The 121,896-nt window shown below is 45.1% G+C and overlaps 4 protein-coding genes and 1 long non-coding RNA gene across 10 annotated transcripts; 3 read left to right on the forward strand and 2 right to left on the reverse strand.

Moving 5' to 3' along the window:
- The first annotated feature begins 8,912 nt into the window (after positions 1-8,912).
- On the forward strand, positions 8,913-58,460 carry MAP7D3 (MAP7 domain containing 3). 3 transcript variants are annotated; one of them, XM_040571844.1, is made up of 22 exons: positions 8,913-9,138; positions 22,706-22,807; positions 23,616-23,696; positions 25,112-25,275; positions 28,146-28,260; positions 28,761-28,793; positions 33,901-34,002; positions 36,115-36,213; positions 36,626-36,724; positions 37,803-37,928; positions 40,013-40,158; positions 40,516-40,646; positions 41,248-41,492; positions 46,316-46,451; positions 47,517-47,697; positions 48,896-49,000; positions 49,258-49,311; positions 50,146-50,239; positions 50,813-51,011; positions 51,975-52,270; positions 55,423-55,521; positions 58,293-58,460. In XM_040571844.1, the coding sequence occupies exons 1-22, from the start codon at positions 9,042-9,044 to the stop codon at positions 58,412-58,414; spliced, it is 2,826 nt and encodes a 941-aa protein (XP_040427778.1). In that variant the 5' UTR covers positions 8,913-9,041; the 3' UTR covers positions 58,415-58,460. The 3 variants fall into 3 exon arrangements, with proteins under 3 accessions (XP_040427778.1, XP_040427779.1, XP_040427780.1); XM_040571845.1 differs by lacking the exon at positions 58,293-58,460 and having other exon boundaries at positions 41,245-41,492; positions 55,423-56,475; XM_040571846.1 differs by lacking the exons at positions 55,423-55,521; positions 58,293-58,460 and adding an exon at positions 53,646-55,128.
- On the reverse strand, positions 55,942-85,736 carry FHL1 (four and a half LIM domains 1). 4 transcript variants are annotated; one of them, XM_040571850.1, is made up of 6 exons: positions 85,495-85,736; positions 60,182-60,363; positions 59,177-59,354; positions 58,501-58,670; positions 57,732-57,918; positions 55,942-56,958 (listed from the first exon to the last, which is right to left on the reverse strand). In XM_040571850.1, exons 2-6 carry the CDS (start codon positions 60,335-60,337, stop codon positions 56,801-56,803), a joined length of 849 nt encoding a protein of 282 aa, XP_040427784.1. In that variant the 5' UTR covers positions 60,338-60,363; positions 85,495-85,736; the 3' UTR covers positions 55,942-56,800. The 4 variants fall into 4 exon arrangements, with proteins under 4 accessions (XP_040427784.1, XP_040427783.1, XP_040427782.1 ...); XM_040571849.1 differs by having other exon boundaries at positions 55,942-56,955; positions 85,495-85,692; XM_040571848.1 differs by lacking the exon at positions 85,495-85,736 and adding an exon at positions 67,433-67,469 and having other exon boundaries at positions 55,942-56,955.
- On the forward strand, positions 77,203-89,032 carry LOC121077064. The gene is made up of 3 exons (XR_005823877.1): positions 77,203-78,683; positions 78,897-78,898; positions 88,299-89,032. It is a non-coding gene; the product is annotated as an uncharacterized LOC121077064 (long non-coding RNA).
- A 9,786-nt stretch (positions 89,033-98,818) lies between these two features.
- Positions 98,819-118,895, reverse strand: SLC9A6 (solute carrier family 9 member A6). The gene is made up of 17 exons (XM_040572777.1): positions 118,856-118,895; positions 118,119-118,604; positions 113,441-113,640; positions 113,006-113,083; positions 112,277-112,353; positions 111,253-111,365; positions 110,975-111,080; positions 107,754-107,895; positions 107,423-107,528; positions 107,110-107,198; positions 106,779-106,892; positions 105,122-105,233; positions 104,733-104,886; positions 104,359-104,389; positions 103,071-103,150; positions 102,336-102,441; positions 98,819-102,143 (listed from the first exon to the last, which is right to left on the reverse strand). The coding sequence occupies exons 1-17, from the start codon at positions 118,893-118,895 to the stop codon at positions 101,868-101,870; spliced, it is 2,310 nt and encodes a 769-aa protein (XP_040428711.1). The 3' UTR covers positions 98,819-101,867.
- On the forward strand, positions 118,875-121,657 carry MMGT1 (membrane magnesium transporter 1). Its single transcript, XM_040572092.1, has 4 exons — positions 118,875-119,037; positions 119,215-119,267; positions 120,154-120,257; positions 121,224-121,657. The coding sequence occupies exons 1-4, from the start codon at positions 118,956-118,958 to the stop codon at positions 121,381-121,383; spliced, it is 399 nt and encodes a 132-aa protein (XP_040428026.1). The 5' UTR covers positions 118,875-118,955; the 3' UTR covers positions 121,384-121,657.
- Positions 121,658-121,896: the final 239 nt, after the last annotated feature.

Here is a 121,896-nt window from a genome sequence, read left to right on the forward strand (position 1 = left end):
CTGGTCACCAAGGACATGACGTGCAGGAACGGCACAGAGCTGTGCCAAGGGAGGGTCAGACTGGACATCAGGAAAAATTTCTTTAATGTGAGGTTGGTCAAACACTGGCACAAGCTTCCTAGTGAGGTGGCTGATGCCCCGTGTCTCTTGGTAGTCAAGAGACATTTGGACAATACCCTCAATACTATGCTTTAAATTTTGATTAGCCCTGAACAGGTCAGGCAGCTGGACTTGATGGTCTTTTCAAGCCGCTTTCAACTGAACTATTCTGTTCTGTTCAGTACTCCTTGCTGTTATTGCTTCAAAACCAAAATGCTTTCTTTAGACTGCAATGTCAAAGTCTTCCCAAAACTGAAGTTAAAAAACAGATGTGAAGCCAAAGGGATCATGGAATGGTTAGCTTTAGGGTGACAGATGATTAGAAGATGCTCAAGGAGAAACATCTGGCCTTTCTCTTCATACTCCATGCCACCATTCAGAGCTTTAAATGAAGAGTAATCCAAATGGGAAAACATGAAACCTGCTTATGACAGATGCTAGATTTATTACGCCTGTCCCTGCAATACAGTCCACAGTTTGAAGAGTAAATTGTACTGCTGTTATTCTGTCAATGAATTCTCTAAACAACCCCCCAAAAATCAAACAGGGAAAACAGCCACAGATGATCTGATGCTTGTGTTTTAAAGTTCTCAGCTCCAAATCTAGCCACTTATCACTCCTTTCTGAAACTGAACTCCTGACTACTTCCCAGTAGTACAGCTCTAGTTGGGCGACTGTTTACCGACTGCCATCTAATGGGTTCAAAACTGACTTTCAGGTTAAATTCAGAGGGGAAAAATGTGTAAAAAGAGAGTTTTATCTGTGTAAAATAAGCACAAGTCTGATCAGAATCTGACCCTGCATCCCTCACTATGTGTGTGCATGGATGTGTGGGTGCAGGGAGGCAGAGGAAATATGTGACAGAAGTCATAAAAGCTCCTAGATAATGCCTCTAAAGTATTTCTAAGGCATTGCACAAGTAACAATATTCAGAGACATAAATTCAGACAGAAGGGATTTATTTTACGTGGACAGAAGAATACTCATGTAGAATACACGCACAAAGAAGCTTCTTTAGGCAAAACAAACAAACAAACACTGGAGTCATTTATCTCCTTGCCCTCTTTTTTTTTGCTGGAATACAGGAACTCCACAGTGTTACAGCCTAAAACTGTGGAAGAGGCCTCCCTCTGTCCCTGCTGAGTTCATCTGCAGAATCCCGCTTCAGCCTGTTCAGCTGGTCAGGGGTAGAGGGCCCATTTCATGGGCGGACAAGGTAGGGTCTATGGAAAAGCAGCCTGCGAGACCACGGCAGTCTTTCAAAATCACATAAGAAGCCAGCGGGAATTGCCAAAGCAGCAATCTCCATGCCAAAACAGGAAAGAACGCCATAGATTTCAGTAACAGCTACACTGCTGAAGCCCCTTTTCTAAATATTTTTCTTACAAAAAGGAACTACTCTGTTTGCTCAAGTGTTATATCAGAATGAAATTGGTCTTTGAAAACTTATTAAAGCAAACCAAGAACTAAAATCTTTCTTGATATAGTTGAATAGAACTTTTACCCCTCATTGAACTTGATAAATTTGAATTAATTGCATGGGGAGAGGCAGATTCAACAGCAGAATTAACAGACTACAGCTTCCATATGAGAAATGGAAATACAGCTTCTTGACACTGCAAATGCAGCCAGTATCCATCTGTGCCAGGCACACAGACCGTCATTATTGCATAGCCCTAGCAGTATCCTTCTCACACCAGAAGCACCTTTGGCTTCTGACAGAGAGGAAAACAAACTGGGTGTTGTCACCCTAAAGTACAAATTGTTAGCGCCCATTCCAGTGGAAGGGTCCCCTTACAACCTGCTTGGAACTGCAGCTAGATGGCAGTGGGACAGAGGAGGGCTTTTCAATTAGGTACATCCCCAGATACTGCAAAAAGTTGAAATTTGGATGAACGTAGTTCCAGCTACTAAATGCACTAGTAAAATCATTATTGGTCTTTAGAGTTTTGGTGGATTTTTGTTGTTGTTGCTGAAAAGCGTTTACTGCCTCCTCTCCCCCTCTGCGAGCAGGGTAGCGTAGCTGTCACCGACATGTTCTCCTTGGCTCGACTTCGCTCTCCTTCAGCATGGGAACAGCTTGGCAAAATGCTGCACATTGCCTATACTAAAACCTCACAGGGAATAAAGATGATGCGAGGAGGCCATTAAATCTAGGCCTGGCAATAAATCTGGGAAGAGCAAGCGGGAATATGAAGCAAAAGGTCTACACAGAGCTTAGAAAATAGGAGCTGTTCCTGACAAATCTCACTGTTACTGCAGGTAGAGTCTCTATTCAAACTGCAAGCAAACAGCTTAAATCAGCTTAAGAAAGACAAGAATTCAGCCACAGCTTGTATCCTCGCACTAAGAACCTTCCTTATCGTCCTCATTGCAATCTGCTCTTTATTTTTGCTTTCTCCAAAAGCAGAGAGGCATCAGGAACTCTCCTCTGCTCTGCCAAGAAGCTCTGCACATAATGGAAAGCAGCGTGACCAACTGTTCTTTTTCATCCAAGGAGACTTACTGGAAAACTGATCTTTCAAAAGAACCCACCTTTGAGCTGATAGAGAGAAAAACATCTAAGCAGTCTTGAGTTACTGAGAAATATGTTAAATTCACAAATAACTGAAAAAATTACTCTTTATTCTCAAAATTCCCATGAGTACTCAGTTCTACATGGAGAACAAACAGAAGGATTTTCAGATCATTACCTAGATTTGAGGGGTCATATAAGAGTTTTCAGAAAACATCCTCTCAGTCAGATGCACAGCGCTGTCAGCATAGTACTGTAGCTCTCCACCATGGTGTTTTATGTCAACACCACTTTGAACAATACAATATTCATAAAAAGCCACTGCTGGAATATATTATCTCACCAGCACATGATGATAAGATTAAATTGTTTGGTATTAGAAGTGATAAGGATTAGCGTATCAGTGTTTGGCTTGTTGGACTTGTATTACATAGTGCCATTGACAATAATCACATCAGAATTTCGGATAATTTAGCAATACTTCAGTAATGATTACCAGATAAAGCTGTAAGGCAAAAAACAGTGCAGCATTTGTACAATGACTCAGTGTGATAGCTTTGTACCTAAGAAAATTGATTTTGCTGATTCACCTTAGCCTTTTATTTGGGGAATGCATGCCTTCAAATGAGAGCAGGACAAGACATGAAGGATATATAAGAAAACTATTTTCAGAACCGGTCAGCTGCTCTTCAAATCCTGCAAAAAATTCTGGCCTAGATTTTGGCTCGTTGGGGCTGGGAGTAGCTTACTGTGGTTCAGCCACTATTGCTGCAGGCTCCCAGGCACTGTGGCAATACAAACAGCTAGTGAAGACAGCACTAGGTGTTTACACATGCCGTGAGCACTTGAACACAAGGCATCTCAGTTCAGATAAACAGATGCAGCGTTCTCGTGTGTTGTTTAGGCAGTCACTTTAGCAAATTTCACCCAAGAGATTAACTTTTGTTATTTACCATTATTTGCTTACTATCTTCAGCATACTCAACCTACCAAACACATGCATATAAAACGCAAATAGATTGACTGTTAACCTCGGAGGGCTCTGCTTGAAGGAAAGCCGAAGAAGAAATAAGTACTTGTATGAACACTGAAAAGAAAAGAGATGGTAAGAACAGGATTTTATATTCCTATTTTGACCCCAGTTATAACTACAATTTGGATGTCATGGGGAATACATGTGCTAAGGCAACACCTAGGTGTTATTCTGTTAAATGAGACCTGGTGGGCATGCACAGGATTACAGACAGGAAAGGAGTGGACTTCTTTCCATATTTATTATGTTCTAATGCATCTATCATATACCTAGTGCTTGTTCATTCTCACTTTATTCCTTTTCATATATATTGGACTCCTGTGCTTACAAAACTATTATATAGCAAAGGATTTAAGATACAGAATTGGTATTATGCACTGAAGCATCAAACCATTTCTGCCAGCTACCCAAGGTAGCCACATTGTCACGTTGCCTTCTCTTGAACTCATTTATCTTTTGTCACAGCTTAGTACACTCTATCTAAATTTAGAAGGCAGTTTTGCAACCCTTACATGGAATAACCCTTGTTCTGGCCAATAGGCCCAAAACCCACAAGCAGGAATTGTAGAACCACAGAGCTAGAAGAGACCTCGAGAGGTCATAGAGTCCCTTCCCCTACCCTATGATCAGACCTCTCCTTCGGGGCTGATGCTCATCCACCTACAGATCTCCATTGTCAGAGATTTACCACTTCCCACAGTGATCCACAGTTCCCTATTTCTACCTGATAATGTTTTCCTTAAAATTAAACATTAATCTTCCTTGATTAAAATCAAGTCTGTTGTCTTTTATGCTTTCCACTGCAGTCACAGAAAGCAGACTATCACCTTTCATTTGTCTCTTCTTTAGGCCTAAAAAAAATTCCAATTCTTTAACTTTTTTCATTAATCATCTCATCATCCTTTTTCACCTCCTCTAGATCTTCTCCAGTTGGTTTATATCTTCAAGTATGCTGCCCTAACAGTTGTCCTGCTGGTGTCTTACCATTGCTGAGCTGAGTGGAAGTGCTGCTGTACGTCTAAGAGGCTACCCTTCTGGTCATGCTTTCAGGAAGGGTGCTTCCCTTTTCACAATACTGTGACACTGTTGACTCACACTCAGCTTGTGACACTGCAGATTTTTTTCTGTTCAATTTGCTACTTAGCAAGCTCTCCCTTCTTGTCTTTCTGCAGCTATATGTTTCTGTCCAAATATTTCATCTTGCATTGGTCCCTATTTCTCTTAATTTGTCATGGTTTATGAAAATTTTTCAAGATCATTTTAAATTCTAAGCTTGTCCCCTATATATCAGCAGTCCTTACAAATGCAATAGGAATGCCTTCGGTTCTATTATTCAGGTAATTAATAAACATACTAGACCACAAACAAAGGGCTTGATGCTGCATCTCTTATATTAAGGAATGTTGTCTGCTAACTTTACATCCAAGGAATTATTCATACAGATAAACAGAAGTGAACTTGAGCTAAGACTGAAAAATGCAGTCCTTAGAGTGCAGATGTATTAGTAACACAGATTGTTACAGGTACTTGTCCCAGCAGGAGAGTAATAAACAAGAATGTGCAGTTAAAGTCCATTTGGAAAGAATGTTCAATAGGTACAGCAGTTTTCATGCCACCAATTTTCTTCCTATCAGCGATGGCAGTTACATTCACCACAGGAAACCCACTATAATCTGCCACAATATATGCTTTATGATTTTGGATTTAGAACATTTTGGAATACTTTCTCCTGATTTTTTTGAAATTCTGTGCACAGATATATAGATAGATCTAATTTCCCTGGTTTCTAGTTTTAGCCCATATTCACTGAGATTCTTACATAAATGAAGCTGAACACACATGGACATTTTACTGTTAGATACTTCAGTGATCGAAGCAATTAGCATGCAGACATGCTTACAGAAAATTTGGGGGCTGTTTTGAACTAGAATGTAAAACCTGTTATAACAGATCTCAAACTGAAGTCCAGTCAAGCACCACATCTAATGGTGTGTAACACTAGATAACTGGGGAAAAAGGGTAAGAAATAGGAAATGGGTGGGTGCCTCTTCTGACACCAGATCTAACAATGGCCTAAGTATTTTCTGAGCTGGCATTTTTCAGCATCTGGGTCACTGTATGCACTAGCTTCTACTTGATTAATTTCAACTACTATTATTTTGATTAATTTCGGTATTGTTTAAACTGAAATAGAGAGTATAAAACCCCTAGAACCACAAATTGCATACAGTGCCATAGCTCTACTGACATTCATCTCATAATGCCAATATGCACCAATCAATGATTTGACCTAAAACATTTTGGAAAGAATTGTCAGAAACTATTGTATGAAAACTAAAAGGATAGAAGAAATGACTGTAAAATTAAATTATTCACGTTTCCACGGGGACAATGGGAAAAAAAAGGACAGTCTTTAAAGGATTAGAATAAATCAGCTACTGCAATCAAATCTGCAAATGCAGCAAAATTGAAAGATGATTGCCAGTGCTGCTGAAGCCGTGCTAGGTCAAAATTTTAATGAAGTTCTTCTAAAAATGCATAAGCAGTAATTGCACGATTGAACTGAAAATCTGAGAAACAGGGTTAAACAGGAAATTAAGATGGAAGTTACAGTTATGATTGCTGAAACATTAGCTCAAACATTTCTAAGCTGCTCACTGAAGAAAAAGATATAATGCATTTTCCACATTGGGGCAGATTTTCTCAGATCAGTTGTTGTGTGCTTAAAGATGAAAGATACGCACATCAAGCAGTATGTATATGTAGGGAGATCAGGAAGGGACAATGCCCTACTTCTAACTCAAGAGTTCTTTTATCATTCATGAATTTGATGTGCTTGCCCTTTTAAATCACCTCTACTGTCCCACCACAAATATACCAAGTGTGAAACACTCGGTTTATTGGCCTTACTATAATTTATATTCTGAAGCTCTGCACGTGCAGAGTATCAGACATTAAATTCCAAGGACTGAGGCCACTTGTATTCGTGTCTATTGAAATGGAAAGAACATAAAATAATATCTCACTGGAAAACTCATTTTAGCTGGCCATTCCATTTGTAAATGTTATCTTCAAGCAGAGGGATTCCTCCCATGACAATTATCCTATTTTTCTCAGAGGAAAAAAAAAAAAAGGATAGACATTGACCCTTTTTATTGCACAGTGTGTTAAACAAATTCTGTAACTTAAGGGACATACATGCAAATTAATCAAAATTTAAAAGCACCCCAAACATTCACGAGCACCCTATGCAGATATGAAAAGTCAGCCTCAGAAAATGTATCACTTATAGAACTTGCAAAAACATAAAAATTACATTTTTTCAGGTAGTCTGACCATTTTTTGTACCATGACGATTGTAGTTTATGCTGTAGAGAATCAATATAAGCCATACTGGTGATATTTTACAATAGCTATTGAAAGAAATACGGAAAAAGACGAGGATACAGAACAAGGAATCAAGACACCTCAGCTGTTTTATTTGCCACACTGCTTTGTACATGACATAAGTAGAGACTTTGATTTCAGTGACTCAGTTTTCCCACCTGTAAAATGAGGATAACATATCTACATGTCTCTCAAGGTAATGGTGCAATTTAATTTCACCGTGTGTATAAAGCTCATTTAGATTGCTAAGTGGCAAATGTTATATAAATGCAAGGTATTATTATTACATTACAAACACAAATTTGGGAAATTTGGCACAGAATGTTTTGGTTTTATCTCCTTTAGCTGCCCTTTTATTTTAAATAATAATAATCATTGGTATTCTATAACACTGAGAGGAAACAACAGACAAAAGATTCTCTGTACACACATGCTGAAGTGGGGGAAGCCAATATAACAAACAAGAAACAAAGAACAGGGCAAGTCTGTAGTCTGAAAAAGCAAGTTAAAATGAAGCCCTGCTCTAAATTTTTGTAAGGTTCCTTTTTACTCTCTTGAAATACCACATGCATGATCTTACAGCTACTTTTTCCGCATTCTTCCCATTTATGGGATAATGCCGTGGCCCTCTGGCAGGTAAACTTTCCATTTGTGATTTCAAAGGGAGCTTTCAGCATAAGGTCCAAAGAAACTAACCTTTAATAGAGCCACTGATGTTGTTTTATCCTCACTCTTCCAAAAGCATAAACCTAGAGGCAAATCAAGAAGAAACTGCTCCAGAATTCATTGATAACCAAGGCAGCAAAGTAACAAGAGACAAATTCAAATTGTCATAGAACAATAACATCTGGGAATTTATTCAACATTTTTAAGCAATCTTTTTTTTTTTTTTTTGAAAGCCTTGACCACCTCACCTCACCCTTAACCCCACTCTTCTTTTGGAAATGTGTAGAGAAACAGTGGTGCTTGAAATACAGGACTCAGTCCCCAGCACAATCGCAAGCCAGTGTGCACTTAGTTACAAACTGGGTGTAACCCAGCCCATTCATTTGTGGCTGCTTGCTTCTTTTGAATTCAGTGAATCTGAATTTCCATAGGACTGATAAATCCCCGGACGTGCTTCACCTTTAGATCTGGGGACAACCAAGTTTAGCAAATCATCGGCGGCACATAGCAGTGTCTGACAGCATCAGCAGCTACAGCCCCTGCTAGCTCATCCAGTTGTGTAAGTCTTCTAGAGCTTCAAGCCAACTCGGCATTTGTCACAGCAAGGTGACTCCACTGAACTATGTCAACCTTTCAGCCATCCAAGCTGAGGCTAAAACTGGGTGCACCACCTGAAAATTCACCTGCTTCTGCTTCGCCTGAGCCCCTTTACCAGGCTATACAGTAGGAGCGTTTATAACGGCTCGCTATCCTGGACATCTAGACAGCCGGCTGAGGAGTCTATTTCTTTGAGTGCTCCCTCTTTGCGGGCAATTTATCACTAACAGCGGGGTAACGTTTGCAGTTGCTGCAGGGCCATGCGGGGCAGCGGGGTCCCTCCGGAGCAGGCCGCAGTGGCGGCGGGGGGGGAGGCAGCGGGCGGGGGGGAGGCACCGGGCCGGGGCTCGCCCCGCCGGGGGCCCGGGGCGGCTGCGGGCGGCCATTTCTCGCAGCCTCGCCAGGCCTGGCCGTCCATTTCGGCGTGCCTCCTTGCGGGGGGGATGGACTAAGGGGGGCAGCACACCGCTCCTCGACCTCCGCCGCCGCTTGAGGCGGGAACGGGCCAAGCCCGGTGCTCACTACGCCCCGGCAGGGAAGCACCGCCCTGCCCGGCCTCGGCGAGCGGCCGGAGGTGCGAGGGGCCGGCGCCCGGCGGCGTGGCGGCTCGGCGCAGCCCTGCCCAGCCCTTCCCGGCCCTGCCCAGCCCAGCGGCGGCGCTGCCGGGCGGCGCAGAGCCTGCGCACTGCGCTCCGGCTGCCCCCTCCTGCCCGGCCGGCAGAGCCGCGCGTCCCGGCGCTGAAGATGGCGGAGGGCGGCGGCGGCGGCGGTGGAGCGGCGCCCCCCTCCTGCTCTTCCTCCTCCTCCTCCTCCTCCTTGAAGGGGCTGCGGGAGCAGATGGGTGAGAGCGGCCGGGAGGGGAAGGGCGGCTGCGGCCGGGCGGGGGGCGGCCGGGCGGGCGAGCGAGCGAGGGCACGGCCAGCCGCCGCTGCTGCCCGTGCCCCCCCCCCCCCCCCCACACCCGGTCCCCTTCGTCCCTGTGGGGGCCGGGGCGGCGGCGGAGCGGAGCCTGGGGCCGCCGGGGCTTTGTGTCCGGCCGGCTGGCGGCGGGACGAGGAAGAGGAGCTCCTCCCGCCTTCCTCGCCCGGCCCTCAGCACCCCGCTTCTTCCCCTAGCCCGGCTGGGGCTGCGGGGCTGCGGCGCGTCCCCTTCCCCTCGAGGCGGGTGGCGGGCGGCAGCCGCGGGAGCGCCCCAGTAACTGGGTCCCCCGGGGGTCGCCCCGCTGGCGCGGCTGCTCGGGGCGCTGCGCTCCCGGGGGCCCCCGCTTTCGGGCCTGCAGCCCCTGCAGAGGTTTCGTCCCGGCGAGGCGTCCTGTGACTGCGCCGGTCCCTGCAGAGGGAAAGGGACAGGATGTGGCATTGCTTCCGAATCAAAGATTTGATAATAACTTATTTAAAAAAAAAAAAAACTGAAAAACTGGTGTCTTAAGAGAGCTAAGGAAACCCTGCACTTCTTTGCTTTTGTCCTCCAGTGCATTTGTGTGGCTATTTGTACTTAAGACCCCTAATAATTTGTACTCTGAAATGTGTATTGTGCACGCCTGATGTATGTTCCAAGCATAATTTCATGGCACAGCTGCACACATTAGCTTTGCGGGTGAGCCATTGTAAAAGATAAATATTTTCTTTGCCCAGACTAAAAAAAGTAAGGACACAGAATCATGGATTTTGATTTAATTTCATCTAAACTAACCTGGACTACGTACAAAAAAAACTAGCGCGGCAACCTACCGTTTAATTGTTTTCAGTGTATCTGTGTAATTACACAAAGAAGAATGCTGGCAAAAGGTCCTGAATGATCAGCTCATATCTGGCAGTCTTTCTTCTTGGCTGTGTTCTGTGTCAGAAATATTTTTTTTCCCTTTTGAAATTAAGACAATCTAATGTTTGAGAAAGATAACAGCCTGCCAAAAGATAGCACCTCTCACCTGCACAGGCCATGTCTATTTGATCCTTATCCTCACTGCTAGAACTGCAGAATTTCCTTTTGTGCGTTGGATGCTCTTATACTGTGGATCCTACATTTTTCTCTGGCAGAGAGCACCCATATTTGCTGACAGCTGTCACGGCCCAGATTTAGTCCCAAAAAAACAGAGGTGAAATGTTCCGTGAACCAGACAGCTTCTTCTGTCTTTAACTACACACATGTTCTACTGTGCACATTGTGTTTAAAAAACAAAAACCCCTCACTAGATCCTAGAAAGGATAGACCTTGAGTTTTTTCTTTCCCCTGAGGCAACAGAAGTCACTGAACCAGAATCTAAACTTCAGTTTATATAGAATGGATTTCTACCACTTACGTGTTGGAAGATGAGCTCATTGCTAATCTGAACTGAAGCAGTGCTGTCTGTGAGCGTACAGTTCTGTTCCTAACTTCTCCTTCACTATCTGGAGAAAGCAAATAATGTTTAGAAATCATCCTCACAATCCAGTGTTTAACAGCGGAATTTGTGAGATAATTGCCACCGTATTTGCTGCTGTTTGGCAGAGTTGTGAGCAGTAACTAAGCGATACAGCAGCTGTTTGGGGAAGATCTGTTAAAAAAAAAAAAAGCATGAGGAACCTTGTTCTGTCCCACGCTGCTGTTTGTCAGGTTTGGAGATGTGGGGAGAAGGACATAACATTCTGCTTTTGTAAGGTCAGATGGCTGAGTGGGGACCTTCTCAATTCCAAAATGCCTGCTAACCAGAATTCTAACACCCAGCCTCTGCTGGGCTGTGGACAATTACCTACTTTGCTGTCTTAATCTGCAGATCAAAAATCTCTGCAAACAAATACAGCGCTGCAAGTACATTCAGTCCTTCGTCTTTGAACTTCTGGTTGGGAATCTCATGTTTAAGGCCAATAAATATAAGTGGGCAGCATCTTGCTGAGAAACCATGGCTCCTTCTGGTATATGTATGTGTATATATACATGCATATGTATGTATATAGACACATACACCTTTTGTGAAGTTATCTTTTGCGTAGGTTCCTTTTGTAGGTCTTTAGTACAAGACACTGCCAGGTCCTTGTTCCCTGCCTCCGCTCTCTGCTGCCAGCCTTTTGATACTGGTTTGATTTTTAGCTGATTGATGCTGGTTAGTTACTTTAATCCTTGAAAATGTAGAATCCCAGGGTGCCAGTAACTTCCTTATCTATGCGGTAAGTTTAAAGAGAATATTTTTCTTGCAATTCAGGCTGGTATCGAGATAAGGAAAAGGTGTTTCTTTTTCTTTGAGTATCAGCTGTAATTAAGAATCTGCGGGTCAAATCATGCTTGCTGTATCAGTTCTACAGCTCCTTGGCAATATTTTTCTGCCCTACACACCTGTCCAGTCTTATTTCCTTTAAGAAGGTGACAAAAAGCAGAATTTGCTATTACAGCTAGAAGCTATTTAACGTTGCAATCAGTGATGCATGAACAGGCAACTTCCATTACATATAAATTGTGATTATACACTATGAAACAGCAGCATATAAATGGCAGTTTGTTTCTCCATTCTTGTGATCCACACTTGCTGTTGTCATCATCAGGGACAAAGAAGAATTTTTGCTCAGATTCTAATACTGTAAGCACTGCTGAGGCTCATAAAGACTGAAGAAGTGGGGGATAGTCAATTACTTGGTAGGTTACCCAGTAAGTGAGGGGTTTTGAGTAGTATGGGTAAGCAGAATTTTTAAAATACATTTTTAAGCTGTTGTAGTCTGCATTTATTTTATTGTTTAATCTTCATTTTCACCGAAATACGAAGATCTCATCTTGTCGTTTGTAGTACCAGTGACAGGGGATGTGTCTTTACTTTTGCCAGAGCTTGGATACACAGTTGCTAGGATTTCCACTTGTATTTTGAGTCATTGTAGTGAAGGTGGTTCAAAACATGCATTTTGTATATTAAAATGCTGTATGTTAATTTTCCCTTCCAAGGCCTACATAGGTTTCAGGAAACCTGTTGCATGACATGGGACAAAACTAAAGAGCCTTTTTTCTTTGGCCTTTTCGACAAATCTAGCTGCAGGCCTAATTCCCATTACCTTCATGGCCAAGCCCGGTTTGGTCAGTTGTCTACTAAAGCAACAGCTTCAGTCAATCCAATTGTTTGTTCTGCCCTGCTTAAGTGACTGTCTGCCTTTGTCCATTTTGCCTGGAACACAGCTCCTGGTAACTTCTTTACCAAACACCTATATACAGAATTTACATTAAAAGAAGTCTAAATGGATAACTAATAGGGAAAATTAATTGCTCAAGCAAGTATTGAGGAACATGTGCAGATTTGTCTGGTCTCCAGGTAATAGTCATCTAATAAAACGTGACTTCAGTGCACAAGTTCATAGCAACAGCTATGGAGGTACTAGAGAAGTGGTGTGTAGAGAAAATGCTTTGGGACCCAGCAGCCTCATCAGACAACTGATGATTTGATCTCTGCATCAGAGCTTCTGGCTGGGAGAGAGGAAGAACTAACATTCAAATTTGGCTCTTCAAAAGCCTTTCAGTTTTACAGAGTGGTTGTGACTAAAGGTGGTCTTCAGAATTTTTCTGGGAAACTGCAAGATGAAGAATCTGCCTTTGCCAAGTTCCTGATAGCAAGGAGGGTGGTACAGTAAAAAGCATCTTCAGTATTCAGTTGTCTTACTTGGTAGTGTTTGTACAGATGGCTCATGTGTTTTCCACCTGTGGAGCAAAGGCGGCCTGGTGACTGGGGCATTAAAGTGGCATTTGGTAGATATGGGTTCAGCTTCTTGTGTTCTCAAACTCCTCATGGCTTTGGAGAAGGCCTTTAAGGTTCTCCTGTGCTTCATCTTACTATGCTTATACGTAAAGCAAAAAAAAAAAAGTCTCAAAACCATATGCATATACAACATATTTTGGGAAATTTCTTATTCACAATGTTCTATTTCCTCCTTGCTTTTTCAAGCATTAACATTACAAAAGATACATTTGGATTCCATGCTTCAATTGAGATGAAAGTATTGAACAAATAATGACTTGCAAGGATCGCAGCTGTAATGGTGGAAGCCCAGAGATTCTGTCGTTTTTACTATCCCTAACTGTATACAGCCTTAAAACATGATTGGAATTAAGGACTGCTTTTTCTTTATATGCTTGTCTTTTGAAATAAGAAAACGGATAGGAGTATTTCAATTACTGATATATTGTTATTGATTCTCAGTTCTTAAAAGCAGTAAGGCAGTTTAAGCAGAAAAGTGAGGAAAATGGAAGAAATATTCTGGGATAGTCATAATTACAAAGGTATTGAATTCTGCTATCTTTATGTAAACATGATTAAATAATCAAAGATACTAACAGTCCTGTTGTGAAAGGATATCCTGACAAATAAAATTCCAAGCATGCAATTCTAATGACTTCTCTGAATATGACTTACCAGATGACTTGTGATGCTTTAAAAACAAACTAGGGACGACAAATTCCTGTCAACCACAAATGAATTAGAACCATTTAGCTTCTAATTATGCAGCTTACAACCAGGTAGTTCTTAATTGATGATATGCTTTTGATACATTTGCACATGCCTGTCCAATAATTAAAACTGTTCTAGATGTTAGTGATTAACTTGCTAGTGGTGTAGGATTCGTGGAACAAAACCAAATGTTGCTCGATGTGTTTTCATTTGAAGGAGAACCAGTAGCTGCCATGCATAATGCCTCAGCAATCCACAGAGTGCGGCTGTTGTTCACGGCATACGTAAATGGACACAAGCATTTGCTCTTAAGGAACGATGCTTTAGATGCTTGACATTTGTTTTCTTTTGAATTATTCTCATTTTCTGGTCAGTTTTAAACTTCTGCCTTGCAGGTGAAAGAGCCCACAGTTGTAGTTGCCTTTGACAAAAATCGTTACCATTGATAGTGTTCAGAATACCTCTTCCTTTCCTCTGTTTTCTGTCTTCATAATTCACAGGGAACTCCTAAAATACTGTTTTATGAGTATTTAGCTGGCTCTTAATTCACCGACACCCTCTGCTGTTTAAATGTACTGACCCAAATCTTGGGAGGGATCAAAGATACTGCTGTGGCTTTTGAATAGCCTTCTCCAAGTAAGAGTTTTAGCGCTTTTTAGTGTTAAAATCCTCCCAAATCAGAGAGGGGTTGGCTACGAGAGTATAGAAATTCTGTAGAGATCTTTATACTAAAAGAACATAAATGAATAAATGTGTTCTATGAAATTGAATGTTTACCCTCTTTTTAGTTTTCTCGAGATAATTTTGTAAAGAAACATAGTTTGGTGTAACAGTGCTGATCAATGATACGTAAGTTGAGTTCCAGATGTTCACAGCCTAGGACAGCAGTCTCAAGGCCAGATCAGCAAGTGTCACCTTACATTCAGATTTCTCTGAAAGATTTTCTGTCACTAGGTAATGAATTAAGGAAAACCATAGTCTCTCGATTGTTCTCTTATGCCCTTTTATCCTGCTTGTTGGTGGTTTTTTTCACCCATTGGTCATTTTTAACTTACCTTACTTGTAGTGGAATGCCTCAGAACTTTTTATTTTTTGATTGCTTAGGTTAAGCACACAGTTTTAATAAAATTTACAGTTTAATTCCTTTTTCATTTTGTGCCACCATGTTCTCGCTGTTGATCTGTCAGCATCTGGTAGCACTGAGCTGGTGCACGGCCGTATGTGAGTGCTGTATGGGTCTGGAGGTTGGTCTCTTGGAGGTAAATGCCAGCGTAGTCTCCCTTCTTCTGAAGCCGAGAGAGTGTTGGAATGGGTTTTTAAGCTGCCATAAGAAGTTCATCAAGTGTAAAAGGCAAAAGCAGTAGTTTTCACTGCTTTCGTGTAAAGGAGCTATTATCCTTCCATCTAAAGAAAGCTCAAAATTGTTTTCACAGGGTTTGTCTCAAGTTAGTTGTGACTTGTAGCGCTAGGCTGTGTTCTGGCATTGTTTTGGCTGGGTGAATTAAACAATTGGCAGCCAGCAAATAAGAGGACAAAAGCATTTACAAGAAAATCCTTTGAGCAAGCAAAAGAAACCAAACTATTCAGGAAAGGGGGAAGTAGGGGATAAGAGAAGTTAGCTGATTTCCAGTGTTACGGATAGTGCAATATAAAAGAAAGAAATCATAAAATAGATGTGAAAGAGGAAAGGAGAACAGAAGTTTGTCCTGAAGTTACTTTTCATAGTGGCTGTGCAGGTGTATGAAGAGGAGTCAATTTAAGGCAACCTCCATAGCTGGGGGAATACACCAGGTTTGGCTGATGTCTGTCTGTCTTGCTTTTGTTGGCTCCTGGGCTGGAGAAGCACAGCAGGAACTAAACTGCTCTGTGCAGGTTCGCAGTGGGACTGCTCTGACAGCTGCTAAGCTAGTCAGCATGGGGGACAAAACACATTAAAAATGATTTTTGAATTTATTTCAGGAGTCTGAGGCATTGCAAAGTGTTAGTAAAGAAATAAAAAAAATTATCTGTACCGAAGAGTGAGTATAGATAATCTTCTGCACCATGTATAAAACATCACTATTTTACCTTTTTGTTCGTTCTGTAGCTGTTGAACCTGTCTCATTCTGTCAGGTTTGCATACACCTATATATAAGCATATAACGTATGTCATGTAACACTTAAATTTCATAGTGAATCCACATAAAATGATGTACGGGTATATTTATTATATAAATTACTTTCATTTTAGGACAGTGTATCAGGATATTAGGATATTGAAATTTCCACAATGCAGTAATAGGTAAATATTGATTTCTGCTACGCTTGTGGATGTCCACAAGAGATTTTCAGTCACAGTTTATTTCATCAGCTTTAAAGCCATTGTTTAATAGCTCTTTAAAAGAAATCACTCAGGGTGGATGAGAGCAATTTTTGTTTGTTCTGCAGTTGGCAGAAGGAGTTTGTGGCTGCCAACCCACAGAAACTTTGTGCAGAAATATTCTCTTTACATCTAAAATGCAACTGTAATGTGTTCTGTTGGAGAATTTTATTGAGGCATTTTAGTGCCTTGCTCTTTCACTGAGAAACATAATGAGCGTTCCAAACTTTACAAATCTGTGGCCTCCCTGTACCTGCGTCCAAGTAGGACTCTGCTTCTAGACAGCAAGGAAACAATAGCAATGCATGGCCATTTGCTAAGGAGTACAGTTGGGACTGTAAGCTTTGTGTATGCCCTTATGTAGGAAATGTCAGCTCTAAAGAGAGGTCATTGTGCAAATGAGCTTGGTAAGCACAATGCAATAAAGAGATTAATAACTAATACCACATAGAGCAGAGAAGTGATCCAAGTTGCGTTAAACCTTTGCAGAGAGTTGGGAATATGTGCGTTGGGGAAGCATCCTCTTTGGCGTGCCTTTTTGTACAAATCGTATCATATCAAAAGAGGTCGGTGAAAGAGTACTTTCTTATTTAAAAGGAAAAAAAAAAAAGGAAAAAAAGGTGAAATCATGCTGAACGCAAAGCCTTTTCACTTTACTTTGGGAAGGTGAGGAAGAACTGTGGGGAAGAAGAGAGTGGCAAAGGAGAAAATGAAGGGAGCAGAAAGCCACTCAGTAATTGAGAATAGAGTATCTGCCATGACTCAGTTTCATTTCTTTCAGGTGGTGAGTAATAACATACCTTACTAGTAAAGAACCCCAAGCTGTGAAGCCTGGTCTCTTTTCCAGAAAAGGGGGGTGCATGTAGCTAGTCAGCCCTCTAGAAGTCCTCTGTGTACATGGTATAGGCAGAGCTTCCTACCAACTCTATGATGGCTTCTTGAAGAGTTGGTGACATCTCTTCTTCCTCTTTAAGCCTTGTGCGGGAAGTTGCTTTCCCCATTAAGTAGAGAGAAGCATAACTCTGGTCTGAGTGGTGTGGGTAAGGTTAAAGTAACAGAATATGAGAGAGAGTAGGAATTAGTAAGACTCTCCATAGGAGGTTGGTTCACAGTATGTATCGCTAGCTTTTGGACCAAGCATGGTACTCAGCTGATGCTGCTTTTGGACAATGGGATAGCTTCTCTGGCTATAGAAAGTTTTTGTAGATGGCTGCCAATTCATTTAAGAACAAATTTTGATTCTTTGGCCTGTGCTCTTACTACATTCAAGTTTGGTTTAGATTGTATGCTTCCCCTAGGGAAACGTGTACAGAGATCAACCCACAAATTAACTAACAATCTTCCTGGTGCCTTGCTGAGCATGCCCTAGGCTGAAAGAGCATGTAACATCTTTTTGAGATTGCTTCAGCCACATCTTTGTAGAGTTCCTAGTAAGAAGTAGGTTTTTTTTTTAATCATGTGGATTTTTTTTGATGTTTCCAGTTCTTAATCTGAGTATGGATATTTTAAGGGTAATTGAAAACTTACTTTCTTGCAAACATATCTCAAGTATTTATTTGTAGAGCTGCTAATTTGTATACTACACATGCTTGTGTCAAGCAGTTTTCCAGTGGGAGCAGTACTTTTGATGAGCTGAAGAAATCATCCTAAGCTGCCTTGAGCATTGGGAAGAAAACCAGATTGTAGTAGAGAATTAGGTGCAGAAATAGACTTAAACACTGCAGGACAAATGCTTGGGGGGAGGAAGGCACATAAAGGTGATAAAATAGATATCCCATGTAGGGAATACGTCTAAAATGAAAGGCTGCAAATAGAAACTAGAATAAGGGTAGGACAACAGGAAGCTCTTCTGGCCTGCTGAAGCTGAGAGACGGTGCGCTCTGTTTTCGGAAGATCTGCATGCTTCCCATCTGGTGACTGCCCAGACAAAACAGGAGAACCATCTGCCTCCCAGCTGGTCCGTCAGAAGGTGCCTGCTGGGCGGCACGCGTGCCGCTGGTGGAGCCCGTCGGCCCTTGCAGCCCGAAGGTGGGACGTGAGGAGCACCAGGGAAAAGAGAGAGAAGGGGGAAAGCAGGGAAAAGAGGAGTGCATAGGGAGGGGGCTGTTCAGTTCATCATTAAAAACCTTGTTGTCCACCCGTTTAGGAGAGGGTGCGGTGCGTCCTGCTGCCAAGGAGTAATGCTGTAAAGACAGTATCCAGTTTTTCAAACTGTCTAATGGATGATCTTGCATCTGTTTATCTTAACCTGTGGTAATTAATAGGTGGAAATCGGCTTAAAGGAAAATACATGGAAATCTCAGCCTTGAATCCTAACTTCTTCCTGCTTTGGAAAAAATGTTAAAAGAAATAGGATCTGAGGAGTGTTACCGAAAGGGATTACTAGCAGCTAGGCAAAGAGTTAATGCAATACAAAAACAACATCTTGCAAATTTGACACAGTCTGCTATAAAATCAGAGATGTTTAGTGGGAAGTTCAAATTCGTTCTGTTTTATGCGTTGCTCGTTGGCTTCTTGGTACCCGATTTAAACATTTGTGAAAACATGTAGATTGATAATGATGCTTAACATTGAAGAGATCTTCTAACTTTAGTTTCAAAGGCTTACCCTGGGGTTTTTTTGTTTGTTTGTTTGTTTTACATAATGAGTCATTAAATCGTAAGAACCAGAAGGATTGCTGTGAAAGTCAGCATATTCTGCTCTCCCTTCTGGTTTGGCACAGGAGAGGAAGAGAGAGTGGGGCAGCATCTGGTCGGGTCAAAGACACCGTGAAAGACAATGCGATGGAAGCCCTCAACCTTGCTAGGTAAAGGGACAGAGCCGGTTCAGGTCCTAATGAGGCTTGCTAAGAACAGCAACTGTGTGGGTCCTTTGACAGTCTTGGCAGTGGCCAAGAGCATTAGCTCAGCGCAAGGATAGAAATAGAAATAAAGCTTTATTTATAGCAGCGGGCTCTTCAGGGCATATTGGAAACCTAATCAGAGAGGGAAGTGTCGTCATGCTCGGTGCGAGGGAGGTGCCACCAGACCAGCGCTGTTAGCTGGGCTGCGGGCTGGAGGTGAGCTGGGAGACGAGTCTGCCTTGTCCGGCCCGTGGCGGCTCTTGGTGCTCCGGTTGGGTTGGGTTGGGTTGGGTTGGGTTGGTTTGTCTTGTCCGAGATGTGCTGGACCAGATGCGTGATGTTAGGTGGTAGTGACAAGGCAGAAGGAAAACTGCTGCCCAAGTTACCTAACCATTTTCTGTTCCAAATGGCCCTATTTTATTATGCACAAACGCAGATATTGGTACTGGCCACATGGATGTCTTGTGCCTCTATTAATTTTAGCTGAAGTATTTAGACTGCTGTAAAATAAGCACACATATCATGCTGCTAACAAGTAATTGTTGTGAAAGCCTTTAGTGACTGCTGTGGGAGGGAAGCTCAAAATAGAAATGAGATTTAGTTTGCCTCTAAGAGAATTTTTCTGCTCCAGGAAGTTTGCTGAATGAGTCCGTGAAGGCATCCCCCAGTAATACAGCACGTGATACAGGCTGTAGTGAAGTGGTTGTTAACTGGTTTCCTGTTCTGGGGTTTCCTGATTAATTACAGAAACACTAGGCTTATTTTACAAAGATAGATAGGTTTTGTGGGAAATTCATTTCAGTGAAGCTTTGCTTCATAGCAGATTGCTGCATTCATTATGGGAAAGTATTCTAAAAAATCACAGGCATCTTATGCTAAAGAATATTAAGATCTAGTAAAAAAAAAATCTTTTACCATATTAAAGAAAAATAAGATCTGTGTTCTTTAGAATTTGCACAGTACAACAATGTGTAGTTAATCTCCCCATACAGTAGAATGTTGATGTTGAAAATTACAGATTTTATCGTAAATTTACCGTAAAATTGACAAGGGCCATTAAACCTTTCTGCTGATGTGAGATTTGGTGAAGTTGAGCTCACACATTTTGAGGATACATCTAATGTGATAGCTGTTTCCCTTTTAATAATCGTGTGCTTAAATCTGTAATTCGTTTTTAATTCTAATTTTGTTAGTTAAATGGATCGTTTCGGTGTGACATGAAGGTGCACTCCTAGTGCCTCTGAATCTGCCACTTTCAAATTTGTAAGCACATTATTTCTATTAAAATTACAGATTGCTGAATCAGTGATCAGAAATGTTTTAACTGCCATGCAAAATCCTTTGGTTAAGTATTTTTAGACCTTTTCCTTCTCTGTGCCCTTTGCAAGTTGTACTGGTTTTGTAATCCACTTTTATGTTCTTCTATAGAACCTCAAATATTTTTTGCAACCTTAATTATATTTTTAAAATGAACTAATTGCCTTGTAGATAGGACACATTTTTAAATGGTGCCTTCTAATCATAAACATTAGTTAAGCGTTTGTGTTCTTTTTTTTAGTGAATAAATACATAATCCCATAAATCCATAATAACCAGTTTGTTCATCAAGATTTCTAATAGTAAAATACTTCTGCAGGTAAAGTAAGATTAATTTGGTACCTTTTTACATTACGGCTTGCTTCTTCCTGTAACTTTGTTACGGAAATTTGGGTGTTTAAAGTTTCTGGGAGTACAGACAAAATTCCAGTGTTGGTTTTGACTAGAACCTGTGTCCAAGTTGGGTGAATTTATTCCGTTGTGCTCAGTTCCCAGCTGGGCTGGGCTGAATTGGCTCAGCCCACCTGCGTACCTCTTCCGATGGAGACTGAAGAAAAAATGCAACTGGGTTTCTATATTTCTCTTAATTTAAAATTGTATTTGAGGATGCTCATTTTTTTTCAGTCTTTGTGGTCTACAGGGGTCTCACTGGGTATAAATGTTCTGGCTGGATGTTCTTGTGCTCAGAAAAACCTGCAGCAGGCTGTTCTTTCTCAGAGTGTTTTCACGTCTTGTTGTGTGCAGCAGTTACAACTTTCCTGTTTTCTGGCTGGTGACCTGAGCTAGATTCATGTCCATGTGACGTGCAGTACTCACAAAATCAGCTTTTTGCCTGACTTTCTATGTGGTGAAATTACAGCGTGCCCTGTTTTAGCTCTTCTCTTTGCAAATTGGTAATCTTACCATGTCGCATTATATCAGGTCTCTTATTTGTTTGAAAAGAGCCTCAAAGGTGCATTGGGTAGAATTGAGGAAGACTTTTGTTTGGGGCTGCAATGAAAAATTAATTCAAGACATGGCAACAGCTGCGGGTGACAATTTAGAGTTGCTGAATAAGTATTGTAATCAGCATTTATCACTGACATCACATGGGATTAAACACTTTGAGGTGATTGTTCTTGGGCACAGCCTAGGGAGGATTATTACCATGACAGAGCTAGTTGTCATGGCAATACATGAAGAGGAGAGAGGCTCTTCCTTCCTCTTTTGCAGTTTGCACTCCTCTATTAAAGGAAAGCCTGAGATCATTGACAACGCTTTTTTTTTTTTTTCAAATATATATATATTATAATTTTTTTTTAATATAACACCAAATTCTGCTATTCATCCTCCGTGTTATGGTTTAAATTATAATTAACTTTGTGGATTACCCTTTCTGTTTAAAACAGGCGTTAACTTCTACTTCTTAGTGTTTAGTTGATGGCAAATCTGACCGTCTGGTGCTGCCTGGTGCTTCCTCTTGCTTTTTCCAAAGTTAAGCTTTTCTGAAAGCTTAACACCCCAATTGATCTCTCTGTATCTGTCAGCCAAGGCGACTTGATGCTGATGAAAATGCATCACTGGTGTAAAGATTGTCCCGTTCAAAGCTGGGCAGGAAAGTGGGGTAAAGCTGTCTGTCCCGCAGCCTGCCCTCCCTGCTCTCCGTGCAACACTTCGCCTTCAGACCCTAAACATCACTAATTAAAGTGAAAAGGGATACTAAAATAAAGCAGATTTGTGAAAAGTGATACAGTAAATAGTCTCCCAGACTTCTTAATGGCTTTTGTCATTTAGTGAAATTAATATGGCCAGCATTCAATTTCTGTATGATTAACTGGGAGCCATAGTCCCGCAGTTCTCTGTATTCACCTTGGTAGAACTCAGAGAAGGTGAATTGGTCTCTCCACAATTGCTCAAATTACTATTTTGGAATCTAATTTATAATTAAAATTTATTTTTGAAGATCCAATTTCAGAAGTACAATGTGAGCATTCCTAATGGTTTACTTTATACAGCTAATTCACTTTCGGTTTCTTGTCATGAAATAATGAAAGATGCTTAGAAACTTTTTCCTGCTTGGGTCTCATCAAAATATTATTCTATTACTGCTAACAGCTTATTATGTTTGTTTAAGCCTGCAAATGTAAGTGCAGTAGCAAAGAGTTTTTGTTAAGTGCTTAAGTGTAAGTCAGACTCATAACTTTACTAAATATTGTTTCTCTTATAATAGTTCACTATTAAATAAGTTTGATTTTTTTGAAACTATGTAGTCCTTTCCTATGTATTGTAAAACATAAGCGTTTGTCTCTGTTGCTTTTACAAATAAAAGCTGTGTCACCTCTGAAATCTCATCTGAAAAGTTGTTTCTTCTTAAAAAATAAGCATACCCAAGTTAGTTTTTGAATTAAAGAATCTGCAGCCTCAAATAGAACTTGATGCTTTTATTTTATGTATTTATTTCATGAGTTAGGGTTGTAGAAATTTTCTTAATATGGAATGATTCTTTCTCACAGTTGCTGCAGCCCAAGCCATAGCAGAAGAAAGAAGAAGCCAAAGTGGTGTTAGCCCTATTGCAGTCCAGACCTCAATAAACATAAAGGCAGCGACTAAACCAGGTATGATTGTTGGTCATTGTTCTTAATGAAGTATTGGGTTTACGGCGGGGGGGGGGGGTTAAAAAGAAGTTTGATGCTCTTTCCTTAGTAGAGATTAGAGCATGAAGTGCTTGTTTAGATGGTTCACAGATTCATTGAAGGTCTAGTTCTGATGACAGGCTTTTTGTTCTTGGTGCTCTCTGAGTTCAGCCGCTGAAGTTGCCTATCATTTCAGCAGGACATAACAATGAAGATAAATGCATTCTTCATGTTCTGGTTTGCTTACCAGTTCGCTTCTGGCTGAAATTCAAGTTTTTATACCTACAAAGACTCAGGCAGTCTTGGTTCTGCTTAGCCTGCAAAGTAGCTATCCTGCAGCACTTTGAATTTGTCATGATGCATAAACTATCTGTTCCCAGATGGAGTTTTCCTAGATTCCTGTATTTCTTGATCACGGGAATTAATATGTGCAGGAATAAGGATCAGAGTTGAATTTGGAATAAGTGTACGTTCTTACAACGTCTGATGTTTGCTCAGGCTTTCTTTTGACTGTACACAGTGGGCCTTTTCATCTTGTGCATACTTTCAGGTGCACATTAAAAAAGGATCGGTTGTAGTGAGGGAAGGGAAAGGGGAGGGTATTCTGCCTCTTCTTAGTTTTCCAGTTGAGATCTTTAATCTCTATATAAAATGTGCAGTGCTTTGGTGGTATGCATCTCTCAGGATGTTCCATAATCCTGTCAGTAGGAAAGACTTTACGACTACTTTATTTAGATATAAATGTTCAAAATTACTGACAATTACATGTCTTCAATTTTTCTTTTGACAGTGATAGACGGTTCCACTCTAAGAACAGAAGAAAGGCAAAGACTAGCCAGGGAGCGTAGAGAAGAGCGGGAAAAGCAACATGGTATTTTCTTGTTCCATTTGAAATATAATTTCTGAAAATCTTTGTGATAAAAGGATAACTCACTCTCTTACTCCTTGTTTAGTCACTTTTTTCAGCTTGCTGGAGACCACCAACCAGGTCTGCCCTTGGTCTTGCTTCAGAGACCATCTGTGAGCCTGAATGGAGAAAAATTAGAGTTGAGAGGAAAATATTACAGAGATTTTTGGCTTCTTGAAGCTGTATATTGCTTCTGTCCTTCCAGTTCTGAGGGACCACCAGGCAAATATAGCCAACTTCTTGTTGGAAGCCTCAGCAAAAACATTTCTGAAATGATAACCTTTATCTTAGAGCTTCCTGTAGCCCTGAAGACTGAGGTTTGGGAAACACTGATTCAGAGAAAACCAAAAAGGGCTTAGCTAGTTGAATGGCTTGATTGCCTTGAACACTGCTTCTCTTGTTTCCTAGCATGCTGAAAAGACTCGTGGATTTAAGTGTCAGCAATATATGCTTTATTTTAGCTAAGAATCTGAGACTTAGAGAAGAGTAAAACTCTTGCCCAGCTTTATGCTGTTTGTGATGTGAATCTCAGTTTATATATGTGAAGCAAGAGATGAAAGGGTCACGGTATGCCCTGCAGTCCTTGTTCTCAGTCTCCCAGCTGGTGAGGAGCAGTGTCTTACTGTGGCCTGCATGTCTGTGTTGCTTAATGTGTGATCAAAGACACACAGAACAGGAATGATTGTCTTATCCTAACATGAAGAGAGAACACGACTGGGATGTACGTAAATTCAGAAGTATTTTGGGGGCCATGTATGTAGATAATGCCAGTGCGTTGTTAATATAATTATCTGGTCTCTAAGCTCATTTCATCTGTCTAGCCACAGAAACTACCTCTACTGTGTATTCAGCTGCTAGATTTTTGTCAGAGGAGGTGAAGCTTCTTGTTAAACTCTGCGCAGCTGTATCTAGGTGGAGGCTGTGGAGAACAGTGACATAACTATTTTGTACTCAGACGCAGTATCTGCAGCGTTTTTCTGTGTTGTTGCCCAACACTTTACATCTTTTCCGTATATCTTTTATTCTAAAAAACTGAGAATTGCAACAGAAAATTCCACACTTTGATACTCAACTTACTACTTACTTATTAAGACTTCACTATTATGATGGCAAGGGAAGTGTTTATATACATATCCTGGCATTCCTGTCTAGACAGTGAAGTGAAATGGCAGAAAAGGTTCAAATTCATTGCCATCCTGGGGACAGAATTAGACATCTCTGTCATCATGTGAAGTGTCATCCAGCCCTGCTAGCTAATCTTGCTATGTGTTTTAGTTTGAAGGGATGATAATTTGGTTGGTAGTCTCTTGCCTGTAATCCATGTTGTAATATCAATGAATAGTTAAGTTTGATTTTAATTTTTTCTTAAAAATTTACAGCTGCCAAAGAGACACAAATCCTTGAAAAGGAGAGAAAAGCAAAACTTCAGTATGAAAAACAGTTAGAAGAAAGGCAGAGAAAGCTAAAAGAACAAAAGCAGAAAGAGGAACAACGGAGGGCAGCAGTAGAGGAAAAAAGAAAACAGAAGATAGAAGAGGAAAAGGTACTGTGTCTTGAAGTTCTGTAGTTTTATAGGAGCTCCTACATTATGTTCTTACCATGCTCTGAATGATGAAAAATAGAAAGTCATTGGAATGCTGTGTGTGTTGGAATGTGAAAACATTTTACACATCTGTACAGTGGGCACATGTCCTCCATCCCCATCCCTGGCCTAGTTTTAACTGTACCTGAGGAACTCTGGACTTTGGGAGCTGTGTTTGCTGTTTGGCTAGTGATTATTTTTCACATTCACAAAAAAAAAAAACAACAAAACACACTCTATATTCCTAAATATGTTGCTTCTTTTTGGTGCACTTAATAGATCCCATTTGTAAATTAGCATGGGTGACAGGTTTTAAACTTTTTTCAGCTCTATGTCTTGCTTTCTGGGAGCCCAGCTGTGGCCAAAGAGACAAACATTCTTTCAGTTCTCCCAAATTATAATTTGTTACTGTATGTTGTGCAATTGATGTTACCTGTGTACTTACCATTTACTGCTTTGCACTTTGTATCAGCTGTACTTAATTGACTGTCCCTTTGCCTTTGCTTTGATTGCACATGGACCAGCAGAGCAGTATTTAACTTGTGGAGCATGTTGCTGGCTTCATAGAAGCTGAAAACAGAAATAAATACATTACTGTGTGCCATCCCCTTTGACGAGTTGTTCTGCCAATGCATGTTAAATGTGTTGCAAGTTATGAAAGGGTTGATTTCCAGAAGCGGTGTGTCAGCACTAAAAGCATAACACACACATGCTTTCATAAGCTAGCTGTAAGAACTTGCTGTGGTCATTGATGAAGAGGATGTAAGCCTGGCTGGATGTCCCCTTGGAGTCCAGCTATTGTCATGCTGTTCTAAGAATAGATTTTGTGTGGTTTTTTTTTTGACTGGCAGTATTCTACACTGATGTTTTGTTATCTGTAATCAGCTTCTGGGTGTGTTCAGATGGATATTCCGTTTGAACTTCATGGAATAATTTACATTGCTGAAGAACAAGCAGAAATGTTTGGGGTGGGCCTTGACTGGAGTCCAGTGTGGTATTATCTCTTCAGGCAACTACTTTAAGCATCAAACATCCCTTATGCTTCAAGAGGTGCTGCCCCTAAGCCTACAGTATGTTTATTCATGAAATTTAGAGGACAATAGGTATGTTTTAAGTAGCCACTGTGGTGAGTGGTGAAGGGACTAGCCGATGAGTTTTCGATTGATGTTAACCTTGTCTTTTAATTGGTCCCTGGAGGAAGATGATCTTGTACATAGAGATACGTGAAGAATCAGGGAGGTAAGAAAATAGTGTGCACTTGACCTGTAAACCTTGCTTTCAACCAGAAAAGGAAAACAGATCTTGACTTTTGGACTCTCACACCTGAAAAAAATTGCTTCTAAAGAAGCTATCTTAAGGCAGTATTTGCCAGCAAGATATCATCTTCTCTTGTAATTTAGCAGATAGAAGTGCATCAAAAATACATAGTCTGCCACGTGCTTGTAGGGTTCTTTAGCCAAGTCTTATTTAGTTAATCGCCTTCCTTAGATAATGCAGAGGAAGAAACACAATAGCGAGCAATGTGGAAAAATAAGTGGTTCTCTGTCTAAGCCAGTCTTGAAGACAATTAGCAATGGCTACCGTTGAGATACCTGTCTTACAACAGTCACTCAATTATTCTGTACAGCTGTGCAACTGATTATGTTGATATCTTGAGTTGATAACTGATTTTCCGTTGTTTATACAGCGAAGTCTTTAACTCTGACTTTCAAGAATTACCACACTGCAAATACCTTCTCATCTACAGATTACATAAAGACTAGATGCTTAGGCATGTTAGGTAAACTCTAATTCAGCTTTGTTTAACAAGGGGTGGGGGGCAACAACTAAGCTTTATGTTCCAAAAAAAAAAAACAACACCATTTCGTTTTATCTTTTGTCAGTATATGGAATGCTGCTTTCCTTCCTTCCTTCCTTTCCTCCTTCCTTCCAAGTTTACTTTGCCTGTTTTACACTGTGACCGTGTCAGTCTGTGTTGTGAAATGGTGCTGAAAGAAGGTGAAAGTCTTACGTCCTCAGGAGGGAGGGACATTTGGATAATAAGTCCCCTTGGCATCTTACTGTAATGTATCGGCAGTAAATACTGCTTCAAGAGGTCGCTTGGGATATGACTGTTCCAGAAAAGAAATCTGTTGTTGACACGTGGATGGAAACCTGGCTGATCATGGAGAAGAAATGGTCTAGCATGATTACATTTTGTCTTTGTACACAATAGCTAAAGTTCCCACATTAGCAGTTCTTCGTCCTGGATACAGAAGACAGCATTGTTCGGTACTCCTCATCCTGTCAGCAGTGATCGCTCTAGTCTAGAGCTGATTAATCTTTTTTGCAGATTTTTTGCTTTCATATCTTGCTATATCTGGTTTCATTGTGTATCTGTTGATGTCAGTATCAGTTAATATTTGGATCAGTGTTCATATAGTTCTCTAACAAACAACCTTATACTTACTCTTGGTATTTTATAATGGAGAATGTCAAGCACCTCTTAGAAATAACTTGAGAATATAAATAGTATAAAGAATAAGCAATTATTTTTGCTCTGTTTGGGCTTCATCCCTATTTAGAAAATAAGTAGTACTGTTTACTGAATAGGAGGAAATCTGATGGCTATTTTAAGTAAAGAGTAAAATAGATTACCTGTGCTGTCACTCAATCTAATCATGTTTACAATTTTGAAACTGTTAATTGTCATTAACATTTTTGTGTGATAGTTTTTGCAACAAAATAAAACATTTTAAATCTTGCTGGAAAAAAAAAAGATCTGTATTTTGTCTTTAGCATAGCTGTGCTTTATAGTTACATAACTTCATAGTGGTGTTGTTTAATAATAGGAGCGATATGAAGCAGCTATGCATCGTACCTTGGAACGGAGTCAGCGACTGGAAACACGACAAAAGAGATGGTCCTGGGGAGGGTCTGTAACACCAGATTCGGAGAGCAAAACAGGTAAGTAATACCTTTTCTAGCATGGCTAATATTAAGTGTGAACACTGGCAGGTGTAGTACTATTCGTAGAGACCTGGGCATCTTTTCCTGTGTTGGATCTTGTAACAGGATCCACAGGTAGGTTTGGGGGAAAAGATTCCTGTCTGTACTTGTCCTGAAAGGGTGCACTGGGAGAGATCTTTTCATGTACTGCCCAGCTGGAAAGCCCCTGCCAATAAGTAACTTTAAATTAGTTATTGTCCAGGAATAAAGTAAAGCCAAAAACTCTTCGATTCGGCCTATCTTCTGAATTGTTGGAATTGTACTGAGTGTGTTTCGACTTTTGTTTTAGTAGTGTCTTTTACTGCCAGCTTGAATGTTAATTTTTAAGTGTTTGTTTAAAATGTTTGAATGTGCTTATGATAGAAATAATCATGATATCCAACTTACCCATTTTTTTTTGCTTGACTTACATTGTTTATTATTTGACCTTGTAACTTACAAACCTTCTTCTTCCACAGAGCAACAGACCACAGATGAAGTTGGAACTGGTGGTATTGATTTCTAAAATTTTCTTTTTCTTTTGTTTTACACTCACTACTAATCTTTTAAACTTGAGTTCTTGTTTCTCTAAAACTAAGAAAAACCATCTCCATGTAGATCTTCTCCTGGATCTTGGCCAGCTATGCAACAAATGTGATCCCTAAGTGGAAAGCAGTCCTCTACGTTTTTAACTATCCCTCCCAGCTAATTAAACTACAGCTTTAGTTGTGGCATCCTGAGGGAATTTTGAGGGAGAGGATATGTGCATTTGGGCTTTTAAAGATGACTAGATACAGCATGAGGGGAGAAGAAGAGAAATTCTTAGAGGATTGTATTTGAAAATAAATTAACTCAGTAGTCAGCTTTTTTTCAAAAATGGAAATTTTGAACCCTTTCATTGTTTCCTACTTTGCAAAAAGTGTGGGGTTGGTTTATTTTTTGTTTTGTGGTTTCTTTTTCTTTTTTTTAATGAGCAATTGAAAATACTTGTAAAATCAGATGATTTTTGCTAAAATTTTGTAAAAGGGAATGGGTCCTATGTGCAGTTTGATTCTTTTTCCACGTAGGGCTTCGCAAAACTAGATGTCTTATTGTCTAAATGTAATTCTATATATTTAACGTATTTTGATTGTAGTTCTGGTATTTGCCAGCATACAGAGTGAGCCATTCATAGAAACATTTTGAATCACTGATATATTTGTGAAGTCTGTATGTTTAATAAGTAAAATTATTTTGTGTAGGTAGTTTAAGACAACAGCTCTCAGCTGAGACCCAGCTAAATCTGAATTCTGAAAATCTGTGCATGCTCACAGCATTACTAATTCAACACAGCTGTCTTGCAATGCTGACAATATGAGAATTGAAAATGCAATGAAAGTCTGAGCGAGCATGATTTAACTACTGTGGCTTATTCTGGCAACACAGCAGAAGCATATGTATTTTATTTAAACTTCTCTCATCCCTTTCTCTGCATAGCATGAACCCCTAATTTTCTTCAAAATTAGCCACTTTTCACTGTATTGCTTTACCTGTTAAACATGTGTTCCTTAGATATATAAAAATTTTTATATATAATATCTATATATATTATCTATATATATTAAAGATATATAAATATATATAAATCCAGATAGCATATTCCACATTGCCAAAAGTCTTTGAACTTGAAACGTAGGATATCACATTTGTCATGGATATTTAGGAAAGCATTATTTTTTTCTCCTGAATTCTTTTCTGCCTTCTCTAATTTAAAAGCTAAACTTTATAACCAACATAAAGTAATGCCTTTGCTCTCTTCTAATTTATGTGAGGAAATGAGTCCTGTCTGTCCCTTTAATCATGAAGACTAGAATCACAGTACTGCTGAAGCATGTTACAAATAAACAGTCTTCCAACAAATGTGTTCCTAATGTGAAAATAAAGACTTAAGCTGTACCTTATGCTTCATGAAGTAGCAACAGGAAGGACATGTATGTTCTGCTACATTAGATCATTTGAATAACTTGGCACCAATTCTGAAAAAATTGACTGTAGAAGTAAACAAATAATGCAGTGTTTGACCAAGGCACTTTTATGCACACTGTTTTAAAATTCTGTTAGTCTTTAGATTGAGATTTCAAACATACAGCTGTCTTTCCTGGGCTGAACAATACGAAATCATGCTTGGATTAATTCTTTTCATATTTATTCCCGTTTCAGGATTGTCCCTGGCTTCTTAACTTTCTGGAGCTCATTGCTTAATAGTTGTTAAAAATCTACAAAAAACATATAGGATGCATAAATCCAGCCAGCTTTCGAAGAAAATAATCTTTATTTGATCCCTTTCACCTTATATTTATATAATTGCTGGAAAGAAAACAATTACTTTTAGAGTTTGGAATGAGCTCTGCTGCATTACATCACTGTGGCTGAGTAACGCACCTGCTCTGACAGCATGTCTAGAGCAAATTTCTATAGGGTATTTTTCCATCATCAATTTCTGTGGCAGATTTGGGCTTAAAGTCTCCATCTCCATTTCTTGAAATGAAAAACACTGCGGGGCAGATTTCAAATATTCTTTATTTTATGTGCTAGTCTTTCTTGTCTTTTGTGTTGCTGTGCAAAAAAAGTAAGAAATCAGTCATGTCCTTCCATGAACCAGCTATGCCAGCGGTAATATTTAGGAATGTTGACTGGTAAAGCAGTGTTTGTGGGTGATGGAGATAGCACGCTCTTGAAAGTAAACCCCATGTAACTGAACATTTCACCAGCCATCAGATGTATTATGTACAGAATGTGATTCATTGAGACTGCACCAAATACCCCGCTGATGGTCTGAAATTTAAAAATTGATGAAAGCCCTAGAGTCTAATGTTGCATTAATGACATTGCTGTCAGTGCTAAGATGAAACATGCAGGGTGTGGGTCTACCAAGAAAAATGGCAAGGCTGTGTAATAAAGCATCCCTGACAACAGAGCCATTATAAATGAGGGAGGTTTAGTGATGACTGCTAAGCAAAACTAGACATTCAGGTGCACTTGAAGTGGAGACTTGTGCTATTAGAATAGAAATTGGGTTGCAAGATTTTCCCCTTTCTAAATAGATTCCCTGTCCTTGTAGAAACTCAGAAGGATCTACAAAACAGATAATTTTATTTTGTTTAGCCTAATTTTATGCGACCCCAGGTAGGCAGTGCTCCAGCACCCTCTGTCTCTCAGTGAAACTTGGTTAGAAGCCAGGGTTGAGAGCTGTTCTCTCAGTGATATTTGTAAGATACCATGTTCCATAGCTCCTTTCCCCATTGCTAACCTTGATGCATGGTAATCATGTTCTTTCTTTGGCTTTGTTGCTAATTTGTTTTTCCATACCGTTAAAAACCAGATGTTTGGTACCACGTGAATTATGCTATACGCTTTTTCCAGTTCAAGTCCCTTGTTGCAAATAATTTAACTTTCCCATCAAAGTACAGAAATATTTACCTATGTTACCAGACGAACTTACTTGAGAAAATCATGTCTGTCTTCCAAAGTTGTTTTTTTTTTTTTTAATAGCGAACTGTCCAAAGCTTTGAGGTTTTCAGAAGCAATCTTGTGCTTGAGGTAGGGAAAAATATGAGGCCACCTGATCATGTATTTTCAAATGTATTGATCAAAAAAGCATTGAGTTCTAACAATTTTAGGCAATTAGTGCAAAGTAAACTTTTCTGGAAAAAGGTAAATTCAAATATCTGTATGAGTATGCTTTACCAATTTGATTTTTTTCAGTCAAGGTGTCAATTGTGTTTTTTTATCTGAACAGTCACGTATAGACTGTACATTTTTCTTTCGAGTCTTCTAGCAGCAGTTTCATCACTTGTCTCTACTAAACAGCACAGTTCACCTTCAGAACCTGTAAACTTGCTGAAAAAGAAGTATTTTGCATAGTGTAATTTTTCTCAAGGCAAGATTTAGTTTTCAGCCCTCTGGGTCTCGGTAGGTGATTGACTAAAGCTCATAATTCATGTAGGTGCTGAAGTCTTAATTTGAACAAAGAGAAATTATTTATATAAAGTATCTCCACGATGTTAGGCATTTGACTCTCGTGTGCTTAAATTAAGGCAGGAGCCTAGTGTTTTTTTGTTGTTGTTTGTTTGTTGTTTTTCAAATCAGCCACTAGAGGGGAGTGTTTCCCTTCGGAAAGACCCAAATACAAAAATCACAAGTTCCTGTTTTTTGTATATGAAACCTTGCAACGCTGTTTTAGTTATCAGAGTACTCAGGCTTCATTCACAAAATACCATTTTTGTTACATTAGGAAAGTATCATCTAAGCTCAGATTTTGTTTCTCAACTAGATTGACTAAACTCCCCTTTCTCTTACCCCATGGGGACTTGCCTTTTAATTCACTGTGACAAGAGCTTTCCATTTCTTTAGATTCAGCTTCAAAAGGTGTTTTTCACTTCACATGGATTCGCATTTGTTCCTTTGAGAGGGAGACCCTTAGCTCATGGTGTTTCAGGAAGTCTGGGTTGGATACATGAATCAAAAGTAGAGGTAGGGCTGTCCATAGGAATGCTTGTGCCCTGGCTCTTGCTGTAAGGAGCTGCTATAGCACACTAGCCAAAGGGAAAAGAAGCTGCCCCCTATGGTCAGTAGTGCTGCTTTTTCCTTTGGCGTGTCGTGTGCACTGATGTGTTCGCATTAATCATCTTTGCAGTCCAATATACCAGCACAATCAATTATTTGTGTTAGATGTACAGAACTTTTCATGTTTATTATGCTAGTCCATAATGCTTTGCATGAATTATCATTTTCTACTTATTGAGTTTCCATAGCAATAGATACATGCTTTTTCAAGGCTTTCATGCTCTGGAGTAGTGTTCATCCTGAAAGATCATTATTTGAAATTAAAAAGCAGGTCTTTATCTGGCTTGTGGTAAACTTAAAATTTTGCAGTGGGAGTTGCGATTTTGTGTGTGTGTATGTGTGTTTGTATACTCATATAGAAGAATTAATTAATGTCTCAGGGTGTAGTTGTTTCAGAAGAGTTGGAATGCTGGTTGGAAACATGAACTTAAGGAATAGCTTTTAGAAAAAAGAAATAGGAAATTTCTAAAATAAAGCAGCCCTTCAGAAATAATCAGAAATACGAATGCTTTCTTGACTTCCTTTGGGACTTGGTTTTATACTTCCAAAAGCGTTTGTTTTGTTTTGCTTTTCTTAACTAGTGAATGAATAACTGTTTTGACATACCTGAGCGGAAGTTACAAAGAAGGAAATTACTGTTATTCAGGTTTTTTGTTACTTTCTCTGTCTTGCCAATCTAGTAACAACACACAACCTCAGTAGCCTTTGTCTTTGTGTTAGGAGCAGAGAGTTTAAAAATAACTTGTTTGCATACACATGCTTAAAATCTATGCTTTATTGTACTAAAACTGAATGCCTTTCCTCTGCATGTTACAACTGGTGTTAATTGTATCAAGTACAATCAAAGGAAAACAAACAAACAACAACAACAAAAATAACACTTTTGTTTTTCATTAAACAAAACTTGAGATAGCTTTCAGGATGTAATACTTCCAAAGTTGTCTCCAAGGGAAATGTGAAAGGTTCTTCTGCAGGTATGAAGATGAATTCTAAAGTAACCACTTCTTTACACAGCCAGCAAGCGGTCCACCTCCACTGCAAACCTCAAACAAACGGAAGCTGTCATGAATAAACGTTTATCATCATCTGCAGCACTTTTAAATGCTTCTGATCGAAGTAAGTGTTTGTGTTCCTGCTGGTAGCAGGTATACTGCTTAACTGTTATTTGGGGAGGAGACATGAGGACAAATGATACTCCTCTTCCTCCCTTGATGTGTAATTCACTTCATATTTTGATCTCAAATGCATTTCATGCAATTTGTTAATCCAGCTTGACTGTTCAGGGCTTTGACCCAGTTGATGTGATCTCTATTAGAGGAGAAGAGTAACGGTAAAGATTACTGTCTTTTTTATTATTATTATTTTTATTTCTGTAATCATTTTACTAAAGTCAAATCTTGGTGAATGATTGATTCATAAATCATTTCCCATCATCTTTAGGGGGTTGCATGCCTTAAATCACATCCTAAAATTTCAGCAAACTAAAAATAGTACAAAAGTAAAGTTTAAATTTTGTTAGACAGCTTTAGTCATTTGTCTGTCTGTGGGGAGGAAAAAATCAGCTTAGTTTTGGCATCTTTCTTTTGTGCAGGTCCTGTACTCTATAGACACACTTTCTTTTTAATCTTAGAATTCTGCCTTAACCAAATGGAAGAGAATGCATAAAAAACTCTTGACACTTCTGGGAGTTTTTTGGATGGGAGGAGGTTGTTTTGACTGGTTTTAACAGAGATCTAGAGGGATGGGATAGATCTCTGTTTTTTTCATTCTGACAAGCTTAAACATTTCAGTCTTCTCTCTTCCTCCTCCCTTCTGCCCCATCCCAATATGTGTACACTACCTGTAGCAAGGAAATGTGAAACAGACCTTCCATAACGTAACGTCAAGGTTATTCTGTAAATCCTAATGATCTGCCTTTTCCAATTAAAAAGAAAATAATTATTTAATTAAAAAAAAAAAAGAATTGTACTAATCTACTTGTTGTTTAGAAAAGTAAAGATTTGTATTAGCACATATCAGCTTGTTTTAGCATGAGACTTCCTTGTGGGAATCTCTTCTGTGTTTCATAGGAGCCTGCCTGTAACCGAAATGTTTCTTCCCAAGGTAATGAAAAGTATTAATAAGCCAAGAGCTGTTTAATATGAAATCACGTTCAGTTAGGTCTACACTGAAGTGTTCTGTCAGTCTTACAACATTTGATCAAATTAGCTGTGCTAGAAAAATCTCTAACATGGACATGGCTAACAGTATTTTTGCTGGTTCAGGTTGGAAGGTGATACAGCAGAAAAACTTGTATTCATGCACTGTTTGCCTGGTAGGGGAATTGGTGAATATATCCATACTGGCATAGCTGCAGTCTCTCTGAGTCACTGGAGACTGCTTGTGATCTGAAGTGATATTTATGTATAATGTGTCTGCAGGGTTCAGCCCGGGTGTGAGTCAGAAACAGGGCTGTAGAGTAGAAATTAAGGACCTAACAAAGGAAGTCAGTAATTATCAGCTAATTGGGATTGCTTTCAAACTTACTGTCTACTATGAAATCCTTTGTGAATCTTTGTATGCATTGGAGAAGAAAATCTCAGGTGGTCTGAAATGGAAGAAATTTGGATAGGACTTGTGACCTCTTGGATTAGCTGGATGTAGAGGGTGACTTACTGACAGATTTAGATCACCACAGCAAGTTAGATCAATTCTGTGCTCCTGGTCTGGTGCTCAAGAAAAATGCCTGTTTGGTGAATGATGACTAAATTCAAATCACAGAGGAAAATATGGTCACAAAATTGACCAAATTGCTTCTGCCGTGTGTATGTGTCTGGGAAGGTGGAGGAGCAGAATGCATAAATGAGAGAAAGGAGCTTATTCCTGGATCAGTGGAGTATTTCTTCAGCTGTGTTAAGCTGTGTACACTTTGTTTCTGTCTCTTACTCATTCATAATGTGAGCAGAGGCCTTTTAAAATTATTTATTCAGAAAGGCCTACAAAGATGATCCGAGTAGCTCAAATGAGGTCTGTTAAGATTGGCATCATGTCTCTGTGATAAGCAATGTACGGGAGTTTAAGATATGCATATATGGAGTGATTCTTCCCTATTCCAATTTTCCTGCTTCTGAAGGATCTGTACTAGGAAGTGACTTAATTGCAATTCTGTGTATTAGGGAAGTGGGGCTGGTGTTGGAGGGGACCTTTTAGGCTTTTCAACAAAATTAATCCGTGCGCTTTCACTTCCAGGTACCACAAAGCGAAGTGCCTCATTAAACAGGCTGAATAACAAAGTTCCTCTACATTCTCAGCAGTCAGCACTCAAAGGTTCACAGGTGGAACAGAAAGGTGCTAGAAACAAGTTCATTTTGAGAACTGGGAGACGGTAGATGGGGTATTTGATATCAACTTTAAACCATGTCCCAGTTTCATTATCTGGGTTTTTACTCATGCGTTCACTGCTGTAGCTGTGGTCTGTGCACTGTGGCATAAATATTGTTATGCCCATTCCAGTGCCAGATATTAGGTGATTTCTTATAAACCAGACTTACTCCTCTGAAAAGTGTGGGGGGAGGCGGGGGGCAGAATAGACAAATGCTAGCCAAACCGTTTCACTTACAAGAAACTGCTGGTTCATAATGATAGATCAGTGTTTTTAGCTGATTTCTTGGCAAAAGCAAAGCATGAGAATGACAATTTAGAAAATCATATATATATAAATACTATGTTAAAAATAATCTTCCTTACGCTTGGTCTCCAGGAGGAACAGAAAAGAAGAGGAGCACATCTTTGAATAGAATGAGTAGTAAACCCCATTCCTCTCCTGAACTAGAAAAAGTGAAAAAGGAAGAAAAAACAGGTGGTTGTTCCATAAAGCTGAATATTTCGTTTAAAAAACATTCACAGTAAAGTTTGGATAGGCTTACTTTCACTAGTTTCCTTTGGTTGTTAAATCTCTAGGACTTTTTAAGGGCTTTTTAGTTATCCAGTGGTAAAGATAAAACTGTAAATAGTAAAGATTGAATTTCTAACTTGGGGCAGACAAAAAAATGCTGTAAGAAGGATATGACTTTGTTAGATTGTGCTCTAAGTAGATTGCAGAAAGTCTCTGCTCAGGAGAGAGAGAGGTGTATTTGAAAGCTGGTAGGGTTAAGTGTAAGATACGGTAAAAATGTTAGTGATGTTTTCACTTCTTAGTTAAATGTTACTTTTGCTTTCTAAGCTCTCTTTCACTATTCAGTTTAATAGCAACTTCTCCGGTCCTGCTGCTGGTCTAAACTTTCTGCATGCGAATGATGAGGGAAACCTGCTTTCACTTCAGTCTCCTTTGTTCTGTGTATTTCCCACTAGGTTACAAATATCTTTTTTCTCTAGGGACTCTTTCTAAAGCAGAAGACTAGCAACTTTTCTAACTCTTTTTTTCCCTTTAACAATTCTGAAACTTTCCTTTTTAGCAGCTGTTGCCAACAGTGGGAAAAAACATTCTTTTTCAGAATCTTTCCTGTTTGAGAGAATGATGAGTGCTGTCCATTTGTCTGTGCAAATGACGCCTGATGATAACCATTCACTTTGGCTTGAAAGCCTTCTGTTTATGTCAGAATAACCTTTCTTGCAATCTAGAGTGTATAGCTCTGAAGAGCTGGGTCAAAAACTTTTCATATTTTGACTGACTTCAGCCCTGTTGTATGCATCTGTCTCTATGTATTAAATTGATTGGTATTAAGCAAGCCGAGGACAAGTGCAGCATAAGAGATTGCAGTGTTTATTCTTTCTGGATTCATCTTTTTTGGATTTCTCTCTCCATGACTTCAGTGTTTTTCATCTAAAACTGCTATGATTTGCAACAGTGCTCACAAACCTCCTTTGCTTTGTACTGCTTGTCTTTTTCATTATATGATTTCATGTTGGATCCTTTTTGATTTGTTCCCATCATTTAGCTCGCCGCTCCCAGGTCAGTCCTCTGGACAGTAGCGTTATCAGTCGCCTCCTCGCCCCTACACAGGCATCCTTAGCTAGGAGTAAAAGTGCTGCTACATTATCGGCTGATGGACAGGATCCCTCAGGTAACAGGAGGGCAGCAAAGTGAAAGTTTTTTGCAGTCATTCTTCAAGCAAGAACTTAACATGATAGTTGCTAACTGCTGTGTTTCAGTCTGAATCAGACAATTAATGTATGGTTATGTATAATATTTCTTATCCAATATTTTCTTTGGTCAGTGACAACCGATTCGTATGCTATGTTGCATGTTTATTTAGTAAAACCAGAGAAAAACACTGGCTTTTAAAACTTAAACAGTGCCAGTTTACTTGGTTTGTGGAGTTTCTGATACTTGTTTTGTTTTTTCCTTTTTTTGTTTTTTAACTGACTTGGGGATCTGCATTTGGGTGTATACTCAAATGAATCTGAGAAATACTAGTCAGAGAGCAGTGCTAGAAAATTAACAAAAGGGAAGAATAAATATATATATCATTTCAAAGGAGGCTGAAAGAAGTAAGTTCAAGGCCTAAATTTCTTTAGGGGGAGAAACTCTTGTACAAACATGGCAAAGGGGTTGTCTTAACATAAGTGCAGGAGCCCTGAGCTGGCTCCACTCAGGACGACTAGGAGTAGTGGCATAGCAGAAAGAGAACATAGTGGAGAAACCCTGTCTGGCCCAAGTAATTTTACACTGCTCCAGACAGCTGGGAAGCTCACACAGTGGCTCAGCTTAGTACTAGCAAAAGAATCTCTACATCGTGTTCTGTTGCAAGGAAGGCCTAGCTGCATTCTACATGTCTTACAATTATTACTGGTGTTAAGTATGCCCCAGTAAATATTTGTGTGGAACCAATGTGGAGTCCTTTCTCCTCTCTTACCTTGTAACTTGCATTCCCAGTTTTGCTCATTTCCTTAGTATATTCTTCCATCCTTTTTTTTTTTTTAATCTTATGCCACTTAACTTGGTCCTTGTTAATGGCAACATTTCTGCACTGCTCCCCTTGTGTAATAATCAGGTTTTTGGTTCATAGTCAGTGGTCATGTTTTTGCGCAGCTATCTATGTGCCACTTTTACCATGAATATTTCAGATCATGTCATGTGGGGAAATACCATCTTTTTCACCATTACTGACAGCATGTGACTTATTCACTATTGCTGAATTAAAGATAACTTTTACATTCTTATCAGTTTACTTAGAAGTACTTTCTTCTTTTTGGTAGAAACCTACCTGTGCTTTAGCACAAACTAAGCACAAACAGAATGCAATTCTCCTTCCACAAATGCTGCAAATATAAAAATAAAATGTATTTTCCATAAAGTTACAAAATTAAGTGCTGGCATCTGTCACAATTAGTTCATACTCTAGAAAAATCACTTGTCTAATTTCAGAAGTAGATTTTTACATATATGTATGCTTGTCCATCTATGATTATTTTAGTAAAAGAAGTAATTAGAAGATATAATTTCTTTCAATATTGTATTATTTGTGAAGAGATTGACACCTAAGATAGAAAAGCTATTTTAGTTTAACAGTTGCCTCTTCTCTCTTATATGTTTATTTTACGCCACTTAAATTTGATTTGTTAACGTGGATAAAGGGTGCACATATATAGTAATAAAGGGGTCAGAGAGGCAAAGCAGAATAAAATACTGTTGCATAAATGCTTATTTCACAAGAAAAGTTTGTGAAGTAATGCTCAGATTCCTAAGGTAATGCTGCTTTGTAAGTACGTTGTGAAAAGAAGGAAGTTTTCCTCCATGAGTATGGGGGGAATGTACTTAAAATTTGAATGAAGAACTTGTAAAGAATCATGCTAAGCCATTAAAACTGTTCTGAAGTATTTGTGATGAGATGCATCTTGACTGAAATGAAAGTAATACTGGTGTATTGCAAATTTAGGCAATGTTTGGAAAAGCATTTTATTTTTATCTACTTCAGACTCTGCTTTCAGAATGGTTTTATTCTTAGTGCTGTTGCTTCCAAAGTACTAATCGTGTGGTGGTGGTGTCTGTGTCCATGACCCATTGCAATGTGCACTTCCTGTGATGTTTCTCTGTATGGTTTCTAACACACGCAATCTTTCTTTCTCTCTTTTTCCCTCTTTTCTCCTATTCTTATGCTGTGCACTTGGTTCTTGTTTTGTCTTGTCAAATTCCTAACTTTTATAGAATCTCACCTCTGTCCTCGTTCAGCTTCAGCCAGTTCCATCAGTTCCCCAGTCCCAACTCCTAAAGTGCCCGTGCGCAGTCGTAGCATCGACAGATTGAAGCCCTCTGTACCTTCATCTGATGCAAGTTCACCAGATTCAACCCAGGTTTGTTGAAAATCCACAGGAATTAGGTTTGTATTAATCCAGGGGTTTGGAACAGCTCAGGTTTTGTCTGCTTTGTTATTGAGATGTTTGATAGTGTGTGCTTCAAAAACATAGTATTGAAATTGAATTGGAATTTTATGGTCCTTGGTCTCTCTGGTATCTTAATGGCAAGCTGTTTTCTTCTTATGGTTCCTAAAGTTTCATTTAGGTAACATACTGATTGGGTCTGTATTTTGGAACGTAAAGGAAATGTAAAGTACATGTTTTTGAGGAGTTGTATGTTTGTTGTGGTAGCAGCTACTCTGTCTTTAATGTATCCTGGAGTGAGCATTATTTTATTCTTACATATCTTCTTAGAAATCAGAGATGGAAAAACCATCCCCAGGTTCTGGGTTAAGACGCCCTCCCTCACCATCTGTGTCTGCCCGTAGAAGATCCCCTTCTCCTGCTAATTTGGTGAAGCGTCCTCCATCACCTTCTACAGTTAGGTATGTGTCCTGGTTAAATAGTTTATTCAGAACAAAATGAAGGCTGCTTCCTGTCTCAAAGAAAGCTGTGCTGTTAGAATTCAGATGACCTATGCTACACCGTGTTGATATACACCAGGATTTCACTTGTGGTCTGATTTCTCTTTCTTTGCACATTGAGGAATGCAGCACTTACTTAAGCCTTTGTCTCCTTTGTGCAGACAAAATACTCCTGTTTTTTTGTACGATCTTTGCACTGAAACCAATAGGAAGCGTGCAAGCTTCTGAATAAGTCAGTCTACCTGTATTACGGTAGGAATTCCTTAGACTGGAATCACAAGGTTTATCCTTGACATGGAGTAAAAGCAGAACTGGTCTAAAAGACCTGTTTGGATGTTAGCCCATGAGTAGGGAGCCCAGGTGCCCAGGGTATTTCAGAATCCTCTGTTTAAGGTTTATGAGGAAGGCAACAGTATTTGTGTACGTATGTATTTTTAAAAGCAAGGTACATAATACAAACTAACTGAATAACAAGGTACATAATACAAAGTAGACCACTGTCCTCTGTTGTGTATTTGAGGTTTTTGCTGTTATCCCTGAAAAATATTCTTTACTTCAGCAGACAAAAGACTCGCCCACCTTCACCTAGTATATCAAAACAAAGGCCACCATCTCCTACTCCAGTCTCTAAACCAGCACCCATCCAACGTCCGCCTCTCACACCAGGTGTTATAAACATTACCAAAAAGAAAAGTGAAGCAGAGAGCAAACCAAAGGAAAAGAGCACAGAAGGAATGGGACAAGAGCAAGGTGCTTCACCAGCCTTGGACAGGGATGCAGTAGCAGCTAGCACAAAGACCAAAGAAGGTGAGTGCGTCTCCATGACTGAGACTCTTACTGAAGACATCTCCAGCATATATTAGAACTGATGAAATAATTCATTCATGAGGCAGACCACTGGAGATTAGGATGCTATAAGGTGGAAGCTGTGATTACTTATATAGTGATTACATGATTACTTATATAGTAGTTTTATGTGGTAGTGGATTTTAGTGCAATAGTCAGTTTATTCAACTTGGTGATTGAAGACTTAAGTCAGGAGCTTTCAATATTACTGCTTATAGTATAACTTTAAGAAAAATAGAAATCCTGTTCGCCTGCTGGACTTCAGGTATAATAGTTGAGAGATCTGTTAGCTTGAGGCTGGCAAAGTCAGTATTTAAACTATACAAAGGTCTTTCAATCCATTCAATAGTTCTTCTAATTGCTTGTGTAGAAACTTGCTTGTGGGAAGAAATCAACTATTGGTGCATCTCTGAGAGCCAGTTCTCACATAGCTAGAAGGCTGCCTCACTCTGGATTCCAGTGAACATGCTGCCTCAGGGAAAAAGTGGTCAGTGAATGTATCACGCTGAGAAATTACTGTGGTAGATTAAGGAGAGCCGTATACTGGATAAACAATTAGTCTCCTAGTCCTTTTCATTGTGCCAAGTAAGCACAGCCTCTGTCCCTCTTACTGGAAGAACACCATGTGCCATCTCCAGAACAGAGTCTGGGAGAGCCTTCTGATGAGGTCTTGCAGGCATTACTCTGTGGAGAAGGACTTAGGGGAGACTTATGAGGAAAAGGTGGGATCTCTGGAGTTTAAACTACAGCCAATGGGCAGTACTGAGGGTGAAAATCCTTCAGAAATAAGGTAAGTGGGAACATATGCTTGCTGCACGTTACTGCATGTACAGTTCCTGTTGTGCATTCCTCAGCTGCTACAGTTATCTGTGATTTTTGAGACACTTCCTGACACTACTTGATGTTGGACGTGAAATACTCTTAGTCACCTGTAGAACTCATTTATGGTACGGTTCTTTGAGCATATGTTCCTGTAGAAGGAAGCTCAGATATTGTAGTCAAATGTCAATGTTACTATGAGTTGCATATGCGTCTTCAGTGTCACGTCATCCATCTTTGCAGTCAGAATGTCCATCTCTCGATGCACACTGTGATAAATGTCTTGCATGCCTCAGAGAGGGCATAATCAATTGTCATCGGTGTCAGCAGTTGGTTGAAACCTCTATAACATGTCCTATTCCTGTATCTTCCAGCTGTTCTGGAACAAGAACGCCTGTCCTTGTTCCTTGGATGCTCCACCTCTCTCCTGTCTGCACTGACTTCTGGAGCTGTATTAGCCCAGTTTATCCGTTTCCATTTTATTTTATTGCTAATCTCCAAGCTAGCTATCTTTGTAGTGGTTCGTAATGGGGCTGGGTGAAGCTCTTCATCTTTGGCACATATGAGGAAATTGTGGCCATGTTCTTGAACCTAGATACGATTTGGTTTATCTTTTTCAATGTTTTGGTACAATGCAATATTGCTGAGAGAGGCAAAATCTTTGCTCTTATAAAAAAAAAAAAGTTGCTTTCACTTTTCACAGTGTGTGCAATAGATAATGAAGAAAAGGAACTAATAATGGACATCTGTGTAGACAGTTTACCTTGTGGGTTGGTGCAATACCATATTCCAGGCAGCTTCTGAAATCAAAGCACACCAATGGCATACGACAAATCAGTCTCCAGGTCTCGTAGATTCAACCTAATTTCAGCTTTGTGTACTTCTGTCTTCATACCAACTCTTCGCCCTCAAACTAAGCTTGATTGCCTGTTGCTGACAGACGGCAATCAAGTCTTTGTCTTGCTCTTTGTGTCTTCATACTAAAATACACTGTTCTGCAGTAAAGCACTTTTTTATTTTTCAGTGACTCGGAGCAGTTGTCATTTCTGGCAGCAGCCTTTCGCAGCTTCTTTGAGAGTTAAAAGGCTCGTTTCAACTTTAAGCATAAGTGCTCCTTCATGAGCTCTCACCTTATGCGTGATGATAGGTAATAAACTATCATGGAGCCTCGCTTCTTTTCTAAGTAGTGAAGGCTTTGGAATATGATTCCTAGATTAACTGTGAATACATGACTTGCCTTGAAATGATCTGGAATCCTCCGTGTCTCCAACTAATAGTGCAACACAAACACATTTGTGCTCTTGCTGTCAGGCTAGAAAATAACAGTCCGGTAATGAACTGACACCAGTTTCTCCTCACATAGTAGATCTGTGTAGTATTCTTTCCACCTTGTTAAAAAAAAATAAAATAAAAAAAATCCTGATTAATGGGAGAAGAGGAGGAGATTCAACTTCCACCTCTTCTTAAGTTACAGATTTTCTGCGTCCTTTCTACTCAGCTGCCAGGATAATACTGCTGGAGAGGAACTACTTAGAGCAGTCCGTATTCCTAATGGCTGCAAGAGTCTTAAAAGCACCTCTTTGCTCTTAAACCACAGGCTAGAACTAAGTAAGACCGACAGATCAGCTATTAGTCCTTTAGATGCGTTTTACAAATGTTCTGAGACATCTCTCCTACCTGTTTCCCTCTTCACCTTTCTGTCATGAAAATGTCCTTTGAGAAGAAGACAGTTCTTACCAATAATGATAGTTGGGAGTACAATGAAAATGGAGCTGAGGAGCTGAGTATAAAACTCTGGAATAGTATTCTTAAGGCATGTTAGCCATCATGTTGGGAAGTCCCATGTCCAGCCCTATGGAAACAGACTACAAAGGGCACATGGGCATGAAAGCACTATTGAAGTAACCGTATGGAAAGTGTCAGTAAAGTTTCAGCAGTAAAAATGCAATAGAAAGATCTTTCATAGACTTGAGGTCTCCTACACTTTGTTTTTATGCCCCCCCCGCCCCGTTCTTTCCATATCTGTGGTATTCTGAATATTTTTTGACTAATTCTATCATTTTTGATACCAGGTATTCATAGTATTTCAAGCTATTATTACCATGTTATAATCCTAAAACCTACACCTGAAAAGCCTAAAGCCTTTAGGCTTCCTGCTGAGAATTAATTTATCTGTTTTAGGTTCAGTTTTGATGGGGGAAAGAGTTAAATCTGACAGTAAATGTCAACCAATTTTGATATCATTGAGATTCCTGTAGCGTTGAAATAGGGCTGCTGTGCTGGTTGCTGTGCAAGTGCGTAATGGAAGATGGCCTTTGATGTAAAAAGTGTCTAGTTTAAACTGGCAAGACACTTGAGTGGTAGAGAAGAAGAGAGGCATTTTGATTTTCTTTAGGGTTGTATACTGGCAACACTAAATAAACCTCCCCCCCTTTAAATGAAAAATTTGCGGAATATAGAAAGAAGAACACTTAGTTCATGCAAGTCTTGAGTAGGCAGATTCTGCTAATATTTCTCACAACTGCAAGGAGCCAATCTTTCATACTTGAGGAGGAGGTGGAGGAGGTTCCCTTTTGGCTGAGCTTAGATTTAGAAGCATCGTGGTTGGATTCTTGTTTGTACCGATATAACTTTATTTTTGCCCGGATAAGATGCAATGTGCATTCTGGGGAGGTGCTTCAGTTTCAGCATTGGGTAAACCTAACTATCAGAAAACTCTTCTGTGACTGCCCTCTGTCAGTGCTGTAATCCTTTTCCTGGGACTGCAAGAACAATTTTTATGCACAAAGTACTACTATGATTCAGCAATTAAGAGTGTACTCAGTGAATTGTGTCCTATAGCTGCAGGTAGTGATTACGTGTCCACAGGATTTAAACAGATTTTCAGGTATTAAAGTGCCTAATGATGGCATATGTTTTGAATGATTTGTCTTTAGGTTGGAAGCAAAATAATGGATAAAACCCTGATGTCAGTGTTCATTAAAATTAACTTGGCTTGAAGGCTTTCTGAAACTTAAGCAGACATATATGTGCTAATTTGTGAGATATTAAAAAGAAGAAAGACACATCTGACCAATGTTATGGTTCTGTTGCTCTACTGACACCAAGAGTGAATATTCAGATGACCTCTAGTTATGGTAGAACAGTACTATTTTTAGAGAGTGGGAATAACTGATAAAAATTATAGTTCTTTCAATATATATTGAGAGCACCTGGGTGGCAAGGGATTACTTTTTTTAATGTTAATTTATAATAGTATCTCTGAGGTTCAGACATTATAACACCAGGCAGGGTGAACAAACAAAAACTGCAGAGCTATATAAATATCTACTAACCTGGTGGTTGGAGCTGTTTTGATCTCTATGTAAACTGGAGAAGGATATGTTGCTAAAATATGATATTGCTGAAGTCATTAGTATGTGCCTTCAATGCCAAATTAAATGGGTGATTATTTGCATCCAAAGATACCCTATAAATATAAAGGCGTTAATGTTATTCATTTTTAAATTTCTCTTGTTTCATATTTCCTTTTTATAATCACAGATGTGCATTCAGTTTTATTAGAAGGAAGTTAAATGTGTTTCCTGAAGCAGTATTTCTTCAGTTTTCTTTTAAGTGTTTCTAATTGTATTAGAATGAAAATATCTTTTTTAGAAATATGTTTTTAAGTTCCATGGTAACTGGAGAATACCATTAAACTGTATTGTCTGAAATATGGCTGGAACGCTGTAGTTGAAATGATTTGTTATCTCAGTGTTAGTGAGATATTGGTGCGCTGCCGCTTTCTCTTTAGGACTGCCCTTTGGCTCTTGTGGGCCTCTATACACAGAGTATACTTACTGAGTGATGAGTGCTGGTCTAAAAGTGAGTGGGTTGGTTGGCCAAGAAAAAAAATCTCACAGTTATAATGTCTTAATTTTAAGTTGCTAGGTCTTTTTAACAGTAATTTCTTTAAAACTTTGCAGAATCAGGTAGCAAAACAGTAGCAGGGACCACCACAGCTGAAGAAGCTGCTAAAATCTTGGCAGAGAAACGACGTCTGGCACGAGAGCAAAGAGAGCGTGAAGACCAAGAAAGAATTCAGAGAGAGGAAGAGGAAAGGTAATAGTTCAGGAGAAGGAAATGTTTTCTTTGGTGGGTGTGGTTGAAATGGACACTTCAGTTGTACATTTTCCTAAGCATTAAATTTGAGGTAGGACAAATTGCTGTGTATATCATTAATCTATACCTCAGTATATATGTAATGCATAGTCACAGTGCAAATCACTGCTTCCTTTTCCTATCAGTCACCAGTACTGCTTTTACGTCAAATCTAGAATGTGTTTTTTACGCCATTTATATTTGTTTTGTTGTCTTGAAATAATCAGCCTCTCTGTATGAAACTTTCCTTTGATGAACTCAGGAAGTGAGTACATTAAATCTCATTTTAGTGATCCTAAATCTGGATCAGAAATGTAGTAGCCAAATAATTCAAAGCAATAAATCAGTATACATTTGGTTCATCACAAAGAAGTTGTTAACAATTTTGTGCTGACTAACTTTACTCCAGGTCATGGAGTAAAGTCTGAGTAAAGTCCTGTCTGAGCTTCTCTGAACACTATGGAATATCAGATTTTGTCTGTTTTCTGCTCATGGGTATAAAGCTGTCATGAACTTTAATAGAGTCTGCTGCAGATCAGAAATACATCATGCCCTTACTGTATTAGATCTGATGTGTACATCTGCATGATCTGGCAGTGAAACACCTAGTATATCTCTGGAACTAGGACTATAGAAGAAAAAGTGTTTTAGAAAATCTGACTAAATTTGTTTGACAGCGATTGAGAGCTTCATTCATGTTTTGGATGCAGGTGGTATTTATTAAATAGTTGTCTCTTAATCCAGTTCTCAATCAAACATTCCATTATTGGAACAGGTGGCTTTAGACTTGTTGTAATCAGCAAAGAACATTTAAGTGTATAGATAGTTTCTTTGAAGTTATTCTGCTTTTTCCTTTGACCGCTCTGGGTGGTGGCATTTGTAATTCCACACCAGAAAGTATCATTATGCAATTATTCTATGGCTGACTAACTTAAAACTTTCTTGCTTTCCTAGTCTGTCTCACATGCATGCACACTCTTAAAGAACGAAATGCCCAGTCAGTAATCTGTATCTTGGAAACACTAGAATCAGAGAAGAAGAAATGGCCAAGAGAGCAGTTGAAGAAAAAGCACGACGGGAAGAGGAGCTCCGCAAACAGGAGGAAGAGAAGAGAGCGGCTTATGAAGAACAGCAAAGACAAGCTGAAGAGGAAAGAATCCGTCGAGAACAAGAAGAGCAGGAAAAACTTGCAGAGCTTCAACACCAGGTCTGTTTATTTGTACGCTTCCAAATGTGTTCCTTGTACAAAGCTGCTGGTGTGTTTTTGAGGGGGTTGTCTTTCATTTTCTTTCATAGAACAGTTTTGACAAATCTCTGTGAGGAATGATGTAAAGCAGAGTCCATCTTGTCCGTGACAGGAGATTGGTTTAAAGAATATCTTGCAGTTCTTCCTTGCCCTAGTGTATGTGTTTTCTTTCAACATTTGATGAATTCAGGTGTGGGACAGAGGCAGATATTTTGGAAGTTTTCAAAATTTTTTTTTAGCCATCTGGGATGTTACTTTGCACACACAAAAGTATTTGTACTGAGACCACTTTACCACTGTATTGCTGTGGATTATAAGAAAATGGTCTGATTGGAAAGTCATCCAGCCTCCTCTGATTCCAGATGAGCAAAAAGAAAGATTGGTAGTGTTTCCAAGTCTGCTTTTCCAGTTGCTAGATAGTCTTCCACAGCTAATATATGTGTACCTTTCCAAAGGCGTCTTTCTAAGTGAAGGAAACTGTTTTGAAGAAAGTGGACTTTCTTTAAATGAGATTAATTTTGAAAATCAAAGCAGCTTTACAATGAAGTGATTTGTGTTTAAAGAGTTGTATCTTATGGACAGCATTGAAATGTGTCTGAACATTTCTTTAAAAGCTTGCTTAAGTGTAGTTAACACTTAAGTAATTGTCATATGCTTTTATTTTCTTTCCAGTCTTAGTGGAAAAGATTTTCCAGTGTAGAAGGAACAGACGATGCTCAGCACAGAGTATCTTGCAGAGTATACCTGACTGCCAAGATTTTTAAATTAACCTTGCAACATACAGAATTCAGTTGCTGTCCTGTTACTTCATAAATTATCCTTCTTAGAAAAACTTCATCCTGAAGTATAGTTTGAACTCTGACTAGCTAAACAACATCCAGAACATTTGCATAATCGTAATAAAGAAGTGCATACTATTTTTCTTTTCAAGTCAGTTTTTAAATGTCATAGTAGTATAAATTTTGTTTCAGTAACTGTATCATTGGCATTTAGCTGCAATGCATGGTACTATTAAATAGCTATTGTCTGCTATTCCTGTCTATCTTAAACCAGAATCTCTGTAACGGCTCTGCTTTTGACTCTTGGAAATGAGTTGTGCATTAGATGCTCTTTTTCTTTCTTTTTTTTTTTCTTTTTTTTGGCCTTGCTTTGTTTTCAGAGAGAAGAAGCTGAAGCAAAAGCTCAAGAAGAGGCTGAAAGACAGCGGCTGGAAAGAGAGAGAATTATGCAGCAAAATATGCAGGAAAGGCTTGAAAGAAAAAAGGTATGCTGTTTTGAAAGCAGAAAGGTTTCTCAGCCTAAAGTAGTCGTTGAAGTGTTAGTATTAAAATAAACTGAGCAGGCAGACTGTCTCAGGTGCATTTAAATATAAGTAGTAGGTTTTTTTAAAGCTAGCTCTGGTTTGTGAGCTGTAACAACAGTGAGTAAAGCAGTAAATTTATGAAATATATGATGAACATTTAAACCAGAATGCTGAAACATAAAACTCTGTCATTGCAAATATTTTCCCCATTTTAACAGAGAATTGAAGAAATAATGAAAAGAACACGAAAATCGGATCAAAACGAATCCAAGGTACTTGTTTGCTTAGATCTGTAGAATGACCCTTCCCAGAGAAGGCCTTGTCTTGTAGCCTATGTTCCTCTGTTACCTTTGAACAAACTGGCTTCCATATGAGGGTAAAAGTTCTGGCACGCTAGAATAATGTTCAGTAGCTTTCCATGGTATACATTCTTCTGCATTGCTTGTTCAGACCAAAAGTCTTTGCATTTTTGTTCTAGGCATATAGAAACAATGCGATCTGGCATTACCACTTGCAGATCAATTCCAAAACCCACTGATTGGTAATGATTTTATTTTTAAACATTACCTGTTCTTCTTGGGCTTTTTTTTCCCAGAAAACTTACATTCCTGGCTTCAACTGTTTGCTTAAAGGAAATCTTGGAATCCCTTTTGGATTTCTGTGGTAAACTGGATGTATTTTTGTTAGGGTAGTGATCTCTGACCTAAGGTTTGTGGTAAATGATGAGTATTTTATTGAGGAATAGTCATCTTTTCTGGCTATTCAGTGTGCAGACTCAAATCTCCATATGGCTGAAAACCAATAAATACTTAGAGCACACCTTGGAGAAGCGAGGGGAAAGGAAACTCAGGAATAGTGTATAGGTGGGAGGGGGCAGCAAGTCTCCCACATGTTCCTTTACAGACTCTGGCTCAGCAGAGCATGTTGTGGTGAGTGACCTAAAAACTCAAAATTAACTCCAACAGCCCTCTTAGTTGACTTCCTTTCCCAGCCATGGATGCAGATTGTCTGTCATCCTCTGGACTATAGCATGAGAGCTAGAATTGAACCATTTGTGAAATGCTGGATGGTAGCGAGCAATTGTGAATAACACTTCCTGAATTCAGTTGCAGAGTGAAGGGAAGTCTGCCGCCGAGGTTATCGAGGGAGAGGATATTGAAGAGGAGGAAGAGTTGGGACTTGAGAAGACCAGTCAATCAGGTAAAGAAATTTGATGAGTCAGATCTAAGTTGCTGCCAGCGTCTCAGTGATATTTTAGCAGTGTTAAAATGTCACTCAATTTATAGCATTGTGGTGAACTGAGACACAAATTCCAGAAATGTCACAGAATCTCTGCTTAAATAGAGTACATAGTTGCCAGTTATAATAGAATAATCCTTATAATAAAATATAATAACATAGTATTGTGTATAATTAATATATAATAATATGCTCATATAATATATTATTATATATTAATTATATCTAGTAATAATGTTATAATATTATAATATTAATATAATAATATAATCCTTAAAAGATATGCAAAATGATTAAATGCAAAATGATTTGTGTGTGAAATGCAGGCAGCATGTTTTCTTTTTACAAATGTATTTTGAAGGTGAAAAACAAAAATCATGTTGTTACAGCTTGTCTTTAGATTAATTTCTCTACAGAAAGAGGATGCATCAAATTTTGGCTAGGAAAGGTCTTTTTGACACTTGTATTTTATTCATTTAGAACAGCAAATCTGTTACTGAAGCTCTGTTTTTGTTTTTTCCTCCACACTTTCAGGAAAGCTAAATGGCGTTGACTTACCCCAGGAAGTCAAGGGGGAGACAGAGGTTTGTTTACAGACTGCACATAGCTTGATCTCTACAGAATTTGAGCAACAAGACGTGTCAGAGTTGAAGGCCAGTGAAGTATTTATGAATGGCAGCGATTTGAAAAGCGATGACGGGTCTCTACTTTTTACTGAATTAAAGGATTCCAGGTGAGTCTGTGTAGGTGGCTGGTTTATTGGCAAAGCAGTTATCTGTCTCACAAGAAATCCCTCTGTGTTTAAATTCAATTTACTACTGTACGTAGCATTGGATCAAATTTTGCACCCCACTAGTTTTCTGGTATTTCTCTGGCTTGCTCTAGGCACATGGTGTGTACATGCTGTCAGTTTGCAGGTTCACGCAGAGTCAGTTAGCTCAGGGTAATTGTTTGTTTAGATGGCACCTTGTTGACAGTACAGGCTTTGCTAAGTGAGACACATAGCCAGCAACATGGCAGTGTTACTTATAAAGAATGGTATTGGCTTGAAAACTTTTTCAATTGAAATAGGTAGCAGTTCTTTTCATTAACAAAATATTAAACAAGGAGAAGGGAGGACAAAACTGAAAAGGAAGAATAGCCTACAGAAAGCTCTAGAACAATTCTAGTTGTGCTGAAACAGCAGATAAAACACAGAAACCTCCCTTAGTGGGATTATTTTTTGGTATTTCAAATTTTATCTCTTTAAACATAAATTTATTTCTATGTAATAGTGGAAAACGTGTCCTCTTACGCTAGTTCCATTTGCTCATCTAAATGCTAAAGGTTTAGAAATGACATTGAAAACTTTTTTTTTTTTTTTTTTTAAGTAAGAGGAGAAATGCACAGTGCTAAAATACAATTTTAATAGAGGAGGGCTTTAAACTTGCTGGTTCTTCGTATCATTTCTGGAGCCAGACCTTACCTGAAAGTTATTAGTACAGTAAAAAGTTGTTATATGCTGGTGGGTCATTCTTCGCCACTGGCTCTTGGATGGGAGATCCCATGTGGCAGCTGGAGGAGCTCGTCTAGGAATGCCCTTCAGGATATGCAGTGCTTTGCAAGCTGTGTAGACTGCTAATTCAGCTGGCCTGTAATGAATCTAAAGAGTAAATATCCAGAAATTGTAATACTAGTATCCATTTGCTTTTTCCAGCCATCCTGCAAAAGAAATGGTTATTGATGACTCAGTGAAGTTGGGTGTTAATGAAGCTGATCATACAAGTGGACTTACTCAGAATCTTAATGGAAAATCTGATTCATGGACTTTTGAGGAGTTTATTGACGTTGGAGTACATTCCAGGTCAACAAAACTGAGTTCAGACAGCCTCTCTGCTGGTAACTGTAATCAAAACTTGAATGATGCTGCTACAATACCTTCTAGTCCCAAATTGGCTTATGAGGAAGATGGTGCAGTGAATTCTTTGACCAAACCTATAGATTCTTCATCAGGTAATCCAAGCTGATTTCCCTATCTATCCCCTCCTCTGGCTGGATAATTAACTTTGTTGCATTTTTATTCTCCTTGCCTTAACTTCAGCTTCCTATTTTCAAGGCACTTTTTCCAATGTGTAGACTGGAGGGAAAGCTCCTTCTTTAGTGCTTGTAACTTGAATTCTGTCAAAAGGAGTCACCAACTGATGCCTTTTTAGGGATTTGCTCTATACAGCAGCTAAGGCCTGACATTAAGGGTCTTCCAAAGACAAAGTTGAGCCCCTGTGAAGCTCCTGTTTCTCCTACCAGCGCTCAAGTCCATCTGTTGTATTTTAGGCTTCTTCTAAAATGTCTTAAATGGCACATGTTACTTTTGAAGATACTAACAGTTTAAAAGGTGTCTGATGTAACTCTACAGACAAGACCTGGCTGCTTTCCCCTTTCCACTCCTAGGCATGTTCTGTAACTTTTTGATGCTGATCTGCACGGTCTTAAAAGGTCTTCCAGGCTCTGGCAAGATACTAGCTGTCCTCTATACTTACCATAGAATAGTCTCTCACTTCACTGATGGGTGTAACCCCAACCTTGAATTCCACAAACGGTTGTATTGCATTTTGGGAGGAGTAGTAAAGCTACACACACAATACTCAGAATTTTCTGAAAGAAACAGGGTTGCATCTGAAGCCAAACGTACTCGCCAACCCAGGCCCTGATGCAGTACAGCACAGTGTGTCAGAGAGGCTTCAGCATGCTAGTTTTCATGAGACTAAACTGCTCTGTTGTTGTAGCTAAACCCCAAATGAGCGTACTCACAGCAGGAGATCTCTGTCCACGAGATAAATGACTGCATGAAGAGTTGAAATAAATGACAGTGGGGAAAAAACAAGACTTGCTATCCACATTTTCTTTAAGTGATGTGTAGCACCTTTTTTGATTAAAGTGTAGCACTTTTCTAGACTGAACTGTTTCCTGAGTCTCCTCTGTCACTCTGCGTCTTGTGAGTTTTGGTCTTACGGACATAGTTATATTGAGACTTTCCTCCGGGCCACTACTGTGTAGGCTGTGGGAATAAAATGATTTAATGTGATATTGCTGATCACATTTTTTTCTGATCATTCACTCCTTAGTGAGGAAAGAGTTGCCTTTTAATTTTGAATGTTAAATGTGTTTTGAGACAATCTGATTTAAGAACTGTGTATGCAACTTTGGAAACAAGTGCTCATATTTAAAAAAAAAAAAAAAAAAGCTACTATGCTGATTTTGGACTGTGAGTTACTAAGTGGGTCTGTGCTCACCCTCCCCCCACATGTAGACTCTGACAGTGATGATAGATGTATGTAGAATACATGCAGTATGATGGTTAAACATTTTCTTTTCTTTGCTCTCTGGACAGAACTGTGAACACTAGAGACCTGGAAATAATCTGATTGCACTGCAGTAATCCAGTGTTTTATCAAGTACCGAAGGCCTTGCTTTGAAAAGCTGCTTGTTTACCTTTATCCATCTTCAAGTTTGAAAAAAAAAAAAAAAAAAAACATCAGGGGAGGGATGACAAACTTCTAGATTTGCACCTTGAAACATTTCAGGGAGACTATTATGCTGATGTTCCTTTTCCATTTGTTTAGTTAATTGTTGGATAGAATTTCCTTGTCTAAATATCACTTACTTCCCTCTTACAGACTTTACGCTAACCTGTTTAAGTCTTTTTTGTTTTCATACCAGTAATGTACAGCAATGTGCCACTGCAGACTTCCCAGTTTGCTACTGGTCAGATTTTAGATATTCCTAAAATGGCAGTTGATGAAATAAGACTTTTTCAGTGTGTGTTAAAGCTCAAGTCCACTTGTAATGTTCTAAAAAAAAGCTGTACGCTTTCATTCACATGCTATTTAAAAAATGAAAAATTGAGTATCTTCAGTTTTGAATTGAGAAGGAAAAATTCGTATTTTCCAGCATCAAATTCCAAAATATTTCAAAAATGTTGAAATTTCAAAAGTTTCAAAATGCAGTGTTGTGTAATCACTAATATGTTTTAATCTATTGGAAAACATCAAAACATTTTACAGGATAGGCACTAATATTACAAAAAATGTTGAATACCTAGATTTGTTTGTCATGGCGCAGTTTAACATGTCATGCTTTTAAAAATGTTTTCCTTTTGATTTATTTATCTACACTCATGTAAGTATTATTTTATTGTGTACATAACAGTATTAGACCATTGAAGTCATGTTTTGTTAATGTTAATTATTCTAAGTGTTCCTGTTCTAGCTTTATAACATTGACTGCAAGCTGCATATATATATTTCCCTTCCCCTAAAGCCTGTATTAAGTAATCTATTTAACCTAAACTTGCCTGCTTTTTACAGCATGAAGAGATTAACTAAGCATCTTCTGAAAACTGCTACTAAAAGTAATAATGCAGTCTTGTTCTTATGTCTCCTGTAATAGATATACTAAATAAGTAAGTGATTAATTTGAAGAATAGCTGTCTCAAATCCTGCTATAAACCATTGGCTGATAGTTCAGTTTAAATGAATCATCCAAATGGCAGCTGTATTTTCAGTGGTTAAATGCAAATGTTTTTGCTGGAACTGCATTCTTTCCTCAACATCTGCAATTACAATAGGAAACCCTCAGCCTTCTTAGTCTCACTATTTGCTATTCAGAATATGTTAGAACTGTTTTAGACTTTAGAGCAGTGCCTTAGGTAAAAAGAAAAATGTATTTTTGTATGATAGTTATTTCAGGCAGAGACAATCACTCTAACAAAGATGCTGATATTTTTTCTGTGCTGATATTATTTGTCGGATGGTCTGTTACAGCTCTATGTAAATATGTGCGCACTGTTAAATAAACTTTGCAGTTGAACAATGCTTTATTTCTGTAATGCTAAACATTACCTTACTAGGCGTCTCCAACCCCTTGCCGTGCTGAGATGCGCTCTGGTACTACTCTCTAACTACTCCACACTGCAGATTCCCAAAACTAGTAGCCTCTTTGGCAATTGCATTTATGTGGTTGGAAAGGTATTTGTACTAACACCTTTAGATTTTGCTGTGTTTGTACATGCCTATAAGATTTTTCATAACAGTTGAATTCTTTAACTTGCTTTTTACTGCAAGCCTTTGCCTTTTACTTGTAGCACCAACATCTTTATGTTCTAACAGTGAGTCTAGCAGCGTTCTGTGGCCATTGTGGAGCAGCAACCATCACAAAAACGGCAAGATGCTGCTTTCTGTTTATCCTGAGAGATTTCGCTGTTTCTGGTAGGTGTTTGTGAATGAAAGGGAATGACTGTAGTAGCATCCAGTTTATAAATATTTCTGGATGGTATCATCATTGCTATGGAGAAGAAAAAACAAAAAAAACTTTAAACCAGCATTTAGGGCACTGAAGGGTAGTAGACTGTGTATGGACTATTTCTGTACATGTGTTTTCCAAAGCGTTTTTTTTCCACACAGGTTGTTCTTGGCAGAGGGTCTAGTGTCAGTTATGTATTTTTTTTTTTAGTTTATGTAAATTCTTGCTTTGGTCCTCGTGTATTTAAGGACACTATGGCAGAACAGCTGACTCTCTACTTTGCTGTGTCAAGGCATCAGACTTGATTGCAGTAGCTCAGCCATAAAAGATGTCACTCATGTAAGACAGAAAAATAGAAAAAAAAACAGTTTTCCAGACTGTAGGACTCCAAGCAGGCACTAGTCTCATTTTTATTAAATCATAAAACATACACTGACATGATAGGAGAGCTATGGTCATCTGAGCTATTTTTAAGGCACTTCTAAATGCATGTGCATTTTGCTGTAGTTGAAAGATTTACTACTTATTAATGGATTAATAATTATATGTAGATGGCCTCATTTAAACAATAATGTAAAAAAAGCTAGTGAGCAAAACTTTTGACAAACCATGCAAAAATCATAACCAAAACGAGTTTATGGAAACTTAACTAAAGCTAAGGTGTACTGCCAAAACGTTGTTATATGTAAGAGAAAGCCACTCCATACACTTGCTGCAATTTGGTATGGTAGGATAAGCGAAGTTAATATTGAGTTTCTGTTAATGGTGTGATATATATGTACCTGTACTTGTAAAAGCATAATAATGGATCTCTCTGATCCTGGGTGCAATGTTTGCATCTCTGTTTCCAAGGTGCTGAGGCTTGTGCATGCCTTGTCAAAAACACTTCATGTAAGTTCTGAGCAGAAATGTATACTAAAGTTTAAAATAAGCTTTTTTTTTTTTTTAGTTTAAGCCACACACAGATTATGGTACTACTTGGATTTCTAATGCTAAATCTAAATGGCATTTCAGGCCTTTACACCAATAGTTACTTGAAAGCAAAGTTAGCTTTTTGCAACAGTACATGCTTTCTTGCTGCAGGAGCTTCAAAAGTCAAACCTGGTATATTTAGGCTATTTTAGTTTGTTTTATGCTTAAATGGAAAAAGGTAAAATTCTTAACATGCAAAACCTGCACCTTTACCAGGATTATTTTGAAAAGCAGGCCTTTAAAATCCATTTTATAGTAGTTGCTGTCTGCTCCTTACAGTCGTTTGGGACACTCAGCACAGTAAATTTTTCCATTATGGCAAACAAAGCGCTTGTTGGCCAAACCACGGGCACACTTTGTGCATTTGAAACAATAATCGTGCCAGGATTCATCTTCGTAGTTAACCACACTGGTTCCTCTTCCAAATCCTGCTAGGAGAGAAAACAATTATAGGACGGCGATAGTAGCTTTTCCCGTGGCTGGGTTAGCCCATCAACCAGCAGATCCCATTCTTACTGCCTCCTGTGTGACCGTATTTGTAACATTTAAAATACTAGCGCAAAATGCAACTGAACTGCAGTGTTTGCTGCTCTGTATTAGTGAGATCCAGGCACTTTAGCCTAGGCATGTGCGGCTTGTCTACAATAGGCTTTTCCCTTGGATCTTTTTCCCAGGGACCTGTCAAGCTAAAGGAAAGGTCAAGACAGAGCAAGAAGAGGTTGGGCTAAACAGCCCACCTGGTTCTTACAGGCTCAGATCCATGCTCTGAAATGCTGAATCAAATGCAAGACTTACAGGACTAGAAGGATAGTGCACACATTTCAGAGCTGAGTTCTGTGCGATTTTCATATGCAGTAACTAACTGGGGCATGTAAAATATATTAGAAGTAAAACAAATAGTCAGTTTGGGGCAATACGACACTGCTCTTTTTAGACTTCAAGTTCCCAGACTAAGATTGAAGTGGGAACAGTTCTACCTGGGGCAGTTTTGGAGGTAAATTTGAGGAGTTCAAAAGGTGAAGAGCTCAGTTACTAACTCAGCCTCCATCCAGCAGGAGCATGTGGGTTATGTAAATTGTTGGAATAGGGCTTGGGATATTAGAACTGCTTCTGGTGTTGGTGGCCTCTGAGCTTCATGTCTTTGGGGATCACAGTTCTGACCTTAAGCACCCAGTGCCCTCAAGCTGCATTTATTCCAACATACCTGTAATAGGATTCTTGCAGCCAGCACACTTCTTGGCAACACATTCCTTGTAGCACTCAACACAGTAAAACTGATCCTCTACGGCTGTGAAGCGCTTCCCACCCAATTGCTTCTTGCAGTTGGAGCAAATGAAGCACTCCGAATGCCAAGGCTGTTCCTGGTAAGTGAGACCTCCAGAAGTGATGGGCTAGGAGGAAAAGAGCAGGGAAGAGGATTCAGAATCAGTACGGAAGAAAAGAGGTGACACAGGTATGGGGTGTATGGTATAGGGGAGCTTTGTTATGGTGAAGATCGTTTGAAAGTTTTCATTAAAATGCAATATTGCAACGCTTAAGTTCCTCTGGACTGAAATCTTGCATGCCTGGAGCTTTCATAATAGTTTATTTTACCTGCAATGACACTGCAATTCTACATTAATCAATTGCAAAAGTGTACAACAGCTGTTTTGCAAAACATTGTTTTGTTGCTTGAATATACGATACATGCTAGACAGCTATAAACCTCCTTAGCCTTGCCATCCCTAAAGCTAGCATAATGCTGGTGCTCACTTTGTTTCAACAGATTCACACCCTGCTCAAGTACTCGTGCCACAGCCTCTAGCTCTCACATTATTATTACATTGCCAGCTGCTTGCACCAGTATCTCAAGGAAGAAACATAAGCAATGGTACAGCTACAAGATGATATGACTACTGGTTTACTCTCCTAGCTTCTAACAGACATGTCAGGGCCAGTTTTGGCAGCTGCCACTGCAAAGTGGAAGGACTTACATTCTTGCATTTAGCACAGGTCTTGGCAAATTTATGCTCGTGGCAGGAGACACAGTAGAAGTCATCACCCTTTGGGAAGAAGCTCCCAGATCCAATCACTTGCTTGCACTGACTGCAAGTGAAACAGTCCTTATGCCAGACCATCTTCTTGTATTCAACATTTTGGTCTCCTACAACAGACAGAAATAACTTGTTAGGTGGGATTTCAGGCCTGTGACAAGCTCCGCAACCTCATGCAATGTAACGTACCTGTAGGCAGGACCTGCCCATACAGAACTTTAATCATAACATGGACAAGGGAAGAGCTGTTAATTTCTACATCCAACTTTAACTAGCCAAGGCCTTCCAGATTTTCTTAGATATTTAGTCAGTCAGCTACCAGATCCTTTCTGAGAAGAGGATCTTCATTTACAGAGCAAAGCTTTTGCTAGAACTTGTCTAATACTGACTATTAAGGTGAACAATCCACATGAGGGTTAACTGCAAGGCAGCCTTTGTACACTTCTCTAAAAAGGACAGGTAAGAGCAGCAGTCAAAACGCGTACCACTTCTGTAGTTCTCCAGATTTTCACCATGATGCTCCTAACTGCAGCCTGCACAGCTCTTTTAACTTAACTCCATGGTTTTGCCCTAGAACAGCACTCAGCATTCATATCAGTATTGCTAGTACCAGTACCTGCAATAATCGGCTTGAAGCAGCCCTTACACCTGGGTGCATCCTCAGTGGCAGTGCAGTTACTGCACCAGACCTTGTTGTTCTCCCTTAGCATGAAGGGCTCATTCACCAAGGATGTATAGCACTTGAAGCAGCGGAAGCAGTTGTCATGCCAGTAACGGTTCTTGAAATGCAGCTCCTGCAACAAACAGAAACAAAGTGAGCAATAAGCCCTTTGTTTTTTTGCTGAGCAGCTCTGAAACAACCGTCTCACCAGCCTTGGCATGGAAGTATCGATCTGCTAGTTCTTAAGCAGGGCTGCATTCAATGTTTGGAGGTGCAACTCAGCTGCGAGCAGCTGGGGAAGGCCATTTAACCAAAAGCACTGACACAAGGGCCTTACTTATAATCACATTCAAAAAGCTACAGCTACGCGGGGTTTAAATTCACTTTGGACTTTCAAACTTCGAGCTTTGAGATTCAAGGTTCTGTAAGTGTGGTCTTTGGTCATCTTGTTCCTTCTAGTTTATGTGTATGTTATTACTGCCATAAATGTGAAGCAATAAACATTTGACAAATGAAAAAAAAATCACATCCTATGTTTCCAAGTGCTTTGCCCATAAGATGAGTTTTTGGGAGTCTTATGCAGGCTGGATAAACTGCTGTACTTTCTTCAGGACAGTTCAGCATTTGCAGCAGTTGGGTGGTCCTGTGTGGATCCAGGAGTTGGACTGAATTATCCTTGTAGGTCCCTGCCAACTCAGGATATTCTATAGTTCTATGATTCAGCTCATTGGACTGAATCTAGATCCTGGAATTAGATCCAGAAGCAGCCCATCGTGAGCAGCCCAACTGCAGTGCCCCACAGCCTCTGGCTCTTTGGCTGAGGAGTGCATGCAAGCATGGCCCAACAGCCAGAGTACTCGCAAGAGAACTTGCTTTTGCACAGAAGCTTGCAAACAGGCCAAAGCCAGGAAAATACACACATAGTCTAGTTCTCATCACCTATGTGACCGCTCAGCATACCTTGGAGTCGGCACCGATGGGTTTCTTGCACTCAATGCAGGTGTTGGCACAGAACTTCTCAAAGCACTTGACGCAGCAGTGGCGGCCCTCCTTCTGCACGTACTTCTTCCCTTGCAGCGGGTCACGGCAGTAGTGGCAGTCAAAACGCTCCGACATGGTGCCCACAGTGTAACTGCCAGGCCCTGCAAGAGGAAAAAGGGTAAAGTTAGAACACCAAAGGCCTGATAACTGCTCCAGCTTCTTGGCTCTGGGCAGATGAAGAGTAATGGGAAGGTGGCTCAGCCATGAGCATATGGTGGTGTTATGTGCCTCGAGGGCTTGTTGCTAGAGAAAGCAGCTTCTGGAACAGCAAAAATTGCCCCAACAGTGCTATCAGACAGCTCAATGGTTTACAAAACAAGACAGTTCTCTACCCACTGCACAGGCATTTTCCAGGTGCCTCCTGCTTTGCCTTTAGGGTCTAGGATAGGCTAACACACCATCATGCTCAGAGAGGCTGGCTGCAGCAGACAACCTGTCTTCAGTCACAGCAATCATGAACTCGTACACCTCGTAAAGGAGGTGGCATCCCATGTCACGTATTGCCATTCTGGATGTAGGGAGAGAAGTACCAGGAATTCAGAAAAACGTGGGCTACAGCGTTCAGCTCTGTGGGCTGGCTCCTGGCTGTGCTGCGGAGCTCAGCAAGGTCAGGGGCCGCCCTGCCTCCTGCAAGCGCTGTGCTTGCCACTGCTCTTAGCATAAGCAATCTGTTAGTAACGCAAATATTTTCATTTCCCTTAATAGCCATCCAAGATATGAATGCTAGATTTCTGCCTACAAAGAGGCAGGATGGGCTCTGGCCAAACACAAAAATGCAGCTCTCTGCCTCCTGGAGTGCAAACCGCTGTGCTTGCAGCGCTGTCCAGCTTGCTCGCTCCATGGCTGCAGGACCACAGTTGCTGGAGAGGGGAGAAGAGTCACACAACAGTCTTCCCCCATCACCTTCTTAAGAGGAAGGATACTGGACTGTTTTATTTACTTGTTTCACATCAAGCAAGGATAATGATACGTAATCAGTCAGAGCGACTTGGTTCATTATGGCAGGCCCACTGCAGGGCTGGCGAGATCCCATCTGAGGCACGGCATAATCTGAGCAGAAATCACCGCCAACCAAGAGCAGAATAGTTTCCATGTTTCCAGCCTAAGCCTGCAGCCAGCTGCAGCCCTGCGAGGCCTTTTGTGCCAGATATTTGTGCAGCTTCCAGCTGCCTGTTTCACTAGGCTTTCACATATAAAGTCATGAGGAAAAACAAGAAAAGACCTTTTACATTCTTACATTTAAAGGAACTTCTTCAGCTCGTGCCAGCAGGATTGGCCCAACGGATGACTGCTCCCCATGGCCAGCTGGCTAATGCTCCAGCTGCGAGCCCAGCTGGGTGTGGGGGTCTCTTGACCAGAGGATTTTCCACTTTGGCCAGAGATGCAAGCTCACACTTTCCGCAGATACTTGCCCCAGCCTGCGCCCAGGCTCAGCCTTCCAGACCACCTCTGCTAAGAACAGCTCTCTTCATTTCCCCACGCCCTTCCTCAGAGGAAGCCGGCAAAGCCCAGCCCAGGAGGCTGCAAAAGCCCCTGGGGGTTATACGAGTCCCCATGCACGTGTCTCCTGCGTGCCTGTGGCCCCAGCTCAGCGGAGCTCTGCTTCCCCGTACTACAAGCAAGCTGGGATGCAACCTGGAACCTTCATCAGTAACCAGACAGGAGCTGTGGCAGCAGTCTGGCAATGGGACGTCAAGAGGAAATTTAATTATTCTTTTCCTGATGGAGCTGAAGCACCAGCATGGAGTGAAAGAGAGAAGGATGCAGCCAGGCAATATAAATTGCTGCTGCTTCCTCTTGTTAGGTGCAGGAGGCCTTTCACGCTTCCCCGCATAGCCTCACCTTGGACCCTGTCAAGCCCTGGTTTCAGGGTCAAAAAGCACTGAGACCAAAGTCGCTCCCACTGTGGTTGGCTGCTTTGCTGTCTGTGACAGCAGAATCAGCACGACAGTATAAATCAGAACCAAGCTTGGGGTTTTGGGGTGTAGAGAAGATGCTCTAGGGTAGCCATCATCTCTAGAAGGCCTGTGGGTCCCCTAGCACTTGCCCTTGGCTGCTGGGTGCTGCGTGGGCAGGACTACCATGTTGTTAAGGCATGAGGGCCCGCTTACACAACTTCTTGGGCACCTGCCCACCCCAGTAATTCTAGATTTACCATCAACTGTGTAGCCCATCCTGACAGCCACCGAAATCCCCCGCTGGCATTAGAGCCCCAGGCCCCAGGATCGTTGCTGCTGCCTCTGCGAGGAGCAGGGCTCAGCAAACACAAACGCACATCAAACCAAACAGGTCCTGACCCGGGCACGGCCCCGCCAGCGCTACCCTGCAAGCCCAGGCAGCGGAGCAAGCTGGAACGTTTCTGTTCCAGAAAGCTGGACAGAGGATCCCAGGGAGAGGAACGTGACACAAGGAGGCTGCAGCAGAGGCAGGGACTGGGTTCACACCCTTCCCTTCCCTTCAACTTACTGAAGTGGAGGCCGAGCTGGGCGGCATTGCACTCTGTGGGGACCGGGGCTGGAAACGCCGCCTTGCCAAGGTCAGGAGACGGCCACGTCCTGCTGACAACTACGCCAAGGGTTGTGTTTGTACCGGTTCAAGTAAATGAAACAAACAAACAGCTGGGAAACATGGAAACTATGTGAGCCACCGCCAGCCCTGCAGAGCTTTATCAAGCAAGTGGGTTTTATTTAGAAGAAACGCAGTTGCACAGAGTCCAGGGCAAATGGTATCGAAACGCTCCTGATATCAGGTTTAGGGTTGCTTTCAACCAGAAGATGTAATTGTGAACATATGGCTCAGGGAGTAACACGATCCAGTGTTCCCGTGCAACGCATCATCTGCTAACGTGAGACACACATTTATCACAGTAGCTTTAGAGCCCCACAGACAATTAACATCGGGCCTGGCAGCCCCGGGAGCTTCTGCCCACCGTGTGCCGTCTTATGGACCAAAAAGCCCCTCTCATACCTAAGCTGTGGCATGAATTTGCTCCCAGCTCTTACAGGAGCTTTCTGCCCTCAGCAGAACCACCCCTGCCCTAATCTAGACCTAGAAAGGCACCTCTGTCCCCTTGCCTGCCATGAGGGCACAAACACTGACCACGTTGTCCCAGCAAACGTGTCTGCCCACCCCTGCCATGCCGAGAGCCCACATCAGCCACACTGTCCCCTACAACCCTCCCACAGGAGCAGCCCACCAGGGGCTGGTGACGAGAGCCCAGAAGTAGCGGCAGCAGCTACAATGGGACCGCAGGGACGTTTCCCTGGGGTGGAGCAACCGTCCATCACGGCTTCAGAGCACGCTGCCCCCAGGAAGAAACGTTTGGCACCCTACCGCTGCTCCCCCGTGCAGTTCAGTCCCCTCTCACAGGAGGCAGACAGAACAGAACAGGTACTTGGTCTGTAACCAAATAAATACATTTTCTGACTGACTCTAGATTTTGACTGAGTCCAGATATTGGGAATGATTTCTCATGATTTTGGAAATGTTTGTCTCCTTAATAACTTCAGGCTCCAATTGCTCCGTGTTCCCACCACTTAACTTTCCAAAGGTTAACCCTGGCCTGTCTTTGCTGACTTGGAAAATAGGCAAATCATGAAACTCCGGACACACCAGAAACTACCCCCACTTCAAGCAAGGTGTCCCTCTCCTACCAGCCTGGCAGAGTGCTGTCTAAATGTAGCTCCCTGATGAATTTGGCTACAGCTAAGGGGCGGCTGGCCAGACCAGTGGCCTTCTCGAGTATCAGGGTATTTGGCACAAAAGGCCTGCTGGAATTCAACCCTAACATTTACCTGAACACAGAGGTACAAGTTAGCCACTTGTCCCGAAAGAGCATCTGCAGCTTTACAAAAGCAGCCCCTCAGCCCACACACAGACGACCATGCCTTTCATCTTTCAAACAAAGGTCTCAAATGTTGGGGCCCCACAGGCTTCCCGTGCACCTCAAGTCATGCTGATACCGTGCTGTGGAGCAGCCGCAGAGCTGTCCCAGCCTGTGGTCAGGGCTACACCACTGCAGCACAGCAAGCTTTGGGACTGGAAATGGTGCAGAGCTGAGAAGCGCAGCCCCACAAAAGCTACGGCATTAACACAAACCCTGCCGCTCCCTTCAGTTCCTGTCTCCCACGGCCCCGTGTCGGTTCATCCCGGGCTGCGTACCACCACACAGTAGCGCAGTGGTTTGCAGAACAAATGAAATCAAAGCGCTCAGCAAATGAAGCTGAAGCATAGCTGATAAGCAAAGCACTTAGCACAGGATATGTGTTAATGTCTCTGGGGAGCATGTTTAAATGTGATAAACCACCAAGGAAGAACTTGAAGTGTGGTCTCTGAAAACAACCAGGGAAACTGTACTTAAACCTTACGGACTATTCTGTCACTTAGGAAGGAAGAGGAGGCTGAAGCTGTTAACCCTCTGCTGGGGTACTGGGAAAGAGCAATTGCTTTTTGGCTCTCCGTCAGCTTTGTTGTTCTCAGCAGACCGAGTAAACAGCCCCCATGTCACCAGGTAGTGACAGCACCTGCCTGTTTCAGCTCACCTGAAGTTGTGTCACCTGGGTTGCTACTCTCAGCATTCTTCTATATGTTTTGTGGTTTGCTATAAATACCAGGGAATACCCTTAAAAGAAGGGTCCTGTTAATCAGAAAGGAGAAGCAATGCTGAGAGCTGCATCTCAAGGTCACCGGCACACTGCCCTGGACAACAAACATTTCTCTCTTTCCTTTGGCTTTGCAAATCACTTGCAGGCCATTTTCGCTGGGAGGGCTGGCAGTAAAGAGCGAAGAGCTATGCTCTCCCGTTGCCAGGCTGGGGCACGTGCAAGTCTCATACTCTATAATTCAAAAATTAGTCTGATGATAAAATAGAATCTTCTTTATTTAGAACAAGAACGGTTCCAAGTTTCTCAGGCAGTTGCCAGAATCATTCCCTATGGTCCTATTGCCGCCATGTCTGAGCACATCCCAATCATTATTAAATCTTCACAGTTCCCCAGGGAGTAGGGACGTGCTATTAAAAACACCCTGCAAACACATCCTCCAGGGCTGCCTTTTACACTTACCACAGAGCTCAGCTAAGGCTAACGAGGCTGTTGGAGTGCACAGCACCACTGCCTAGAGTAGGCCTGAGCACCGAGGCAGAGTTTAAGCAATGAACTCCAAACCTTTCCAAACAAAGCTAAATCAGTTAAGGCAAAAAAAGTTCTGTTCAGCACCTGTGTGTTACCTTCTGCTCACTTACACTCCCAGCTCTGCACGGACCTGCACCATCTCAGTAGCTAGGCGCCATTCCCATGCCCAGGAGTCCCCAGGAGCCTGACACAAGGCTTTCTCTGGCTGTGGGGTTCCTGCCCCGGGGCAAGCGCTGTGGCACCCCCCAGGTGATGTGCCAGAGAATGGGGCTCCCTGCTGCTCTAGGAATGGACATGGAGCTAAAACTTGGTGGTGGCAGCCCTCCAGCCGCAGCATCTGCTCAGCAGACACTTCAGCATTTTATCTCAAGCACAACGAATGCTGGCAGGGCAGACCCTGGAGGGGTCAGGAGGCAGGACCAGCAGCCGGGCTGGACAAAGGCCCCTCGCACAGACCTGAAGGCTGGGGCATTTCTGCACCCCCTGAAAAGTGCACAGGATGTCAGGTACCACTGCTGTCATTGCTTCAGTTTGAACACTGGCTACTCTGGCTCGTGTTCATTGCCGAGGAGCCAGGGCTTTCGTGACCAGCCCCAGTCACTTGTCCAGGGAGTTTGGTAATGCAGGAATTCAGACTCGGCTCTCTCATCATCTGAGCGCAGTGCCCGAACTGCCCAGCCAGAAAGAAGCACACAGCAGTGACAGCTATTTTTATTATGCATGTGTGTTAATTGTGATTACTGCTATAGTAGCACTGGAACCACAACCACTCCAATGCCAAGCAAAGCCTGGTCCTTGCCTCTGGGGCAAGGAACATCTTGGGGCAAGGGACATCTCCCCACAGGAACATGAGAAAGAAAAGAAACAGCTAGAAGTAGAATAAAGTGATGCTATAGTATCAGTCAGTCTGGTGGGCTGAAGTTAGCAAATAAATGTATTCCTACAACTGAATTGAATGAATTGCACTTTTTAAACACCTTTGAGATGTTTAAAAAATGATACCATGGAAGTCAAATTTCACTCAGAGATATATTGCGTAATGTGTATCTGCCTCACACAAGCAAATCCTAAGTGAGTTACATGCCATGCAAGAAGCCTCATGCTCATGCCTTGTCCCGGGTGGCTGAGCATGAGGCTGACTTCCCTCCCTAATTTTTAAGGAGCTCTGTGCCCCCAGCCAGGTGAGGAGCACCACAGTCCCCTAGCTCTGAGTGTGCAGCAGCTTGGTCTGATGCCCACAGGAGCTGCAGCCCTGCGCTCCAGGCCATGTCCACCCCTTGGGCTACGTCCCATCAAGAGATGCAATAGCACTGCAATTGTACGTTGTCACTTAGGGCTGTAAATACACGCTGGGCACACACAAAATCAGTTTTTAAAAACCCCGAAGAGCTTTCAATGGCTTGGTAATTGCAGGGCTAAAGGAGACTAGTCACAGGTGGGGAGACACCAAATACCAGCATGCCGAGGGGGACATGCAAAGCAAGAATCCTGTCGGTGTTAATGAGAAGGAAAAAATAGGTTTTTATATTATCACTACTGGAGAGAGTCGACCTGTTTGATCTACAAGATAAACACAGAGAAGAGGGAGCAAGCACACACCGCGCACTAGAGCAGAGCAAACCACCTGGGTTTACCCAGTGGGCTTCCGCTGCAGGTTTCCCTGCCCCAGGCAGTAATGCCACAACAAACTAGCTGCGGGGAGAAGCGCCATCCCCCACGTTCACCCAGCCTTCCCCGAGTAACAGCTGAGCCCCAGCCCTCTCACAGCAGCAGATACAAAGCATGCACCCAATGCATTTTACAAACGCGTAAACATTTACAAGGCATCCAGCCCATGCCGCCATGCTCTTCCCAGCGCCAGTCCCACACACCAGTTACAAGCCTGTTTGTCATCATTAGTTACAGCTGCAGATTGCAGAGACTTAAGACCACATTTAAAAGAGTTATTTCTCTGTTCGCAAAACCTTCCTCCCTGTTTAGCAGGCATTGCACGCACAGGCCTTCTCCCACAATGCAGACTGCAGCATGTCCAATTTACCTGTGTGCCTGTGGAAAGCCATGATTAACAGCCCAAAGTCACAGGCAGCCCCTGAGGCAACAGAGCGCACGGTCTCTTGGCTGATTAGAAGCTGCCTCTTTTGATAACATACATTTAAACGGAGGCTATTAATACAGACGGGACTCCTACCAGATGTCCACTCCCCTCCCCAGAGATCACAACCTTAATCCCCCTTGAAAATTCTTACCATTTTAGGTGATCCGAGAGAGAAGAATAGGATCCAGAGACCTCTGTAGGCAACATTCAAATACCTGCCCAGCTACTCAGCACCCAAATTAGTCCCAAAGGCAGAGAGTGCCTTAGGAACTTGACCCCATGCTAGTACTATTTGGCCTTGGCTTTGGAGCTAGATTGTGTCTCATAACAGTCCTGAGCTAAATTACAGACCCAGCGTCAATTCTGCACCGCTGCTGCCGAAGGGAAGAGGAGAATCACGGTCCCCAGGGCCAAAGGGGCTGTGGTCTAAGGAACCAGCTCCAGACCGTACACGAGGGGCTGTCCCCTGGCTGTAGGGCCCAGAAAAGCCAAGGGTTGCACACCTGGGGACCCAGCAGAGATTATGGAGAAGCACCAGGAGCTACATTCCTGGGAGTTGGACTTGTATTCAGCATGAGAGGCAAGCTGAAGTTTTACTGCCTGTAAAACTACCATGCCTGGTCCTCCTCCAGCTTTTACCCTAAGGAACCTCAAGGCATTAATCATCCAGAGCGAATGAGTCCTTGAAGAGCAGTACTTTAAAAGCCAGGTTTCATGATTATGGGGCTTCTCTAGCATCTAACAGTATGGTTGGGCTCGTTCCCTGATAGGATTACAGAGAGCAATGGCTCACGACTCTGCCCTCTTTGCTCAGGTGTCCCCAAAGCTCTGTAGCACAATGGGAATTTTGGCGACCTACTTCTACTCGAGCTGTGGCAGGGAGCAGAGGGAGCTCTGGTTCCAGGCTCGCTCCTGCATGCAGACACAGGCTGCAGCAGCAGAGGCAGCTCCACGGCCACGCATGCTCTGGGTCATGCAGTCAGCAGCAGCACGTGTGGTCGGGGCCGTGGCCAGGGACGCCCAGCTGCTAATCCCGCCTTGACACTGACTCACGGCATGGCCGTGGGAAAGGCGGTTAACCTCCCTGACGGCCAATGTTTATCATTCCAGTCGCAGCCCATCACGGTGGTGTCTGGCCTCCGAACAGCCTGGCACTGGGCACGTCACTGCTTCCCACCACGGAGGTGCCAAGGAACTCCTCAACTGCGTTTGTGGGGCGGGGAGTAAAGAGCCTTCACCCCAGCACCAGGCTTGGTGACCGCCCAGGGCCTCCATGGCCATCATACAGCCCCCACGTAGCACACGTGAAAGGTCAGCATCATTCTGACATTCCCAAGTTTTCAGCATTGCCTGGAAAAGGCCGCACTTGACAGTGTGCTGTCCCAAAACAGCATGGCATGGATCCACTTGTGTAGCAGTATGAGGCTGGGAAATGTGCTAACATACTAGCGCACCAAAATACTTTGGCTAGAAAAAACCCTACGTTACTCTGCCCCAGCTCATCTATAAACTCAAGCAAATTGTTTGCATAATTCAGATGGTAACAGGAACCCTAACAACTGGTATTTTCCTGTGCTAATCTTGCTGAGTGCAGTGTAATATTTACAGACATGAGTTCATTTTTGGCAATGCATGTCGAGTTTGCACCATTAACCATCCTCATTCCCTTCTAGTTCCCTACACAAAGCGCTGGCATGCTCCCACCTGGCCGTCGTTTCCTGCTTCCCCAGGATACCCTCCGCTCCCAATCACAAACAGTAACGTTTGCTCCCCACCCTGAAAAGCAGCACAGCACTGCCGTGCACCGCCAGCAGCTGCCACGTCCCACCCAGAGGTGGCTGCAGTCCAGCTGCAGTGCGGCAGCATCTCAGAGGCATGCGGAAAGTAGGGATGGACACTTGGCCATCAAAGTGCTTCTCGTGCACAAACGCACGGGTGTTGGCAGCGTGACAACAGGCACGAGCTGGAGGAGGTGGCAGGGAGGAAGCTTGACCCAGCAAGAGGAGCAGGACCCAGCCCTGTTGATGCCAGCGAAGTTTCAGCATGAGCCTCCCTGGAGCTGCATCTCATTGCACAGCTCAGAGGCCCTGGCAATCCCCCAGAGCTCTCTGTAATATTCTTATTTTGCTTGAATTTGTGGCCTCCTGGGCCAGCACAGCAGGAGATGGATGGGAACAACACTTGCTGAGAAGACAGGGCTGCTCTTGTTGTTTTGGCTTGTTTTAGCCACATGACCCTGGGCAACTCCCATCTCCCCCTATAAGCCTCCTCCTTCCCTGCGAGCCCAGCTCCCTTCGGAGATGATTAAACACAGCGGTGGTGCAAGGTATGGCACAAGCAGCAAGGAGGGGCACTGTTGCCCTGTGAAACACGGCATGGAGCAGAAGCCACCAAGCAGGAAAGCCTGCCCCAGAAAGAAGGCAAGCCAGCCCTGCCTGAGCACCCGCCAGTGCCTGCAGACAGCGTGTGCCACTCATGGGCACATCGCATGGCTTCGTGCACTGTCACCACGAAGTCCCTGCTCCCACCTCCTCTGTGCCACCGCGCTCTGCCAGAGCTGGGCAGAGAGGAAAGCATGCTGCAAACACATCAGCAAGTGCACAGCAGGACATACAGGCTTAGGTTTTCAGGTCCTTATCATGAAACCTCATCTGTCCCGTAGGTTTTCAGCCCCACAGGGAGCTGGTCTGGACACAGTCACTCCACCATGCAGGTCCGACTGCAGAGCAGCATGGCTGGTGCATAGTGTCATCCGCTCGGATAGACAAATGATTCACATTGTGGTTTCCAGAGTATTTTCTTGCCCTAACAATCCTGCCAGAAAAGGTCTGGGCGTCTCAGCTTGCCCACACATCCTACTGTCACTCAACAGGCTGCAAGTCCTAAATAGAGACGGTATAACCCAGGCATTGATGAACTATTAGTCACCATCATCAAAGAAAGAAGCAGGCAGCAGTAAACACGAGCAGGAGGGGGGGCACCTGTCCACCTCTTAGGATTAACACTTTACTTTCTGCTTCCATACGCTCTGCTTAGCTATGCACAGCAAACCCGCACAGAAAAGCACAGCCACGATTCAGTGGGCTCCCCACAAAAGCCGGGGCTGCAGGACGCTCCCCAGCCTTTCCGTCCCGCAGGCTGTCGGGGCTGCTGCGATAGCACGGGACCTGCACGGCCCCATCAGGCAGGGCTGCATCAGGCAGCACAGGGCTTAGCACTCCTCATCCAGGTTTGCTCCCACCATTTGCACAAACGTTTCCTTCATTTCAAGTAACTGCAGGTTCAGGTGGGTTTTTTTTTTGGTTTTGTTTTTTCTTCAAATCCACTCGTAGCTTGCATGCAGTGTGCATTCTCCCACAGCAGGGAGCACTCCTTCTGCCCAGCCTCCTGCAGACCTGAAATTTCCCTCGGCTCTGCTGAGGCAGAAACTAAACAAATTTTATGAACAGCTCTACGAACAGCTCCCTGCACCACCGCTTTTTTTTTTCTTTTTTTTTTTTTTCCCCCCCTCTAGTGACACAGAAACACCAGCAGCATTAGGGTCCAGGACTGACACCGAGGGCTGATCCAGCTCTCCAAGCACTCAGTATCCCGCGTACTTTCTGCTCCCAGCACTGGTCCTGTGCTGGTGAGAGGACTGCGGAGCGGTGTTTGCACAGGGAGGACTACAGGCAGAGAGCCCCACTGCGAGAGGGCTACCAGGGGGTGGCCCTTGCTGCCCCTTTCTAGCCAGGCACCCTGTGTTCAACCCACACTAAGACCTGGACCAAAATGCAGAGTTTCCACCTAACTCTTTCAAGCAGTGGAAAAAGCCATCTTGGTTATGCACCAGACAATTTCTCTTTAAAGTATCACATAAATGCTTCAGAAGACTCAAACCTGGCACAGTTCCCCTGTTTTGCACACAAGGATGGCCCTCCGCACCCCTGACGCATCTTGCAGGTGAACTCGCGTGAACGCAAGACAGCCTGGTTCACAAGGATGCACCAACATCGACAGCAAAGCCAGCAAAGACATCACTGCAGTGACAGAGGACAGACATCAGGCAAGCCCCATGCTCTCAGGGAGCCAGCTCAGCCCATCCTCCACGGGATCCCACTTTCCACAGGGAAGGTGGAAAAAGAAACGGGCAGCACGTGGCAAAAGCACCCCAGGTGTTTTCCTTCCTTCCATGCTGAACGGTCAGATCCGCGTGCTGAGCCTGTCAGTGCCAAGGGAAGCTTTTAGGATCAGCTATGGAAATGTGGGGCAGAGGAATTGGGAATAAATTTATAAGAAGGGTTGGGTAGCCCTCCACAAACTGAGATATAATGTGAGTCCAAAAAAAAAAAAAAAAAAGAAAGAAAGAAAGAGGAGAAAAGACAGATGGATAAGAAAAGACAGTAACAGACAGAAAAGAATGGCCCAGAGATAATGGAGCTGGAAATAAAGGGACCTGAAAAATAGCAAAATTGGGAAGACACGTAAACTCGGTTGTTCCCATCTGCCTCCATCCACAGTCTGGACTGTTTCCACGACTATTCCCATGGCAGCTCCAAATTTATTTCCCTGCTGCCATCTGCTCTGCAGCTCCCCTCTACACACGCTCCCGACTGGCACTTGTTCCTGTCAGCTGTTGCTGACATGGCAGACCTCCGGTGGCTGCTGAAAGCCAAGTGACACCAAGGCTTGAGAAGAGCACGTGTATAAATCAAGAGCTGCTTTGTAGGCGCAAGGTTTTGTTCAGCTCCTGTCCTCCCCCGGCCTGCATCAGGAGCAGTGGAAGAAGTCCCCAGTTCAGCATCTCAAAGCCACACTCTCACCCACACTGGCCAGGCCCCTGCGTTCAAAGCTCCATGAAGAGCTCCAGGGCTTCTGCTCACCGCAGTGCCCGGAGCTTTGGCTCCAGACCTCCAGCTAAGCAGTGCTGCTGCTTCAACAGTGACGGGTGCGATGCCTCTCAGTCACCTCCAGCGCTCCCACCAGATGGATTCCACGTGATCCTTGGGGAAGCCCTCCCCGAGGCCAAGCAAGCTGCACCACAACCGTCATTCCCCCAGCAATTACTTCAAAGCTTCATGCTTAGGACGGCAGAGCTCTGTTAGGGCAGTCCTGGCTGACTGCAGACGTCTTTGTTCAAGTTTAGAGGCAGTCACATGCAGGAGGAATGACTGGTGGGGTCAAAGACATGGCAAAGGTTCGCAAGTCACAGCTTTCCCCTACGGCTTAGGGCTGGCTTCACAACTGAAAGTGTAACTGAAGTCCCTGTCAAATAAACACCGTGGTGATGCCGGCCAGGCAGCATGGCAGTCTTTCCCAGGAGAGATGAAGTTTGATGAGCGCACACAGCAATATAATCTTACCATACCCATGCAATAAGTGCTCGTGTTGGGGCTTCACCAAGTAGTTACTGAGCCACCACTGAAACGGTATTTCACAACCTCCATTATGCTCTCTGCACTCCTAATTGCTTTCAATTACTTCTCATAGGCACGGCAGCTGGCTGAGCGATGCTGTCCCCCAGTGAAGTTAAACAGCTCACTGTGGAGAGCACAGAAGGAAGTTCAACTATGTGCATCACTGCCTGAAAGCTGGGTCATTCACCCTCACTGGAAATCTACCCGTTACAAATCAGAAATTAGCAGCTACCCAGCCAGCAGCTCTCCAGCACCCACCACAAGGGCCTCCAGCAGCCCTGCCACCCGGCTGCGTCCGTTCAATGGGACCAGGAAGCCAGAAGGACGAGGTGGGCACTGCAGGCTACGCCTGTGCTCTTCCTCCAAAGGCAGGGAACACATAGCGTGCTGAGCCCAAACCCCACTTCTACTGTTTTATTTTCAGGAGAGAAGAAGAAGGAGCTATTTGTGGGTGGACCACGATCCTGGCAAAAGACCTTCCGGGGATTTAGCACTTAGTGGGAGACACTGAGGACACAAAACTTCAGCTGAGGTGGTCAGAGATGGGTAAAGCAGACGCTTCTCAGAATAGGGCTAGGCAGAAGCACGCTGCCTGGCTATGGGTGAAGGTAGGCCACCACTTCGATGAGAAGGACGTGCCCTTCCAGGCATTGGCATGCCGGCTGGGAAGACTCCCTGGCATCCGGCACACCATCAAAGCACTGCCCGAACTTAGCACAGGCACCAAGGCCATGTCCTGAGCGCTGATTTAGAGCTGGCAGAGCCAGCCCTGGCATATGGGTTTAGCAGAACAACCAGCCCATTACCTCGGGCACGGGACAGTCGCCTCCAGCAAGATTAGCGTTTGGCTATTTACGCTTTCTGTTAGACGGCGCTGGTGGCTGAAAGGACCAAATCACCCTTGTTACGTGGTCATTTTTAAAAATAACATTTCCCAAAGCCCCACAGTGCATAACCCTGTGTCCGTCTCAGATCCAAGAGCCAAAGGAGATCAGCTTGCAGGGCTGACGGGGTATTTTTGGGCACTCTGACTAATTGTCAGGACATATGCTGTGCATTCTTTACAAGGAAAAACAAAGCTGCAGAGTCCCCTCCGGTGAGGCCTATGGGGTTGGATTAGTCACAGAAGTTATTCTCAGTAATTCTCTGCTTTGCGAGGGTTTGATTCCATTTCCAACTCCCGAGAAGGGTGTTTTAAAATGGAGGACGGTGTCCGTTTCCTTGCAGCTTGATACCAATAAAAAAGGCTGAGCCACGTTGCACCAACAACAAGGGCAGAAGTGACAACCCTTCACCTTGGAGTGACTCCAAATTCACAACTGCTTTTTTTGCATCACACCACATCGGCATTCGCTCCAAGTGCCAAGGGACGTGCTCCAGGACAGCCTGGAGATGTGCTCCAGGACAAGCCAAGGAAAGGACATTCGTTTGAGGAGCATGAGGAGGCCCACAAGCACCCACACACTTGTAAGATGGAGCTGTGGTGCAACCTCCTGAGACGCCTTGCTCTGGTCCTGCATTGTCACACATTTCCTCTGCTGAAACAAATGTCATTTAACTTTCCCCTTTTCCCAGGCATAGTTTGCGGCCAGAGTTCCTTTAAGCCACTGTTCATGCTAATACTCTGCAAATCAGCATTTCAAGTCTCTCATTAAAGCCCTGTTCGTTTAACAGCTGCACACCACCCTGCTCAGCCAGGCTCTTTGCCCATCTCCTCTTTCAGGGAAGTCAGAAACCTTGCTGGACTAGGAGACCACTCGCTCTGCTTCTACTGGACATGCCTTGGCTGCTCCTTCCCAAACTGACTCCCAAATACAAAGACTCAGGTAAAATCAGAGAAATCACCCAGGCTTCATCATCCAGGCTCTTCAAGAAGAGCCTGAAGCCCTGATAAATGAGTATTTTGCCAGCCGTGTCCCTTTTCCTCCCTCCCTTTTCCAGACTCAGGAGCGAGGTGCTCCTCGCTCAGCAATGGCAGAGCCTTGATGCACAGCAGCCAGACAAAGTCCTCCTCAGAGGCCATCTCCCCAAGAGGAGCATCTTTCACCCATCTCCTCAGCACCTCAACAGCTCTTCACTCTCACGCCAGTTTAAGGCAGCACTCACCCGGCTCCATTTCTTTATACTTACTTATTAAGGCAACAAAGCCTCTGTGTGCAATATTGCCACAACACTCAGGGACACGCAAGCCCAGAGCAGCCCATGTTTCCCCATCACTGTGTGAGATCTGAGCACACTTTGCTCTTCAGTCTCAAAGTTGTTTTAATGCTTTAACCCTCGCTGCTGCCACCCCTGTGCTGCTGGCCCACACATTTCTGCTTTCCCTTCCTCTGGCATACAAACATCAAACCTTGCTCTTTTTGCTCAGCAGAAACACTGCACCAAAAGCGCACACATCTCAGGGTGACAAGAGCTCTCTGAAGTCTCCACCAGTGCTTTCTGCACACTTTTCCCCTAAGCTGCACAGCAATTTCCACTGAGAATAAGTGTTGTCAATTCAATTTCTAATAGCGGCATTAAAATGTATGAGCCATTTCTCTGGAGTCAGGAATAATTTTTTCAAAGTGCCTGTGTGCTACAAGAACATAATTCTCATTTTTCATAAAGCTATCAGGATCCCAGGTCTCCCTGGAAATCATGTCAGATCAGAGCTGGGCAAGGACTACACCGAAGAGCGTTCTCCACGGGGTTGGTTGGAAAACACTCACTCAAATTAAAAAAAAAAAAAAAAGAGGAACAAATATCTAAAGTTTTCATCAGAGTTAGGATTCAGTTTCTGCCAAAACCAGGGGGACCCAGCCCAGCCCGGAGCCCAGCCCTGGTTTGCAGCATCGCAGCTGAGCGCCTCGATGGAGGCTGTTCGGGGGGCTGGCAGGGAGCGAGCAATTCGCCTCCCCCCGACACCCTCTTGCTCCAGTTCTCGGGGAACCTAGCAAAACCGCAGTCACTTTGGTGTCTTTGGAAATGTTAAGATCAGTAAACTAATACTTGACAAGACCTAACAGAGACAGACCAGCCCAAAGCAGTTATGGGGAGGCAAGGTTATTTATGCTGCTAAACTGAATTTGCTCCACATTTGCTGAAGCAGCAGTTGCCTTCGTCCCTCACCTCCACGGGGACAGGCCAGGGACTGGGACTCCTCTCCCGCCTTCCCACCGCAGGTCTCACAGCAGCAAAGCACGCTACAGCATTACTATCAGTGCTCACTCTTGGAGCGATGGGCAAAGCCTACAGGCTGTTACATTTATCATACAGAAACCCTGGAATAAGAAAAATAAGATACTTAGAAGTGTGCTTAAATTTATACACAGAAATAAACCAACTGGAGTTGGTACAACCACTTATGTGTTTCATTAAGCCATCCTCTGCTCTGTGGCTGGATCCATGCCCAAAAAATGATTTTGTTTTCTTTTTTCAAGTAGCAGTGAGACAATAAATTGAGGGACAACGAGTAACACAGTCCGCAAAGGGAAACAACCCTTCTCAGTACAATTGCTGCTGGCTGTCAAGCTACTGTCCAAATCAAACTACCACAGGATCGGCTCCATAAGACAAAAAAGCGGTGTTAATTGCACACAAGTGCCAGAGAAAACTGTCAAAAAGCTAAAGCAGATGTGAAGCAGTGGCTTGCTTTCTCTTAAAACGAGCTTGTGCAGCTGCATTACATGAGAGCCCACAAGCGCCTGTATTCCCCTGGGAACAAGGCAGAGCCATGGGGAAAGGGAGAGGTTTCCAAATCCTCAGCAACTTCTCCAGCAATTATGAGGGACTCTACTGAGTGTGAGACTCTACTGTCACCTTGCTAAATTACATCTATTAGGCCAAATTCTCTTCTCAGCTGTGCTAGAGCCAGCCCAGTAGCAAGGCTTGCCTGCTTTATACCAGTGTTGAGCCAGGTTAGACTCGGTCCTGGCCAAGCCCAGGATCTGAAAAGTATGGCAGTGATTTCAGCTGCGCAGAGGCAGCCAAAAAAGCAAACATGCCTTGGTACCAGGAGGTGAAACAGTGGGGTAAGGACAGGCTGCTGGAGGAGGACACAGCCAGGAGAGACATCGCAGACCTGCAGGGATGCCTGTCCCACCCCCAAAACCCAACACCTACTGCTGCACGGCACAGAAGAGAGGAGACAGAGAATATCAAACCCCACATCGAATAACTCACATGCACACTACACAAGCGGTGCCTCATCTCCAAAGGGCTACTGAAAGCAGAAGACAAAATGCCATGGAGCAGCCCATTAGCTGCCTACCAGCTCAGTTATGGGCAGCACGGGGGATGTGGCAGCCAGGGCACAGGGCTCTGCCATACAGCGGAGTAACGCAGGCTCAAAGCCAGCCGCTTGGGTGGCACAGGCACTCCTCTGAGAGTGCTCCCAGCTCTGCCTCAGCTATAAAAGGCAGACGCATGCAGGTGAACTCATGCTTCTTTCACCCGAATCTCACTTGGTTGTAACTCCTCACGTTAAAAATCACCTTCTTCAAATGCCACCCAACCCAACTGTTAGGGTCTCATGAAACCCTTCCCTAGAGCTGATCGCTGAACATACTAGCAGCTGTGACACAGAGCTGCCCGTGATGCTGAGGGACTTGGTTGTGTCACCAAAGCATTTTCCGCATGGCCCCAGAGAGCAGCTAGAAGAAATCCACCCACAGGCCCGGAAGGGATTTGCAAGAACACAGAGACCTGTCACTCAGTGCTTGTAAAATTATAATAAAAGACTTCCAGAACATAAAAATACCTCTGCTGAAACCAATGTGCTGTTTATAGACACAACCTTTGTCCCGTGCTCTAGAATACGTTTGGATAAGCCATGCAGTTAATCCAAAAAAAGATTGAGGTTTTGTATCATGTGAGTATGTTTGTGGATTACGTTTCAGGGGCTCAGCTTTTGTCTGCAATTGTGCTGTTGATAATTGGTATCTGCTTTCAATCACTATGTCTTAAAGGGTTTGGTGAACTCCATCAATGGGCCTCGGGCTTATGCGCTGCTCCATCAAGACCTCCACTCCTAACCCCTAGACCTCCCTAGACCTACTTCCCTTTTGTGGTTCATCCCCAAAGGCAAGAGGAGAGCACGAGCAGGAGCATGGGGTGCTGCTCCGTGGGTGCCACCGAAAAGGAAAGGGGAGAGTGGGTGCTTGGGGAGCGCTGCAGGGATGGGCAGACGCAGAAAGGTGCCAGGTGCCGTCACCAACATCAGCCCCTCAAACAGCAAGTGCTGGTCTTGGTACTGTTCTGGTTATGTAAACTGGTGGGTGCAATAATGGCCAAGTGTGTGAGCTCCTGCCGGGGTACATTGCAGCAGGTGGGTCAGGTTTTTCTGAGTCCTTATTCCAGCGCCTGGAGCAGCAGCAGGGGAGAGGCTCCATGGGTCACATTCACCCATGTAACTTCAGATGCTTAAAACCAGCCCTTATCTACAAGCCAGGCATCACAGTTCACCCCACAATCCTTGCACAGGGAGCGGTTTCCAAGATAGGGGAGAGAGCAGAGGAAGCAGTCGCTAAACCCCTGGGGCTCTGTGACCCATGGTCCCACCAGGAACAGCAGCATTTCCAGGAATTGTGAGGGTCCTTGGCTCAGCAACAGCCCCACGCACTGTCCCCTGCACGAGCTCATTTGCAAGGCAAAAGCTTTCTGGCAAAGCAGCTCGCGGAGCGTCCAAATGTCGGCAGAGCAGACAGCGTCCCTGGCGCTGGCTCCCTTTCCATCCGGCTGCTCCAGCTCAGGCACCAGCATTGCTCAGAGGATGAGCTCATCGCTATTTCAGGTTGAATTTGCACTTGGCCATCTCCCTGGTAACCAAAACAAATTACTCATTGGTTTATAGTAGATTTATTGGTTGTTTGTTTCAGCGTCTAGTGAAGTACACAGAGTTTCACCACACTACAGCAGCGACGTAGCCTGGTGTCGGAGAGCGCGTAGGACGGTATTTACAGCCATTGCTATGGAGATGGGCTGCGCTAGCACGGGAGGTCAGTGGGATCAGCCCACGGTTGCCTTCCCCTGAGACGTGGAACTGTAAAAGCAGGTGTGCGGCACGGCCTGAGCTCACACACGGCGCAGATGTTGCCACACAGCAGCCCCCTGCCACCCCAGACACCAGGCAGGTGTTGGCCGCCTCCAGCGCAGCAAAGCAGCCAAGGAGAGGCTGCTCACAATCCTCCTCACCCAGAAATCAGAGAATCCTTCCCAAAACAGGTATCTGACACTGGTATATCCACTAACACCAGCTATCGTCAGCTTCATTTCACGAGTCAGAACCATGAGGACACGAGCCAGTTATAGGACTCGCTGCCTGTTTATGCTCTTGGACAGGAATTTTCCCCCATTCATCATCACAGGCAGCAGCACAAAGGGCACAGAGAAGCCAGGGAAGCAGGACTAACTCCACTGTATTTGCCCACAGAGTGCTTGAAAGGAATCAGCAGTTCCCGTTTTTCTGTCACACCTAGGCCTGAGCCAAGATACAGCTCAGAAGTCGCCCAAATTGCCATGTACATTTAACAGAGGGTTTAGGCTTTTGTTGTTTTTGCTGAATGTGTTTTTGCAAGAAAGAAAAACTCTATCCTGATGATCTCAATCCGGCAATCCAAAACGTTCAGAGGTCCTGCAGACACATAACTGGTGGCTGGGGCCCCAGCCCTGTCTTCCCCAACGAAAGCAGGCAGGTTGTGTCCCCTTCCCGCAGGAGACCTGCTGCAAGCAGCCCATCCTGCCACACAGGCAGGTCCAGAGCTTCCACTTTTAGTTGAAAACCGCTAAGGTGATGACGGTCTAAAAGGGAAGATTTCAGCAGATGGCATGCTCATGCGTTAAACAAAGAAAATCAGGATAAAATAAGAGAGACTTCAGTCCCTGCCGAGCACCTCTGTGCCTCCACGGGGCAAGCGTGGGCTGCCTTCTGGTTCTGGTCCTGCTCTGATACTGCCAGCCGTGCCATCTGCAGAGGCAGCACCGAAATTCGTTATACGTCAAGTGGCATTTACCTGGCAGGCTGTTCCAGGGTGGAAGCGTGACTGGCTTTCAGTCAGCAGAACAGGGGTAGACAGGAAACAGGATTTGCATGTGCTGAGTGTAATATATAGCTCTGTGTATTTTTAAAGTTAGATGAGAACAGAGAGAGAGAGGGATTCTTGCACCCTCGACTGCTCACTACTGGCTCTCCTATGGTACTGTCAGAAGCAAGACCAGGTCAAGACAATGCTTAGAGATCACCAGGGAATTTTAAAGAGGAAACAAATCAGTAGGAATTACTTATATTTCTGCATCAGGACTAAATTAGGACCACACAGCCCGCTGCTTCTGGAGGCGCTGTCTGCATTTGCATTCCCTCAAACCACCAACAGCCCTGCAGCAACTGCTGTACAGAAGAGCAGGATGCAGTGCCTGGCCCACAGGATGCTAACAGGATCCTAACACTGCCTCAGCAGGTCGTTAATCTGAACAACTGGTCCACTGGATCGGGTAAATCATGCTAGAAAAATTCTTGTAGTGGCCAGCAGCAGCATGACTGCGCACAGCTGTCCCAGGGTAGCCCATCCCTCAGGATGCAGGTAGTCCTGGGAACAGCACATCTGTGGGATGTTTAAAAAAAGCTCTCTGCTATACCAATAAGAGAAAGGGCAAAGCAAGGGGGCAGAGCACAGAGTGAAAAAGACTCAAAAGTCCAAAAATGAGAAGAGAAGCTGGAAAGGCAAGCAGGCAGTGCCTCAGAAGTGACTAATTCCAAACCTTTGCTCCAGTGTTTATTATAGAAAAGAGAGATAAGAAAGGCAGCTGGTGGTAACAACTGCCAGGAGAAGCCAGTCCCAAGCTAAACAAATTGCAAATGCCTTGCAAGTAGCCAGCCAACTCAGAATGATTCCCATTACTTGGGGCATTTCTTCAGAAGGAAGTACATTATTTTCTCCCACCCCACCTTGGTATTAGCAATAGGGAAGCTATATTTTGTGTGGTTTCATAGTAACTCTAAGGGTACTCAGCCAGGTACCACTGGAAGTACATGAAAACTGAATATTCCCCACTGAAGGCACTGCGGAAGGGCTGGGACAAAAGCCAACCAGCAGCCAGCTGTGGGTTTAGTACTGACCACTTATTTTTCTTAGCAAGGGAAAAAAGGCACATCCAGCACACTGGTCCATAATACAAAGTTCTGGAGAATTGAGTGTTGGTGTTTTGTTTGTTTTTTCTTTGCTGTCTTTGGCCAAACAAAACAATGGAGACCAATTCTTGCTCTGCCAGAAGCTCTGAAGTCCTCTTCTGCTTAGACACTGCTGTGATAGTTTAGAACACTCACATACTGGTGCAGCCACTTTGTCACTAAAGGCAGCTTGCAAGAGTCAGAAGCGAAATAGGTGGATCATCCATCCCTGTGCCAAGCGTGCCTCCGAAAGAGAGTCCCTTGGCGCATCCAGCACATGCAAGTGCTTGTTAACAGTGGTCCCTTAAACCCTTCATGTCAGGACGTGGACACCATGGAACTAACCATCATTTGAGTTGAAGCGCCCCTGTCTCAAAGCATCAGGGTCTCTGATGTCTTGAAGACAAGTGGGAGGATTTTCCCAAAGGAAAAGCATTTTTCAGCTATTTATCCTGTTCTTCCTCCCATCTACATCACAGATGTACAGATGTCAGAACTTGTTGAACTGTTGCACTACAGTAAAATAAGAAGTAAATGGACTCTGGAAGATTTTATTCCAAGTTATTACACCTCGAGATACACCTGTCAGGCAGCTCCTGTGAGGCAGATTTTATTCTTTTCCACTCCAGTCTGGTTTCCCCTTTCCAGGAGTAGAAAGACACTGAAAACCAGGAAGGCAAAGAGCCACCCTGCACTGCTTATTCCCAGCAGGAAGAGTTTTTTCCTGTTCTTCCTTTGAGGTCAGGGTGACAATTTGTGCTCTGCACTTGATCCCAGCAGATCACAAACACAGTCATACACCACTTTTAATCCCTCGCAGGTACTGGCTGTTCGCTGCCCACTCATGCGTCAAGCAGCCAGCTCTGCTGGGCAGGTGAAAGCAGAGGTTTCCATCTCCAGTTCTTTTCCACTACACAGGAGAGAGAGATCCCAAGTTACATCAGTCTCTAGGCTCTGCTCAAGAAACAAAAAAGAACAGGCACATCCGTGGAATGAGTGGATCTTCTGAAAACACCATTCTCTCCAAGCAATCTGAGGCCAAGAGGTTTTGAATTTCCTATTTGCAAAAATAATGCAGCTCTGTAATACCATCCAAACCAAAATTGTAACTTTGCCTTAAAGTTTCCAGTCAGGCGCACAGCAAAATACCACCACTTCCACCCTGGGCTGCAGCTCCCTTGCTGTCGGGAACCCTGTCATGGCTGTCCAGCCTTTTCCAGGACACTCTTTAATTTGGCTTTTTTTTTTTTTTTTTTAAAGATTACTTCCACAGGACCCTTTTTATCCCACTCCAGCACGGCTATAGTACAATCCTTGCTCTGATTTTGAACAGCTCCTAAGTCCTAAATGTCATTTTAACCCTCTCCTCCCATCGGATGTGAGCCCTATTTGCCACGAAGGACAAGCTGGTTCCTTAGAGGGAGCAGCACAAGAGCATCTGCCCATCATCGGTCCCCCAGACAACACTGCTCTGTCTTGCTCCAACAGCAGGAATTTGCTCTGGCAGCACTCTTGCCACCACACGCACCGGGGTGATGTCCCGGAGCTGGCTCTGTGCTGCCAGTCTACAAGGATCCCAGTCAAAGCATGTCGGGGAGCTGAAACGCACCAGGCTGCACCCTGCGTCTGAACCCAAGGGAAGCCCCAGTGCCTTGGCTCGTACACACTGCCAAATGCTGCAGACAGGGTTTTGCCAGAGCACGGGGATTACCTCGCTCAAGCCAGAATATATAGCACAGCCCTTCTAAAACTGCGTTGCAGAAGTGGAAACAGGCATTTATCTAAATAGCATTTAATCCTTTAGAGTTCTAGTGTCTCAAGAGCCATCTGGTTAAAATTCCTCTCCAAATCAGGATATCTAAATGAAACATGAGGTCTCTTTCTTCCTCCCACACTTGCTCTGCCAAAATCAGACATAAAATGACTGATCTCAGACTTTTGTTGGATTATCCCTGAGTCTTCCATAATAAAGAAATGGAAAAAAGGAAGGAAAGAAATCACAGTGAATCAAGCTGAAGCATCTTGACTAAAGCTGACAATGTGTTTTTCATAGCAAAAATCACAGGTCAGGTCTGGGAAGGTTCCTTATATACACATTATTTCCATTACCTTTTCAAGCAAAAGTTATGCTGCCTAACCAAAGTTACAGAACTGCATCTGAAACCTCAGCTTTGCTACCTAAATTCCCCAGCGTGCCCCCCAGAAGGGGGGTAAGCTCAAAAGGGCATCATTCACATAGGCTACTGCTGATGGGGCAATATTATTCCTGACTCACATCAATATTATCTCCGCTGAAGCACATTTCCCAGCTCCCCCATGCTAGGAGCTGTGGGTTCATAGCACTAGCAGCAAGTAGGTTTCCAAGACGGAGATGGGGAAGGCAACCACACAGGTGTGGTGCTCAGGAACAGTGGGATATCCTGCAACACTGAACAATCCTATTTTCACATAGGTATTACACAAAAAGAATTGGTTCCCGGGGGTAAGGAAGGCAGTTACGTAAAGCTTGCGTTATATCCTAGTGCAACAGACGTGGACTGTAAGTTACATTTAGGGGATATGGGCCTAGGTGAGAAATAAAATGCATCCTACAGCATCATTCCCTCATTCGAGAGCAGGGACCCGACAGAACTCCCAGGAGCTGCTTCGTGCCATATGTCTAGATTTTCCATTCATGGTGCAGTTCGATGGAGAGGCTGTTTCCGAAATAAAGGCCAGCCAAGATGGGCTGAAGAGTGTTTATATTCAAGTGTTTGAGTACCATAAACGATGCCTCCTTTTGAACAGCTGCCTTTATTTACATCCAGGCAGAGAATTATACCAGCATACGTGGAAGCAAGCCATCATTCACAGCAGGGAATAACTTCTCCTGTTAGAAACGCTTCAAGAGACCAATCCTACAGACCTCTCCTGGCCAAAATTCCCCAAGAGCAGTGCAACTCAGAAAGCAGCTATAAAACCCAGCCCTAAACTGGTTCCTTAGAGCTCCAGTACAAAATCAGAACAGTTAAATTTCTGTTGTGCTGAGCTCTTGTGGTGCTAACTCTGAAACACCCCCATTTTTCTGTCAGGTATTAGTCAAAAATGCATTTTTATATACTGCATTCTTTACCAGGAAATTAGGAACTAGTTTGTATTCAAGAATGCTGTGCTAGTGGGGGAAATAAAAAAAATTTAAAAAAAGAGGGTGTTGTCACTGAAATGAAGTATGTGGGTGCTTTAATCATTAAAAAAGAAAGTTTAAAATTTAAAGCCATATTTGGTTGCTTGATCAGCTATTTACTTTGTACATCATAGCTTAAGAATTTAATGAGTTTCCTTTCTGAAAGTTAAAAAAAAAAAAAAAAACTTTTCCTCTCAAAACAAGGTAAGAAACTAATTGGTAGATGGATTGTTTTAATCGTTTTTCCCTTCCATATGCTAGAGTACAGTGATTTAAAAAGCAGCTACATCCATTTCTAGACCACAGACTAGCTCCTGCTTATACAAGGTGAACTGAACCAGAGTCATATGCATTAACTTATCTTTTGAACAGTTGATAAAGAAAAGATTAATGACAGAAACACCCATCTCGCAAATACACAGGTGAATAGTTTCACTCATACAAGTAACTCCACAAATACAGATAGATACAAGGGTGCAGTATTTGCGTAAAGTTAAAGGTGTTTGCATTCACATGGGGACAGCTGCAAGCGTGGCTTGTTAGAAAATCCACAACTGTCCAATACTCCATAATACAGAAAGAGGAAGATGTAATTATTAGCTGAAAGCTTGCATTTCCACCTTCCCCAATTCTGTTAGAGCCAGCATGCTCCCACAGTTCAGTGGGTATCATTCCCTGCTTTCCAAGAACATCACATCACCTGAGGAGCTGACAAAACAGCCACTAGTTTAGCTATTTCCTCCTCAGCTGTCATTAAAAACTTCCAACAGGCACATCTGATCCCCTGCCTCGGAAAACAGGCTGCTGACAGCTCACACACAGCTCTGTACCACTGCAAACACTCCCGAAACGCCCACTCGGCTGGGAAGCAAAGAGAAAAAGCTATATTTATACCCCAGTGGCTGCCTGTACTTTCAAAGCCATCACCTTCCAGGAGGGAAGGCACACGTCAGAGAAAGGATGCGAGAGAAATCAGAAGCAAGAATTCGGATAAATCCCACACCCAAAACACCCCCTAAAACAGAGGCAGTCCCTGAGGTTAACTCGGTGATCCATGAAAAAGTTGTTTGCTAAGAAGAGTGTTTCAGAAGTACGTTGCATACTCACAGACTTCCCGTTTCCCCCAGCCCTGCTCTCACAAACCCTTCCCCGGCCAATTCCCCAGGCGAGCAGCCACAAGGCAGAGGAGACCCAGCACGAGCCCTGAAACCCGAAGACCCGCAAAGCGCGGGATGCTGAAAGTCTCCCTGCGCTGCTCGGCAAGATGATGCTCGAGAAGGGAGAGACGGAGGCATGTGCTTACTGGCTGCCGGAGAGCCTGGGAGCTGCTGCGAGGTGGCTGCTGCCCGGAGCAGGAGCAGGAAGGGATGGAGCACAGCTCTCGGCACAGCTGTGCGCGGTGCTGCGGCAGCGGGCAGGACGTGGGAGCGCCTCTGTCCAGGGCTGTGCCTCCAGCCCCTGGCCGGACAGCCGCTGGTTAGACACTTATAGCAGGGAGGCGCGTTGCAAAAAATTAATCCAGCCAATAGCACCGGTCCTGCCTGGGGAGCAGCTGGAGGGGGGGGGAACAGCCTGCTCCTCCCAGGGCCTCTGCACCAGCCCTTTGGGGGGAAAACCCAACCAGCAACGGCACTTGGCTGGCATGGCTGCTCTCCCGCTCCCCCACAGTTGTTGCTGGGACCCATGGGGTTCAGCAGGCTGGGCAAAGCACTGCTACCCCCAGGGTGGCCCCCAGAGCATTTCACACATAGAGAACACAGCACAAAAACTTTGTCTGGAGAGTCAGGGGGAGAATATGTCATTGGTCTCCCATCCTGCCCAAGCTACCCTCTTCCAAAGCTGAAACATTTCCTGGCAGCTCTGCCATGACGTGTGCCACCGTCAGGTTCATAGACAGAGTTTTCCAGGACAGAAAACAAACAGCAGGGATGTGTTTCAAGTCGGCAGCCTGCAGGCAGGGAACTAACCCGGCTGAAGAGAACACAGTTTAAGCGATACCAAAAGATGAATATTTTCTTCAAAGCAAATATAGAAAAAGTACTGTCAGGTGGCAAATCATTCCTACATTTAAACAAATCTGCCTGTTTGTGCTGCACACCAGGCAAATCTGACAACATTCACTTCTGGTTTTCCCCCATCCCTTATCCCATTTGTTTTCTGCTCATATATCTTCCAACTTTGTCCTGCTTTCTTCCATGCTTCTCCTACTGGATACATAGCCCAGCAAGTGTATTTTCCACAGGAGGTGCTTGGGTTGGAGCTCTTGCATTACAAATAGGTTTTTGTGGTGTCTTAGAGAACCACAGAGCTTCTGAGTAAAGACAGGAGAGGCAGGGTGAGTACGCTGGGTATACCACTGCTATCCTTGGAAAGCAGATCACAATACATGGGCCAAGGGATTTCTGCTTGTTTAGTAAAAAGAAACAAATACTACACTGGAGTAAACACACTCTTTCCAGAAGCATTTGCATTTCTGTGTGTCTGTTTTTCCATGCAAACAGGTGAATACCACATTCTTCCAACATCCCCATCATCCACATTAACAATGTTCCTTGCAGCTACAAGAAAGCTGGGCTGTCCTGAAGTTCAAGGCTCAGACTGTCACCACTTGCCAAGAAAAATTTCAGGCATACATAGAATACAGATATGAAACACCCATATTATTTAGCATTATAGACTGAACTGATCCATTTTCACAGAAATCTAAATACTCGTAGGAAATCTAAAAGCTGTCTAGAATCTAAACTTGCTTCTTTTTTTTTTTTTCTTCTCCCAGCAGCTCTCCCAATGCACATAAAAACTTAGTTACCATCAGAAAGAGGTTTTCCCTAGTGGCTCTCTCAACAGGAACTTAGCAAAAGCCTCCTGACAAGAGGTGGATGGGTCATTACCCCTGCCACCACAGGGGTATTCGGGGACTGACCCTGCATCTTTGCAGATGCATCTTGGAGGAGCACAATCACTCTAATGAGCAAGCAGGCCCGCTGGCAGGTACCTGCAGCCCACCAGCAGTGCAACAAGCGCAGGGAACAGTGCCTGCCTGCCACCAGGACCCTCCACCTCCTATTTAAAACGTTAGATGCCGTCTACAAACAATGCAAACTGGAGATTTCACCGTCAAATCCCAAACACCAGCCACCATCAAAAACAGCTCTAAGGTACAATGTCTATCAGCCTAATGGCATAGCAGCTAACCAACAAAATCTATTTAATGTGTTCCATGTCACTATTACAAGTCCCCCCATGATTACAGCAAAGTGTTATTTGAGCAACTCATTGCTCTCCTCAGGCTTCAGCTAAAAGCCTGGTCCTGCACACACTGCTTTCTCCAGACCCCATTGGCTTTCCCAGCCAGCCTCATAGGCACAACATCACATCCAAAGAAGCAGCAGAATAAAGGGCCATGAAGGCGCGTGGCACAGAGAACTGCTCTGCCCCACCTTCAGTATTGCTGCTCCTGACAGCAAGTGAGTGTTTGCAGTACCAGACCTTAAATCTGCAGACTTAAGATGACCTATATACCTGACACAGAAAAATTTAAGCACTCTTAACCTCACGCATATCAAAACAGCAACTTAATTCTGTTTGAAAAAAAAAAAGTGATTTAGAAAGTAAAGACAGTATGCAACTAAAGTCAAAGAAAAGGCACTCAGGCATTGTTGTATTACAGATACAACATGGCACTATAAAAGTCTCTGCCAAAGTGCTGTATTAAACAAGAATAAACTGCAAGAATGACACAACTCATTTCACAGGGCTGAGACAACCCCACACTATCACCATTGCTTGCTAAGGAATATACCCAGATATTGCACACACTGATTTTTGGCAAACACAGTAAAACTTTTTTTTTTAAAAAAAAAAAAAAAGAAAAGAGGATTCTAATATGTCCTTGACTGGCTATCCAAACAAAATGAACTATGGGCAGAAGCACTTAAAACTAGGTCGGTTGAATTACTCACCCAAAAGCTAACTGCTGGGAAACTTTATTTGGAAATAGCGGAGCTCATACAGTTGGGCAAGGAAGCCGCTTCACAGCGGAGTGCCCTGCAAGAAACCTCACGGAGCAGGACAGTACCCCCCACAAAAGCACAGATCTTACCTGAGGGCAGGAGATCTTGTCCACACTGCAAGGAAGAAGGCATCGAATATTTCGCCACTTTGAGACCTCCGGTCTGTTTTAATTCAGTCACTCCGCATCCACAGAGGAGAAGTCTTCTGCACCATCGGGCCCATTTTTTTAAGTCAATGCTCTTCAGAAGGAAGCCATTTTGGGCTGTGTCCATGCAGAAGGAGGTTCGCGCACCACTTGGGAGGGCTTGGCTGTCCTCCTGGTTTCCACACACCATGCTGGGGGTGACATGCCCCACACAGCGCTCCCAGGCCAAGGCTAACAGCAGTTAAAACCACCCAGTGTGAGGGAACAGGGCCACCACACCCACCTGTCCTCTGTGGGACACCACAGCCATACAGAGCCACAACAGCTCTCCAGGCCAACACGGGTAGCCTCTCCACATATGCTGGTCTCTTCTCCTGGCATGCAGGATATGAGGGGACCTGACCTGTGCCTCAGCCATACCAGCTGCCTCAGCTCTTCCTTCTCATCACAGCCCGTCCCACAGCTGCCCCATTCCATGTGGGGGTAATTACCAGTTCCCTCCATTAGCTCTCTCCGGGCAAACCTCCTGTCTCACAAGCAGCATTTCTCCTTCCTACAAAACCAACTGGAAGGGCCCTTTTCTTCTCCCAAATTGCAGCCTGAAGGAGGCAGGCATTTGGGGGCTTCAGTTGTGCAACCACCACCACCACCTCCTGCCAGTGCATGAGCACAGGAAACCTTCCTGGAGGTGTTTCAAGGGATACAAAAAGAGAGGAGAGAAAGGAAAAAAAAAAAAAAAAAGAAAGAAAGAGGGAAGTAGATGCAGCAGTCTCCCTGCCCTGCACTGCCCCACCATTTTGCTGCTCAGGGGACAGCTCGTGGCCAAGCTGAGCCCCCACCCTGCAGGCAGCTGGGCCTCACCTGCAACGCACTAATTACCGTGCAGGCCATTAGCAAAACATCTCCAGGCAGGCAAAGTAATGGAAAAGCTGAACTATTTCAGAGTCATTCCTCTTGGGGAGTAAGGAAGGGTGGGGCTTTGGGGGTTTTATAACGGTGTGGTTAAAACATCGGTGATGTAAACCCTTTTTCCACAGAGTTTAATGTGCTCAAGTGGCTGGGCTGCCTCAGCCGAGGAGCAAACCATGGCTCTGGGCCAGGTGCACCTCTGCAAAACACAGGCATCAGTCAACTCTCTGAAATAGGAAGCAGAAAGCAAAGCCTGAAGAGCAATGGCCAGCTCAACCAGTGAACCTCAGTAGGAGATGGGTGCCCCATCATTTCCACCTCGCTGTTGTGGAGCCCAGTGAAGGGCAGTATGCATGCACATGTTCAAAGAAAAAAATTACTGAAGTATTGGTATGACCTTGCTAGCTGGAAAAGATGCTAGAGCAATGCACTACAGACAGCAAACCCGTCCAGGTCCAAGCGGGATTTGCTTAGATTTTGCTCAGCTTCTTTTTCTCCAATACCAGGTGGTAAATAAAACTGCAAAACAGAGAGCACCACTGACAGAATAAGGCTTCTGCAGTAAAACCAGTCTTTGCTTACAATGTAATTCTTCCTGTCAATGTAGTTTGGACCCTACACACATGCATATGTAAAAGAGAGGGATTAAATTGCTGCTGAGGGGTATCTATGGATGGTTCTCCACCTGTGGCTGTGCAAACCAGTAAAGGATGAAGTAGGAAGTTCTCCTCAGGTTAGGGGGCAGACAGTAAGACACTAAAAAGGCGGGTTGGTTGCTGCTAACCTACTCATCTTTCCACCATTTAATGTCAAAATATATCTGTAGCATAGCCCTATAATGCCATCAGCAAATCCGGATCAACAGATCAAAAGAGATTTTCAGGAACTGGAAAATCACCTGCTGAAAGACCAATAGCAAATATGCCTTTGAGTAATTACAGTGACTGCGTTATTCAAGGCATCACTGCTACTCAGATTTTCCTGAGTGACACCAGAACCTGCACTTTGAGAGAGTATCTAGCTAGAGATCGTTCCCACCTTTAAAAAGCAACTGCGGGGAGGGCTCAGCTATCAGGTTAAGAGGAGCGGCTGTGTCAGCCTGCCTGTTGTCCTTTGGCAGAGGCCAAAATGCTTCTCCCAGTACAAACAGCTCCTCCTGTCCATGGAAAATTATGAAGGTGACTCCCATTTATAAAGGATGATGCACCAGGGCCCTGCAAAATGGACGCATCTGTTGGCTCTGTGGGTACATTTTGAAAAGGCAACACAAATGAAGGTTTCCACCTCTCTTTCCAGCAACAATATAAGTTTTCAAAGAATGTTGGCAGCACTGGCAGGCATTTATCTGCAGCCTGCAGGGGGCTGTTCAAACACGAGGTTTTCTGCCAAGGGTAGGGCTTGAGGTTTTCTGCTGCACGGTTATTTCAAGCTCAGCATTTCCAGCCACATTCACACACACGGTCCTTGTGTTGTTTCGTTTCCTCTGCTGCTGGATGCGGAAGCCACAGGGTACCCTGTATGGAGCCATGCTCCAGCTGGGCATACACCCATGGGATATGCTAGCCCTGCGAGCGTGCACACTTCTGCTTTGTCCTCCCCATGTACAAGCCTCTTTTGGTCTTACGGTTTGTATAAACCTTGTCTAACTGCCTTGCAGAGCCCACAGACTACAGCATGGGGAATAGTCTGGGCAAACAAATAACTTTGCTCATGCAGAACTACTGCTATGACTAAAATTTTTCAGCCACCATCCACTGAAGTCAAGTAAGTTTCCATTGACTTCAACAGCTGCTGGGTCACAATTTGTTTAAGTGTTTCCAGACTTTGGCCCTTCCAGCAAACACCTTGGCCAACCCCTTAACAATAACTGAAATCCATCAAATATTTGAGTATTTGCATAAGCAAACCAGATAAAATTTGAGACAAGGTTTGGTTCTTCTTAGTCTTTATCTATTATCAATTCTGGGTGGATACATATCCAGAGAGATTTATCAAACAAAGGATACTAATAGCAACGAGGTAAACTGATGGCAATATAATATCAGGTTTTACTTTTAACATACCAAGGGGATTTGTGAAGGTATCTGTTATCACCACCAAAAACATGCTTATTTTTATCTTACTATACTTAATTACCCTAACAGTGTTCTTTTTCCTTGGTGTCAGGCTCACCACAAGTTTCATGTTCCAGATTTGAAAAATAGCTTCCAGGCATCAGATCAAAATTAGGCTCCTTTATTAATTTTAGCTTTAGATTTTAGTCTCGGGAAAAAAAAATAATAATAATAAAAAAATTCAGGGTACCCACAGGCTAACATAAGTAAAATAAGTGTTTTAATGGCAAAGGAGTTTTTCAAAGCATGACAAATTTAATTTTACTTGAGTCTGCAGCTAAAATCAAATCAATTAGAAAGCTGAGGACCATGAAAAAACACACACAACTGGATTAGATCGTTGAAACGAATATGAGAAATGATAGGCACAGCGTGGACTGAAACTTAGAGAGTTAGCCTACAGCTCAGGGAACCAAAATTGAATTCTTCATCCTGCTACAAATGTCTTGCTTGACTTTGGCTGAGTCATGTAACATCTGTCCCTCAGGCGCTACCTGCCTGGCTCTGAGGCTGCGGTGTAGACGTAACCCAGAAAGGAGTAGTTGTGCTCAGCAGCGCCTGCAGTCCCTCGCATTCCTGGTTTGTGGCTGCCTTCACCCTGTCTGCATGCCCAGGCTGGAGGGGTTCACCTGATCTCACTTGGGTTCCTGCTTGTACAAAAGGGCATAACAGGACATTTTTTTTTTCTTTTTCCCTAGAGAGGGCTGCATCAAAGAATGAACTGCTTGGCTTCTGTTTAAAATGCAGACTTTGCAAATGAAACTGATAGGTAGAAAGAGAGAGGAAGCAGCAGGGAGAGGTCGAGATATCAGCTGTAAAAGCAAGCGCCCATGGAAAAGAAAGAGGTTCACAAAGCAGAGCTGGAGACAGCAGCAGCACTGCAAGGGGCTCACACAAACCTCCTCCGCTGCCACGGCCTCTTCCAGACCACTCTGCTCAGATATGGGACAGGACATGAGAGTCACACGCCAGTCCCCTCCACTGTCAATGTCTTCATGGGTGTCTGAATGGAAGCCTTGAGCTGTCAAGTCTTAGTATGTGCTCTGCTGGCTCTTCACAATTTTATATGACTCACAGTTAATGCCAGTGAAAGTCTTACTTAGTAAGAGAACGGCATCTGAAGTGATGGAGAAGCTTGAATTTGGTGTGTTCCCAGGTACCACCATAAGCTCACCACATGGAGATTGTGCCACATCACGGAGCAAAGTGGGGAACAAGGCTGCTTGTCCCAGGACAGGGATGGGATCAGCCCAGGGGCTGGAGCTGACACGAGTCTCCAGCTGAAGAGACTTCTAGCCAAACCAGAGTCAAGTCCTTTTCTTGTACATAAGGGTTCTGGAAATCATATTTACTACACAGCCCTGGGCTGACGGTAATAAAAGAAGCCAGGTCACACCTTTCTGCCTGTTCTGCTTGTTGCTTGTGCCCAACAGTACTGGCCATATGAGTATTCTTACCTTCTCTCTCAATTCAATCTCTCCTTTCATGAAAAAGCTTTTATTAAAATTATACGGCTATTTATAGAAGGTTTAGTCTCTAATAAGGTTGGGGGAGGAGGGTTATTACCTATGTCAAACAAGGTAACAGTATCCCCTTAAACTGTGTGCTTCATGTTGGCTTCATAGTTAGGCAAAAAGAAAATCTGTGTGTGCTTTTCAAAGGCTTTGTATCACAAACAACAACAAAAAAAGAAATAGTCATGGGAAAATTACAGACTGTTTGGCACTAAGGAAATTATGAATGCAATTTCCTGAGTTCTGTGCTGAAAGAGCTGCAGTAAATAGCTGTCAGGCAGCTTTCTCTACCAAAAGATTTTAGACATGATACCAGTCTGTGAAGGAGATTTGTCTGTGCTGGACTTTTGCTTTCCTTCCATTTCAGAACAGATTTTTCAGCTGATTTAGTTCAGCTGCACAAAGGGAGCATGGGTGAGTTTTCTATGGTTTAAACCAAGTTTTCTGGGAATCAGCTTTTATTTGAAAAATGAGGAAGCTCCCTTTTTAGCTGAACTCTGCTGAAGAAAAGTGATTTAAAGATGGGTTGCAGTCAAAGCTGAAAAAGACCCAAGAGAAAGATCTCAGATATATGCATGGATACAGAGAAACTGTCTTTCTGCCACTTCCATACTGAAATAAATACCTTCAGTAAAAACAGATTGTGAGTTTTTTTTCCCTCGGCAGCTCCAGTGAGGGTTGGGAACAGATGAAGGAACTGAACCAACAGCAGGGAAAAATATTTGGCAGCAGAGACTTTGGATCTGGGGAAGAACGTGAGAGGTATGCCGAGGCTGTTTAGATTTTGACAAATGAGCAGCACACTGCAGCGCAGGGTGGCGGAGCCCGTCTGCACAGGCTGGAGGCTGATGCACACATTGACCTCGTAGTGGTACCAAAAGCATTTCTGTGCAGCATCCACACACTCACAGTAGGGCCCGGGGAGAGGATATGGTCCTGAAGGGATGTGCTCCAACGGAGCGTCACTAGAGACGTCTTACTGAGGTGTCCTTGTCCTCCTTACCCCAAGAGGAGAAGGCCACTGGGTGCTGTGTATTCACTTCCCACCTCCCTCATGCACAGCAGAGCCGGTCAGTGAAAAACACTGCTAGGCTGACTTTTAGGGACTCAGCATTGCCTCCTGCCCCCTTCCCAGGGCTTCTGGCTAGGATGTGGGAGCTGGTGCCTGGTGAGTGCAGGGGGTTATGCTGTGCTGTGGCACTGCAGCTGGAGCCAGCCCGTGCCCTAGGCACTGCTGCCTCGGAGAAGTGCTGCAGCAATGCCCCTGGCTCCTTCAGAGAGGTTTCTGCCCCTCGAGCAAGCCTATGAGTGTCCCTGGCAACTCAGAGCCACAAACATCGAGTGGTAGGAGCCAAGAGGGACCAGCCAAACACGAAACCTGGTAACTGGGGTATAAATATTTACACTCTGCGCCTTGGCTCTACTCATTCTGCTGCATCAGGAGCACGGCCAGACAGAGAAGGCCAGGTATTAACTGTCCCACTTGTTGTCGTCCAGGACTTCCAGACGGACCATAATCCCCACCGCCTCGATGTCCCGGGTCAGATCCATGCCCCAGAAAGCTGCAGGTGCTCCTCACGCTCCTCTTCCTAGCCTGAGGGTGCCAATGCATCGTCTTCCAGTCTCAGCATATCTACAGCATTAGATTTGCCCCACTCCTCCCCAAATCAGCCGATCCTTGCAGCCCAGCCTGCTCTGTGCTGCCGCTAACACAGCTGCTCCAGTGCCCTCTGGGCACAGCTGCCCGACCCCGGCTGTCCTCTCCTCCTTGGGGGCGATGCAATTCAGCCTTGCGAGCACTGCTGAGGCTTGGTGCTTGCTATGAAATCTCTGGGATGATCGCTTTTTTCCAGGGAATATTTTACTCAGCCCCTACACCCTTGTCACGAGTGCCATCAGTCTATTATCAGCTCTGTCATCGGAGCACAGGCTGATTCCAGCTGAAGCAACAAGTCGCTGATGGGAGCTGAGTTTAGGCATGTAACTGTGCCAAACGGCGCTGGCATCTCTCTAGCGGGACAATAGCACTGAGCCCTTTAAGGCATCTGGCCCAAAGCTAAGGCATTTTATCGACAGCAAATATCTCTGCAACAAAGCTCCAGCTGGTGAACCAGCCCATGCAAAGCAGAAATGAAGTCACAGGGGAAATTCATTTGCCTTTTGTAACAATTTGGGCATTCTCATGTAAGCAGCAGACACAGCTCTGAAATCCCAGGGTGGAAAACATGACCCGGACATATCTTGTGCTTTTGCAGCGTTATATCACTCACTTCACCAGGTAGTCACGTCTGCTCTGTCAGAGGAATCCAGTCTCCAGCTATTGCCTTGGTTTTGTACCTTGAAAAATGGACAGCAATGCAAATAGTGACCTTAGACCACACAACCAGACATACCTTAGCTAAATAGCTTTATGTTTATTCCAAATCTAAAAAATACGGTGGAGTATCTGGAGAAGGGAAGAAGATTGTATTAATTCTGTCATTGAGAAAGAGGCATTTCCAATTCTCTCTTATTACAGATCTCAAAACCTTCAGAGGCTAGGAGAATTCACACAATGCATCCTGAAGCACCAGTGATTAATATTAACTGCCTGGGAAAAGGGAGAAGTCAGCAACACTGCATCTGTTGTTCCCCTTCCTCTTGTACCTCTGGAAGATTTAGGAGCAAGCTGTATCACAGAAGAGCAGATTTAGCCATCCATCACAGTGTGCAGAGGAGCTACTTCAAGGTGCTGCAGAGAACGAGGATGCAGCGGGGAGGTGGGAGACAGACACCCTGGCAGAGAGATGGCAATAGCTTCTCTTGCTGCATTTGGAGAATGAGCAGATCAGGAGCTTGTCATGGACCATGGACACCAGGCCATGGAGGGAGGAGGAGGGGGGAGGTGTCCTTGGCAGAAAGATCAGGCCGAAGTCAGGGTACAGAAGTCCCTCATGGACAAAAAGCGCTCAGGAGTAGCTGCGGGGTACCTGCAGCTCTTGGCCATAGTTTAGCTTGTGCCTGCAGGAGGAGGAAGGGCAAGGGAAGTATTCCTGCTGCTGTTTCAGCCTGAGATGAGTACAAAATGCTCTGATGCACCGTGGGTTGGTATTTTCCTATTCACAAAGCATCCTTTGCACCACGGTGCCTTGCCAGCTCAGCACAGCCCATGTGGGTAGGCTGGAATAACTAACCTTGCCGCTGCTGGGAGGAGAGCTGACACGCTGCATACAGCTGATGGCTTTAATTTATACACTTTTTATCTTTGTCTGCATTCCTGGGAGCTTATGCATACGGGAAGGGGAGCGATGCTCACACGTGTCCTTAGAAGTAGCTGTGACCACACTACTCTGCGAAACACGCCGGGTTAGGAGATTGCAGCCATATAAGGACTCCTGGGGCCAGAGCATCGCTGGCACCCCTCGCGAGGACAGATGGTGGAATTTCCTACAAAAGGCCAATTAAGAAAGATCAAATCCTTTTGTATATATATATGTCTAAATATTTGACAACAAGTTCAAGGCTCTGCTACCTTGGAGCTATGAACCTTACAGTGTCTCCTGCAGCCTTTAGGGGATCTTGTAGCCCCCCCCCGCCGCCTCTGAGTGCCCATCATAGACTGTAATGGCTGGATTAAGCAAAAGCACCGAGATGGCCTGCGTAAGGGCTGCATGACCCCACAGTAACATGCTCCAGAGCCCCTGGTTCCCAAATCCGTTCTGAGAGCAGACCTTTGCACGCCTCTGGTGCTGTCCTGCAACACTGAGGAGTGACAGGCTCGACCTCTGCTTTCCCCAGCTTTGGGCTCTCCAGTCTCCCCACCATATCTCACTCCGAAGCAGCCAACTCACCAAGGCTTTGCCTCGCTTGTTTTGGGGCTGGTCCAGGCATGAAGTGCCCCATCGCCCCAGCGAGCAGGGGAACACAGGGTGCTCATGCCGGGCAGTGCCAGGAGATGTTGCTACGCTTGCACGGGACACGGAGTACACAAACACTGCGCTGCCTCTGGGCTCTCTCAGCGCCTGGCAGGTTTCGTTGTGACTGTCAGCAAGGACACCATTTCTTCACCCCCCCGCCTTGCCTCGTCTTCCGGTTATTCTCTATTCAAGCCGAAAGAAAAGGCTTGCACCACTGCAAACAGCCATCACAGCCGCCGACTGGGTGCAGGTGGCAGTCACCCCGCAAAGCCCACAGCCCGTTAGTCTTGCAGGCTGGGTGTTGCATGTGGAGCTTGAAGCAGCTCGGACACTTGGCAGCAGCTCCGGAAAGGCTGCACCCCGGCTCTGGAGGGCCACAACTGATCCTGCAACAAGCTGGAGACCACCAGCCTTAAACTGCAGCTTCCAAAAGCTTAACCAAAACGAAAACGAACAAACAAAACCCAAGCAGCTGGCTTTAAAGGGTCAAGCAAGGTGGAGTCTCTGAGCACGAGGCCACCTCCAGCCTCCCAGGTGCCAACGTCCAGCCACAGATGCCCAGCTGAGAGCCCTCCCCAGGCTGCCCGACCAAGTGCAAAGGCAGCAGCGAGGCCATCGCTAAGCCAAGCACGTCCTTTGTGAATGCCAGCTCACAGCTGGCTTCAGTGAGAGGGCTCGGTGGACGAGCTGGTGGTGTTGCAATGGGGCATTTTCTCCTTTCTGCAGGTGAGGACTGGAGCTGGGTGGTGGGAAGGCGCGGGGAGCACAGTCGGGGATGGAGGGGCTCTGGAGCAGGGGTGGACTGCAGCCTCTGCACCTGCAGGGACACTGGTGACGGACCATTACTGGCCTTTCCAATATTGCCATCTAGAGGACCCAGCAAGGACAGGAGATCCTTGCAGGATACGATAAGGAAGATTCAACAGCTTGCCTTTTTTTTTTTTTTTTTTTTTTTTTAAATTTTGCCTCACATAAAGATTTTGTCAGCACGGCATGGACGGAGAGCCAAGTGCACAGCACCTGAGAACACAGGATTGCTCTGAAAACAGCAAAACAGCCCTGTGATCCTTCTGAGGCTGTAGGTACCTTTGGGAAGGAAGGCAGAGCTGATGTCCTCTTGGCTGGCTGCTGGGCTTGGGACACTGGTGGAAGAAAAGTTCTTGGTTTTCTCAGTGCCAAATCATTACAAAGGAACTGCTTTAAACCAAAATGTCACGGACGTTTTCACAGCAAGCATAGTTGTTGGGCAACAGCAGAGTTCCTCTGTTTTGCTAGCACAACAGAGCAGCTTTGCTCTCTTTTTTGTGGTGGGGGATGGCTCAACACAGGCTTGGGCCAGCGGGCGCCGTACGCCTGTGAGCCAGCGCTGTACTGCCCACCTGGACCTGCAGGGTGGGGGACGCCCGTGTACAGGCAGGGCTGTGTGGTGGCATGGTCCTTCCCTCTGCTTGCCAAAATCAAACCCACAGCTATGTAAAGGAGGAAGGTAACAGACCTCTGCGCTGCTATGGATGGAAGACAAGGGTTTATGAGGTTTCAGAGGCTGCCCTCCGGCAGTGAAGCGGAGCTACAACGTATTGTAATACCCTTAGAAAAGTGAAGGTTGCCCTTTTAGAAACAAAGCCCTCAAAAGCAGATTCCTGAAGTTTCCCAAATGACCTCAGTATTGAAAGATTGTAAAGCATTTGAACAACAAACCTCTTCTGCTGCTCCCACAGCACTCACAAAACCAATGTAGAGGAGCGATGAAGGGCAGAATCACCTTCAGAGGACAGCAGATCCGCTGCAATGATCCCAGCTGCAAAATCGACAAAAACACTGGGCATAAAAGTCCAGGAGAGCTCAAGACTCGGTTTTGCAAATGCCCCTTGTAATGCACAGGTCCATGCAGCTCTGCAGGGCGGCTGCAAGCAGCAGCACTGCCCCAGTGGGTTCTTGCTGGCCGTGGATGAGCGTGGGGTCAGCAGCTGCTGCCTTCCCTGGCTGCCAACAGCCGTGAGCAGAGCGGTCCAAGAATGTAAAGCGGCACGTCTTCACTTTGCTACAGATTTATTTCCATGTGAATTAATGAAACAGTACACACAATTCCAGAAAAAAAAAAATCTTTTATAGGCCCATAATCCTTCTTTCACAGTACAACGCAACAGTAAAGGATTTAGTCAGTGTAAACAGAAGGTCCAATAGTGATCATCAGCTATCACAGATCAGCTGCACAAACACCACAACTACAGGGTTAATGCCATTACCACACAAATCGACAGTACTAGTACAAACCATAACTTTACCTACAATGCTTTTTCGTGTGCAAAAACCATGAAAATTCAATTTACAGAAGGAGGGCACCTTCTCTAAATCTCCACGTGAGCTGTAAACTGCCTCCTTGGGGCCGTCCTATCTACTTGGCAAAGGGTCTCAGGGCCTGATTCTCTACAGTAACCCTTAAAATCAAGTGCAGCACACAAACCATCAGGGCTCTGCATCTGAAACCCAGGCAATCATGTATTCTCTGCTGCAGCAGAATAGAGAAAGTAATCAGCTGAGGATGAATCTGAGTCATTTATTAAAATGCTCACGAATTGCAGCTTACATTCATTCTTTCACCAACACTATTTGAAATAGCCCTGCTTATATGATGTATGGATCATAGCAGAGTTCACAGGTACCCCATAAAATCATCTCTCGTTAACTTTTTTTTCTTAAATGTACTAATTGAACTGGCATCAAAAGCCGAGGCTCCTGGTAACGTGCTGGCAAACTTTCAGGACGTGGACACATTATTCAAGTGGGAGGGTCAGAGAAAGAGGAATGCCACTAAGGCTATGGGGAGACCTTAGGCTGTGGCCATCGCGCAGCACTCGGCTCCAAGTTTGCACCTTGGTTGGGATTGCCTGGGATGGAGCCCTGCAATGCCCGCACGCTGCTCTCCTGCCTGGAGCCTGGCAGCTGGAGCACGGGAGCTGCCGGCGGGAGCGGGACCCGGCGGCCGCACCAGCATCAGCTTCGTAAATTGAATTCATAGTCTGACCATACAGGAAAAAACAAGAGGTAGTTATTTATCATACCTCTTCAAAAAGGCAAAACAAAATACAAAATAAAGGATGTAGAAATGATGCAGTAAACCTAAAGTCAACATGTACCTACTTTTTTTTGTTTTTTAAACACGTGAAGTTAAGTTACAGATGTCATATAAAATGCACACTTTATGGAATTCCTGCATAGCAGGAAACAAAGAGGCTAGCGCTAATCCAACAGCTACGTTAACAGCGAGACTGCCATTTATTGGTGCAAGGAAGATTTCCTATCTAAATATAAACAGAGCGTACCCCCCTTCTAGAGGAGACCTATGGCAACACCTATACATTTTTTGTTCAGAAGGGAAAAGAAAGGATTTTCTTGGGGATAAACTGCCAAAATAATTAGTTTCACATCCGTAAATTTAAGGCAATGTTACTTAGACCTGAGAAAATGAAAAAAAAGAAAAAAAAATCGATTTTCTCAACTATAAATATACACGCAAACTTTCGGTATTTCCTGTCTTCTCCAGCTCTCAGGTGGTGCTGGGGAAAACAGCTGTAGGGAAACTGCTCTGCGGTCTCAGGATCGGATCCTAAGAGATGCAGAGTTTGTTGCAAGGAAAGCTAATGGGAGCTGGGAGAGCTCACCCTCACCTGGCTCTTTTTCAAATATTCTCTTTTTAAACACCTCTGTTTAAGCCTTCCGGAGTGGGTTAACTCCAGAACAGGCTATAGTGCACCAGTAACCCTGAAAGGTTTGTATAGCAAAACTGCAGCTAAAACAGACAATAAAATTACATACAGTAAATTTCTGTGCTTCCCCCTTTTCAGGAGGAAAAGAAGGATGTCAGGGTTAACAATTTCACTGCACCTTTAGCCATTCCTGTAACTACAGAGTAAAGCCTGTAACACTAGTGTGAAATCACAAATTGTTCTGTGCTCTTCCTTGGGAAAAAAATAAAATAAAATCAACTTGCAAACGCGTTTCATTAAATGGTAAGAGACATGAGAGAGATCAGGTGGGGATTACAGACACACGGCATGCTAATGCTAAGGAGTTATTAAACAAAGTGCAATGATTTTGACTATACAGGAGGACGGACAGATGGACAACTCCCCTTCAGTACTACCTAGATGCTAAATACCTCACCTCTGGAGAAGCCTGGAGGTACCGTGTCAGTCTGTAGCCATCGAGGACTCTGCGGTCCAGCATGGGCCGTGGCAGCGCTGCACCTCAGCTACATCCATGGCTTCAGCAGAGGAGCTTCACTCGCACAAAGACACGGTCGCTTCCCAAATGTGAATTTGGTCGCCAATTCAGGATTTGATGGCTGCTTCTACAAAGCTGCTTGTGCTAGAACCGAAAGACAGACTCAGCCCTAAAATCTGTGCACGCCCTGGGCAGCTTCTGCAGGACCAGCTCCTCCTCCCAGAGGTGACTACAGCACGACCCATGCCTCCATCCCACTCTGGGGGCTCCCCCACTCACGGCTAGCAGCTTGACTGATGTCTGACATTAGCCTGCTAAAGCAGTGGCTTGGGCAGAGCTGACGGGTCACTAAAAGCAGAAAATCTCTGGATCTCAGCTCAGGTTCCCACACAGCGAACAAGAGTCTGCAGTCTGACTTTTTGCTGACATTTCACACGCAACTATCCAAAGATCAGAGGCAAAAAAACAATCCTCATCTGAACAGAAAGCAACTCCCACTGTTCACCAGCACCTCCCTACCCCACTCTCCCACGTTCAAAGGATGAACAGGGAGACAGCTCCTTTACTTACCCAGCTGGGAACTAAACCCTTCATCAAATCACACATTAAAGAAGCTCACTGTGTGCAAAAGACTCTTACGCTAAAACAGTTCCACCCTACACAGTGCAGTCAACACAGTTTTTAACTTAAAATCGCAGCTTGTTCTTTACAAGTGCTTGGCAGAGAATATTTATATTCTTCTGACACCATATAAATAATATTTATACAGCTTAGACATTTTGAGACATGCATTAAACTTTAGGTAGTACACATTTCTTGATCATATATGCAAATATTACTGTCAATTAAACCGAGCAACCTTATGCTGGACCATGTCTTGCGCTATCCAGGACGTTTGAGGGTGGCTCCGAATCGTCCATGGGAAGGACCAGGCGTGTCCCCCGGATCACGAGTTCATGGTCCCCAAAAGCCAGCTCCCGATCGAGCGCATCTTCGGAGCTGTTTCCTACGAACCGCCGCGACGTGCCACTGGACGCAACCGAATCAGTGTTGACGGTGGAGTCCCCGTAGGTCAGACTGATGTCCCCATCGTTCAAAATGAGGTCAGAGTCATCATCCTTCAGCTGCTCTTGATTCTGGGCAACAAACAGAAGGAAAGTGCTGTTTAACCCTTTCTGAAGGGCTGTGTTTGTTTGTCAGCCCGAGTGTCTGGCCTCCCCACAGGCTCCCAGCTCGACGCAGCACCCAAAGGCTACACAGAACTGTAAACACATCAAACTCCACTGACACCGCGACAGAAAGGACACCAAAGGTGGCATCGGACTCACTTCGTATGCCTGTGGACTTGTCAGGCACCGGGCAATCGGCCCACAGCAGCCGGGGAGCGTGGTCGTGAGAGGAGGACCGCTGTGTGTCAGCAGAGGCTTTAGATAGCTGCAGAGAGGGTTAAGGAAGAAAAAGGAAGGCGGCGATGTCGGGGAGTCGAGGGGTGGGATGCAGAGGCAGCAGCAAGGAACTCAGTGTCTTGAGGAAAGGAACACAAAACCCTGGAAGCACAAAAATGAAATGGATGAGCAACCTGAATTAAAGGAGCAAGAGGGACACAAGTGGACCAGGACACAATCCTGTTAAGAGGTTTTCCAGCATCACTTGTCCTGTCATCCTGCACCCTCTGCCTGGCAAATTACTGCTCTGCTAGCTCATGACAAAGCATTTGAAAGGGAGGAGAGACACTGATCCGGCGAGAGGGCTATAAATGGAACGTCCCTCTGCCTCCCTGTCCTCCTGCCATGGGGAACAGGGACCAGAGACCTTTGGAGACCCTCTGGAGACCCTTCCAGCCTGAGAGCCCGGCTTTGAACTTGGCCACTGCAGCATTTCCAGTAAGTGCAGGTGCAAACAGCCACAAACACGAGGAAGTGCAAGTCAGAAAACAACCGTGAGATGGGGAAGCAAATGCTGGCTCATCTGCGAAGCAGGGAGGGAGTCGTGCTCTGAGTCAGCGGAGCCCCTCAGGCACAGGGGACCCGACACGGCACGCGCTGACTGCAGTTCAAGGATACTTGTGATCGAAGTTGTACCACATGCGGAAGAGCCAGGCGCTTTCTGCCTTTGTGCTCCTCCTCTCGCTCTCCGGGACACCCTGCGAGAAAACAAAATGTTAACAGCGGCAGAGCAATGTACTGAGACCGGGTTACCCAGGGGAACGTAGGAAAATGCCTTCCCACCAGCTCTTTGGAAGAGACCTCTGGGCTGCAGCGAGCATAAGGACGTCACTCACACCGCGACAGGCTAACAGTGCTCGCAGCACCGGGCTCTGCATTTAGCAGCATCTGACGGCCTTAGGGAGGTGGCATCAAACCAGGGCAAGCGCAGAGCGACTGCTTTCCCGCTAGAGCCTTCCAGTTTCTGGCCCCAAGGTTTTAAGTGCATCGGAGCCAGCACCTGCATCCAGACATCGCGCTTAATAGCGACTGACAGGTCCAACCTCCCTCAAATCTCCCTTGAGATTTAATATGCAAATAATCTTGTGCCACGGGCATTCGTGGCTTCCTTTTAGTTGGAGAAAAACATAAAGCTGTTTGGAGGGCACTGCGTACGTAATACAATTACATATTTCACAGAAATTTGGCTTTCAGATTTATGGCTCCGGGCTGCCTCCTGTATTTGGCACTTTCTCTCCAGGAGGCGAGCAGCCCAATCAACATCTCTGCACAAAACGAACCTCCAAGGTGCAGACCCCACACTGAAATCGATTAGAGGCACAGCCGCAGCACCGCCGGGCCGCAGACACACAGCTGGGGGCTACCAGGCAGGTAGTGCCCGGTGCCGCAGGGCTGCAGCACGTATCCCACCGCGGTCAGCGGTCCCCACTCGGCCACGTAGCTGCTCGCAGCAAGCAGGAGGGCGCAACAGAGGTGACGGCAAGCCTGAAGATACTACTTAAAATGGGGCAGTGAATGGCATTTCTGTCCTGCACAGGACACTGGGATGAGGCAGAGAGCTTCTGTGTCATGCACGTTTTGATATTAACTCCAAAACCAGTGAGAGACCAAATGTTCTGTGGCAGTAACGTGGACTGACTAAGCACTGCGACATCACTTCTAAGGCCTTCTTTCAAACAGAATAAAGAAAGCCTCATTATAACTACAGAGGGCACAGGAAAGAGACGATTCCTACTGACTGCAACTTTCACCAGAGGAGCTAAAAAGCCTCCCTCCCCCAGCTGAAAGGGAGCAGAGCAGAGAGGAGCATTCACACGGTCCCAGACACAACCCCTGTGCCAAAGGGCACAGCACAAACTCCCCTGCCAGGACCGCCCGACGGCGAGTAGCAAAGCCCTGCACTCACCACGTTCTCCTGATCCGCATCCACGCCGACTCTGTGGAGGAGAAAACAAGCACACGGTGAGCACGGGCAATGCCAGGCGGGTACGTGCCGCACATCTGGGGGACGGACGGGACCTTCCCGTCGTCTTTGGGGCAAGCGCAGCGCTTTCAGCAGCTGCTCCCCCTGCACAGGGGGATGCCCCGGGGCACGTGCAGGAGCGTTTGCCAGCAACAGGCGCCACAGCTCCGCAGGTCCGTGCAGCCGGTCCCATTCACCCATCTGGTGGCATCACTCACACCGCCTCACGTCACGCAGCCGCGGGCGCCGTGCGAACCACGGCACCGCGCTGATGGGGCGGCGTGGTGGTGGCCAGGAGCGCCCCGCGCCGCGCTCACCTGATGTTCAGGCAGGACAGCATGGCCGTGGTGCCCCCGCCGAAAACCCACACCGTGAAAAAGACGATGAGGAGCGTTGTGCTGAACATCATCTGCCGGGCGTAGGTGGCCGTGTCGCGGATGGCCAGGGCGAACGCCATGGCTCCTCGCAGCCCTGCAAGGGGAAGGGATGGCAGAAGAGCAATGTTAGCTTGCGGGACCAGAGACCACATTCACTGTGGGCTTCCCGGCCCGGGACCGGTGCCGCACTGCTCAGCCTCCCCTGCCCCGCGTGGTCGAACACCAGGGAGCCCCGGGGAGCCCCGTCCTGCCCAGCCTCTTCTCCAGACGTTGCCCTAAGAGGTTGCTCAGGGTGAAGAATGTTTGGAGGCAAGGATGCATCAACGTACCAGCGAACATCATCATATGCTGTAAATTTGTTCCAATCTTATTTCTCCTCCCCAAATTCAGTAAAAATGACAGCGGGTAAATATTGGCAGCTCTTCCTAGGAAGATAGCAAGCTGTATTTGTACTTGTTAAGGAAACTGTTCTTCCTGTGTCTCCCATTGTATCCCACCTCTGAGTGCTGAGCCAGCAGAAGCACGAGGAGCTTCACGAACACCAGTCCTTAGGATGCAAAGACAATAACCCAGCTCCGAGTGCTACAGCAGTGCGGGAAGAGCACGCTACTGCCTCACCAAAGCAAAGCACAGACTGCAATTCAGGAATATCATATAGAGACAAGTGCAAACATATAAACAAAGGAAATGATGAGAGGACAGATTAGACGAGAAGAGAAAAACCACTGTTTCCCACTGTATGCTCTCCCCTGCTGTGCTCATTTTCCACCACAAGAATTACTTGTCCTTTGCAAAGCCCAGGTTTCACGGCTTCCACAACCTCTCTGACATTCCCCAGCACGCCACACTTCACAGTTTGGCTTGAAGCTATAAGCCAGGTCCCATTCCCAAAGATTATTCAGCAAAATGAAAGCAGCAGCAGTCGAGAGGAAAAAAAAAATCTAATACTCTTTCTGTTTTCATAGCCTGCGAGACACAAGAATCAGCAGCCCCTTCATATTGCTTTTATCTTCGAAGCTGTGTCTTTTAATACCAGCACCCAGATTGCAAAAATAATCTTGCAGCCAGTATTCAGTGCAGCCTAGAATAATATGCAAAACGCTTCCAGCTTTTACGTTCTTTCCTGAACATCATGAATTTGCATACGAGATGTATTTCATGATCTTTCTCATGAATGAGCTATTTCCTCAGCAAGCTAGCCGGTTCCTACTGAAAAGGCAGAGCACACAATTTCAGTCTAACTACCCAAATGTATTTCTAGGCTCTTCACTCCCTTTACCCTGCTGCAGCCCTGCAAAAGCTAATCAGGGAAATTCATCAAACCCCGCTGGAAACCCATGCATCAGCACCGGCGAAGATAACATTTTATTTATCTGTATAAACCTGCTTCAGTGCAGGCAAAGGGTGAAAATAATTCCGCACATCAGAACTGGCTTCCCTGTGAAATGAAAAAAAAAATTCCTTCAAATCCTCACTCTTCTGAAACATATTAGGGCAGCATCTCCGCTAGCATCAGCCTGCAGAAAGGGAAATCCTTTCTCGTTACATCGTTCAGAGATATCTACTGTAGCTCTAACTGTTATTTTGAAAAAAAAAAAACGTATTTTTTTCAGGGTTAACCAAATGGAATAGCACAGAAAAGAGGAAACAAGGAGGTATCAGGAGGTCCCCATTTGCAAAGCTGCTCCTGTACCACGCTGCCACAGGACGAAGCTTGGCGCTCCAGCACCATGTTCACATCCAGCGCTGAGCCCCTCCCTCAAAAGCTGACAAGACAGAGAAAACAAAACAAAACAGAAAAGCTGGGAAAAGAATCTCCATCTTCTTAAAATAACCAAAGGCACCACTACACAGTAGAAACTCCCTTTTAAAAATAAAGCTAGACTGACTGGGAAAAAAAATCACATTTGAATGAAAAACACACACTAGGAATGAGGCACCTCTCCCTTTCTTTTCTTGTTTTATAAAACAACCTCCAAAGGATACAAAAGCTCCCACCACGAAGGTAGGGTTGAAGACATGGTTCTGGAAGGTGAACAGTGCAAGTCCCATGTAGGAGAAGATGAAGTTTTCTGCCAAGAAATTCAGCAGTTCGAACAACTGAAAGAGGAAAACAAATTAAAAATGAATTAAACATAACTCAGATTTAACAAGAAAAACATGTTAGCCCATCCACCACACAAAGAATACTTCTGCAGGAGCGACTCCAGCAAAATCCAGCTGTAGACTGGCAGATGCACCTAATTCTGGCTAGAGGGAAAGAAAGAATACTGAACTGCAAATCTGGAGGGGATTAAGGGGGCTGAGGAGCTCTCACCTGCTTTGTTCTGTGTTGGGATTCTGTAGATAAGTTGTTATAGGTATAGTGAGCCTGTGTGATCCCACAGAAGAGTACAGCCACCACACCTGGGGAGCAGAGCATCACGTTAGACTCGTGGCCATGAAAAGGGAACTGAGCTGCACCCAGCACTGTAGGGTTTTTAACACAATAACCCCAAACCCCAAAATAACTAAACTTATAGGAGCAGAGGGAGAGTCCCATCTGCAGCCAATACTTAGAGAAGCAAAATTCAATAGCCCCATCATCCCTGCAGATTTCCATTCTAATGCAGGGCAGTGCTGGAGCTTGCCTGTAAAGCCACACGCCTCAGCCAGCAGGAACGTGCTCCAGGACATCAAGAAGAACAAGCCGGTCTCCAGCAAGGGGAACTCCCGCAGTTTGGTGAACTTGGTGACGTTGCAGATTGTTAAGGACAACTTGGAGAGAAACTGTAGGCTGAGGGGATGTCTAATCCAGCCGTGTATCACAGCAGTACTGCACAGCCTGCCCCTAAAAAGGCTGTGGCATTGCCTCTCATTAATTTAGGCATAAAATCTTGAAACGCTGGGTCTGGGTGAAACGCAGCATAGCAAAAGAAGAAGCTGTGATGTAAACACTTGGAAAAACAACAAAAAGGATATTAAAGCTGTCACAACTCCGGTAGCTGCTCCCATTGCAAAAGACCCACTGAATATCCCCAGGAAGATCCCAATAGACTTGAACATCGCTGTGACATCAAACGTGTGGCTGTTGTCGCCCGCTGGCTGGTACGCAACAATAGAACTGAAAGAGGGAAAAAAGCACACACAGGAGCAAAACACTCCTTAGTCTGGAGAGAGGGAGATTTTCACAGTGCTGTGTGAGCTTTGCAAAGTGCTACGACCGCTGCAAACCCCGAGCGTGAGAAATCAGAGCATCGGGGAGGCAGCACAGCAGCAGCACGCTCGCCCTGGCCCGGAGAGTTTGGGCTCCCCCTCATCCCCAGCCACCTCCCTGCAGCTCAGTCACCCTAGGCAAGGCTCCTTCCAGATGCTACAAAGCATCAGACCAAAACCCATCTCTTGCAGGGGATCATGCAACTGAGTTTGCCAGGCAACAGTTCTTCATTTACGATGGCATTTTGGGGGCTTGGCATCAGCTCTCTGGAAAGCCAGGCACTCTGGGAGCACAACGCATCCAAGTGGGAAGCCTACATTCCTCTGTCGACGCCACAAAGGCAGCTGATGTGAATATCCCCCGGAGAACTGCAAGTTACTCAGTTTTACTGCGTTTAACGTGCGCTACGTTCATTTTGCACGGCTCTGGGTTCTGAGGGGAAATCTTGCAGGGTGGCAAGGCGAATGGCGCGGCGCCAGTTCACAACAGCAGCGCTGCCGTCTTCATCCACCAAACTTTAACGTTTCTTTTTGACAAGAAAATCAAAAAAGATTTTCCATGGTTGGCAGATCAGCCAGCCACGCTGGTGTCCCCCGGCCCGTGCTGGTCACGCCGCTGAACGTGCTCCCTCCAAACCCCTCAGCAGGTACCCAGAAAGGCCGCGATACAGGCGGGCCCCTATCCGTCTCCTAAATCCTGTGTTAATACTGACTCCTTGTTAGCTTTCTTTGATGTAAACTTGCTGAGAACACTAACTTCCTTGTCAGCAACCCCTCAGCTGGCTCTGTTAAAACTCTCAGGCTTGAACTTTAACTAGTCGCTGTTTAACCTCCCGAGTTATGCAGGAACGGAAAGTTACCGTCTCACGAACACATCCTGCTGCTTTCCTCCCTAACAACAGGCCCACATTCTTCTGCACCGTGAGCGATAACCCTACCCTTTCCAACACGTAACGGGCCACTTCCCTTGCTAAACTTCCCTGCTTTTAATAAATTGTATTTTTTCTCCATTGTCTTTTACGCCACAGGCCTCAGACTTCTCCCTGAGATTTAAGGTCTTTTGTCGGTTCCATCTCCTACTTCCCATTCACCAACACGGCCTCATTCTGGGGTTTTGTTGTTTTGTGTTCGTTTGTTTTTTAATCCAGCCTAGTTTCATTTCCCCTCCGTAACTGACTGTGTGGATGTCAGTTTTGCACTTTAACCTATTGCGGCCTTCCTTCTGGTTTTGCTTTTTGCCCCACTAATAAGAAATTAAAGAGGGAGAAACTAAGCTGGGAGGAGCAGGTAGGGGCCCTGGGGCTGCACTGCTCCCTGCCCGCAAGCCGCAGCCCCGGCCCCGCACTGCTCGCTGCCTTTTGGTTCTGGCTTCGATTCCTCTTTACACGGCCAAATCCTGAATCAGGTTCCCTGCCACCAACCCCACCGGAAAGCACCTCCTCGCGGGATGGGGAGTGGCAAAGCCCGTGGCTTTGTGTGTGTTGCTTCCTCCCAACACCAAACCCCTGTGCTCGGCCAGACGCAGCTGGAGCCCCTCTTCACCCCAGGGCAACGCCGGCATCCACCCACGCCAGCCCAGGTGTCCCCCCAAAGCCCCCAAATCCTCCACATTTCCGATCCACCCCTCCCAACCACCGTGCTGTGGAAGCAGAACCGCCCCTGCCGCTCCCCACTTACACCTCTTCTGTGCAACAGGCAAGTGCCAAGCCAAATTTAATAAAGGGGAACCACAAATAAGAGCTGCAGCGGGTCACTTTTGCTGCTTGGAAGCCCTTGAGAAGTCAACACGCTGCTGGACCAGTCTGTGCACAAACCTTGCAGCAAAACAACGGCTGGCTGCAGCTCAGGGCTGCCGGGTTTGGCGCAAATTACCTTATTCCAGAGGAGGGGGGCTGGACTCAGCTCGTGCAAAAAAGGAAGGGAGGAAATCAGAGCTACAAAGCTGGGAGCAAAACAGCGCAAGGGGCAAATGAGAGCACACGGTGCAGGCACAGACACGCACACAGACCCACCACAAACTCCACGGCTCTGCTGCTGAGCCCACCGACTCCCGGCAGGCTCCGAGCCCCCGTCTCCTCCCTGCTCTGTGTCACTACTCAAACATGACCTGGCTGCGCAGAGTTGACTCTCGCGCCAGTGGTGACACATCCAGCATAAAAGCCAGAGTGAGCAATACAAACAGTTCCAGAAACATTCAATTTAGTAAATACAACTCAAGCAGGTGGCGATAAGAAGCTCACAATATGTTACTTGCTGCCTGCACATCAGTAAAACCCACGCAATCAGCACGCCGGCATGACAAGTATTCCAGAAATATTTTCTGCATTAGTCTTAGCTATAAGTTAACCTGTCATGACTGCAGATACTATATATTTCCAAACAAACTCCCATGATGGCAACACAACGGAAATGCAGATAAAATATGTCCTACGTGCAGAGGACATAAAATATTAAAGAATATTATAAAACACTCTTTAGAAAGGCACCCGCTTTCCAATTCAGGATACTAACTCCAGAAATACCATCTTCTTGAGGCAGAGAAAGGAGGCAGCTGCTTTACCAACTATCTCCACCGAAACAAAAGCGGGTACTTGTGCATGGGAAGGCAGGCAGGTAGGAGCAAAGCCATCAGCGAGGGGTTTTGGTGGGATTCTGTGGCTGAAAAGCAGCCACAGAATGGTGGTGCTTTTCACATTGCAGAGAGACATGAAACCTTCCTTCTGGCTGGGTCAACAGGCCATAAAAGAAAAACACAGCCATCCACCATGCAACAGGAAGCTGTAGCTACAATCCATGCTCTCAAACAGTGGTCTTCAAGGAGGAGGCTGATCAGAAGGTCACTACAGCTTCTGGGAACACTTAATAGGGAAATCTGCTCTGGCCAACACCAGTGCTCCTATTTTTACAGGAGCAAGGCCAGGTGGCTCCCCCCAACGCCTGACACAGAACATACATAACAATTAAAAATAAAAACAGAACACACTTACGAAGACAGCACTATGGCAACGGCATCATTGAGAACGCTTTCGCCAAAGAGAAGGGCATACAGCTCAACATCAACCTGGAGTTCATGGAATATGGCAAGAACAGTCACTGACAAATAGAAAAATAGAGAGACATTCAAGAAGGTGCCGTTATTGTGGTGTAATCAAAGACAAAACATCCCTTTTAGAAAGCTGCCTTCCTGCGAAAGCCTTCCTTCCTTTCTTCCCCTCTTCACCAAATGTAGGTAAAACGAGGGGAAAAAAACAACCATCTAACATACCTGGGTCAGTAGCTGAGACGATGGCACCAAAGAGGAGGCAGTCGGTGAAGTAGAAGTCTCCCCCGAGCTGCCCGGTGACCTTCATCAGCGCCACACAGCCATACATGACGGAGCTGTGGAAGCAGGAGAGACAACAACTCGTACTTGCAGTGCAAGAAGTTCCCCAGAATCTGCCAATTTAACCCCTAAAGTTGTCCAAATATAGGAGAAGAATACACTGAGAAGTTGTATTGCATGAGCTGAGCCTGGTGAAACACCAGGGTCTCAGAGCAGAGAGCAGGACCGTGAAATCCAAAGCACTGACAGCACAGGAGCAAAGCATGGTGCTGGGGAGGAGCAGGTACCACAACTCGTCTGCCAGCACAACAGGGCCAAAGAAAAGCAGCGGCTTGTGGGACAGACCATGACAATCACCTTGCAATTGCTTCACAATGCTTGATGTTAACACGTTTCAATGGAATGACTTTTCGGTTGGCCTGACTTTCAAATGTCCTAAACTTGCAGCTACGAGCAGATAATGCGGGCACTGAGTTTGCTTGAATCCCCCTGGATCTCCGGTGGAAAACACCCTACGCAAGCCTGCGCGTTGCTATTCAGAACGGGAATTATCTAGCTCCCTCTGTGCACACAGATAAATAATTTGAAACACAATCTGTGTTTGCTAGGCATCTGCTCCCAGCAAGTAAGGACAGGACATGCATTTACGATCCTGCCCTCTACTCGTGTGTCTCACACTTGTTTGGGCCCCGCTTTCAACAATTTCAAGTCAGTGCCTGTTTATTCTCAGGGATCTGCAGAACTTGCCTTGCCGTGTGTATAAGCAGTCTGTATGGGATACGGGAAAGCACTGGGTAATGGGGCAGCAGGCACGCTGTCCGGCCAGCAAAAGCCCTTCAAGAAGTGGCATTAGCTGCCCCGCTGAGCAGCCCGGGGAGCCACCCCGGCCCCCGCTGCAGGACAGAGCTCTGTGTCCACGCACAGCTCGCAGCCCTGCCGAAAAGCCCGTCCGGCCGCAACCACTCACCCGATCATCAGGCAGGAAATTGCAGTGCCAAGAAAAGCGTATGCCAGGATTGATCCCAAGTTTCTGAAGAAGTGCCTCTAGAAGGAAGAAGGAAAAAAAATGAATTGCATTTTACTAACAATTTATTTCAAGCCGTGCCAACGGATAGGTACCTGCGCAGCACCCCCAGCAACTTGTGCCTGGCTTGAACACCGTGAGCTGTGTGAGCTTGGCTGAATGGTGCCTCACACAACGGCACAAGCAGCCAGACCAGCACAGCAAATGCAGCACTAATAAACAGGAGCGTATCATTTTCCCGTACTGGTGCACTGAATAAGGTGCTGCTCCGAGTCCTGGGGACTAATTCCTAACACAGCGTAAGTCCTCCTTCCTTCTCCCAGAGCTAAACAGGATCACTTTCCTCTCCCTCCAAATCAGCACTTCAATGAGCTGCTGCTTCCTAAAACCTTCCCATCTTCTAAAGTGTTTCAGAATTCCAGATGGCCTAAAATACCCCTGCATAAACCCATGCTGGAAATGGTCGCAGTTGCTGACCCTTCCTGGGATGAGGGATGGGTGAGACCTACAGGGGCACTCTCAGCCCTGCCTCCTACCATCCCGCATGTACTGGGAACACTGTACCCAACTCTGCAGCCTTGGCCTGCTGAGCAAGCATTAAAGCACTCTCAAGTATTAAAAATGCTCTGGGGTCAGAGGAACTGAAAGCGTAGGCACTGTAAAGGCACGTACCCTTTTTAAGCTGTAGCCTGCATAAAATATAATTGGAGGAAGCAATATGTTGAAAAACACCTCAGGATCAAAAGTCACCTGTAAATAAATTTAAAAACAAACACACAAACAAAAAACAGTTAATCGGTTTGTTAAGATTTTGCAAGACAAAGCACATAGAAAAATACCCTGTACTCCCACCAGATGAAGGGCTGTTAGGCGAGCATGGAGGAGTCAGGGCTCTTCCAGACACACAGCCCAGAGTTTAAACAGCTCACGTTAAGATCAGCTGAAACTAGAGCTTCATTACATTGTGTATTCAGCTTGCAATTTATGGGACCAAAGTAAAAACATAAAAATGCAGTAAAAAAAAAATCACGTAATGCAGCAGATACAGGATTTCTGCATTTGCATGCACCCCGCGGAGCATCCCTCACCACGAAATCGCTCCCTTACCTTTCTCAGCATCTCGTTATCCTGGACATTGTTGAGCTCCTGGGCGCTGATTTCCCCCTTCAGGGTGTACTCGTAGAACTTCCCACTGACGTTCACCAGCAGCGTGGCAGGACTGGTCTGCACCTGGCAGCTCAGCGTCACGTTGTTCACATCGCTGGGGACGTGGATGCCGTAGCGCAGGACCACACCGACCAGGACGCCTGGGGAGAGAGGGATGCGTGGTGAGACGAGCAAACCGCCGGGGTGGTCACTGTGAGCATTTGCAGCTGGAAACCTGACAGGATCACGTATCGCCAGTACAGAAACGCACTAAACCTTTTCATTTTGGTAGGGGATTAAAAAAGGCACCAGCGACTCATGAATACTTTGAGGACGGTGAGCATCCTTCGTAAGACACTGTCTCAAGCCGGAGAGAAGAGATGCACTCAGGCACTGGCCGGCACAGCAGAGATGGTTTTGGGTCACTTTTCTGCTGGTTTTCTGATGGTTTTTGGGTCACTTAACCCCATTTCTGAACCACACGTTTATGAAAAAGCTTGCAAACACGTGGGAGCTAAATGGAGACCGCAACACTCCGAAGGCTTCTCCATTTGCCTCCCAGGACGCTCAGGCTCTTCACTGCTGCATTACTTAAAATCTCGCTCTGCATTTTCCTAGGGGCAGGGCACAACCCAGACCGACACCAAACTCCTTCCCCACCACAGTCCTACAGGAGCAGAGAACGGGCACGAGCCCTGCAGCAGCAGGGATGGAGACCACGGGACTCACCCAGCACCTCCTGCAGCCAGTCCCCACGTGCCACCAGGCTTTCACCTGCTCTTCCCTTGACAGCACCTTCCCAGAACGAGATTTGCTCGTCTTGCCAGAAGAAAAGCCCCCACCTGCCCTGCCAGGGGATGTGATGTACAGCAGGGACACGGCTGGGGCTTAGCTCCTGTGAGCTTCCCGCGTGCTCCAGGAGTAAAGTAAGGAAATGCAAGGCAAGGATGTCAGGGGCATTGGGGTGCCTCAGCACGGCTCCATTTAAGCACGCGGCAGGGAGGTGCGTGACCACCACAGCATGGGGACAGAACCTCTGAGATTCCATGGGAGATGACCAAAACTCTTCACTGGGATCAAGTGAGCTTCAGAGGGTCCTTATATCAGCTTAGGACTATTAAGCAGCTTCTAGCAGTTGCAGTGAGAGCACAGCGTAAAGTCACAGCCCCAGAAAAGCAGAAAGCCAGACTGGAAGGCTCATCCACCTCCTACCCTTGCAACTCTGCTCCTACAGCCTTCCGGAGCTACCCCTTTCAAAAAAGTCGATTTCAGAGCTTCAGGCAAGAGTCAGAAACCTCCCGCAGCAGCTGCCTGTCTTTTCTCAGCTGGAAACCCACCCCGAGGCACCTTTCGACTCCGGGGCTCACCGCTTTGAAATGAGATGCCCTGCAAGGAGGAAGGAGGGAGAGGCTTTGGTTGCGGCTGGAAATTTAGAAAGGATCCTGACTCACCCACCTCTCGCCTCTTAATCCTTGTCCCAGAGCAGGGCTACATCTGACAGCAGCCACGGTTGGTCTCCCCGTCTCGCCTGCCCACGCAGCTGTTCCCGGCCCCGCGTGCCGGCCGTGCTCCGGCCGGTGCCGAATTCCCGCTCTGCCCAGCAATGGGAGAAGGGAAACGGGACGGACAAACCTGCGATAAACCTGCCAAGACCGCTGGGCTTGGGGCTGCCAAAGTCTGTCTTGCCCTGTAGCACACGCAGAGCTCTCTGCGTGAAACAGAGCTGGGTGGGAAGAGACGTCTGCGTGCACAACCACATCCACACGCGCACAAGGTGCTCGGGCACCCAGCCCGAGCCAGCCTCGCACCATCAGCTCCCGAGACCGAGACACGACCGGAATCACCTAGAGGGAAAGCTGCAGGGTGCCGTGCCTGAAGCCGAGAGCTCTGGTGTAGGAAAAAGCCCAACTGTGGGCTCACGCTGACCTTCCCCACGCACCTCCCACGTCAGGGAGCTGGCTGGCGGCACCCGGGACACACCCGACCTGCCAGCAGGGTTTTTCAGACCCCCAAACCAGTCCTGCGCTAACGGGACCAAGGGCAGAGCTGGAGTACGTCCTCTTGCTGCCGACGGCCTCTTAGGAAGTGGTTGGAACGCTCCTGGCACTTGGAGGGCTGCCCTAGCTGCAACCCGTGAGCCGTGCCCCACCGGTATCAAAACGGTTCTGCTGCCAAAAGTTTTACAAAAGGGAGCCCTGGGAGGGGGCTGAGCGGGGGGACCCGACACCAGGAAGCTGACAGCTGAAAGCTGCAAGGAGCGAGGAGCTAAAGGCGAAGCTGGAAAATTAACTGAGTTCCTCTACGCAAAGCGCAAAAGATTATTTTCATTGCATTTATCCCAACTTCATTAAAAAGACCAAAAACCCGTGGGCTTTTTTTTTTTTTTTTTTGGTGCTACTGAACACTTCTGAGCTAAGATTTAAAACGAAGACTAATGCACTACCATTCAGGCACTTAACAACAATGGCAGCACGCAGGAACCCCCAGGCAGGCGTTAATCTGGACACCAAAAGGAAAGAAAAACGCAGCGAGCACCTGAGAGCATCACGACAACAGACAATCGGGACGTCTGCAACCCAGGGGCCAACCGGGAACCAGTACACGGAAACTAAACTTCTAGAGAAGTTCCTGCCACATCCACCACCAGACTCCGAGAAGAAATGAAACAAGACTGCTCGTTTAATTGTCCTAAATGTTGAGTACCCGGGGTATGGGAACCTAATTTTAAACACTGAAATGAAGCCCAGGGGCTGCTGAACACGTATTGCCTATCACTGTGAAACAACTCCAGCTCTTGAACAACAGCTCTGAGCCAACGGTGTAATTTGTAAGGTAAAAAGCCACCCGAAGCAACAGCTTATAACTTGGGGTAGAAGCACAGACTGCGAGGAAACCCTGACGGATTTCAGCAGGAAGAGATGTGGAAGTTTTGACTTAGCTGTCGAGGTTTCTTTAATTAGAAAAAAAGACAAGCTTTTACAGATTGCTTCTTTGCCCAGATGTAAAGGTCTGTTTTGCAGCCTGCCTGCTGCAGCGCTTCCACATTTTCCACCAACTTCCCCTGGGCTGAAAGCATCAGAGGGGGCCAGGCACAGCGAAGCAGAAGCGGCACCTGCTTTGCTCCCGGCAGCTTGCAGGCTGTTGCTGTAAAACAACAGGTCTCGACGCTCTTTGGGAACTAACACGTCCCTTTTCCTATGGGGGCCGTCTGACCTGAGAGGGCGATGCCAAGAGCCTTGACGGCAGAGAAAAAGTCAGGGTTTTGACCAGGCGGGTGAAGTTATTTATTTTGCCAGCAACTCCCTGAGCGCAGTCTCCAAAAGAGCAGACGGAAAAGACGCGTTTTACGGATCATCGGGAGACCCAAATGTCACGGGGCTGGGCTCTGGGACCAAGAGGGGCGCTCACAGGGGCAAGGGAGAACAAGAGGAAGACAAGTGCAGCAGCACGGGTCGGGCAGGCGCAGCTCCTTGCCGGGAGGTGACAGAGGTGCCCTGAGCAGCACGGGCAGTGCAGGCAGCAGCCTCACCGAGGGCTTGCAGGAATTTGTAAACGCAGACCGGCGTTTTGGTATTTTGTGCCCCCGGGCTGCAGCAAGCATCTCCACCCCTTCGTTCTGAAAGACGCCTCCAATTAACTGAAACTTAGGATAACAAAAGCCAAGGGCCTGAATGCACAAAGCCACAGCCTTCAGAGCTGAGCTTTCTGCTGCCGTGTGGAGCTCAGCCACGCTTCTGCTCCCACCAAGCTTGGTCGCACATCGCCTGCGACCAGCCAGGGGAGGGAAAGCACCAAGAAGAGACGCGGACTCCAGCGCTCACCAGAAAACACCTTTTCAACCCTATACTCCATGGATCTCGCCCAGGTAGGCATCCGTGGCTGCGTTAATCATTCCCCCAGCACAACTCCCAGCCCTACTTTGGTCAAACTCCAAGTCGTGCCGGGTGACCCTGGATGAGCCACGCGCTTTGTCTCCTTGCCATGGCCAGGGCACTTCGGGAGGCCACGTCACTCCAGTCCCGGCAGCACCTCTGGTGACAGCAGTGGCGGGCCACCATTAAAACCCAGCCAGCGAGAGGCCCACTCCTCGATCCACGGCCCCACTCCAGGGGCACCTCACCGAGGTGGGAGGAGGACCAGGAGCCCCGAAAGCAGGAGCTCACGGCTCCCCGGGCAGCAGGACACGGCTGCCAGCCCCACGGGTCTCCGAGCGCCACAAAGGGGCAGACGGCGGGAGCGATCGTACTTCTGGAAACGGAGGTGCTCCGAACACGGGGTGCAAACCCCAAACTCTAGGCCTGCGGCACCCCGGGACACGACCCCGCTCTCGGCCCGAGCCCCGCGCCGCCGCTCCCTGACCCGTGGCCACCAACCCCGAGCGGCCGCAGCGGGCGCTTGGCTGTCACCGGGAGAACCGGGACGGGACCCCCGGCCCCCTACGAGCCCCTCGCCGCTCTCCAGCTCGGCCACCCGCAACAGGAGCCCCTCCGGGGCACCTCGGGCACGCCGGTGCCTGAGCTCGGGCGTGGAGCGAGCATCGCCCGCCCCGTGCGGGTCCCGTTCCCGGGCGCGGGGCCGGCACCGCCCGGTGCCCCCGGGGCCTGGGGGGCTCCGCCGGGGCCGTGCCCGCGCCCCTCACCGTAGATCATGGCGAGCCCGGTCTCGTGGAGGAAGCGGGCGCGGCGGTGCTTGAAGAGCCATATGGTGAGGATGGTGAGGGTGAGCAGCAGGATGAAGACGAGCAGGTTGGCGCTGTCCTGCCGGTGGCTCTCCTCCGCCGCCTTCTCCGACACGATCTCCTCCTCCAGCGCCCCGGGACGAGCCGCCCCGCCCGCGGCCGCCGCCGCCGCCGCCCGTACCCACAGCCCCGCCGCCAGCACCGGCACCGGGCCCGGCCCCGGCCCCCGCCGCGGCCTCGCCATCGCCCCGGCCCGGCCCGGCCCGGCCCGGCCCCGCCGCCACCAGGAAGCGGCGCTGGGCGCAGGCGCCGCCCGCACGGAGCGGGGCTGGGCGGGGACGGCGGCGCCGGGAGCCCGGATCGGGACCGGCCCGGGAAGGGGTGGGGGGGTGGGGGAGCGGGGAACGCGGTGGGGGGGGAGGGCGCCGGTTGTCGGGGCACGGGGAGCTGGGCAACGGGCGTGGGGTGCGGGGAGGGCTGGGACAGCCGGCGGCCGGGAGGGAGGCGTGAAGGAGGGGCGGGTGAAGCACAGCGCGCCCCGACGGAGCGGGCAAAGCCCCGGGAGCCGCCGCCGCGCACGGCACGGGGGGGGGGGGGGGGGGGGGGGGGGGGGGGGACGACCGGCACCGCCCGATGGCCCCGGGCCCGCCTGAGGAACCGGGGGCCGGGCCCCGCCCCCTCCGCCGCTCAGGCCCCGCCCCCCCGGCCCCGGCTCCGGTCCCGGCCCCGTGACGCCATCAGGCGGCGCCCGGCGGCGGGGGCGCCCCTGTCGGCGGCGGGGCGCGGCGGGCGGGCGGGATGGCGGCGGCCTCGCTGTGGAAGGGGCTGGTGGGGCTCGGCCTCTTCGCCCTGGCGCACGCGGCCTTCTCGGCGGCGCAGCGTGAGTGGGGCGGCGGGGGGCACCGCGGGGCTCGGCCGAACCGAGGGGGGGGGGGGGGTAGGGCCGCGGGGGAGCCGGGGCCGGCGGAGGCTCGGGGCCCGGGGCCCGTCGGCGGGGCGCCGGTGCCCGTCGGCGGGGCGCCGGGGCCGGCCGCAGCCGTGCGCTTCTCTTCCGCAGATCGCTCCTACATGAGGCTGACGGAGAAGGAGGACGAGACGCTGCCCATAGACGTGAGTCGGGCTCCTGCGGCTGCCGGGTGCGGGGACAGGAGGGGAGAAGCGGCCCGGGAGCCCTCACGGTGCGCTCGCACCGAGCTGCCGGCGTCAAAAAGAGCTCGATTTCCTCCCCCAGCTCCCTGCTGCCTCTGCCAGAGGGAACAAAGGGCAGGGCCAGGCCTCCCGCTCCTTCCCCAGGACTGCCCTGAGACATCTCGCCCAGAAATTCCCCGAGCACGGCTTTAGCCTCAGAGCGCTCCTGCTCTGCAGCATAAACATCCTCCTCCCTCTGCCTTCTGTTGGCTGACATTTGTTTATCCGGCGTGGCTGTGTGCCCGTTTGATCCCAGCACAACCTGCTTCTGCAAGGGTTTTTAGTTGTGTTTTTGTTTTTTTTTTCTTTTCTTGGTCTGTGACGGTTTAATTCCGCTATTACCTATTCAGTTAATTCAGTTATTACCTATTGTGTTTTTGCTTAATCTGAAAGTTAAGGAGATGAAACACCCACCCCAACCAGGACATTTGGACAGAGCAGCAACTGCCACCTCTGCGCAGCATAGGCTGGCCGCCGCCTCATTTCTCAGAAAGAGTATTAGATCCTTAAGCGCACAAGAGCACGGTGGTTTGTCCCACAGATCGCGGTGAGGAGCTGTGCGAATCGATGCAGTTCCCGTAGCACAGCCTGTCTGCCAGGTGCCGTAAGCTCTTAGCTCTGCCACCATCTTGTGGTGCCATCTTTCCGTGCCTCAGTTTCCCTACTGTTGAACTGCCCGCCTCTGTAAAGCACTTTCTGTCACTGGATAAAAAGCGAAAGAGATGCTGTTTGAAAGATGAGATTTTATTTTTTTTTTAAACAATTATATTTAGTAATCTGTATGTTGCATTGTTTTCCTCCCCTACAGATAGTTCTTCAGACTCTGCTAGCCTTTGCAGTTACCTGCTATGGGATAGTACATATCGCAGGAGAATTTAAAGATATGGATGCCACTTCAGAACTAAAAAATAAGTATGTTTTATTTCTTCTCTTCATAAACACGTGTATCTGTTACGCTCTATGCAAACAGCATGTCTGCAAAATAGCAGGTCTCTCTGTAGCTCAGCTCTTCTACGCATGTTGTAGACATAACACAGGAACAGTCACATCTGGGAAAGCCAGCAATGCGTGGAACTTAAGGCAGAGTTAGATAACCGGAAGAAATTAAATAAACTTTTCGCTTTTCCCCATCCAAAATCCTGCTTTGCAGATTTAGTAGAGGAATTAAATGTTTGCCTGAGAAGTAAGAGCTTAGCAGTCACAAACCGCTGTCACAAGGTGATCTCAGACCGCAGGGCAGTACGCCTGGCTCACCCTCTGTTGCACGTTGCTTCTTCACAAGAGTCTGAACTACTGGAATCTCACAGTCTCAGTCAAGGCAGAATGTCAGACATCTGAAAGATTTTAAGAAAGTAAAGAATTTTGAAATGAGATTTTGAAACGGATGTGAAGTGGGGTTTGTAGAGATAATCTTTCTGGTCATTCTCAAAAACCTAGGTAAATACGGAAACTGAACAAGTTGGCATTGGTATATTTAGTGCTTACCTAAAACCCTTAGCTTCAGGCGTGGAAAGGGCTGGGAAGCTGACAGCGTCAAGTTATTAACACAAGTCACATCTGAAATAAGGCCGTCACGTTTGGTGCGTATGTAGATAGTAATTCTCAGAGCTGCCCTTAAACTCAGGGAAAGAAAGTAAAGTCTGTCTGCAGCAGGGGCAGCTTCTGCATATTGAGCAGTCAGTATTTGTCAGGCGTGTTGGCTTTGTATCTCTTCTGTGACTTGGTTTAGGAGACCTACAAAGTGAGCGTATCTCCTTAAGGTTTGGATTCAAACCTTGTATTTCTGCGTATGTAAAAGCCGGTATACCCTAGACTGACTCTTTCAAAGCCCCTGTTCTAAAGCAGTATTAACATTGACTTTTTACCTTTATTTTGAAGGACATTTGACACATTAAGGAACCATCCGTCATTTTATGTATTTAATCATCGTGGTAGAGTATTGTTCCAGTCCCCAGACACAGTGAATTCTTCAAACCAAGATGCGTTGTCATCCAGCTCGTCACTGAAATTTCGAAAACTTGAACCTCTGCGCCGCTAAGACTTTTACAGATTATAATAATAATACAGGACACTGAGATGTAATATTCAAGTCGGGGATGTAAACACTTTTTTTTAATTTCTGGAGCAGTATTTATATTGATCTTCCAGACTTTATAAAGTATATATATATAAACTAAGGACCTTCTTTGTACACTGTTAATGGAAATGAATTGTGAATTGGCAACGCAGTGTAAATTATTCTACAATTATGCTGTGAAACACATCTTCAAATTTTCATATATTAAAAAAAAAAAAAGTTGCAGGTGACCTAACTTCAGATAAACGAAAAACAAGCTAGTTTTTACTGCGATTACTGTTCTTTGATTAGAGGGAATGTTTGAGTGCTATTTATTTTCTCAGTTTGCTTGCACTACAGTTTATGGAACTCCTTCAGAAATACTGTGTGCACTGCATCACTTAACAGCAGAAAAAGGGCAGCATCTCCTGTTCCTAAAATGCCTTGGAGACCTGCATGGTGTAGGCACAGGAAGTCAAAAGGTTGCTTTTGTTT

This window comes from Cygnus olor, chromosome 13, assembly GCF_009769625.2.
Source record: "Cygnus olor isolate bCygOlo1 chromosome 13, bCygOlo1.pri.v2, whole genome shotgun sequence".
Taxonomy (NCBI): Eukaryota; Metazoa; Chordata; class Aves; order Anseriformes; family Anatidae; genus Cygnus; species Cygnus olor.

Excerpts from the sequence above, each read along its gene's own strand:
- MAP7D3 (XM_040571844.1), top strand. The coding sequence starts at position 9,042 with ATGGCGGAGGGCGGCGGCGGCGGCGGTGGAGCGGCGCCCCCCTCCTGC. Across the intron at positions 34,003-36,114 it reads TTTAAATGCTTCTGATCGAA|GTACCACAAAGCGAAGTGCC; the intron begins GTAAGTGTTTGT and ends TTTCACTTCCAG. Across the intron at positions 41,493-46,315 it reads TAGCACAAAGACCAAAGAAG|AATCAGGTAGCAAAACAGTA; the intron begins GTGAGTGCGTCT and ends AAAACTTTGCAG.
- FHL1 (XM_040571847.1), bottom strand. The coding sequence starts at position 67,454 with ATGGCTTTCCACAGGCACACAG. Across the intron at positions 57,919-58,500 it reads CCTGTGCTAAATGCAAGAAT|CCCATCACTTCTGGAGGTCT; the intron begins GTAAGTCCTTCC and ends TTTTCCTCCTAG. Across the intron at positions 56,959-57,731 it reads CTGCAAGAATCCTATTACAG|CAGGATTTGGAAGAGGAACC; the intron begins GTATGTTGGAAT and ends TTTCTCTCCTAG.
- SLC9A6 (XM_040572777.1), bottom strand. The coding sequence starts at position 118,895 with ATGGCGTCACGGGGCCGGGACCGGAGCCGGGGCCGGGGGG. Across the intron at positions 107,896-110,974 it reads GTTGCCATAGTGCTGTCTTC|TTCTATTGTTGCGTACCAGC; the intron begins GTAAGTGTGTTC and ends TCCCTCTTTCAG. Across the intron at positions 106,893-107,109 it reads CCCAACACAGAACAAAGCAG|TTGTTCGAACTGCTGAATTT; the intron begins GTGAGAGCTCCT and ends TTCCTCTTTCAG.
- MMGT1 (XM_040572092.1), top strand. The coding sequence starts at position 118,956 with ATGGCGGCGGCCTCGCTGTGGAAGGGGCTGGTGGGGCTCGGCCTCTTC. Across the intron at positions 119,038-119,214 it reads GGCCTTCTCGGCGGCGCAGC|ATCGCTCCTACATGAGGCTG; the intron begins GTGAGTGGGGCG and ends TCTCTTCCGCAG. Across the intron at positions 119,268-120,153 it reads ACGAGACGCTGCCCATAGAC|ATAGTTCTTCAGACTCTGCT; the intron begins GTGAGTCGGGCT and ends CCTCCCCTACAG.